Genomic DNA, 138,408 nt, shown 5'->3' with positions numbered 1-138,408 from the left:
TCAGGAACACATTGTGTAATTTAAAACCACATTACACTGATTTAGTCACAATGACTGATTTTCAGTACAATAGAGATTCTGCACTGGTTGGCACAAAAAAGAGCAGGTCATTATGTACGCTGAGTATCTTAATGTACACAGTGACTTTTGGCCCTGCTGGAGCCGACAATTTAAATTCCCTCCGTGATTTTTCTAGTAATGGGATAATTGTTTTTTCAGATGGTCACTGTTTCCGATCAGGTGATTTATAGGTATAAAATTCTTCCTATGACTTGTCCAAGAAACTGGGCACACTTTATATTGAAACCTAACTAAACATAACCTGCGGTTTTTTATGACGTGTGCGTACAGTAGGTGATGTGTACATACCAGACACTAATTTCACTGTTCACCTGACATCACCAACAGTTAATGTTCGTGTGTTAGCATGGTTTCATAAAAGAAAGCAGAAACTTTGCAGATGTTTAAGATGTGCTTTGTGCTTCTATGACACACTAAACATGATAAAAACCAGCAACTGTTGCTCCTGATGCTCATTTTCATTCCCAGCGCTCCTCGTCTGTGCAGTTAGGTTGGCCATTATCAGGCTGATATGATGTCTGAGCCCAGTTTTACACTTTGATCTCAGTAGTTAGATAAGTCAGTGGTTAAATATGTTTATACATGGTTAGTCTTGGGTTGTGTTCACATCCTTTACAAAGTCAAAACTATGAATACTGAAGGGCATGGAAATATTTGCTAATGAGGATCATAATTTAAAGGATAAGGCTGGTGCTATTTGTGCTTATAAGACCAGCCCAATCCTTTAAGTACAAAGACAGAACCAAATCTACATAAATAGGAAGGGAGGTGACTGACCATCAGTGACATCTGGCCAATTTTAAAATGTCTATTCTTTCTCTTTTCTGCTCTTTTCCCCTCCCTCTTTTTTGTCCCTTCAGCTGTGGGAGACTTCAATATAACAGCTGTTTTACCCACTCTGCAAAAGACCTCAAGGAACTACACTTGTCTCTCCTTTTCTATGAATGAAAAACACAACAATGAAACAAAATTGACTCTAAGCAACTAAAGAGAAAGCGAGAGAGCCCCCCACTGGAGTGGAAATAGGCAGAGCTGTGTGTGAGTTAGTGTGTACAAGCATCTCCGAGGCTTTCAAGCCAGACATTCAGTGGATCTCTACAGGACGATGCAGAGCGCCAGCAGAGATCCCAGCTCCACATCCACTCCAGACCAGCTGGAGCTCAGACTGAGCTGTTCCTGTCTGCTCAGGCATCACTTATGGGACTGGAAACCCCAACCCCCACCCCATACCTGTCCTTGAAACCTCAACGTATCCTTAGCTCGGCTCTCGTCACACTCACTTCAACACCACTGTCCCCTGAGTTGTTTGGGCTCCTTTTCTTAAAAGGGGTAGCGGAGAGCCAGGAGCAGGTCATCGTATCACGCTGGATTTGTCGGATCATTTTGACGCACGTGAATCACTGTAGAAACTCCAACACTGTATGCATGAGAAAACCTTGTTTATCAGCAACCTCCTCCCACGGAAAAGACGAGAGGGACTAATCTGAAATGAAAGCATGCAAGGGGGCAGTGATTTTATACCTTCTGTAGGCTTAGATGCTTTCTCTCCACTATAGGTAACTCATATTGTATCACCAGTTATAACCCATGACATGGATCCGACCTGCTCTTCCTCCCCTCGGTTTGTTTGTGCGTGTGTAAATATGTACAGTAAAATACACAGAGTATGTTTTTGCTTTTTATTTTGAAAGAGGACAAGATTCTTCTTCCTGCTGTATTGTGTTGTAGACAGAAGTGGATCTCTGTAGATGAGTGTAGAGACTCCGCATTTGTTCTTCTGTCCGTGTTTCTACTTTTTCATCTTCATTTTTTTCTTCCTGTGTGACTGTGACCTCTATAGCTTTCTCCATCCACAGCAGAATGTAAAAGTGTTTCTTCTTTTTTTATATTAGCACTGGCTTGATCCATCTCTGGGAGAAATACACAGACATGAAGTAATGACTGAGGAAGTATTAACAAAGATGTTGATTGTGGCACAGTAAGAATGTTACTGAGGTGGTATTGATTTAGCAAAGTTTAAATAGTTTTATGTTCCATGCCTGTGTGAAATGAAATGACTGAGAAGTGTTTGGTGTAGTTATAGATGTGCCACTTTTCACTCATGTGGTTTTTGGAAATTTCCCCATTGATAATGTTAAGATGTATTGAGTTTGGATATTTGGAAGTGTGAGACCAATGTGCTCCCACTTTTGTGATGAGAGTACGCGAAGTCGAGAGTGTGGCTGATAACCTTACTCGCCCCAAATCTGGGAACTGTGATTAAATGTGCATTTTGGATTTAGCTGTGATGATTGAGATATTTAGCCTTGTAAATGATTTACTATGCTGTACAGTGCTTGCTGTTTGAGCTTGTGAAGACCAACAGCATGACAGTTCTATATCAAATTAAGTTATTTCTCTGGTAGGCTATTTGTGAGACCATAACGGGAAAGGAGCATGTCGCTGAAAGACTTTTTCCCCTCATTGCCTATCGCTGTTGTCTTAATTGGTTTGTTTGCCACAGACTACACTGTCTGAACAAAGTCAGGACATTTCATGGCAGGAAGTCACAAGGTTTAAATATGATTGAGAATGGAGATTTTGTCACGTTAGTGTAGCTATTTAAGGTGGATTTTTCTGGAAACGAAGCCCATGTCGCTCCCCAAAAGCAAGTTCTTTGTACAGTTACAACTCAAACTTTTGTCTTAAGGCCTCTTGTTTGTCATTTTACTGTTGAGTTTTTGTTCCGGTGTGGGCACTTGTTCATTTGTAATTCATGTATGCATTAGGACTGTATAGGTAATATGATCGTCACAATACTGGACTAATATTGCTACTAGTATCTTTTTTATTAAGTACCTTTGTAATGTTCACTTTTTTCTCAGCATTATGTACAGCAACTATTCAAACAGTAATTAAGTGCATTATTGTAATTATGTGTGTTGATGAGTTTGAATGGAGACATGAGGTTTTTTTTGTTTGTTTTTGTTTTTTTTTTAAAACACATTTGTTCCTCTGGCATGTGCTGATCTGTATCATATATAGGTTTTGGACACAGATGTAAATGAGATGTGAACAGGCTCATAATTTGCCTTCATCCAGAGCTTTCTTCTCTGCTCTGGTCTTCTTAAAGTAATGGTCAGTATCCAGTGGAGCACATTATCTCAGAGCTCTTGAGTAATTTTTTTTAACATCATAATACTTTGCTACAGCAAGACATTTGTCCTGGTGTCATGGACATTGCATTGACACCCTGAGGACGGTGCAGGCTGCAGTCATTTCTGTGGTTGTACAGCTGCCAATTTTCCTGCGAACATATCCGCCTGGTACATAGGTGAACTGACCAATCCTACCAGGGCAACTCTGGCAAACGTCCCCACAGATGAGCTGTCTCTCTCTGGCCAGAGACTTGAATGTATTCGTGTACTGGAGCACACCAACCACCCAGTCTTAACCATGTGGTCCCATCCTGCCAGATGCATCGGCTCTCCAGGAATCTTAAAAACCCCACATGTACGAGTTCAAATCTGAATACTGCAGTTGCTGTCTTTTTTTCATTTTAATTTTTTCATTTTGCCTGTATGCTGTACAGACTCATGATGCAAAAATCAATCCCCATATTTTTTTTCTCCTCTTAATCATTCAGTATTGTAATATATTTAATATAAAATAAAACTTTCATCAACACAACAGTCTATGCTGTCATTTGAATAGCTTCAGATCTTACTCTAACTGGTAGAGGAAAAGAAACACATCATGTATAATTGAAAATTGACTCCATTTATTTGTATTGAAACACTCCTGTGATGCACTGATCCAAAACTAACCTCATTTAGTAGATCAAGTATCAGCCAGATATGACTGATCCACATTAAACAGTATCTTTGTTGCTGTCATTATAAAATGAATGTTTCTACCATGATTCAGTTGGTGATGGAAGTCTGCAGACTTTAGTGCCACGTCCCTGGCTTCATGTTAAAGTGCATTAAAAATGATCCCAACGAATTCTAAACATATACAGTTTTTTAATTTGGGAAAGACAACTGGTATTGGATCAGAGCATCCTACAACACACACCAATAAAAATAAATACAATCTTGCATCAGATGAAACAGAAAATAACTGGTTGGTACAAATGCACCTCTCCTCTCTTTTGCCAATGACCCTTTATCATTTGTATCTGGAGGTAAAGCTGGTGCTACATTTGCCTTTACCTGACCAACATCCTTTTATGGATAGGCATACAAATCTCTGCCTAAATAGTTTACATCAGGATCATTTCTGAATAAAGACGGACCTTATCAACAGTGACTGAGATCAAATGAGCGACTCAACTTGCGCAGCCTTTTAACACATTTAACACTGTTTTGACTGTGATGGTCAATAAGAAAGTCAAACATCATCCTAAAGTGCACTGAAACTGCAGGGTTTCTGATGTTTACCTGCACTGCACAAAAAAGTTCTACTTCTCCAGTTTGAAACAGACAGAATAAGACTCATCTGTCGTCATACACTGTAGGTCGACCGAAATCTGAGATGTTGTCCATGTTTGTCACAAATGCTCATGTGAGGGGAACCTCAGTGCCTGCAGTCTTTCTTGATGGATGGCTTTGGTTTCCATGGCTGCATCTTCATCAAGCGACTCTCGGATGCAGCTTTTCAAATGGTCAATACCAAACCCAGTGGTGGCAGAGACGGGAACCACATGTTTGAAGGTCATGTACTTCTTCGGTATCATGTCAGGCAACAGATCAGAGAACTCTGCGAGAGGGGAAATAATCAAATTTTGAAATAATCATCTTCAAAATATTGAGATGGGATAGATGTTAGCATTTAATACAAATTTTCCAATGTAACCTTTTTCTGTGTCTTATAATTGGGTATTTCATAAATTGTTAAATGTTTAAGGGGAGATTTGCTATAGTTTGTCTGAACTTTAAACAATCAAACAAGAAGTGCAATATCGCTATGTGGCAGTTTTTCCATCTGGTAAGTGAATTTAGTTTTTTAGAAAACAAGCTGCCCAGGAACTTAAAATTGAACTGCAGCTCTTTATTGATGCTTATTTTTCATTATGACAAGCGGCTGCTGTGTTCAAAATGGTGATAAAAATGTAATTACTATAGTACCTGCAGATGTTGTGAGCAAAAATATTTATAACACAAAATTTTCCTTTTACATTTACTCCTGAATTTGACACTTAACCTGTAACTGCAGGTTACAGGTAAATGCCACATGTCTTTAGTAGCATGAATCATAGTTCAAATCCATTGAAAAGGTTTTTGTAAACAGTCTGCAGACCTGGATTCATGCGATTAGTGCAGCAGAGAAGTCCATCTTTAAAAGGTATAATTTCATTTGCATCATGAATTTGTAAATTAGAAAGCTAATGAATAAAACCAAAAAAATGATTTACGATCTGGGTTTTGTAGATGCTCCTTCAGCTCTTGTAATTTGTCCTCAGCGTCAGGCAGGTCCATCTTATTCACCACCAGCAGAGCAGGCTTCGACACAAGCTCCTCTTTGTACAACTCCAGCTCCTTGAGACGGTGCGGAGACGGGAGGATGATGAAAAAGATGGAGGTAAATAAATGGTACACATGAGCAGATGGGTGAGTATTAAAGTCAGTGAGAAGAGTATGCATTATATTATAAACACAAGTTGATTTATAGTATCATTCTCACCTTGGTGAGAAGCTGCACCGTTTCAAAGGCTGACCTGAACGGTGTTTGACTAGCCAGCTGGAAACCACAAACATCTACCTGCAGCCGGACAAAACACAATCAAACAAGAGTCAATAATCATCATCACAGCCTGCAATTTTTTAACTAGATTAACCACATTCAAATTCATTATATGAAGGTGTCGGCTCATGTACTTTTTGTCTCTACTCACCACAAACAGCAGCTGCCTGGTCCTCTCCACATGCTTTAGGAACTTGTGGCCCATGCCTTTGTTTATGTGAGCTCCCTCTATCAGGCCTGGGAGGTCAGCGACGGAGATCTACTGAGAAGAAACAAATGATGCAAAGGAGAGAAACCAGTTTAATGGACAATTAAAGTGCAATACACCAAAAACTAAAAAGCATCTCCCATACCTGTTTGTAATCTTTATACATCAGTTTGCCAATCTCCGGCTTCAAAGTTGTGACTGTGAAATAAAGAAGAACTTAGAAATGGCACAAACACAGTAACAGTAAACACACATGTATCATTATCTACATACAAGAGTAGCTGGCAATCTGAGGTGTGGCATTAGAGATGGCTGTCAGGAGAGAGGACTTCCCTGCATTTGGGAACCTGGAAATCAGAATTTCAAAAGGAACTTAAAGCCAATTTGAGCCTCAGCTGAAATGAACCAATACGTTCATGTGTGTTTCCGCTCTCACCCAACAAGACCCATATCAGCGATAAGTTTGAGGTCCAGCCGGATGTGTTTGACCTGGCCCTTACTGGGCTCAAACGCAGTGTAGCGGGAGCCTCCAGGTCCGCCTTTTGCCACAATCACACGATCACCTTCAGCGTTCAGGTCCCCTTGGCGGGAGAATGGACACAGGAAAAAAAGGCAGAATTTTTAGTGTTCATTTGGCTTTTCCATCCCCTGATCATTGCTTTGTCATGTTTTCTGACACAAATGCTGTTCTTCACCTCCGAATCAAAAACTTTCTTGTGCATTATTAGTTTTTATGTCAAATTTAACATCTTTCTTTAGAAGGTTTTATAAATGTTTGACCAACAATAAGTGGCGTGTCATATTTTATATTACCAAGTATTCTGCCATCATCAGTGGTGACAGTGATACCAACAGGAGCAAAGATTTGTTTGTCCTCCCCCCTCTCTCCTCTCAGTGATCGGACACTGTTGATAAATAAAATTCACATACACAATAAATAGCATCTGTTGTGTCTGACAAATATAAATCTAATTTATGTCAACTTAAGAAAACTCAAGGTTGGATTTAGAGAAACTGACCTGCTGTTGGCTCCTGCTCCACCTACAAAACGTTTCTGTGGATACTTGTCCTTGATCCTCTTCAAGGTCACGTCCTTTTTCGCCACCACCCAAACATCTCCACCGTTCCCTCCCTGTCCCCCAAGACGGGGTAAACCCATGCCGCCGCTGCCTCCACGGACATACAGACGGAGATTGTCCACCAAGTTTCCAAACTGCAAAGAGGCAGAAAAGAGACTGATCCAAGCACCTTTAAGGTCAACGGCACTAATAATAAACATGCGAGTCATTTTTACAAACTCCTTCAATTTGGTGACATGTGACAGTAAAGGGAGAAAGAAAACGTTTTTTCTTTCTATTTCTGAGTAAAGCTAGATTGGTATTGTTTGTATTGTGAATAACACATCTCCTAGATCAAGGTAGTAGTTGTGAGAGTTGTTAGGTAGAATCGTTTTGGGTCTGTACTGAAGGGCTGGTTATCTCTGAGGAGTACAGCCATACAACTACAACTCACATGATGATGTATTGAAGCACCTTTGAAGGGAGTTCACGCCCGCCTAGGTTTAATACCAACATTGCATTTAATGCAGACATGGTATTCAACCTAGGTAAGCACCATAAAATGACAGGTGACCACTACAATTTCAAAATTAAGGTTAGATTTACATGGATTGTTTTGCTTTAGGTATTTCTTCTATTGTTTTAATTCTGATACGGTTCAGTCACAGATAACTCGCATTGTAATAAGAATAAATGTTCATAAAAGGCTTAATATTTGCAGAGACCACAGACCGAGTTGTTGATGTTTTGAAGCTAGTTAGCCAGTTAGCTTCCAACTAATGTCACGATTAGAGATGTTAGTGAACCGCTGCTGTCGATGAAGTTGTTTTCACGACATTAATATCTGGTCTGCTTCAGTGCTTACCTTCCTGAGGCAGGCTCTACTGAACTGGACCATCTCCAGTGGCGTTTATTGCCACTTTTCGTGTTGTTGACTGAAGTAGCGGCTAGCAGGCACGCGTTAGTGTGCAGGACAGGAAGTGATATTTTGTTTCTTTCAGCTCATTGGATCATGACGCAGAGAGGCGGGACTCTGCAGGACTGAACTTAGACATGGATTGAACGTGCTGCGCCAGTCCAGGACAAAACATGTATTCACATGCTGCTGCAGATATAGGCTACCCCTTTTTTTCCCTGCTTATAACAAAAACAGTAACAACAGAAAATACTGTAGTTTTTTGGGTGCTTGTACTTTACTTTAGTATTTCCATTTTATACAAATTTTACTCCACTACATTTAATTGATAGCTTGTGTAACGTAATGCAAAATGTCATCAACAAATAAAGCATGATGTATTAATATAGATTTAACAACCCAGTAGTATTTTAAGTATTTAAAATGAGCCCCACCTTTACCAGCTGCAACACTGAAGTGATATCATTAATAATTATAATACAATAATATATTATTGTTAAAACTGTATAATGAGTAGGCCTACTTTTACTCATGCTTCAAATATATTTCAATGATGACATTTTTGTACTTTTTATAAAAGTAAATCTTTGAATACACAACTTACATTTGTGGGAGATTATTTCCACACTGTTTTTATGCAACTTATATTCTTGGGCTATACTTTTATACAGTCTATGTAACCGGCAGATTTTCATACTTTTTTCTCATCTCTTCAGTCAGTCATTGTTACCATGGCTGTTGCAGCTGCTCTGTGAGGGACACAACACTCTATATCGCAGGAACTTTTTCAAACACAACAGTACAACACTAAAATAGCAATATTGGCCCCAGTAAATTAGTGGTCTGGCTCCAACACTTTTATTATTGGTTGCAGCCTTATAAATATCTGGGTTATCTGGATATCAGAGTTCCATTTGATTCAGTAAGAGCAGACACAATACTGAGGTGTCCTTAGCACAACTAACATTTGGGCAATGCATTTCTTGGGGATAGAAGTCGGTTTATGAGCAGCAGAGTGTGTGCCGCTGGGAGGATGCTGAAGGATGCTCGGATCTTCCGTCTCTCTCCTCTCTCCGTGAGCGCGCTCACGCCTGCCGGTGCACAGTGAGATGCGCATGTGACGACAAAAGCAAACGCTGGACCCTGTTTCTCTCTCTCTCTCACTCTCTCTCACTCTCTCTCTCTCTCTCATTCTCTCTCTCTCTCTCTCTCTCTCTCTCACACACACACACACACACACACACACACTGCCAACAAGACACAGAGAAGATTTAACGCTCAGCCGACATTTACAGGCTGATCAGACCTGAATACACCAGGTCTGCTCGGATTTTACTGCACGGAGGTAAGTGTGTGTGTGTGTGTGTGTGTGTGTGTGTGTGTGTGTGTGTGTGTGTGAGAGATGACAAGAGAGAGGCTGGCTTATCTCATGCAAGACCCGGACAGTTGCATAGGTCCTCCCACCGGTGTCTGCCTATTTATAGGGTTGGAGATGCAGCCGTGGGTCGTGATAACAGGACGCGTCTGGGGGATAGAGAGATAAATCACAGCGCGGTAAGAGATCCTGTTCTTGGTGCGGAGTGTTGCGGATGCCCGTGAGTGTGTGTTTGACCTGAATTATGCAATGATGGTGACATAGCCGTTGTCGAATGTGCTCCTTGTGCCTTATTGGACGCAGGCTGCAAGGACAGCTGCTCCGGAGTCGGGAGTGTAGTGGGAGGTTTGAGCCTGTGTGGGTACATGAGGATGGTGTGTATGGTGGGGTAACTCACTGCTACATCATTCAGCTCGTTTCAGTGTTGCCTGTTCTGCAGCAACATCCGTACATATACTGTAACCAATCTAGATCTGGTTTCAAGTTCATTTTGTAACTGACCTGCAGGCTGCACAAGTTGCAAGGATGAGGCTGTAGTAGTTGTAGGCTTGTGAAAACCAAACGCACCTTTCAAACAGACTCAAAAATGAGAAAACCCAGCTTGAAACGCATATATATTATCAAGAAGTGTTTCCAAATAAATTTGACATCGGCTGGTGAATTCAAAATGTACATTGTTATTTCATTGACCACAATGCACATAAAAAGCGATATTTAGTCCACAATACTCGGTACACCATGTTCTAGAAAAGTATGCTCCGTCCTCTCGACACATGCTGCAAAAAGCGCACATGCTGGTGCATGAAAGGGCAGAGGACAGGACCTACAATGAAGTCTAAAACTTGACCAAATGCCTGGGTTTGGGCATTTCTAATATTATAACATTTTGGCTGTGGACTTTGTGTGTTTTACTCTCCATGTTTCACAGAATTTTAAGCATATTCAGGCTTTTCCGCTAAGCTTAAGCAGTTTGGATGATCTGTGTAAGTAACTGTTTTTACATTGGTATTTAATTAAATTGTGTTAAATTTCAAAATATACAGTATAAAGCACACAGATTTATCCACATTATTTATTCTTGCATTTGCCACCATCATCTCAAAAATGTAAAACTTTGTTAAACAAGTGTAGATGCTCAATAATAATTCTACCCAGGCTGATTGATAAGAGCTGGAGGAATAAATTTGCATGTTCAGGGGACTGGCTAACAACCTAACCATTGCAAATAAACACTACATCCTGCTGTGTGTTTAATCTAATAATTTTGCTAACCTCACACATAATTGAAAGCTCCATCTTTAAAGTGAGAGGTTTTGTCATACATACTGCTAAAGTGAAGAATGAACTTCCTTATTGATTTACAGTATTTACTACGTACTGCTGTTCTGTCAACCATATGGCAAAACTTTGTAATATAATTTGAATTTTTTTATTTATTGGTAGAAAAGGTTGAAAACACAAGACTATAATCTTAAATTTGAATAAATCCTTGTGAATTAGTTGGGGTCCCCTGAAATCCACCTACAGTAAGAGACTCATTTTGGTCCGAAAGTTCTAGCAAAATCAACTTTTAGGACCGTAAACACGGTGGGGTTTGTCAAATTGAGCAGTGGCATGGAAATACCAGTATCAACCTGCCAACTGGGGGCACGACATTCACCAAACAGGGCAGCCAATGTGTGGAATCCCAGTGCTTTCATTGAAAAGGGTAAACAAGCCAACGACCAAAGACAACCGGTTGGCTCACAGACACAGGTCAGACAGGGGGAGGGAGGGCCGGAGGGGTGTACATGAAATGAGGCGGACTGTACTGGCAGCAGGGGGACATGGGAGTTTTAAGGGAAGTGAGCCAGAGTTTGGGGATACAAGACAAAAGCAGTGTGGGCCATGTTTTGGTTAGTATGAAACTGGGGCAAGTGGACACTGCTTGCTGTGGGTAATGTTTTGGCGGGAGTGTGTGTGTGTGTTGGTGCTGGGTATGAAGGGGGAGGAGGAGCTCTGATGGTTTGGTCTGTCAGCATGCCAGGACCACATTCTCATCCTGCTGCTGTTGAAAGGGGTGGTAAAGACATAAACAGGCCCAGTGGGATTAGAGCCCACTCGGAGGAGTGATCAGGGGGGATTTGCTGCCCGGCGGGCACACAATGGCACTGTCGCGTAACACACAAACACACACTACACATGCTCACCGGCAACGTTTCACAACAGACCCAAGCCTACATAAATCTGATGAGAACTCCCTTTTGTTTGGGAAGCGGTACCAGGGTTAACAGAGGCTAGTCTCGCCGCGGGCCATGTTTGATAGGACAAGGGGTGTGTGAACGTTGGCGGGATGGCAAAGAGAAAAGCTGAGGGTACGTTGTGTTGTGGCGGTGTTTCCACGTGTGTGAAGCCCCGGACAGACAGGGAGGGCCATGGCTGTATGTGGAAGCACAATAACAGGATGAATAAAGGTTTTTTTCCCCCATCAATGCCTGTGTTTCTGAGTCAGCTGATGGTGGTGGATGGAGACAGGATCTAAGCTAACATGAGACAACAACAACACTAGTAGCCACAAAAACAGCAAGCTGGTTTGAACCTGTTCAAATAATCTGACACAAAAATATGTAGCTCTGCTTTTCAGCTGAATATCAAATTGATGGTTACAGAAACATCTGGCACTTTCTTCATATCTATTGTTTTGTTCCTCCTTAGTGCTGGCTCTGGCCCAGGCTGCAGCCATGCCTCTTCTGGAAGAGACCACTCTGCCACAAGACCACCCATCTACTGTTCCCGTGGTCATCATAGGTAAACTTTGCCGTTAACCTCCCGAGCTTTAACGGTTACACACTGTGACTAGGCCCGCGGTCCACAATTTAAATCTTGTCTCGCTCTTTCTCGTATCACATAATGCTGTGTTTCCCGTTGTGATGCTAATCCACCATTCCCGAAACCTGGGTCTTTTTTTCAGGCAACGGGCCATCAGGTATTTGTCTGTCCTACCTGCTGAGCGGATACAAGCCCTACCTAGATACGGCAACTGTCCACCCAAACCCAATACTGTACAGGAAACTGCAGGAGACCAAGCACCTACCCGTCACTGAACAGGTAAAACCTTCTACAAATTGCTTGCATGTGTACACATGGCCATGTTCACATACTCATGTATGTCATGAAAGGGATATTTTCCTACAGGATCTGGAATATTTGAGTGAAGGTCTTGAGGGGAGATCAAGGAATCCAGTGGCTGTGCTTTTTGACACACTGCTGCACCCCAATGCTGATTTTGGCTACGAGTTCCCCCCTGTCCTTCAGTGGAGGAGGGACAAGCAGCAACACATCCCACATCTGGTGCTGGGGAGGGCAACACCTGGAGGTGCTTGGCATGTAAGCTTCAAGGTTTAGTCTTCTACACTCTTATACTATCCAAATTTCTGTCAATCCTTTTGTTTTGGTCCTTTTTTGACACTGATATTTCTTCCACCCCTCTTTTCCCTCCTCAGGCAATGGAAGGCTCCATGCTGACTATTAGTCTTGGCATCTGGATGGAGCTTCCTGGCGTCAACTACAGAGACTTGGCCAATGGGAAACGCAGGTAAAGACATGGGACAAGGTTGACGACAAAGACATGGCTCAAACCAATGATTAACTGTGCTACCATGTTCCACATCATCTTTCTCCTCTCTCTAGGGATGTAACGAGTGACAGAGCCACTCCAGAGGAGATCTCATCCTATTACCGTAACTATGTGAAGCTAAAGGGCCTGCAAAAGAATTTTGTTGACAACACCTACGTGACCTCCGTCCAGAAACTCTGTCGGGGGCACGAGGGAGAAGGTCTGGAAAATGGGCATACTGATCAAGGGGTGGGAGATGGTGGGAATGAGGGCTTTGAGGGAAATGGAGTTGAGGGTGTAAACAATGGAGGTGGGGGGGCTCTCTGGGAAGTCAGGGGATACCAGCAGGTGCAGAACGACACTCACGTCCCATTCTCTCTGTTTGCTGAGAATGTAGTTCTGGCCACCGGTGCGTCCGATTCACCGATTCGATTAGGTGTAGAGGGGGAGGACCTACCATTTGTATTCCACAGTATCTCAGACCTTGGCTTGGCTGTAAGCCGGAGAAAGCTGGATATGAACTCTGATCCGGTTTTAATTGTAGGTGCTGGTTTAAGTGCTGCAGATGCAGTTCTGTGTGCTTGCAACAGCAACATTAGAGTGCTGCATGCCTTTCGTAAGAGCGTAGACGACCCAGATCTCATCTTCAAACAGCTGCCCAAGACCCTGTACCCAGAGTACCACAAAGTTTACAACATGATGTGCTCTCATGCCTACACAAATGTGGCTCCCTCCTCTGCTCCTAACAGACCACAGGCAGTCAGCATTGCCTCTTCGGTATGTGCCAAGATGTGCCCAAAGCCCCAACTTGCCTCAGGTAACACGGCTGGTAATGCCAACGTCAGCCTGTTTCCAGACTACACCAGTTTCCCCGAACACTGCGCGGTGTCCTTCCAGTCTGACATGAAGTGTTTGCTGCAGGGGAAAAACTCCCTCAAGGCGTTCAAGATCTCCATGGTCCTGGTGCTTATCGGGACCAACCCGAACTTATTTTTCTTGAAGGGGCAGGGCCAGTACCTGGGTCAGGATCCAACAAAACCCATCTCATGCAAGAAGAACCCCATTGAAATCCACCCCTACACTTTTGAGTGTACCAAGGAGCCAGGTCTGTTTGCCATGGGCCCACTGGTGGGAGACAACTTTGTTCGCTTTTTGAAGGGTGGCGCTTTAGGCATCGCCTCCTGTCTGCTAAAGAGACTCAAGAAGAAAGGGAAGCTCATCAGCAATGGAGGGAATGACTTCATTTGAGAATATGATGGAAAAAAGAGCAGTACACATTGGTTGTAGGGCAGATTTTGAGCGCTTTTACCAACTAATGTAAAGAGGGGACAGTTTTAATATGTTTTAATCATTAATGCAGTGTTTTCTCATCAAAGTTTAGGCATCTATACAACTTTTTGAGACCAAAAAGACAGTGGATGTACACTAATTAGTTTCTAAAGAAACAAAAGACAGCTTTTAAGAGTCTTGTCTGACTTCTTAAGAAGTCCCCAGAAGTCTAAGCTACCGTGTGCCAATGTTTTCTAGTCAAACTGTAACCTCACAACTGAATGGGACCTTATTTTCATCAGGGTTATTTATTTGTTCATCATGTGTCTTTCAATCCATTCACTAACTTACTTTACTTTCTGTTGTATCACAATTGAAGTCTTGTTTTTCTAAACTTTAGGAGACAGAAAACTAAAAAGTAGAGGCAACTACTCTAATTTTTCATGCAACATACAGCATAGCTTTATCAGTCATGGGCTGTCACAGAGCAATCTGCGGTCCTGCTTAGATCTGAACTCTACACAACATAACCATGAGTGGTAACTGTTTGCAAGATGAGATGATTTGTCCCAGAACGTGTGAACTGACAAGTTCATGGCTACACAGTGGCTTAATGTTCCTGATTATTCTGAGCCTACCATGTTTTTTTGGGGGGGGGGGTTCTTAGTTTTAACTTCAGAGATTCTTCTTTTAGCTGCTATTGTAGTTAGTCGGAGCCATATACCTAAAAAGAATTAGAAAAGTCTAATAAATCCTGTTGCTTTGATTTTACCACTACTGAAAGGCTTTCTATGCAAATAATTTCCCTTGCAGATTTGAATGTATTCTCGGGCACCTATTGCTAGTTTTACTAGGGGCAGCAAGTTTGGACTAAAGTGTTTTCGCTAAGGTCGTGGTCATTAAAGGGTCATTCTGGTGTTTTTACTTTTTTATTTACCTCTATATGAAAATCCACTCCAGTGAACAGCAGTTTTTAGATTTGTTTAGATTTGCATTCAGAACATTAGCATCATCATAGCGCAAGAAACTAAATCCGCAATAATCATTTTTTATATTGTTTTCTTATGGACTTGATTTTCGATAAAAACTATGAATGCCTGTGACATTTGGCATTCTGATATCTCACCAAAATAACCCATTCTTTAAACTAAAGATGGACGATGTGTTTACTGAGAGTGGTTTAATGGGATTTGTAGAAAATTGGATAAAACAAGAAACACCAGTGTGGTCCTTTAACTTTAGCCTTTAAAAAATAATTGCCAATTACATTATGATTAGAATATAGTGAAAAAGTAGAACAATTCTTGCTGTCAATTTATTTATCTTGATGCCACAATTATAACACTTAGTGCAAATTTTCTTGTCACTTTGAACAGTCAGCGCCAGTTCATCTGCATCTAATGGAATCCATATATATATATATATATATATATATATATACATACACACAGAGAGAAGGGGTTTTAAAAAAGACAGAAAAGGAAAAGCACACTCACAAAATACCCATTTTTACAATCATACTATCAAAACGGTTTATTTTTTTTATTTTTAGTAAACCAAATCTTAGCATCCACTTTGTATTTTTTAATTACATTACACTATTTTTTGGCTATGCCTTTGAAGACTAACATCTAAACTCCATCTTGAACATATTCATATGACCTATGTGCAAAACTGGATTAATATATCAGTTTCTGTTGCTGAACATCTGTGATTGGAGTCATATAATTGATTTTTCTTAATAATGTGAAACATTATACGCAACTTTGTTTATATTACTCTACAAAGCAATTACCAAGTCAGATTTCTTCCATAACTGTTTGAGACACACCAACAAGGCAAGCTCACAGGTAATTTTCCAATTCATGCTGACTTGTTGAACTATTTTTATTTCCATATCACCCCACGCTGTATGTGTGTATCTATAAATTCTTCTACCATTTTTTTTTCACCTTTACTGTAAACGACTACTGTTTTGTTAAGTGCCAAATAACAGTTTAGAGAGGTTATGAGCAGTGACAGTAGCAATATATTTAAAATTTCTGCTACAGATTTCTTCCTTTCAGTCATTTAAACAGTCTGCAAGAGTGTGTTGCCATATGAATCTTTTTTTTGTGTGCCACTCAAGCACAGCTCAAGGTTTGTTTATTGTGATGTGACACTTTGATCGTTGTGTAGGGAAATTCTTCTTTTGCCCCCTTCATACAATATAGTAGACAGAGTCAGTGTTAGTGGTGAAACATTACTAAATAATGTATGTAGTCACATTGCTTTTTCCACTAACAAGGTAGTTTAACACATTACTGTTTAAGTTTTGGTAATCATATAAGAGTTAACTAATGGAAATCTCGTTACTTGTGTTAAATACTGATTTTCAATCAAAGATTTATTCCTTGATGCTTTTTTTCACTGACTTTTGAATATTGTTTTGATATAAACATTAAATATATGCATGTAGGCATGAGCGACTGCCTAGCAGCAGCTGCTTTGAGCAGAAGAAAGAAAAGTGCTATAAGGACGGACGTGATAAGAGTTTTAACCAGTACGTTAAAAACAGGACTGCAGAGGAGACTGAGCGACTCAAAAGTGGCATTAACTCTTATTATTTTGAATTTACTTAAAGGAAAGATTAAAAACATGACCTTGTTACTTTCAGGTTGGACACACCTCTCCACTGCTACCAACTCAGAGAGAAAATCTGGTTGCTTAATAAAGCACTGACAGGTTTATTTGGTGCCCATCCAAGAAAGCAACTTGCAAGTACGTAGTTAAGTAGTAAGCAAAAATAATCCTGTTGAAATTTAGAGGAAGCAACTGTGTTTCAAGGCCAGTCTCCAAATGTCTTTTGGCCACTCTGCTGCTCATGACTTTTATTACTGCACAATTTATGCTTAACGCTGAGTTAACACTCAACTTGTACATAGCACTTGTTGTGAATATGAAGGGACATGTGGATTTCAACTATCTACACAGACAGGCCAACAGATGTTTGGCATGACGACTACTTATCTGAACAGTTTCAGATCTGTAAAAGTGCCTGAAGGGTTGGCTCATCGGAGATCGTTTTAAGACACTGTAACACTTGAATCCACCTCAAGTTTCTAGTTCAGCTAAAACCAGGGAACACATTTGGTCTTAACTTCAAAACAAAGGAGAAGCTGCTTTCAGCATGTAGAGCTTTAATGCTCTCTTGTACAATTGAAGAGTTTTTAATGTTTTGTATGCCGTATTTTTTATTATTGACAAATAAAAACTGAGAAAAATCTCTGAACATGAGACTGTTTTGTTACATTGCTTGCTGTCAGTAGTTTAATCAGTTATATAAAGATATTCTTAGATAGAACAGGAAGAACAGAAAACTGACATTCAGAAACATTTCTGATTATTTTAGCGGATATGAAGCATTAACTTTATGTTTTATCTCTCAACATTATAGTTAAAATATTGATTCAGATTATATATGAAGTTAATTCTGGAGTCCTTCTCATATTGGGTTGATGGGGTTTGACATATTTCCTGTGTCTCTGCAATGAATTCCCACTGGAGGACTTCAAGATGAAGGCATTTCATCTTCTCTTGGTTAGTTTGGTGGGGTTGTACCTAAACACAGGCACACACAAAAAGAGTTTATCTCATAGGTCGGTCCATGTCAGGATGGGCTTTTAACATTCCTCATGGATCATTCCTCAATGTCCTTAGAGGCATTTTGAACAAACAATAAAACAAGCCCAAATTAAGCGCTATAAAACATGGACAGTGTTTGAACAGGTTAAAGCAAACAGGCTTCCTATAAACCACGTCTGGAAACTTCGGTATTTTTTTGGTAGGTCTAAACGGATTGTTTTCTTAGAGGCAGGGTCTGTTCCCTGGCTACGCATGACTGACTGAGCATGACTCAGTGATCAAACAGCTCAGCCTTGACACACACACGCACACACACATATGGACACACACACACACAAAATCAATCTCAGACTCTTTTCTGCTTAGTCAAAGAAAACATAGCAGTGGCGACAGCAGCAGCGGCAGCTTACATCACCTGTTTCCTTGGTAACCGCTGTGACGGAAGAATTACTACGTCCCGATTGGTTAAACTGAAGCTACAAAGGCCCCATGTCCATAATTCTCAGTTAATTATGTTGTCTGCACCTGATTATAATGACTGAGGCTGTACAGACTCTGTTGAATCTCTATTTTGACTATCATACATCCTCAGGGAGGGACACAGTGAGTTCTAATACAAAATTAAAGGTGTTATTTACCCAAATTTCGATGTCTGAGAGAAAATAAAATATACTATTTCGAATTTAATATGACGGAAGGAAGCTGTGAAGGGGAATAATAAAGTTACCTCACACCTTCTGACAGAAAATGAGAATCTCTTTCTCACCTGAAGAGGTCATCTCCTACAGTCTCGTCCCGTCTGCTCTGTCGCTCCTCCTGAAGCAAACACAGGCTCAAATCATGAATGGAGAGCTTAGGCAGAGACAGACAGATAAGACAGACAGAGAGCTACAAGAATTACCTCAGCCGCATCTTTCAGCCATTCATCCATATCAGAGTTCTTGCCCTTGTTGTGAACCAGCAGATCAGACCCTCCAATGAAGTGGGGTGAGCCCTCTGCACCCGGCACTCGGCTCTGAAAACAGGCACACAAGGAAATTCAAACACAAAAAGAAAGACAATGATCCTGTATGTGGGGCAAATTTTGTCAAAATTTTGTTTTTGTGCTTTGTGGTCTTCAACTGAGGCTTGTCGAGGGTGCATCGTAATCTGACCTTGCGGAAACATTTGTAGTTCTTTGCGTAGCCGTTGCCTGGCATCTGCTTTGGTTTGGTTTTGGGAGGTGCGGTCACAGTGAGAGACCGAAATTCCACTAACACCAACTTCTTAGGAAGGTCTTCATCAATCTTGGACTCCTGCAAAACAGCACATCAGGAATTCAGCTTTTGTCAGATGGACAGATAATATTCTTTGTAGCACAGATTAATGTTGTAGAATATCAGAGGAAACACCATGAAAGTGATCTAAACAATGACATGGTGTTCAGGCAGCTGGTTGGATGGTTTACAATGCTGTGTCAACATTTTATAGATAAATATTTCACATCAATAAACATTTTGGATAAGGACCTCTAGACTTGGCTATAAGAAAAAGGCAAAAACTGTCACTCAGATGCAGTATGTACTGAGTGGGACATTTTATAGTTTAAAAATAAACTTGTCAGCACTGTAATGGGAAGATTGTTTCTAAATCAAATATATATCTTAAACATTTCGATACAGATATTTCCTATAACTAATTCAGTTCAATTTTCAATTTATCAGTTGGGCTGTCAATTATCAAAGCACAGAAAACCTAATATTCATATTAACTGATGTTTTAACATGTCATCAAGCCCTGCAGTGGGCAGCAGGCTGTGCCACGATAAATCCACTGGGCGCCAGGGTGGGCAACATGATTCTCTATATCCTGCAGATACTCAATGGCATGACCTGGCCTCATATCTACATTGTGTCCGTTTAGGCTGAACTACTGTGGCTGGCCCAACACGCTTGTTTAGGCAGCCTCATCTGAATCCCACAGCCCGCGCCAACCACCATCACTGTTTATCTAGTTTGAATAGTCTCTTAAGAGCTGGACAGACAGGAAACATCAAAGAAAAGGCAAAACAAATACATCTTGCCAGTCAACTGTAAAACACAGATGACAAGCTGGAGTTTCATCAAACCTTTCTGATCTGCCCTTTAACAGATAAGTGTCTTTATTCACTTTAATGCATCCAGCACTTCCCATCTGTCCAAAGGTTCATAAAAAACTGAGATGGCTTATGTTGACAAATATATAAAACTAGAAAATACAGCATCTAGGTATAGCTAGAAAAGTGAAGCTTATTCAAAGGAAGGAAGAGAGACAAAAGTGCAACAATAAGAGCTTTTTCACACGACTTACTTGGACCTCTTGTTTGATCACAACTGGTTTCAGTGGGGTCTTAGTCTCTTCCTCAGGCTCGCAAATATCTGCCTTGAGTAGATCTAAGTCCTATAGGAATACAAAGGGTGAAAAATGAGCAGTAAGCAGTTGTGTGTATGGAGACAGCTGAAGTTTTCATTTCCTTTCTCCAGATAACTCGATGATGAAAAGAACACTGATGAACTGAGAGTAAATCTTCTTTCCTCACCTCAATGAAAGACGCATCATCATCTTCAAAAGGCAGTATGTTTTTTTTACTTATGCTGGCAGATGACATATGTGGAGGTTTGTTGGACTCATGATTAGTTGTCATGTATTCTGAGGGATCAAGCTGCTCTGTCTTGATGGAGATAATATGCTCTTCAGATTTTTGGCCGTTGTTCTTCTGGGAACCTGTTTCTTTTTCCAGGCCCACCAGTAGCCTTTGGTTGGTTTCACGGTCTTCTACATGGAGGCGTTGCCTCTTGCTTGAAGACGAAGGCTCCACCGTATTTAAACCTTGTTTCTGCTCAGTTGAACTTTTCGTTAACTGTACTTGCTTGCCTTGTTTGCTTGAGGGTTGCTCATCAAAGAAATCCATATCTTCAGACATAATAGACTCCAGTTCTGCTAACTGTATCTCTTCTTCCATCTCTTTCCTCTTTCTACTCTGTGGCTCCTCCTGCACAGTGTGGGAGACCCCATGTAGCGGAGCCTCTGACCGTCCTGTGAACAGATCTACTCCTGATCCCGCTGGAGTCTGGGATGTGGCTGCAGCAAGTCTGTTAGAACGTGAGTATGTTTCTTTAGATGCGACTGAGTTGCCTGGTGACTGTATCCTGCTGATGGATGATGCCAGTACAGGCCGCTTTGGCTCTGACATAGTGGTGGAGAACTCATCGTCCAAAGGCCTTGAAGGAAGGATGAAACAAAGAAATGGCTAAGAAGAGACTTTCAGCCAGTGCAGCACAGTTTCTCCCAAAGCATGTTAGAGATACAGTATATTTCAGTTGTTTAAGTATGTTAGCACTAGTAAGTAAAACAAATGTATAGAATACGATTTCTAAGATTTAAGATTGTCATCTTATTGAGTAAATATCAAAAATGATATTGTATAACAAGACAATTTTGGAAATGTTACTTGCATGTGCCCACAGCTAATACATACTATTGTATCACTGCTTCCTCTTCATTTCACTATGATATGAAATACATGCATCTAAACATACATTTCTAAACTGTTCAGGTTTGCAGGGAGTAAACATAATGTCTGTTTTTATTGTAGTCAGTCAATGGTATGTTTACTCTCATTTGTTAAGTGGTTTTACATTAACTGAACATTAATCAAAGCGCGTTACCTGCACGCTAAAACACGCAAAACACTGGTGTTGTCGTCCACATTATTAAGGAGCAGATGTTTACCTTTTCTTGTTGACTGGCTGAAAGAAAGTGGTCAGAGTTGATTGTTTCTGTGGGGAAGTTTGTGCAGGGAGTCTTGGTTTCTGAGGAGACTGCCTCTGAAAGAATGTCTTCACACCACCATTGGTCCTACAAGTGGGTGGCTGGGATCTAATATCACTACTCCCTTCACCTGAAACTGCAAAAACATTTAATTTTAAGAACATTTCTTACAGCATTAGAAGCATTTCAGCTCGTCAGGAGCGAATTAAAGGAATAGTTTGACATTTTTGGAGATACGCTTATTTGCTTTAGATGCTTGGTGCTTTTAGAGAGGTAGATGAGAAGGTTGATACCATTCTCATATGTTTGCAACACCTGCAGCTGGTTATCTTAGCTTAGCATGGAGAATTGGAGCAGGGGGAAACAGCTGGGCCTGGCTCTGTCCAAAGGCAACAAAATCTACCTACCAGAACCTTTAAAGCTCATTAATAAACACCTATATCTTTTAAGTTACCAATACTGGCCACATTAAAAGGATCTGGTATATGCCACATGTGACCGATCCATGTTTAAGACTTCTTCCAAATCAAAGAATAATCTGATCAGTTTCACAAAGATTTTAAATAGAAAATGAAAACAGAACACTGGACAAGTATTGGTGTATCATGTCCAATTCATTCTTGCAGCTACCTGTCAGTTTGGACTCGGGCTTCTTCCTCTGTGAGTTTGTGCTATTAGCGGTGTTGAACGATGAGCTCATTGTATCGGCCACGATGCACTGAGTGGACCTCTTCTCAGCGGTGACTTTGGATCCACGATGCTGACTTTTGTTACCGATTTGCTTCTTCTCAGGAGTTTCTCCTACTAATGTGAACCCTGTCACCTCACACAACTCTGACCTGGCAAAAGCATTAAATTACACACATCAAACTGGCTTTCTGGAATGGACAACTTTATCACGAGAACGATGTGTGTGTGCGTTACCTTTCTGATGGCTCTGTGTTCACTGCATATGCAGTGATGTTTTGAGATGGGGCAGGTAACACAGTCTCATCCACCGCCACGTTCTGTGACAGCGAAGCACTTGGGATTCTGGGTTTCACTTTTGGTACTGCCTCTAAAACACAAATGAAGATAGAAACAAATCAAAGAAAACTGTTAACGCAAGAGCAAGAATAGAAATAAAGAAATCCGTCTGTCTGGTCGCCCACCTGAGTCTGGCATTTGACTGGATGGATTGCAGTATTTGTCACAGGAAGCGTAGATGGCAGCCAAACCAATTTCAGACTCTGTTATGACTCGAAGGCCTTTTCTGTGTTAGTGAAAAAAGGAAAAATACCAGAGAGAGGGGGAGAGAGTTTTAAAGCGTTCACAAGTCGCTGACTATAGATTTTTCTATAGAATTCTCTATAGCAGAACACAAGTTTGTGCGAACCTTTGAACAATGTTCTTCACAGAGTTTGCCCACTCTGTGGTAGAGGAAGAAAGCAGAGCTTGGGAGCTGCCTGTTGAAACATCGACCACACAGCTCCGTGGAGACTCCAGCAGGTCCCGGGGCAGCGAGCCCTCCTCAAGCAGCTGGCTTTTGCCTCTTCCAAAACTCAATGCTGTACTCAGACGCTTCAGCTGCAAACAACATAGAAGAGCAGCAATGTTAATTTACAAATAGGATGAGAGTGACAGAGAGAGTGCCTATAGTTTTGTGCTAGTTGAAGAGCCTCTCTTCCACTGTTGGTCTATCGGAAAGCCCAAGCCTTTCAGTGATCCATAAATATTTTAGTTATTATAAAAGCAATTGTTCCAGGGGATATTCTTTACAGTCGTTGTACTAATGTACTCTGTAGGAATCTGTGCAAGTCATCTTACATAAGACATCAGACTTCACTTCATACTGTTGTGTCCCAAAAGTCAAGCAAGGCCGGACATATAAAGTCTGCTGTCTCTGCTGAGGTTTAATAATATACACATGCCCTCTGGTGCATCTGACCTCATCTGGAGGTTCAGGTTTTCACCCATGTATGATTCATAGCTGTGGTATTTTTACAGCCGCAAGCATTAAGGCCCACCAATAAATGTGGAAATGATTAATCAATTAATTCATTATTTTATTGAAACTATTTCAATTTAATTGCAACATTTAAATGAGCTTGTGATTTTAGTCAAATCAAATACCATGGATTTGTTGTTTATAGTTTGAGAAGGTCAAACACTATTTACCTGCCTTACTTCATTTTGTTATGAAATAAGCATTTACATTTTTCTGCTTGTTGATGAGACTATATAAATAAAAATATTCATTTAAAACTTTTAGGTCTCGTAGCTTCTCCTGGACATTTGTCATTATTTTTTACTTTTTATAGACAAAACAATTCATAAAGTATAAAGTATAAATCCTATAAAAGTGAAAATAATCATTAGTTGCAATACAGTTTGCTCTTGTAAAAACCAAGCTCTCCACTGGAGCAGTGACTCTCCCCAAGGATCCCCAGGCTGCCTACTGCCTGGCAACTGATATTCAGCTGATAAACATGAAGCTCATAAGATCATGTGACTTCCCATCATTTTTTTATGGCTGAAAAACAAGCAGGGTCATGGGCAATTATACAGCTAATAACAAGTGCTCATTTCCATAACTCAAGTGTTTTGTTATCGTTTGTTGAGGGGGATAAGTACAGACAAATTCTAAATGATCACCAGCAATCCTGATATTTTATGTCTGGTTATTTAGCGGCATCACAAGCAATATTAAGTTATTATGAAGTAAGAAGTCGACAAACCTGTTTGGCACTGAGGAATATGAAGGTCTTTTCAATGAAAAGCTGTTTGCGAACCGCAACCACTCCAAGGTTAACGTCCTCCTTACTCAAGCTGGGCTCATCGATCTCAGGGATGAATCTTAAAAACAATAAACAGCACAGATGAAATACTGTTTGGTTCAGTGTAGCTGGTGTGTATACATGGGGATGGATTGTTTTGTACCTCTCAGGTTTAGGAGGTGGCAATTTTTGCTGAATTGCGTTGTTGAGCTCTGAGAAGTACTCTGGCTTCACGATGGGACGGCAGCACAGCAGAGCAGAAATAGTCTAATTAGGGCAACACACAAGCATGTTAGCACAAACTCAGGGACAGTCACATAACATGTGCCAGTGAGGATATAAAGTCTGGTTCTAACCTTGATGGTGACTTTAACAGTAGGCATAGCCAGGTGGGTGCAGTCCTGAGTCCATGTGTTGACCAGCTTTCCACCCAAAGCCAGCAGGGCCTGAGAGAGTGTTGCCTTGCCATCGTTGTCCACACATGACGAACACACCACTGGCTTCTGATAGTCCACACTGACGCAACAAAGACACAGTGACAGAGATACGTAATGCAATATTTTTTAGAATGAATTTGTGTTAAATGTTCGTCGTACTGACCATTTTATGAGTTTTGGGGAAGTAAAATGAAGTGATGGCACCAGTCGTGGTTTTATGATGTAAAACACAACAGACCAGGTCTTGTTTCTGTTACATACCTGAATTTGCTGTAAAATGCCCCAAATGTTACATTGTCCCCTGACTGCAAGTTTACTATTGTGTTCTCCGCCACTCGCTGACCGTTGACAAAGGTGCCATACTTGGAGGTGTCTTTCAAAGTCAGGGTCTAAAAGCAAAACACATGACGAACCCATGAAATTGTTAATTCATCAAACAAACCATCTTACATCTTTCTGTTCAATTATTCATGTGCTAACGAGAAACCCTTCCGTTAAAATTATGCCGGAAATGGAAATGTATCCCAAGATCAGAAAATCAATTAAACCTTAAGCGTAACAACAAATGGACAGGACTGCAGTGGTGAAACAAAATGAAATGTAAATTCATTTCAGTATTAACTGATAGAGAATAACTTTTACATGATCCTGTGTTACAGTAGGTTTATGAATGTTTTTATCCAGATGAAATCAAACAGAAAGGATTTTCATCAAATAAATCTATCCAGAGGATTAAGATAATCATGGCTGCTTTCATATGAAACATAAATGAGAACAATAAGATTACTAATAACCATTAGAGTCAAGAAAAAAGTCTGTGTGATTACACATATTTTTAAAATAATATACAACTTTACCATCAAAAAGATGACTGGTTTTAAACTTTACTTTTGAATTTTAAGATTTACATTTGCTAGAAAGTGCCCAAAAACAACAACATATATCAGCATTTATCTATTTTCTATTTATCTCTTTGCATGTGTATTACTCAGCAAAGGCTGCATGGTTTTTTAAATAACAACATAATAGCAATTTTACACTTGTAAATGACCACTATTATTAAGCACAGTAGTTTTCCACTTTCACTTATGAAATACTGGTGCAACAGCACCACCTTCTGCCATTACACAGGTTAACATCTTCCAAATTAAATCATATTACTCATCTACTTGGCACATTATTAGAAGGGTTAATATGGACAAATGAAAATACTGATAAATCTGCAAACTATCCAGGCCAATATGAGACTATCTACTACAAAAACGGAATGTACAGTAACACTTAAAAAAAGCAAACTAAAGCATATCTGTGATGACATAAAGTGAAAACATTTTTTTTAATTAATTGTAATTGGGGTCAGATCTCACTTTGTGTGACCTCTTAATTGGAATTTGTTCTTCAGCAACAATATTTACCACTGAAAATTTTATCAAAACCTTTACATCATGAGACTATGATCCTATTCAAAGACAGGAAGCAGTGATATCAAATTACTTCCAAGCTCAAGTTGCTGTTTGTGATGTTGGGTGAATAATACTGATGGAACAGTTGGCTTGATGCCAAGGCAGTCCCGTGCTCTGTGCAATCTCTATGGATGTTTTAAATTTTTTTTTTTCTGCCATGAAAAGTTTTCACAATTGGAATCCATTGTAACCAAAATGATCATACTCTCTGCCCATTCCCCCCAGTTTCACCATTTTACATAAGGATTCAATTTAGGTGTATAACTTGATCAATAGGTTTGTCTCATCAGGGTTGATGCCCCTAAATTCCAGATAGAGAGACATTCAGTCTTCTATATGTTCGGAGTTACTGATTAAAATTTCCAGTGTCATTGGAATATTCCAATGGTTTAAGCACAGCATACTCAGTCCACATCAAGAATTAACTATGTGGTAACTTTCTGGCCATATCATCCCCTCATTTGCCATCTTTCTGTCACCTGGTCAGTAGCAGTGAGGTGAGCGTGAGCCCTGCTGATGGACTGGTCATTGGTAAGAAGGATGTCACAGTTCTTGCGTCCCACCACATACTCTTTCCTGGCAAGGAGATAGTGGGTCTCACCTGTGGGTGACAGAGGGCAGGTTATGGACCGGTCAATGCAGAATCAAAAACAATAAGCTTACTTGAGGTATTACGAAGTGAACTTCTTACATGACAATTCAGACACTTAGTCTGATAAGTCAATGTAGTTTTTTTTTGTTTTTAAATAGTCTTGGTTTACATGAAGGGACAGAGGACGCTGAGACAGCCTAAATCCACAGAAAGAAATGTGGCTAGTTCTCTAAGATGCTTGGAACAACATAACTGAAAAACTATGTGTAGATGTACAGAGGAGAACTAGTGCTGCTTTAAAAGTAAAGGGTGGTCACAGCAAATATTGATTTTATTTAGATTTTCCGAACTTTTTATGCAGTTTACTATTCATGGTATTGTTTTTGAAAGCATCCTCATCTTACTTTTAGTGCGTAAAACCGTTACACAGTACTGTAAATCAAAGTATATAAGTATAATATATGGTGTTTTACTGGTCTCTGTAAAAAAACTGCAGATTTAAATTTGTTTTAAGACCGATTTTAAACCATACTTGAGCCAATAGCATGTTTAGAAGCATCAAACTGTACATGTATCGTTGCCATTAAGTTAAAAAAAACTTCAGTAGCTATTTTCACATTACTAATGGTATTGGTAGCTTCTCCATCCAAAACATTTCAGTAACTGTTAACCAAAGAGCTAGACTATTCACGTACACCAAACCGATCATTTTCGACATTTTGTAGTTTAATCACAAACGTCTGCACACAATAACACAGTTGACTCCATCAAAAAGGAAAACTTTAACAAGCTAGCTGTGTTAGCTAGCTGGATAAATGTCAGCCACGAAAGTAACAGTTACCTCCAGGCTGCAAGGGTGTCAGTATCCACATTTTACTGCTATCTGGCACGTTTTAATCAATTATAACCAGCTTCAAGTCAGGAAGAAGATAGCATTTTAAGACTACCAACAACTACCAACAAGGTGGACACTCACAGCGCGCCACCGAATGACGTTCAAATACTGCGACGCTACCGCCTTTTCAAAATAAAAGTCTAATTCCTCTCATTCACGTAGCGTCAGTGAACCTATCCCAAATTACACCTCACAGACAGTGTGTTATTTATGTAGGCTGATATTGTACATTTCTAGACAGAAAAAAAAAATAGCAAAGAGTAAAAAAAAAAATGCCTTCGACCATAGAAGAGCCATAAAAATCTCCATTTCCACGTTCTCAAGTGGATGCCATGTAAAAGCCTTCACGTAATAAATATAGGAAAATACATTGTAAAGATACACCAGTGCGCCTACTCACATGTCTCCCTCGGAGTGTGTTGATACATAATGAATATAAAGGCACATATTTTGTAAAAACTAGGCGTGGTCAAATATGAAACATAAATATATAAGATTGTAGTGAAACTATATCAATTCTGACCTTGTTCTTCTGTGAATATTAAAAAAATTAGTACATTTAATTAAGTTCAAGTCTTGCTGTTCTGAATTACGGAGACAGTCTGAGTCTTCTATATCATTGCAATAATTAATTTAACAGACCCATAGCTTAATAACTTAGTATAAATTCATTTTTTTGTATGACATTACTCCATCTATAACTCATACAGCAGGCAATAAACTAGTTAGAACATTTATTAGTAAATATATTGATATTTCATTTTTAAATAGTATAATGATAAGTAACACGTGACAAAACAAGAAATTGGACATAGGCCTATAGTTTTTACTGAATCATAAAACATCAACCAGAAATAAACCAGCCATTCAGACAAGCTCATCAACAACAAACATCAACAACACAATTGAAAAGTATGAAATGATAATCCAGTTTGGTTAAGTCTCTCTCAAATTTCATAATAAAATAAAACTTGTGACCTTTATTTATGGAATTCAAACTAAACATCACACATTTCTTTATTGCTGTTTTTTTTTTTGTTTTTATTTATTTCTTTATTTTTACGTTAATTCAAAATAGAGGATCATTGTCAGATTTCCATGGTTGGCCTGCAGCTGGTCTGAGATGGCCTCGTCCCCAGAGACATGGTAGTTTATGATTGGCTCTCATCACTGCAACACTAGTGCAAGAGTCATCAGGTTTACGGATGATCTCACACCAGTCCGGATAGTCCACAGGTTTAGATCCACTGTAGGGAAGATTAGAGTTGGATCAGAACATATGTTGAATACTTTTTTGACTGTACTGAAGTTGTGAAAACAAACTCACTGGTCACAGCATCCTACTCCGAAAGGCTCCATGCAGACACACTGGTAGCAGTCACTGGTGATCCAGCTCTCTCCTATCCCGTAAACGTGTCCCATGTGTTCACAGCTCCCTGAAAATGCAAAACATCAGTTACTGTGACATGTACAGTGGTGCTAGAAGTACCCCGAGCCTTTACCCAGATAGACGTAAAAATACTACAATGTAAAATATACTGCATTACGAATAAAAGTCCCGCATTCAAAAGTAGCATTTAAATATATGATTATGATTATTATTATTATTAACTTTATTTGTACAGATGCAGCCCAATGTGCATTACAAAACAGGATTAAAAACAATGTGAAGCCAAAAAAAACAAAAAATAAATAGCTAAATAAAATAATGATCGATAACAATATTATAAAACAAAAACAACATCTTTAAAACCAACAGGAAAAATTGGTGTAAATTTGCAGCTGGTCGAGGTGGAGTCTGTTTGAACTACTTGTTGGGTAATTTATTCAACATACTGTGCATCATATTCCATGAACTCATTATAAGTTTTGGATGAAACATTTGAATCTGGAGAAAAACCAGGAACTAGAGCCACCAAATAAACAAAGTGAGTAGTACAATATTCTTCCCTGAAATGTAGTAAAGTAGAAGTATAAAGTAGCATAAAGTATAAGCATACATACCTCAAAATAGCACTTAAGTATAGTAAATGTTCTTACACAACTTACTCTCTAGTACTAGACATGTACAAGCACACATGTACACACACACACACACACACACACACACACAGACACACACATACACGCACAATGTACCTTTGGTGTTGAAGAAGCACTCCCCACTGTTATACACGGAAAAACATGGCACACTGCCACTCAGGACCAAGAGTAAAACCAAGAGTACTCCTCCTGCTGTGTTTGCCATTTCTGAAAAAAAATCTGATTAAATGTACATGTTAAAATAGAAACTATAATAACGAGTAGAGAGAAAAGCCAGGTTGTGTCTTACCTGATTTGAACTTTCCACTATATCATATAGAAATCCTCTGTTGCTGTATTTCTGTCAGTGCTTCACTTTCTGCGTCTCTTGCTTGCATTCACCCTCTTGTTGTTCTTCTCTGTTCCCTCTTGTCCCTCTTTGGCTCTCTGTGCCTCCTCTCCAGTGCCACCCTTGAACTGACGCACTTTCTCCCTGTGCTCTCAGATATTTATACTGCAGCAGCTCGTCTTTATCGCCGCACTCATTTCTACTTTCTTCGTTGCTTTTTGTCCACCCCCTCCCTCTCATTAATTGCTATTTTATATCTGCACACACACAAACATACTAACACACACAAGCATTATTATTGAAACGTCTGTCATGCCCTCTTGTACTGCTCCACAGAAATTGCCCCTGAGTATACAGTGTGCACCCTTTCAGATAACATTTGTTTCAGAGGGTGCCATTTGACCCTATCACTAAATCCACTATCACCATCTACAGGACAACCAGCCAGAGGCCTATTGTTACACACAGGAGGTGCATGTGTGTTTACAAATATGAACCTTTGACCCCAGCTCTGCATCCAGATGCATGTAAACGTATTTTACTGTGGCATTGGAAGAAAATAATGTTCTGAAGCATATCTGGTTTTTCGTTGTTAGAATCAGATATTCATTCTACTGTGTTCAAATTGAGATGCTTAATTCAATTTCATGTCGTATTGTTAATGAACAATCATGCAAATTACAAGATTTTAAATACGGTTTAACATGATTCAGTGAACTTTCATTTTCCTATTAGGAGTCTCTTTGACGTGATGTGTTTTTACTCATTTTTTGTGTGTTTTTTTTCCTCTGCAGGGGAGGAGACGTGATATTTGGGGGCTTTTTATGTGAGTGGTTTTTTTTCTTCTTTTTGTGAGTGTAGGAGGATGGGATTCATTTTCTTTGTGCTGGGGTTTGTTTGGATAAACCATCTTGAGTCCTCAGATAACATGCATGTCACACAAACACACACACAAATTTGTTTGTCACTTTTGCAGAGATTTGACTGCCTAGAGGCTCAAAACTTAACCTATCCTCAGTGAATGTACAATTCATGTTTGCTCACACTGGACGTATTTGCAATGACAACAAACTAGGGACATAACTTTTATCTGAAATTAAACAACTATCAGGTTTAAAATCAGTCCTTAAACTGGTACTCAGATGTGACTACAAGTCACACACCCGGGGTCACACACCCAGACGCCCTCTAGTGCTGCAGCATACACATTGTTTTCCGATGCTCTTGTTAAGATGTATTCACAATTTCAATAGATTGCCTCAGATGGCTACTGTCCACCCTGACCTGTCTACCCAGTTTGCAATAACTCAATGTAAAATCACTTTTATGTATGGTAAATTCAATAGTTAGAACAATTATTAATAAATATATTGATATTTAATGTTTATATAGTATGATAAGTAACACGTGTGACAAAAAAAGAAATTACAAATATAGTTTTTACTGAAACACAAAACAACAACCAGAAATAAACCAGCCATTCAGTCAAGTGTATCAATAACAAACATCAACGATTGAAAAGTATGAAATGAAACATACAAACTGAAGTAACAGATAATTCCTGTGGCAGGTTTGTTGTAAAATCCAGCCTGGTTTAGTCTATCACAAATTTCATAGTACAATAAAACTTGTGGCTTTTATTTATTGAATTCAAAGATTCAAAGTAAAAATCATACATTTCTATATTGCTTTTTTTCTTTATGTTAATTGCACAGCTCAAAATAGAGGATCCTTGTCAGATTTCCATGGTTGGCCTGCAGCTGGTCTGAGACGGCCTCGTCCCCAGAGACACAGTAGTTTCAGTCCTTAGGAAACTTTCTACCCAGTTTCCTAACTGATGTCAGAACAGTTTTGGTGCCAAAAATGGTATATACATTTTTGAATACTGAGGCATCTGAATACTGATATTCATATTAGAAAATGAATGTCATTCTGTGATTCACATTTGTTGGCTGCATTTTCATAACATGCATTCTTACACAATAACTAATTTGATTACAAGGCAAATTATTTCTCACATGATTGCCATTCATTTTCCAGCCAGTGCTCCCAGAGGCTTGTGCATGTTAAGATGTAACTTATATCACAATTCATTTAAAAATAGACAATTACATAATAAAATATCATGACTGGGAGGGAGGAAGTTTCATTAGCCAAAAGTCAAAAGGATGTTCCCTCTATGTAAAATCAATTAATTAAGATATAAAAATAGTAACTGAAGGTTGGCGCTCACTATGTCTGATGCAATGGGCCATTATTCAGGAATGTGGAGACAGTAATGAATCACTGCAGATGTTAACATGCCATCAGGCTTTATTCCTGGATTCAGAAAAAGTCATTATTTGCACATTCCTACTGGATAAGAAGCAAAACAGGTTTGTCGAATTTAGCTGTAGAATGAAACAACTGTAGAAAGAATGAAAAAGAGGGAGTGATAGAACTGACTTCTCCCTGCTCCATCAACAGGTTTGACCGTGTTATGGTTTTATGATGTCACAAACCTGTATGGTGCCAATAACAATGATTGTTTGCTCATGGAGCAGGATATACTTGCATGCTTAGATCCCGTTGTGAAAAAAAGTGGTGTCGTTGTGTGTGTGTGTGTGTGTGTGTGTGTGTGTGTGTGTGTGTGTGTGTGTGTGTGTGAATACATCATTGTTAATGTTTTCTTTTTCTGACTGTATCTCTAATCCAAGCCCTACCACACATGCACTGTATGTGTACACTTTCTTATGAGAGATTATATAACAATATAATCATAACCATTTATACAAAGTTTACTGTTCAAAACCATTTACCTGGACATCTGACTGTGTAGGTCTGTTTTGCAGTGGTGCAGCAAAAGGATCAGAAGTCAATGCCAGACTCTGTAGGAATATGTCTGATATTTAGTTGACATCATAAAGCACAAGAACAACCGAATATCAAACATATCACACAGCCTCTAGCCAGTCAGCAAGTCGGAGCCTGAGCAGACTTGAAAAGCCTGTAGCAGACAAGAGAAACAATGCAGTGAGAAAAAAGAAGGGAGTGACAGATATATTCTGGAAACAGAAATGACCTGCACAACCCGTTCAACACAGGAGATACAACAGAGGAAAGGCCTTGGGGGGGGGGGAGTCAGTAACACAGAGTCAAAGATCACCTATAAGTGGCTCGATTTGCTTCAGGAAACATGGGGATGATGGGAAACAGTGAACAGCAAAGACAAGAGGAGGAGAGGTGAGATTCACATGACGAAACACTTCGGTCTCTCAGCAGATCCAACATCACATGCAAGCACAAATACAAAGATACTTACCAACTGTCTTCGTCCACACATGGTGCCGCGTGTCCCATCAGTACAATAGCTGGTAAACAAGAGGTTAAAGTTAAAAAATGGGATTACTTGGAGTGTGTGTGAAATGATTCACAACTAACTGTTAAATGTGTGTGCAAGCTATGACCTGTGTGTGTGAGCAATTCCTCAGTGGGACAGCATTTATATATGCAACCCTGTGAGTTTGGGGGGACCACCTACACACACTCTTTTAGTGACACACACACAAACACACCACACACACACACAACACACAACACACAACCCACACTCACACTGAGTATGCACCATGTAATTAGAGGTATATTGATCAACTGCTGTGGCCTGCAGCCTTTCCTCCCCACATTAGCCTGATCAATAGATGTGATGTTCATCCTGCTGTGAGCTCCCTCTCTCTCTCTCTCTCACTCTCTCTCTCTCTCTCTCTCTCTCTCACACACACACACACACACCATACATGACGGCAGATGCAGAGTCAAATAACTTTGAGTTATTGCCTGTAGGGAGGGCAAACGTGAACACATGACGGTCACTTCACTAAGTCACTAGTTGTATCCTGTTGCTACAATATTCCCTGTAAAAATGAAAGTATATCAAATGATGTATATGTCAAACAATTTATTTTAAGAGATGTATGTTTGTATTAAACATAGCTATGGCAAATGCATTTTAATAATGATGCTTTTTGACAATTTTTTCAGTTAAAGAAAAGTAACAAAGGGACTGAAGTAGCAGAGAGTAGCAACAAAACCAGGTAGATAAAATATATAACAATGAATTCTATTCTGTGTCAGCATTAGTCCATTTAATTTTCCTTCACAATACCCAAATCACTATTAAGAGCATCCACATGTGTGAGTATCACAACTGCATTCTCTCTATCTAGGCAAGTCTGGATCATTTATCTGCCACTATTCAGCCAACTTATTGAAATATTATAAAATCTCTAAATGATAATATTAAGAGACAGAAGTAAAAGTTATAGCTTTACTTCAACCAGTCACAGTATAAAAGGCTGCTTACACAGTAATGCATCAATAGTAATAATACAATAACACTGACAATGGTTGTTGCTGCCTAATGAGTACTTTTATTTTTGATACTTGAAGTACATTTTTCTGCTAATACTTCTGTACTTTGAAGTAAGATTTTTGAATGCAGGGCTTAGAGTGTTTAAGTATTAAGATGACCTCCACAGTCAAGGTGACCTCTGCTTGTCGGAATGACTGGTGATGTCACTACATCTGTGTCTTCAGTGGGGGAGTGTGGGTACTCTAACATGTGCTGAGTGCACATCATGTGTCAGATATGATCGTCCATGATGAACGCAACACTTTCACCTGTGGGTGAGTGAGGATTTTTCTTTTTAATCAGCGAGAAGCAGGTGTGGAATAGTTGGAGCTGATAAGAAATACATTGTGAGAATGAGAATTTATGATTCATAGAAAGATCCGGTACTTGACTGTGTCAGATATATCGCTGTTATGTCGAGTTTTCATTTACAAACATCAAACGACGTCATCAGTGAGAAACAACATCCTATTTTTTTAACACAAAGGTACATTACACATATTGTTTTAAATCTCATCAGATTAGATGTTGCATTTGGTGGACAACAGCCCTTGTTTATGACATCAGTCAGACTGACTGTCCCCCCTCTGCTGTCTCTGTATCCTCTCCTGGTACGACGCTGACCTTGTGAGCCTATTGGAGCGGAATGATAACCCTCTGATTGCCTAATTGTGAGCCTGGGGGGAGTATTTTAATCTCTCACAGATGGACAGCAGCGTGAGGCAAAGTGCGAGATGGCAGTATACAATATAAAGCAAAATGATTAAAAATGAACTATATGTGGTTTAAACCTATTGTTGTCTTGCGTGACCAAGTAGTATTGTTTTTTTACAGTCTAATAATTCACTCCTAAGTCATTAGTCATCGCCTCCACAAAAAGTGAAAAAACTCATTTACCTCTGATTTAGTCAGGGATTAAAGTTATTATGCTTCCCTGCCACATATTAAGGGTTCAAAGATGAAACAAAGATCAAAACTTAAAAAAAATCTTTGAACAAGTAAAAGTTAGTTTCATTTTCCATGCAGATTCATCAGTAAAGTTTTACTGATGTATTCTGACACCCAACTGCTGTAAGGCTGCAGCATTAAAACATCCAATTATACAAAACATCAATATTTAATTTTGCAATTTAAAAAAAGAGAACAAAATCCAAATAGAGCCAAATTGCTAATTTTCACATGTGCTGAATTCAGGGAACATACACATTCAAATGAAAAAACTAAATTTTGAATCTCAACTTTATCGTTTCTGTGACCAAAGAAAAAGCTTGTACTATTGATAAAAGCAGACTAATAAAACAACAAACTTTTCCCTGGAAGTTAAGATTACATCAGGATAAAATGATCATGCATACAAATAGGCATTTTATCAACACAGAAAAAAATAAAATGTAATTTTTAATTACAAAGCAGATCATGCAGTCTAATAACTAGGTACAGTCATGAGCAATATGTCCATAATGATGCCTGTGCAGTTGCTTAAATAACTATAATATAATAGGGTGCCCCATGGCTTTATGGTGGCGACCATAAACCTGCAATGTCCCTAGTTTGACTCCAGCTGGGGGTTTTTGTTGCATGTCATTCCTTTTCTCTCTCCCTTCATTTCCTGCAATATCTCTACAGTCAAAAACTCTAATAAGCCATAAAAATGCCCTGAAAATACCTACAAACAAATATTACATAATAAACTTGGAACCTTACAGCGAGTAGACCAAATAACAGAAACAGCTGTTCAGTCTAATGCAATATAATACCGAAGTCCTACAATGATCATTACCTTTGTGAACACTAAATTGTTTAATTTTTATCTTTTTCATCTCCAAGTAAAAGTATTCAAAGCTGCTGTGCTAATATTATTCCTTACATTGAAATGTGTGTTCTGACACGTGCCTTTCAAAGTGTACTGGGAGGTAAACACTGTTCTGCAGTGTTAGTAGGTTAAGATACTACACACACATAAAACATGTAGGCATAACATTTTATTGAAAATTCACACTCCAGTAGAAAGAATGACGCTCTGTACTCAGCCAGAACACAAACTGCACAGCCAGAGCTTCACCAGGATAACAGAGTGAAGTTATAGGTAGTGACAGACCAAGGCTTTGGGTTCTCTGATTGGTCAGTTTCCCTCCCTCTCTCTCTCTCTCTCTCTCTCTCTCTGTCTCACACACACACACACACACACACACACACACACACACACACACACACACACACACACACACACCCTGAGGCAGGGTCACTAAGAAACAGAGCGACAGACAAGGTTAACAACGATTATTCAATACCTATACTGTGTTTTCAGCATTGGAGGTAGAGGGGTTATCTAACAGAGAAAAAAACTTGATGAAAACTAAAGGCCAAAAGGTAACGTAATGTACTGCAGAAAGAAAAGATCAGTGGCAAAGGAAACAGAGGAGGATTTTGTCCATCTCTTTTATTCATATTTCCTATTTACATGCAGTCAAATAGGTGGCTTATCTGCGAATGGTGTTAGGAATGATGTATTTCATCATACAGCTATGATGAATACATCATGTGGTTTGTCAACATTTATCTGTCTACTTTCTTCTGATCTCACAGTCTGCATTAATCATTACCAGGATACAGGTTAGTAGGTATGTATTTTACAGCCATGCCTTTATTAAGCCTCACACCCTGACTATTGTGTGCAGTGTTGTACTGTATATTGAGCATTCTGACATACTGATGTGAGTGATTGAGCAACAGACAACATGAAGCCGAGCAGGTGGCGGAGGAAAAGCTGGAAGGTTTGTCTCCTTCAGGTTCATTTGCAGTGGGAACCTGCAGGTCCTCCCAGATCACATCACTCCTCTGTTTTTCCCGCCAGCCCTACTCAAAAATGTGTCTTCATTCCTCTTCAGTTTACCATCCCGAAGGTGTGTCTGTGTCTAAGTTCATACACACTACCCACCAAACACATAACCTTCATCCTGTTCGGTCACATTCTTTCTCTCAGTTGCCAGTTTATTACTTACACCCACCTTAAAGCAATCCAGTATAATACAACAGCCCTGCAGGAAGTCCAACCATGATATATATCCTATAATGTTACATTTTCAGGAGCCTATAGAAAGGTGTTGATTGAACTGAATGCTCATTTAGAGGGCTGCAGTTTGATGTCATTCCGAGTGGCATTTCTAATATTTAGTAGATCGCTTGACATAAATGGGGTGAACACAATATTAGAAACACCTCTCAGTTTAACACAATTCAACAGCACCACAAATTACAGCCTCGAAAAATACAGTCCCTTCCTAACGCTGGACACAGAAGTCTTTAAAGTTCTCAGAAAAAGTACATTTGAATACTTTCATGACAACTACTTAAACTCTCCTCTGCACAGATATTACACAAAATATCACAGGAAACCATCACTGAAAGCTTGAGATCAGGTTATATTTCTGGAGATCTACTCTGCTGTTTTGATATAAATTACTTTTTTGGTATTTTTTCTGTATTTTAATGAAATGTTATTAAGAAGGGCCTTGGTCAGGGAGGTGACTAAGGGCCCAACGATCACTATAACAGAGCTTCAAAAGTCCTCTTCAGAGATGGGAGAACCTGCTGATAGGACAACCATCTCAGCAGTACTCAATCAGGCCTTCATGGTAGCGTGGCCAGATGGAAACCACTTTGATAGCTCTAGGAAAATAAACTGACAACTCTTGAAAGGACCTACCAGGAAGAATGAGCTGCTCAGACAGAGGAGTACAAAGTTTGTAGAGACTCACCCATGATGACTCAAAGCTGTAAATGCTGCCAGAGAGGCTTCTACAAAGTACAGAATTAATAGTCTGAATGCTTTTGTAAAATTTAAGAATTTGATTCTTAATAAATTTGCGCAAACTTTTTCATGGATTACTGAATGTAGATTGATGGGCAAAATGACAATTTTATCAATTTACAACTAAATCTACAACACATTAAAGTGTGCAAAAACTGTAACAGTCCCACTTTGACCATCTGCAACATTAAAATGCTGTTTACACATTAACATGTATGTATTTGTTTTATTTATTACATTTAGCTGATAATACTTCTGTGCTTTTACTTAATGGAATATATTTTAAGTCATAGTATTTCTACTTGTACATAAGTAAAGGATTTAATTACTTCTTCCACCACTGTTGGTATGAAAAGGTGTGTAGAGGACTTTGCACTTACATGACAGAAATATTGTCAAAAGTAATCGCCCTCTATTGCTTTACAGCTCCAGAACCATAGCTGATCAAATGTAAGAGCGATAAATGATCATTAATGACAATCTATTTTACTGGAATTTTTTTTTATTCAACTTGAACTTAAAGTGAGTACATTATTGCCAGGATACTGTATAGAATATTTTTTTTTAAAACAGTCAGTTCATAGCTGTGTACTTATTTTCTTTGTGCCATAAATCCAAACTGACCAGTAGACAGACATTGTTGCTGTTGAGTGAGTGACCGAGCGACAGACAACACGAAGCCGAGCAAGTGGCGGAGGAAAACCTGGAAGGTTTGTCTCCTTCAGGTTCATTTGCAGTGGGAACCTGCAGGTCCTCCCAGCTCACATCACTCCTCTGTTTTGCCGCCAGCGATTTCCTACATTGGCTTTCAGTTACCACAAACATGAGTGAACTATTCTTTAGCCTAGCCACCACAAAGTATTTATTTATTACAAAGCATTTTACACCTTCGCACACACACAGACACACACATATACACACACAACAAACACAAGAACATGTGCCCTACTCCAAAATGTGTCTTCATTCCTCTTCAGTTTGTTGCATAAAAATAAGGAGTATTCGTTCACATCCCAGTAGGTGAGTAGAGTCCTGCTTTAGGCTCTTCACCACTGTCTCACGTGTCATCAACCCAGTAAAGCTAAATGCTGCAATCTGGATGCAATGTATCGAAAACTTTGTTTCTTTTAGAGATGAAGTGTTGTACAGCACACGTTGTTATTCCTCATCTCTTCTTAGGGGCCTCTGCTTTTGCCTCCTCTTGTTTAGGGGCCTCTGCTTTTGCCTCCTCTTGTTTAGGAGCCTCTGCCTTTACCTCTTCTTGTTTAGGGGCCTCTGCCTTTGGTTGCTCATTGCCACACAACTTGCTTTAAGAGAAAGTTCAACAATAGAAAATGTAGTGAATGCATAGAAATCATTGTAGAAGTTTGAGTGCACACTGAAGATATATATGTATATTTATATTTTTAAATTAAGGTCCAGTAAAGTAGTAACCATACCTTGCTGTGTCTGATCCTCTTTTCAAAAAGTCACATACTGGGTTCCGTGTTGCTAGTTGCTGTTTCAGATTTTCTACTTCCTTTTTCCAGGTGGCCGTCTCCTTATCGGTTTCAGCTTTATTATCATATGACAGGAGACATTTAAGGTGTTTTACAAATTAAAAGCAAGGTTAGACAAAGAGAAATACATTAAAATGCATCTGAAGAAAAAAAGGAGAAAGCTGCTTTGGCTCATCTCTCAGTTAATGAATACACAACACCTTTGGACACTGCGGCCACTACAGTAAGCCTTCACTTACCTTTGAAATTATTGAATTCTGTCTCTGCAGATGCCAGTTCATCTCTTGCAGTCTTCTGCAATTGGTAAAAGAATATCTCAGCAACCCAAACCTGAGTTTGTAAGAGAAATTTTCTCTACATAGACCAACATGGATGCTAGTTGTAGGATCCTGTAAATACACATCTTCAACTTAAACAACTTCTTTCTGACTTCCACGGTAAATATTTGAACACTACAGTCATCAGATTAATTGCATCTGTACACAACACAGTTTTCATGCATGTCTCAGTATTATGTTATCAAGTATAAGTCACTCCTTAAATACTTCCTCCTTTGACATGTCTTCCCTTTATTTGGTTGTAGATTATCTCTCAAACTTTTTCCCTTTCACATTATCCTATTTTCTGTGTCCTAAAAGGTTCTTTTTAGGGTGATGTGTTCCTCAGATGTTCTGAGGAGCACTGAGGAATCACCTCGCTCCATTGTGAAACCACTAGACTTTGTATAGTGAGCTCATAAAAGGCAGTAAATATGTAAAAATGATACATATGTAAATGCACACTGATTCTCTATGAAAACCACATAGAGCCACAGGGCCAAGACATTTCTGAATGCGCTCTACTCATCCTCCACAGTTTGAGTGTTGGCAGTCCTCTGGGTACTTGACACCACACCAGAGAAATTTTTGATGATGCAAATTTCCATGCATTAATTGCTATTTCAAAACAGCATAACAAAAAAACAAAACGCTTTACTGCTAGCCTATGACCCTATTAAGGCTAAGGATGTTCATTTACATAATTCAAACAATAAATGCAATAGTTTACAGATTGTGTATGTAGGAATGGGTTCAGTATTGTTGCAGTATAGAGGTGCCACTATGCCTGTTTTCAGTCCCTGCTCTGACAGTGTAAGACATGCTAATTATTCCTAAACCAGGTTAAACCGGTTATGTGTGTGTGTTTTTTACTTGTCCATATGCTACACTTGACATGATTCAAGTCAAATCAGTTGTTCAACACAAAGAGACTGATTAAGAAAGGGTATTATTCCAATAGTTATGAATAGCTATAGTAATAAAAAGATGTAATAAATAATAATTTTGCTTTCGGTTCTTATGTTGAACCCTTTCCTCCTCGCCTGGCCTCAAGTTCAAGTTCCTTACATTTAGTTTTAATTGCCTACAAGGTCACACAAACCTGTGTCTCCGTGTAAACTAGATCAAGCATGATTGCACATGGGACCAGCATCGATACCCTCATCTTTCACTCTGTCCTCACCTGGCCTCCCTCACAGACGTCTGCATCACCCTTCGTCTTCTCCGCTTTGGCCTGGAGCACGTTCACTTCTTCCTCCAGCGTTTTCTGGCCATTCTCGGTCTCATACAACAGTTTCTGCATCTCCGACTGTTCCTTCTCAAACTCCCCCAGCATGTCATAGGTCACCCGCAGCTTGATATCCAGAAACCTCATCCGTCTATCTTCTCTGCTCTCTTCCTTTTTCCGTATCTTGATGAACCCGAGCAAAGCGACACTCACGATGACTGTCGCAGGTAGCAGCACTTGAACTTTCATTTTTTTTTTTCTGGAGTTGTGACTCTTCTATGTGTGTGAAGGGTGGCTTTACTTCCTCCTACAAGATGCTTCTTTAACTTCCATGTAGAATTCCGAGTCAAAACCTCTCAGCCTGGTCGCCCTGGTTACACCTCTCTGCGTTTCCTGGATCACCTCTAATCAATCAGACACGCTGCCCGACTCACCTGTGCCTCTGGATTGGATATTCATTAATGTGTTGGGCATGAGCTGTGTAGCCTTGCCCCTTTCTGTCACGAGAAACACGCCCTCTTCCTTCATGGCTGCCAAAAAGAGACTGGCCCTGCTGAACACCTGTTACTCCTACAGTATGTGCTCATCATCCATGTGATTTTAATACCTTATGCTTATAACTGAGTCAAAGTTGACTGTAGGTGAACAGGTGTGTCTATGTTTTGTTTCTCTCTCTCTCTCTCTCTCTCTGTGTGTGTGTGTGTGTGTGTGTGTGTGTGTGTGTAGAATAAATAATTCATTTATTCTAACTTATATAAGTAAATTTCTAAGCAGTCTGATATTCCTTTTTAAAAGTCATCTCAGATAATAGTGGCAGTACTGTAAAAAAAAAAAAAAACTGGTATTAGCAACAAAATGTACCTAAAGTATCACAAGTAAAAGGCTTTATTATATTATTATATATTTTCTATTAAGAATTGATGCATTCACATGTAAGCAGCATGTTAATGTTGTTGTTGGCTAGTTTGTAAAGGTGGGCAGTTTAATCTGTAACAGTGCATGATTTTGATGATGATAATTGTTGTTTGTATGTAAAATTTTAACGTTAACCTAGCTGTCAATTCAATGTAGTACAGTAAAAATTACTCTAATTTCCTCCTATAAATGTAGTGAAGTATAGGCAATACAAGCAAAAAAACGGCAAAGGTCAAAGTGGGCCTACATCAAAACTGCACTTAATACCTGCAGTAGGCCACTTGAATGAATGTAAAGAAACAGGTTGGAGCAGGAGGTTTTTTTTTTTTTAGAGGTTTTAAGTTTGTTTGGTATTCAGCCTCAAGTGAATTCTTATTACTTAGCACTATTTTTAATCTGATGTTAAACGACATTCAACGGAAGCAACACGATCACCATGCCAACACATTCAAGCCGCTTCTACAGGTGCGTGTCTGCCAGAAACAGACTGTCACAGGAGGAAATTATGTAGATCGTCACGCCCATCTTGTTGAGCAGGTAGAGCAGGTTAACAAACACAATACCCATGGTTACACCGGGGCAGGGAGCTGTAGGAGACGCGCGTGAGCGGTGGGTGGAGAGAAGATACCCGGAATGTACGACAAGTGATCGGCAGCAGTTTCCACCAACTGGCCCCTCGTTGATCCAGTCTTTTATTGTCTCGACCAAGATGAAGCTCGCGGTTGTTTTACTGTGCCTGAGCGTGGCTGTGATGGTTGGAATGGTTTTCCAATCCGTGCGCCAGGAGCTGCACCTGCGCCACTTGAAAACCCGCATGGTGCTGGACTCGGTGGACGTCAAGAGGAAGGAGGGAGCCATCGTCGATGCGAAAAATAAAATACAGGGGATGAAGACAACACTAGACTCTGTCAACTCCAAGATGGATCAGCTGAAAAAGAAGAAAGTAGACGCTGAAACATCAACACAAGAGCATGATAAAACTCTTCAGGCCTGTAACTCAGAGAAGGTAAGGGACACACACATACAGCTTTCTTAACAGATTCTGGGAGAGATGGTCATGATAACTTCAGGTTTTGACTAGTGCTTTGCATCCTTCATTGCACACACAGACACACACACACATTTACTTAGCATACACTTCAGCATGAGCTACTTTCATAACATTATTTACAGGAAAGTCAAGAAATCATTTTTCAGGATGCACATGATGTCTAATATTGACTGTGTGAACTTGGAAAGACAGGATCAGCTTGTTCCGCAGTATCCTGTTACATCCAAATGTTTCATTTATGTTTCTTCTGAACCTGCTTTTTTTTCTACTCATGCATTAATTTGCCTTAATTGCTGACAAATATTTTCTCCTGTTCCCTTATTAGGAAGAGGTTGAGAAAAAGAAGGCAAGTGTGACAGAGGACCTGACTAAACTCAAAGGTAAGCAAGCCTTTTGTTTCAGCCCTGGGAAGGTAGGTAGGTAGGTAAGTAGGTAGGTAGGAAGGTGGTAAAGTGTGCTTTTCTATACTAATGCCAGCCAATCCAAAACTGAGAGAGAAAGAGAATGACATTAACTCTAAAGTGTCTCTACACATCTTAATGGCCATTTAAAAGACAGGGGATGAGCTGGCGAGATCTGTCAGTCTTGCACCATCTACACAGAACCCAGACACCAGGAATGCTGAGATAACTGTCTTGTTTTCAATTTAAATTTTTACAATGAGAAACCAGTGGAACTAGATGTGATAACAGTATCCCGTTTCAGTCACTGATCTGCATATTGCTTATCCTAGCTGATTTAAATCTGAGCTCAGCTAAAGTACCAGCAGCCATTCACATGTTTGCACCTTAATATTCAGCAAAGCCTATATTTGGACATTGTCATTTTGTACACTCTCTGGTGTAACATTTGGTTCTCTCTGTTGTTCTCTGTAATTTCCCTAGCTGACCACGAAGCTGCTAAAAAGAAGGCAGAGGAGGACATTCAGAGCTTGAAACAAGAGATTCTGGATAGAGACAAAGCTATATGTTCCTTTGTAGATACGACGAAGGAGGAAGCACGGTAAGATATTTGCAACTTCAAGAATAACAGTGTGACTTGTATCCAATTACAGAGCAGTTCTATTTAACAGAGTCGTGGCTGTAAAAGTAAAGCCATAAAGCAGCCTTATCACATAAGGACTTTGCACTTTGAAATAACACTTCTTCTTCTTAATTTCGCAGGAAGCTGTGTGGACTCACTGTCGCTAAAAAATAAAGTCAACTAAGAAACATTCAACATTGACTGAGAACTTAAAAAAAGAAGAAGCATGCTATACATGCAAGGATACAATTTTACTATCACTGATGTGATTATAGATCTGCTTGTTTCTTAAGAGAATGTTTGATCTATATTGATTTATAAAAACTGTCTGTACATCCATTCAAAGGACAAATAGACATAGGGACTGGGGAAATATGATGAAATGTTGTTTTTTTGGGTTTTTTTTTTACAGGATTGCATTGGTGGGTTGGATCTTGTGTGGCTTTCTATCTCTGTAAAAAACTTTGACACATACTTGTGATTACAGCCTTCACAGATCAACTTAGATGTTATGCAAAGTCATTACCAAAAACAGCCTCCACTGATTGAACCAGTGAAGCTATGTTGTGTAGTACCTGTGTATGTTCTGGTGCCCGGCTCCTGATGAAACTGTGTCTACCAGCAACCCGGAAAACAACATGATCACTGGTCTTGTGTGGCATCATTTGTTGACAAAACATACCACGTTTGGTGGAACAGTAAATTTATGCTTCATGGAAATATCACATGGTGTCACATATTGGGAGTGAGATAAATGTCAGTTGAATAAATATTCACTTATACTAAATAGTAGCTGACATGCAGATTAACATGTCATATTTCCAAATATTATATTTCTCAAAAAGCCACAGTAATCTAAAATTACACAATAAAATCTTACCTGGCTGACAAGCTGTCTGGTGTTATCTCTGGTCTGTTTGTACTGCAGGGCCGTAACCAACTGAACTCAAACACAAAATTAATGTGCACAAATGGATGACACATTATATTTTTCTGTCTGTCATATATTCATCTCTTATTTGATAGGTTATTGAAACAAAACAGTTCAATGACCTGTTCTCTACCCCCACCTAGTGCCCATCAAAGGCTTAACTGACAGTCTCCTTGCAATTTTCCATCTCATTAGCAGACTGAAGTACTTAGTATGCATACCTTAGTTCTCTTTTCCTTCAGTGCCTTTTCAGCTAATCTATAAACCTTAAGTTTTGGAGACTCAGTTCAGCCAGTCTGTCTGAGCTCACAAAAGCTGGCCTCCAGCATGTTACAAAATGAGTTAATAAGTAATTACTATTCTGAAAAGTTATGTTACAGAGGTGCAGTTTTGAGGGCAAAGGTTCAGACAGAATTAGTTTAACCATAAAGGAAAAGGTGTTGCTTCTGATGAACAACAAACAGACATTTGGTTGAATCAACTTCAATCCTAAAAAAGGCAATGCACTGGGCTCAACAGGTTAAGAGGTCAGTTAAAAAACAAAATGTGTGGCTTTGTCTTCGACATTCATATTCAATTTGAGAAAAGAAGAATAGTTTCTTAAATTACTTTTTTAACTGTCAAGAACTGGTGTTCCTACAAGCACACTGAGTGATCACTTCTTATATGGGAAGGATCACATTTAGAGAAAACAAATGTTTATAAATTTTGGTAAGATTGTTAGTAACTGAAATCTCTGTATGGCTGTACAAATAAAAATAATAAAATAAAAACAATTATTGTAGTAGATACCCAGAGGGTATTCATTTATTTTGGGACCCCTTCTGAAACTGTCTGCTAAAATGGTTGTTCATCCTTCTGTCCCATTCTTGTGAATGCAATATCTTGAGGGAATTTCTTCAAATTTGGCATGAACGCTTACTTGGGCTCAGGGATGAATTGATCCCATTTTGGTGGTCTAGGGTTAAGGTCACTGTGACCTACCAAAACACTTTTGGCTACAACTCAAGAATTTACACACTGATTAACTGCAGTTGGACTGGTTGGCAGAGGCATACAACTGCAAGGTGGTAATTCTAGTGTGCTAATGGTAACAGACATTTCTCTATACCAAGTTCACATAGAATTCCCATTTTAAACAACTCACTTCTCTTTACCAGCATCAGTTAACTGCTAATCTCACATCCAAAATGCAAACAAAAGACTTGATACACATCTCAGGATCAATAACATTGACAACATTTATCTCCATACAAGAAAACTGTCTCTCATAACCAACACAATGACCTAAGCACCTGAATGGATTGAGCTACATGAAACGGTGGAAATAAAGATATTTTTTTTATAACTAATGGTTAAAAACCATTAATTAAATTAACAAACTTTATAAATACTAAATAGTAACGTGTTTCCATGTCCGTGCCCATATTGTTAATAAAGTTTTTCAAAAATAATGTTGGTTGCCAATGGGAACCGGTTGTTACGGGAAAACGCCAATCACAATGCGAGGTCTAAAGCACGTGATCCAAATGACGCAATAGCTGGTATCCCTCATGCCGGAAGTTGACAAGGGCTGGTCTGATGACACATGAAAGTCACCGGTAAAACTACAACAGTGTATTACAGCCATGGATGTATTATAAGACCTTACAACGGGGCGTGATTTTAAACATGCTTACGGTGTATTATATCGCATCCCAGTGTTTACCGCGGCGTTAGTGGTTTGTTACGGTTCAAGCTAACTTAAGCTAGCAAGCCCTTTCGACAGTGTTTTGCTGCCGTTCCGTAACACATCACTTATAAGTTCTGACAGAGTGAGTGTCTGTACAAGCTTTTACATTTAACCTCATCCTTTGAAACAGAGTACAGATGGCAAGGAGCCTCGGTAGGCTACTCAAAGGCTTTCAGAGCCTCACTTCTCTCCCAGCCATGAGGGCTCAACGTAGCCATCCGTCTGCCTGCGTGCCATGCAGGACCACGGTGGTAGGTAGAATGAAGTGCTGTGATGAGTGATTGAAATGACTGGTCAGATATTTGGGAATGGGGTTTGACCGTGTGAACTCAGTGTTTTTACTCTCCTTGCTGGCCTTCCAGGTGTTTCTCAGTTTTAATAATGTGACTGTCTTTTTCCACAGCAGAGTAGAGTTAGAAATGTCCAGCAATGAAATAGACTAAAATAGCTTGACCAAGATGATAGATTTTATAGCCTCTGACTGCAGGAGTGATTCAGAGCTGTAGCAATTAGTCAATAATTCGATCAGCTAATTAATCAATTTCCTAAGCAAAGAATGTGAGAAAATTTTATATTTCTTCTCAATGTGTGTGATTTGATGTGTTTCTTCATCAGGCATGATAGATAGACATCTCTAATGTATGCCTACAACATGAGGGGGAAGAATTTTTAAAAACACATTTTAATATCTCTGTTTTTGGTAGAATGAAATACCTGGCAAACCAAGGTATTTCATCACATTGATCACACTGATGATTGTAGTGCTATAAAGCAGTCCAGGATTTTGATTTACAGTTTTGCCCCAAATGGCTTAATACAACCTTAGACTTTGAAGGGATAGAAACCTCAAATGGTATGATGGAAGACAATCTTCTACTGTCTTTATATATTGTCATATTGAGCTACATAATTCTCTTACATGTCCTGTCTAACATTTTATGCATTTCTCTGTTGGGTAGGCACTGCCATCACTCTTTTCCTTCAAGCCCCGGGACTTCAGCCTGCCTAACTCCTCGTGGAGCTCAGAAATGATGCGGTTGTATGACCATTACAACAGCCAGTGTGAGGTAGAGGCAGAAAGAGGAGAGACACGGGGAGGGCCTTGGCAGAGACTGCCAAGCTACAATCGCTCACTCAAGTATGCTACAGGTAAAGGTGCACACTGTTACTGTGATGTTTGTCTTGTTTGTTTTATTGAAGAAATGGAGAAAGCATAGTAATGGGACTTTTTAGTAATAATCAAGGGGTCAAGCTTATCCATCTAAACTGTGTCGCATTTTAACTTGATATATAGTGTGTGTTTGTATTTAAACCACCATTAAGTTGGGAATAGAAATGTGCTAATACAGACATGTCAGTAATAAATAAAATAATATATAATTTTAAAACTATGTTAACAAAAGTATATTTTTTATCCTGATATATCATTAGATTAATTGTCTCTCACCTTGTTGGTACAAAGAGAAGAATATATACTGTATGTACACTGGTTTGACTTGTTAATCTCAGATTGTGACTTGTTTTTGTGGTGGGGAACATTTTGATCCTGAAACACTGTACACTTTTAGTATACAATAAGAAACATTAAATCTTAAAATAGGAATATTTTTGATACCCTATTGCACCTGCATTTATTATATATTTATTTCCTGGGCTGCTCTTTTAGCTGCTGACTGTTCACTTATGTATTTTTCCATCAGGAGGAGTGTATCTGAGTAAGATTATCCAGTCAAGAGCTCGTCTTTTTACCCGCAACATCAGAGAACCAGGGGCAGCATTTGAGTATGTTCTGTTTGTTAACAAAGAGGAGCAGAGGTGTGTGTGCATTTTCCAGGCTGGACACCTACTGGAGGGGCCGCCAGGGTGAGCAAACTCTTTCTGTGGTGTATAAATGGCTGTGCTTCCACTTTACTGTACTCCATACTGAAAACAACCCAGAAATAGTACAGTAATAGAATATACATTTTCACATTTTAGTCCATCTATACAATCAGCTTTCTAATAAATGCAAAATGCCAAAAAATAAATAAATACATTCAAAAAGTTTTAAAACTTCAAACTTCTCACAACTACACTTTTAAACTTTAGATTTGAGGTCTAATAGATGTTGTGTGTGTTTCCAGACATGTCCACGGGGGGGCAATAGCCACTATGATTGATAATGTGACAGGAACTCATGCTACTGTGCTCTCTGGACCTGTTATGACTGCCAATCTCAACATCAACTACCGCAGGTACAAGAAGAATATATTTTTATCAATAAACAACAATCTGTTCATTCTATAAATACTAAAATTTGTAAATATATAGTAAAATAAAAAATGTAAATAGATAATTTGTGCATTTAGTCATGTATGTAACCCAAAAGAATAAATGTTTGTATCTCTGTTTAAATGTTCTCCAAAATGTGAAATACCGTACTCAACATTCTAGTTTACAGTTTAGCTTTCTGTGTGTATAGGTCTGTGTTGTCTCATTTGTTTATGCGGAACACATTGAGCCACATGCAGGAATATGACAAGCGCTGTTTAGGTGCTGCATGTGCAGTACAGTAGAAAAGACACAGGTGTTAGCTGGAGTTGGTGTAGTTTACACTGACACTGAATGAAGTCACATAGATGATTTCAATGTGCAAAGTAAATATTCAGTTCAGTGAACTTTGTAGTAGTAACAACAGTGTTTGCCTCACAATGTCGTGTCAAATGCTCTGGTTCACTCACTGTCATAAGCCATGGATCATTTGACATTTGCTTTGGGCCATTTGGGTTCAACATTCGAAGACTATGAAGTGCTCTCCTTAACCCAGATTTCAAAATAGTAATCTTAATGATAATAATAATAATAGTGATGCCCCTAGGTGCATTAGCACAAACTCACATCTTCATACTGTATGATGATTATCATTCATGGTCAGTTTTCTCTAACAAACACTTGTCTTGTCTCAAGCCCCGTCCCACTGGGAAGTACGGTGTTGATTGAATCCTCTCTGGATACAAAAGAAGGCAGAAAAACCTTTATTTCATGTAAAGTTACCAGCACCGATGGCTCCAAACTGCACACAGAAGCAACAGGTGAAGTACATTTTTCTTACACACAACTTGTCTGATGGTACATGTCTGTGAAAGCACCCAGTTTGTCACATATCTGCTCTTCGACTTAATCGTAACTGTCCTGATTTTGGTTTTTTTTTCTTCATGCTTCTATTGCAGCACTGTTCCTGTCAATTAATGTCAGCCATCTACTACGGGGAGGGTGACACTACCACACCAACCAAGCACCTACCCAAACACTGTCAGCAAGCTGAGGCCTCTGTGTGTGTGTGTCTGTGTGCCTGTGGGCTTGTTTCACTATGTTTTAGGGGTTCAACAACCGGGAGGCCACTATACTGGTGGGGTCCGACAGCTTTGTGGGGACCAAAATGCAGGACCTCACAAGTTTAAATGGCTGTTCGAGGATTTAGGCTTTCGGTTGTGATGGCTGAGGTTAGGCTAAGGGGCTAGAGAATGCATTATGGAATGACCCCACAAAGATAGCTGTACAAGGATGTGTGTGTGCGAATGTGTGAGCGTATCATTTGTTTGCAGTATTTTTGGGAGTGTACACTTATGTGCCAGGGGATTTAAGAGATAACTTCTCTAACTTCTCTCACTTTTAATCTTATCCTGGTAGTCATGCATATCTCAGTATTTTATTACTAACAAACAGATTCTTGAAGTACCGTTATTTGACTACCTCTGCTTAGTGTAACACATCAACAGTACATATATGAACATTATTTATTAAACAAAATGTTAAGGGTTATTTATTGTAACTTTGCAACGGTATTGATGGTTTTGTGTAACATTGGGGCTTTTTGAGAGTGAGATAATTGCCCAAAATGTACTGTACGTGAATACTTTGTTTCCTCCATTAAAGCCTTACCTAAGAGTATTATATAAATTATACAAACCATGTGTTTGTTTGTTTGTCAACAAGTTAGATTTGCAGCAGTTTGGTTAATATAGTGAGGCTTTTATTTATAAACCTTCCAACAAAAAGGAAATACTTGAATTAGGATGGAAAACTGAAAACTAACACTACTGGTCAAATGTTTTAGTGCACCGCCATAGGTTTCTTTTATTGAAATGTCATCAGTTCAGTGAATAACCTTAAATGGCACAAAGATAAGCAGTAAATTGCCCAATGTAAAAAAGAATTCAGAATTTTTATCACTTTCAGAATCCATGAAAGTTCAAGCAAACAATTCCTACAGGTGCCCAAATTTACACCACTTACAAGACCTGTGTCTGTACAAGTGTTGGAACAAACTTTTACTGCACCCTTTGGTGAATTATTAGGACAACACTGTACTGCAGGAAGTAGTTCTGTGTATTGCCATCAGAATGGATTAGAAAAAGGCAAGTAAGAAAAGATGACAGATTGGTCTGTTAGAGGTTCATCCTGCAGCAAGAACCCAAAACAGTAGAAGAACTAGACGATGGCACCATGGAGCTGGTTTGGGATGAACTGGGCAGAAGGTGAAAGCAAAGCAAACTACAAGTGCAACATATTTGTCGGAACTTTTACAACAGTGTTAGAGTGAACTTTCTGAACAATGTTTAATTTCCGTTATAGGAATTATGTTACAAGTGTGTTCAGCTGCTGAATTGAAAGATCAAAATTCAATTTAGGATTTAAGATTCCACGATTCCTTTTTTTTTTTTTTTTTTGGACATTACATTATGTAAATTTCAGTAAAAGCTGGCAAAATTGAAGTGTTCTAAATTTTTGATGAGTATTGTAAGTTTTTAAAATATTGTACATACACCATGTCGAAAATGTCAATGTTTAATTGACAGATACCAATATTGTTAAAATACTGATAAAAGTCAAGATTTTGTACATAAATGGAATTTCATTAATTTGCTCAAGGAAAGCAGAATGTGATGTGCTGCTTTTTGTCCCTCTGTAATTTATGGAGGATACTTGAAGGATATATGTATTTTATATTTCAAAGTTTTTGCTGTCATTTTGATAGATTAATGCAGTCAAGGAGAAGTGAGTTTTTTTTACATTGCAGTGCCAATTTGCATATTTTAGTTTAAATCTTATATTGGTTATATTTAAATAGTAGGTGTAGATTTGCACGCAATGGGAATATCATAATTTACAATGTGTTTCAGAACCAAATCATCATCAGGAGATCATCATGATAGTGTTTGTAATCTTGTCCATTGGCTAGTTTGTTTCACTCAGTCGGACACCTGTGAACATGTTTCATGTATTCCACAGTATGCCATAATAAGTAACATTGTCCACATCACAGAGATCTGTACTGCTCTGGCAGCTACTGCACACCATGCAGCTTTAAAAGCATGCCTGTCGCCCTGAGCATATAGAGCACGATTTTGGGCTATACACATACTGTACTGACTATAGGTCTGAATGTGCCCTAGTCCAATTAACCTACCAACATTGTCTCTTGTTGTCATAACACTAATAATATCATACATACAACAATATAACAATAATAAGAAAACACAAACCTCTGATTTAAACTGTCACTCAGCTCTCGAACAAAAGTTAAATGACCTTAGAGAGGAAATATGTGAGTTTAAGACATTATTTCATTCTTCAAATTGAACAACAAAATGTATGTGTTTTATTATGTCACAATGCTACCCACTCAGCCAGGAACACCCAGGCTTTAATATATCTTTGTCATTAAAAGCTGGGATCCTGTTTTTATTTTTGATGAAATCTACTCTTGTATTTCTTAACAGTTCTTTTTTGTATTTTTTTTTTTTTTTTGTAAATTAAATTAATTAACTAAATGGCCAATAAGTGCTGAATGATTGCTGAAATTAATGTGACAGTTTCAGTCTGACAGTTTAAATATAGAAAAGTGCTGTTTATCAGTTGCTGCCGAGTGACTTTTTGTGAGTAAATTGTTGGTTACTAATATACAAACCCAGCATGCATTTAACTTCACTTCTCACACAGTTTGGTCTGATGTGTGGTTTTTCAGTGCATGGGCTCATCACAGCATAGGCCTGGTGGTCTTCTGAGGGCCCCTCACACTTTAACCTCAGAAAAAGGCAGATGGAAAGCTGCCTTAGTTTCTAAAAACTTTTTGGTGTGTGTGTGTTTGTTGAGTGATGGATGCAGGACAAATGAACACCAGCAGTTATTTTTTTTCTTTTCCCTGAAGTGTCATGTGGTCAAATTGGGTTTGAGGAAGCGGTTGGAGGTGGGGGTGGGGGTTGGGGTGGGGGGTGCGGAGTAGGGGCACTTGTTTTCAACTTTCAGTTAAAACCACCTGCAACAACCTCTGTCCACTGCAGCACTTCCAGAACCTATTTTTAGTTTAGATATTTACCTAAATGTGGAACTTCCACTTGGAAAGCTGTATTACTGATTTGACTTGTAATCATTAAACAAAGAATCCTGCTAAAAGTGGAAGCACTTGATGTGCTGGTGAAGAGTCTATAGGTGAATAAACAATCATCTTTTCAATTTGGGTTGATGACAAGTGTTATCTTGGATAGGGGAATATCTGAATGGGCATCATTTAAATTATACTCATGGTCTATTTCTGTAACAAAATAGGCCTACAGCACTGTGCTGACACAGTCATCAATTAGTCATTTAACAGAAAGTTTACTGCCTTTTGAGGATTTATGTATTTTGACTGTTGGTCAAACTAAATTAGCAGTTTAGAGAAATGGCTTGTCTCTTGCAACTTGTTTGATGTTCATTAAAATTTTACATAATAAAACACAATGAGTGTATTAAATATGATATATCTGACATTGTGTTTTATTATGTAAAATGTTAAATTAATTCCACCATCTAAAATAGTTACACTCTATTAACATTTAATGCATCAGTACATTACACATACACAAGTTAAGTCACATTTTGAATACAGGACTTATTCCTGTAAAGGGTTATTTGAGGTGTTCCTCCAGCACATCTTCATCTTGTGTGTCTGGACCCGGTGTAAGCCCCATGTATTAGAGAAGGATTTACCACAATGATGTAAACTGAGAAGACATATCGATTATTCATTGTTTTCTTTGTGTCTGCAGTTGTTTTAATCCTACCTCAATTAAAATGACTACTATTATTAAAATAACGAGCATACATATATTGCAAGTAGAGGGCCCTGCATGGTTCAAACAAGTCACTAAAATTATACCAACATATGTAGAGGGATTTTATTTAAGTGATTTAAGTTATTACCCCAATAGCAGTATGCTAAGTAAGCCAAACCTGCAGTGGAATTTAATGTGTCCTCTGTGCATTGTATTTTCTCTATTAGTGTGGCGGAAATTTGTGGCAGCAACATGGGATTATATTTCTCAACTGAGCACTACAAAGCAAAACCCGATCCGCTGCGATTACGTAACAGCCGGTGACATAACTCTCTCCAGCCCGGGATGGTCAGGGCGCACGGAGAGCGCAGGGAGGAGGGGAGGGGGGACCGGGGCGCGCGGCTTGTCTACGGCCGGCCGGTCCAGCTGCACTCGCTCCTCTCTGCTGCTGCTGCTGCCTCGGGGGGAATTAAATTATTTCAAAACATTCACACAAGAGGAGGTGTACTGCTGAACAAAAGAGGACTGAGAGGGTAAAGAGATGACGTCCGAGTTTTGGGACCCGCTGTAAGGACGGGAAGGAGGCGAGATGGCAGTGCATGTTTTCAAATGCCTGCGCCGGCCCGGGCGCTAGAGCAACCAACAGGTAGTATGAGCCCCAGTTTTCATACATTACAATGTCAAATGGCGGCAGGTGGAGTTAAAAGACGACTGATTTAGCAGGCGTCTGCGGTTTGTGTGTGTGTGTGTGTGTGTGTGTGTGTGTGTGTGTGTGTGTGTGTGTGTGTGTGTTTGCCAGAGAGGTGACTGTATGAGTGTGTAGGGCCACCCAGTGTTTTGACAGGAGAGTTATGGAATATGAAGAGCCCGACGTGGCCCCCGCTGACACCCCCATCAAAAGAGGTAAGAGGATCCACCACTGAGGTTGTACTCTGCATATTACATGTGTAGGCCATTTCAACTGTCATGCCTGTGCAAATAACATGCAACTTGTTTAGTTTAATCTTTATATTTTCTAGTGTTATTTTGTGTCTTTACACAAAGTAAACCTTGCTCTTATCTCCCAGCATGCCATCCAGTGCTCCCTCTTTATCTCATTTTGCTCACCTTTCCTGCACCAGCTGCCTCTGTTTCTGTTTTCCCAGTCATCGTGTTCACTATTATCTTCTTTCCATCCTCTCTCATCCATCTTTACCCCATTAACCCTCCTCATCCCTTTCATTGGGGTGTGGTTAAGGTGCTGTGAGTGGGTAAGAATGGCAGTAAGCCGTAGTAATCCTTGGGGATTAGGTCTTATTTTTGCTTCTGTTTTTGGTCAATGCTTTTCTATTCAAAGCCTCTCACCAGCTAAAATCAAACCATTGGCAATCACTGGAGATAAGACACCTTGTCCCTTTGCCACAGAGACCCACTACACACCTTTCCTACTACTCTCATAGCATGGAGGCACAGTTTGCTATAGTTTACTCATGCAACAAGGATGACTGTTTGAACAAGACTGACTCAGTTTAATGGATTGAGGTGCAAGTGTCTTTTTATTGCAGAGGTGGAACATGAATTAATACCTTTTACTCAAGTAAACATAGGAAGATCGCAGCTGAATAATGCTCCTTTCAAAGTCAAAGACCTGCAATGGAAATTTTACTTGAATGAACAGTTCATCAATGCCAATGATATGGAGCCATGCACATAGTTTCAGTTTTATTTTCATGAGTTTTGAGCTATCAGCCACTGAGACTTCTGCTACTTATTAAAGCTTTGAAAGTTTTCTTACCAAAAAAGAAAAACCTCAAGAGTAATGTCTTTCCAGAAACAATTTCCTGTAACCTAGATAACCTGCAAACGTCACAGTCAACTGTTTCTATTGGGAACTATTGCCAATCAAAGACAGTAATGTCTTTTGTCCTTAATAGAGTGATTTAAGAGCACCACATAATCATTAGAAAGAGACAGATGAACAGGGAGGACAAGACTGAAAAGAGACATATTAAGTATTTTCCATAGATATAATGTATGTTATATGATGGAATCATAAGGCAAATTTTTTTTTTTACCACAGTTTCTGTTAACGTAAATCACTCTTTCCCACTTTGGCTCAGTGAAACTTATGCTATGCAGCCACATGTTGTTCAAACCCACAGAATTATATTAGGAATTCTTATAAAGGGGGCACTCTGGTAGCAAGAGTAGGCCTACACCATAGATCAAAGCTGAGTCCCTGCCGCAGCGACCTGGGTTTGAATCCGGCCTGGGCCTTTTACTGCATTACATCCCCTCTTTCTCTCCCCTACCTTATCCCTGCATCTCCACTTTCCCTGTGAATAAAGGCAAAAAGGTTAAAAGGGCAAAAATAAATCTAAAAAAAAAAAAATCTAAAAAAATTCTACAAAAGTTTCAAAATATACCAAATATGTCAAGCTGAATTTTGAAAAAAATTATTTACAAGTCAGGTGGAGCTGGAACCACATGATACAGAAAATACAGGATAGTGTCTGACATAGGCCATTTTAACAAATGTAAATCTTCTTAAGATGAAATAAAACGTGAAAACTGTTTAAAGGGTTAAAGGTTTTTATGAGAACAAAAACAGAGGCTAATTTATCAGGTACTGGAACTGCTGTAATTGTGTTTTAATCTGGTTAAAGTGGAGTTTCAGTGTGGTTGTACTGTTTGTCATACTGCTGAGATGGCTCATCTTAAGGTAACCAGTGTCTTGGTTTTAGAGGCTGATGTGGGTGTCTTCTCGTTTTTCTTGAGTACTGGGTTTGCGTGTCTGGTACGGCTCCACATTGCTCTTCTTCCTGCCTGTAGGGTAAATCTGGGTTCCTGTTTATTATTGGATACAAATTGTCTTTGGTGTCCTTCAGGGATCTATTGTGGGTCCCATCTTCTTCTCTACACACTGTGTATGTTATTCTGCTGTAATATTTTTTTTTAACTTAATAGTCTGTTGTTACAGTATCTCTCTGTAAGCCAAAGTGATATCTAACATCTCATGGTCTGTTTGCTGATGTCATGCAACTTCAGAACTTTGAACAATGACAACTGTTTTGGCCTTTCTACTAATGTATTTTTATACCCTTTATGGTCACTTTTAATCATTCGGTCAGTCACTTGTTTAAACAGTTATGCATTGTTTTCTACAACAATAGATTCTACAACATTTATTTTTTAAAATCCCCTTGAAACTGTGAATGTTGCTCTTATTTTTGTCTCAGCTACTATTACTCGGACGTCTTCTTCTTTCTTTTTTTTTACTCTTTATTAAATGAGAGCATTTTCCTAATTTTTAGCTTCGTCTCACTGACTGCCAGTGGTAGGATTAATTCATATTAATGTTGGAATTAATTTTGTTTTTGTTTTTTTAAATTAATTTTTATAGGTGATTTATGAGCCCAAAATCGTCAGATATCTTTTATTAGCACTAAAGAGTAAGGGCTAAGTGCACTTTCTGGTTGATAACCACACTAACCCTGACCAACATCCAAACCTGCCTTATCAGGCTGGTTTTTAACAGAATTTATACACATGTATTTTTGTTTCTGTGTGTTTAGTATATCTTTGTTGTCATACTTCATTCTATGTTGAAATTTTTTGTTATTTTTCAAATTACTTTCTCATATTTTTTTTTTATTTACTTTTTAAAAGAACAGTATATTACATGGACATGACGGGTGTAATATATTAGCATTATCTTTTGTAATAATTATATAATAATTATGTGTTCTGTGCGGGATACGGGATGCATCATGTTTTATATTCAGGCAAAGTTGTCGGTCTACTCTCTGGGTTCAGTGGTCTTCAGTGTTGTTATGTAACGCAGCAACTGTCACTTCAGCAGTCAGCTTAGATGTCAGAGTGTAGAGACGTTAGTGAGATTTTGACTGATGAGTGGTGGTGATGTTTGTGCCTCTGTAGTCATCAGGTTCATGTACTCAGCTGTATGTGTGTATGCGTGTGTTGTGCTTAAGGCCATGCTGACGGGTTTGTCTTACTAAATGTGGACATGCCACACTTACTTTGTACATAGGCAGATGTTGGTGATTTCATTAGAAATTGAACACAATTAAAATTGAACACAGCTGTTGTGAGATAACCTTTAATATTCTAAAATTTCTAAAACACATTTCATGAATGTGTAATGTGTAAGTGTAAGTGCAGTAATCATAGTCATCAGATAAAAAAAAAAACCTTAAACATCATCTTTATGTTTTAGGAACAAAGCTGTTATTTTTATAACTGACTGATGAAAACAAGGAAAATTGGTCTTTTTCCTCCTTGCTGGAAACATATTAATGCTATGTTTATGTCATATTTTAACATATTAAATATGCTAAATAAGTAAAATGCATAGCTCTCAATTTGGATATGATGCTTCTATTTGGTTCTGAAAGAGTTAATTTTAAACATGATTGAATTTTCTTTTTCTGCATTTTATTTAGCAATAACCTCAAGGTTTGTTCAGTTAGTGTTGAAATTTCTTTACATTTTCCGTGTGCGTGTGCACTGCTCTGCTTTCATTCCATGCTTTCTGCTTATGAAGCAAAACTGATTTGATGAGGGGAGGAAAACAGTGGAAACCACAGAGGGCCTGATCTGGCACCAGACAAAGACCGGCTAGCGCTACGTCTTCCACTGATACTTATCTCCCCTGCCTTTAAACCTCTCTGTCTCACACACACATACACACCCACACAGATACATACAACTCCAGAAATAAACACTCTTGGTTCAGAACCGACCGTCCACGCACTTACTCACATTCACAGCAATTCAGACTTTCTCACAATTGTGGTCAAACAGGCAGACAAAAAAGGAGGACCTATTGCTTCACAGACACCCACCTTCCTCCGCCTTTATCTTCTCAGTGTGTGTGTGTGTGTGTGTTTGTGTGTGTGTGTACATTTGCCGAAGAGCCTCACAAATGCACCACTGTAAATAAGAATCCTCTTTTTTAACCTCTCTGCTATCACCAAGGCTTTTTATCTGTCCACAGCCCTTTGTACATGGGAGAAAATACAAAAAAAAAAAAAAAATACATTCTGCAAACCCTGGACCAAACTGCAAGGATGAGTTGACAATGAGTAGTTTATCACAGCTGAATCTGTATTAGCCTCAGTTTAACTTGAAGCCTGGTTTAGTTTCTTTCACATTTTATGCTAGTTTCAGTTAATCCCTTGGTTAAAAGCTGACCCTGCGTATTAAACATGCTCATTTCACATTTGATAGGTTTCAATATTGCATCATTTCAATGATGGAATAAGTATTCAGGTCATTTACTCAGGTAAAAGAAGCGGCAAGGAACTATGAAAATATGTAATGACAAGTAAAAAGTCCTGCATTCAAAGTTTTACCTAATTATTAGCAACAAACTGTATCTAAAGTGTCAAAAATAAAAGTATTCATCAAGCAGAATGCCCCCGGTCATTGTTATACTGTATTATTGGATCGTTATTATTGAAATATTAACATGTAAGCAGTTCTTTCATGTTGATGGTTCAAGGTGGTGCTAGTTTAGTCAGTTTTTATACTGTAACTCATTATTTCCCTCACAAATGTAGTGGGAGTATAAAATAGCAGAAAGAGGAAATACTCAAGTTAAGTAAAAGGACCTATAAATTGTACTTAAGTACAGCACTTGAGTATATGTACTTAGTTACTTTCCAAACCTGGCAGGTTTTAAATTCTCAGTCAAAAGCAGCACCTGTTGGAAAAGATGTTTAGTCCTGGGTTCAATCTGTTTAACAGAGTTTAGCCTTAGATTATGTGAAAAGGTCATGAGTATATTACATGTTATGGTTCTTTTCTAAAATATACACCTGGGCCCTCCTATGTATTACAGTTTGTAGTAAAAACCTAGATTGACAGTGTTGTTTAGCTTTAATTCACTACCTGCATCTTTTTGTCTGCCTCAGGAGGAGCCGTGTCCAAGAAGACTCATCTGAGTAAGTTTCTCATAAAAACACTGTATCTGTAAGTTAGCACTTGTGTGTGTGTGTGTGCGCATATGTGTCTGTATGTGGTAATGACATTGCTTGTGTTTGTGCTAGATATTTGTGCATGCATTGTGGTTAACTTCATAGTTAGTGAACATACAACATTGCACCTGTAGAGCAACACACACACACACACACACACACACGCACACGCACACAGTGTGGTATCGCTGGAGTTGGGCCATTAACAGCACAGTGTGTGTGTGTGTGTGTGTGTGTGTGTGTGTGTGTGTGTGTGTGTGTGTGTGTGAGGCGGGCATCACAGGTGCAATACACAGCGCGCACGCACACACACACACACACACACACACACACAAACACACACACACACACACACTAACTACTATAGCGTTGGCATCTGAATGCAGATGACAGCGATAACATCTTGCCTTTTTTTAACTTCTTTGGTTTAACACTTTCTGCCACAACTTTAGCACACCTGGGTATGTTATCAAGTGTGGAGATGCTGTGTGTAATGCACCACCAACCTTCATGTTAGGTGGTGTGATGATAAACAAACTGGGCATAAATAATAATGATTCTATTGATCATTGCTTGTGATCGAGTGCACATGTGTGTAAAATGAGGAATCATCTTAGATTTAGCTTCAGAGGGTAGCAGAAAGGAAGATAGAGATCCACGGAGGTCTTGTGTTGTTTGGTGCATCAGTCACGGAGAGATGAGATAGAGCTGGGGAAGCTGTGATGGGTTGTAACTAAGAAAATCTACTCAAGTACTGTATGCCAGTACATTCTTAATTACTTTAGCTTGTCCATTTTCAGCTGACTTCTTCTTCTCCACAAGAATTCAGAGAAACATTGTACTACATTTATCTGTCATAAATATAGTCATTTTTTAAATCCTGTGCTATAAAGATATGACTGCTTCTTCCATCACTGCAGAAACTCTTCAAATTAAACTGTAATAAGATAAACAGTAAAGAGTTAAGCTTAGAAAGAGGTGAGGTTGTTGCCAGAGGAAACCAATTATTCTTTAGTTGATAAACTGATAACTATTTTTTTACTCAGTGTAAAGAAATATTAATGTGCATCAGTATAAACAGGACAATTGTTGAGTTTGAGAATAAATAATATCTTTCCGTACTGAAATGTTTCTGTAACTTACATTTTTGTCTGCCTCCCCAGTTTTTACTCTTGAAAGTGGTTTGATATAAATTCTCAGGGAGTCTTAAAGGTGCCATTCGATATAAGGGTAATTTCTGACGTGTGGTACAAAGTGAGGGGGTGAAGGATAACAACAAAGGTATAAGGAAAAAGTACCTTGAGAAAAAAGCCAAGCTATAGGGGACAGTCCCCCTTTTCTTTATCTCTGTCTCCTGTCCTCTCTCTGTCTCTCTCTCTCGCTCTCTCTCTCTCTCTCTCTCTCTCTCTCTCTCTCACACACACACACTCACACACACATGCTAACAAGGAAGGTGAGGCGGTGACTGACACTCAAAAGTCTGAATATGCGTGCTGAAGCTGCAGTGAGCACCCAGCCGGGCTTGCTAAAGGACGACCAAAAAAAACCCAGAAGGAAGGGTGAAAGAATAGGTGTGTCAAAAGAAAGAATATTGTTAGACAAAGTGAGAGGAAAAGTGAGTTTGTGAAAGTGGGACAAACGTCTGAGACGAGTGGAGGAGTGATGATGATGCGAGGTAGGGATGAAGTTCTTTGGTGTGTGTGTGTGTGTGTGTGTGTGTGTGTGTGTGTGTGTGTGTGTGTGTGTTTGTGTGTGTGTTTGTGTGTTTGTTTGTGTGTGGGCAGTACAGTAAATGATATTTTATCAATTTGATCAAGTATATGCTTTGCGGTCATAGTTTTTTTATATGAGTTTATTTTTAATGATTATTGTAATAATGACACTTGTGACACTTGTGATAATGACACGTTTAAGTTTTAAATAGCTGTTTCTTTTCTTTTTTTGTAAGTTTTTATCAGGTTTTTATCAATTCTAAATAACTGAATTTATGCAGACATAGGCACCAATGGCTTCAAACAACTTTTTTCAACTTTATCACATTATGTGGTTACGCTTTTCACTCAGACTTCCCACTTTTCTTTTTTGATGTAACATCGGGTTGAACAGTAAAGGTTCAGAGCGGCTCTGAATTCATAATGTGTTTCTTATGTCAAAAATAATATACAATTTCATATGCTTTATTTAATGTTTACACTTTAATCCGTAACAAATCCCATATGATAACACACACATGTTCATGTCGTACAGCATGTACAGACTGATGATCTTTGTTTTGAAACTTAATTGTGTCTCTTCAGAGTTCTCGATTGGCTGACTATTGGGTACATTCATCTATATGTGTTTCAGTTTTATGGTTTGGTAACATGACTCAATTCTGAGCTCCCTTTGATGGATTAAAGATTTGAATCATGTCTCAGATATTTCTTTTTCTCACTCCCACGTATATAGTGCACCTCAGGTAAGACAGTGAGCAGATTTTAAAGGCTGAGAACTGTGGTGCAGTGAGTTGTATAAAATGTTACGCTCTTCACATGTTTTGAGTTGATTTGCACATTAGCTCTTGTTTAACGTCATCATATTTGTATAGTAAGTAATCTTAACTAACAAATGAAACTACTGAAGACCCAAGGGACCAGGTTATAATATGACATTTAGTGTGTTGCAAACCTTTTTGCAAATACTTCCACTGAATTCTAACCAACGTAAAAAAGAAAGAGACAGGAAAACAGGACGCTTCACAACTGCAGTACATCACTTTGAATGGACTGACTCCACACATGTACAGGATGCAGAGGAAATGGTAGTTATAATTTGAAGCTTTGATAAATTTGATTTCATACACACAAATATTCAAAGTCGATAGAATAAAAGCACAGAAAGGGGGAAGAGGCAAATAATGAGAAATAAGGAATGTTCTTTGTGCAAGCTGCTTATACATTTTTTCTCTTGCAACATGCAAACACACATACGAGAATATATGCACACACGGATCGGCAGCTGCTTGTTTAATGGCGCCCAGATGTAACTCATGTCAGCTCTGCAGCTCAGAGAGGGAAGGAGGTGTCTTCACCTCAGCTGGTAAACAATTAATTGTCTCATTTTCTAGCGCTACACACTCAGAGTGGGCTTAGTGCCATCACAGTTTACGCACACACACATTTCATAAGGCTTTGTTGTTGTGTTCGGGGGATTCCTGTGTAGATTCTTATAGAGTTTCTTTATCAGAAAGGATTTCCTTGTTCCTCTGGCTGCTCAAACCTGCACAGCACTTCCAAAGCAGCAAAAGTGGTAGACTTCAGATCAAAGCAAACATCAAAATCGCAGGTGACACATTCCCTCCCAAAATATGGTAAATGAAATACAACAGTTGAGCTGATTCATACCTGTCAAAACATTACATCTTTCAAACACCCCCAAATTCAGTCTGTACTTCAAAGTCCAATATGGTAAATCTGAATCTAATTGATTGTTCAGATCTGCTTTGATAATTTGTCTTTTTCTGAGATAAGGTACTGTGGGTAATTCTCATTTTGTTATTTTCACATATTGAATGAAACTTAGTAGTGAATGAGTTCTCACGTTCATGTAACGATCAGCACTGGCTGATTCACAAACATTAAGACACTCACACCTGCATTTTTGATACAGAAAAATAGTGTGAAATATATTCTTATTAGAATACTTCAACCTCAATTTATTATTTTTGGCAATAATTTTGTTTTGCTTGATGACAAATACTATTTATTCTGTTTATTTCTCTTCTTTAATTCTTTCTCTGGTGTTAAATACAGGTTACAGGTATTTGAAGGGATTTCAGTCCTCAATTGTGGCATCTTCAGAAATAATTTCTGATAAGCAAATTCAAATCTTATTTCAGTAGGTCAAAGTCATTTTTAGAGCGGTTATAGAAGATGTTCAACTTTGCACGACAGGGGCAATGAATCTATAGTTGGACTTAGTTTGATACATTGTACGATATTTACCTTTTTATTTACTGTATTGTCAAATGGCAAATTTGATTTATTATTATATTGTATATTATTGAATTTTAACACAATAGAAAATATAGTGTGGTTATTAACAAAGTGATGTATGATCTTTTAAATAACAAAACTTTTGAAATATTTTAAACATCTTGCCTCAGCAACATACTAAACTAAAATTAAAGTGTAATATAAATGAATTACAGCAGATTGCAAATTTATTATTGATTATAATGAGAAACATAATTTAATAATAATTTGTTTATAAACATAATTTTTAAATCATGTTATGTAAGTTCTGAAAACCTTTCAAACTAGTGGTGTTGTAGATATATGAAGTTATCACAAACTGTGCGTTTCTCTTATCCTGGGTCTGATAACGTGTAATACAAAAACTTGTGATTGATTAACAGTCTATTTTTTGAGCGATAAACAGTTTCTTGGTCTGTTTGTGTGTGCGTGTGTGTATACAAACTTTGTTTGCACTCTTGCTTGCGTATGCACCTGAGGTAAGCTTCCGTCAGAGGAAAGTTGAGGTTTTTTGTCCGTTTACAGTGCAAAGAACAGACTGCTGACAAGGCAGAGACTGAGGACTTGAGAGTGGCAGTCTGTATCATCCGACCCCCCAGATGCCCCACATAGACACACACACACATACACACACACACACACACACACACACACAAAGAGGTGAAAGTACTGAAATAACCTCTTTCTAGGTTGAAATATTTGGTTTTCTGTCTTTTTTTTCTTGTTATAATTTTCTTCATGTTTGGTATTTTGCAGTACTTGTCATTTCATTTGGCTTCCCTCCACCAAATGTTTCAGTTTTTTTCTTTATATTTAAGGCTTGTTCAGTTTGATTTATCGTATTTGGAAGCTCAGAGATCATCCAGACTGAGAATCACAAAACTTGAGAACTCAAAGTCATTCGACTCAAGACAAACCTGTAAATGTTTAATGTTTTTTCTTTACTGTTATACACAGAAGCTTCTGTCGTTTGTACGACGACACTGACAAATGTGCTTTTTAAGTGGGAGCATTTAAGTAATTGATAATTCTAAATACTGATTGGAATTGGAATTTTAGAATGAAAAATTTAAATTGATTTAATTGGTTGTTTTTCAAAATTAATCTCACTTCAGTATAAATAAGTTAGTACATCTTTGTGTGGTGTGTTTGTGGTTGGCAGAAAATGTTGATGGTTTGTTAAGTCAAGTCAGATTTTACACACAGGTAAACTCTAACTAAATGAGGTAAAACACATATATAAATACTCCACTTACATATGTACATACAGCAACCTTACACACACACACACACACAAACAGAGGGAGGAGCCATATCATTTAAGGCCTTGTTAACAAGCAGTAATACTTAAAAGTCAATTCTGTACTGTACGGGCCAATGAAGTGTTTTCTGTACAGCTGCAATGTGTTGTAGTTTCCTGGTCCTGCAAAATCTGCTGGAGATGAGTACAGTACATGCACCATTTTTCAGTCTGGGACAGGAAGCTTTTAAGTTTGGAAATGTTTTTTTAGATGGTAGAAAGCTGTCTTTGTAATGGTGGTGATGTGATGATGGAAGTGATGCAAGTTTCTAACATGTTCACTGTGTTTTACAGAAAAAAAGACAAATCCATGGACACAGTTCTTGTCCATCCAAACAACCAGAATTTCAGTGTATTCTTTGTTAAGTTGTAGAAAGTTTTGAGACATCCAGTGGTTGATGTCATCAATGCATCTGTGAAGCACATTTACAGGACTGAGGCTGTCAAAGGAAAGACAGACACAGAGACATATCGATGTGTATCATCGGCATAGACTGCATTACGATTCTGTATGATGGTACCAAGAGGGAGCATGTAGACTGAATAGCAGTGGACCAAAAACTGAACCTTGTGGAACCCCAGAGGAAATATTGACTTGACAGATGTGAAGTTGCCAAAAGATATAAAGTCCTTTATTTTAAATATTTTGAGAACGATTGAAGAGCAGGTCCAGATAAGCCAATACAGTTTGCAAGTATATTTAGTAGAAAGCCCTGATGAACAGTGTTGAAAGAGGCACTCAGATCTAACAACACAAGATTAGAACGTTTGTTTGCATTGTTGTTGATTTTAAGATCATGGATTCACAAAAGCAGTTTCATGCAAGGATTCACCCTAAAACCAGACAGGTTCACATCAGACAGGTTGTGGAGGGCTAGGTAGCTGTGCAGTGGTTTGTAGACAAGCTTTACAAAGATTTTACCAGCAACAGCCAGGTTGGAAATTATTGGTCTATAGTTGCTACTTATTACTCTTATTCACTAAAGGGGGGACAACAGCATGCTTGAGAGAGAAGTGGGGAAAACACCTGTAGGGAGGTGTTAAAAACATAAAGAAGACAAGTTTTGTGTTAATAGGGTTGAGAGACCATGCAAGTGGAAGAGTTAAGGTTAAGAGATATTGCAAATCATGACATATAGCAGCTAAAGTAAATAGTGTTGCTTGGGTAGCAAAATTAATTTTCATTTTTGCTCATTGTTACTGAGCATCATGTGCTTAAGCCGATGATGAAAATAAAAATAGAAATAAATATGATAATGATAATAATAGTTATTTATGAAGCACCTTACCTACAAGAGATGTAGCTCAAAGTGCTTTACAGTAAAAATAAAAAACACACTTCAGATACAGATCTACAGTACAAAAATATCTTTTAACCACAAAAATCGTTTAATTAGGTCATGCTGAGCTGTGGAGCAGGTGAGAATAGTCGATACAAGCTTCAATATTTAGGCTTTTTCCAGTAAAACAAAGTGAGACTTTAAATTCAATTTACATTTGTTTGCTGGTTTTCAGCCAAATTGTGTGCACGACACAAAAAACCCTTTAAGATTACTGAAGATCACACTAATGGAAGAAATATAAACAGTTCAGTTTTTTTTTTGTGTTTTTATCTCTATCTCTCTCACACACACATGCTTGCAAACACACACAAGGAGATGCTGGGTTTGATTGGTCTAGGCCTGTGGCTGGAGATAAGACAGAGAGACAAAAAAAGGCGAATGTAGATTCCTTAGTGTTAACGTTCATTTCTTTTTAAAGCCCCTGGTGTTTGTCTCAGACCATCAAAAGACAGAATGATATGATTTAGTTTGGCAACAAAAAAAAAAGAAGTCATGATTTAACTTGATGCTGCTTTAGAAAACATGCTTCGTGCTTTGTGTACCATTTAGATTCAGTTGAGTATTGCCAGAGCTATGATTGCATTAAAAGTTGATGGAGGAGCAGCGCATGTGATTGCTGTGTGTGTTTTGCTGTGTGAGTGCGTGTGTGAACAGTGAAAGGTTGTGGGTCACAGTGGATTTCCTGTTGTTTGAGGTTGACAATCAGAACTGAAATAGCGAAAAAATAGAGACCACTGATGTTCTCTCCGCCTATCCTGCAGAAATGCAATCATAGTCAAAGCTCAGTAGGTTTTTAGAAAAAAAAGATATTTAGCTTGCAGAGAAATATTTCTATTGGTCATCTTATTTTAACCAAATTATCTGGTTGTCTCTTAAAATCTGTGAAATTCTCTAATCCTTTTCATGGTCAGTCTTGAGGTTAATCAAAACTTATCAGCTGTGCAGTGATTATTCCTGCTTTATCATACAAGCTTAATGAGCTCTTGGTCTGTATTTATTTTACCTCAGACTGGCCAGCCTCCCTGGGAGCCTTCAGGTGATCCCTATGCCACTAGATAAAGAGGGCACACACTGACACACTAACACACAGTCGTGAATAAATCTGACACAGTTATGCACGGAAATGCAAATACTACTGTATATAAGCATCATAAGCGAGCTTGACTTGCAGAAGACGATCACACTGTCAGCGCATTTGTAGAAGGAAGAGAGGAGATGACAGGAACAGATAAAACCAGAGATTTCTTAGGGTTTGAAAAAAAGAAAGACAATACTGCATGCTCTGCTTCCTGTATGTGTATCATCATTCAATGTTACAATAACTATGTAATATAATGTGAATTTCACAGTTAGCGATGCATTGTCCTCCTCATCATTTTTGTTGGAAAATATATGTTTTTGAGGACATACCATAAAAGCTTTTCACAACTGTCACTAAGACAGTGTTTCTACATTTGTGGTGCTTTAATAAATCAAATCACTTCTGATTCTGATAAAAATCGCCACCAGGCAAAAGGTTGAGTGGTGTGAGAGTTTACAGAGATCAGGGGCATGGGGGGAGGTGAGAGGGGGACGGCCATTACTGGCAGTGATGAAGGAGAGTGCATTACTGGCAGCTGTGTCCTTTATGAGCGAGACAGAGAAGGATTCACAAAGAAAGAAATGACATGAAAGAGGGACAGTCAGAGTGAAAGAGAAGCCAGTCAACCACTTAAAAGGAATCTGAGGTTGACACCTTCATATTCTCTGCCTGTCTCCATTTGCAAATATTCCACACCGCCTGAAGACTCTGTCCTCATCGTATTTGATGTTGGTTTGTTCATTTTTTTTATTAAGACAGGAGGTGTTTAAGAGGAAAATACCTTTGGTTTACCCTGGTCACACAACAACTGATAGATGTTTCAGGGGAAGTACAGCAGAAGACATTAGTTCTCACTGTGGGAATCGCTTTCCAGGTTACTTTTTTTTGGTAAAAATATGCATTTTTGAATAGACTGACAACTTCTTTCTTTGCATGCCTCTGGTCTAGAATCTGAGTGAATGTGAAGCGGCAAATGTGTGAAGTAAAACATAAGATGACTCCATTTGAAAATGTTAAACATAACCGCTTTTACTTCTGTGTTTGTTCAGCCCAGATTGAAGTCATCCCATGTAAGATCTGTGGTGATAAGTCCTCTGGAGTGCATTATGGAGTCATCACTTGTGAGGGCTGCAAGGTGAAATGCAACAGCATTACTGCACACTCACACATATGACTTTATAAGGTTGATACCACTAACATGCCTGTCTTTTCAATATGAAGCTTCAGCCAGCTGCCTGTTCACATAAAGACTGGAAATGAGGGGGAACAACTAACCTGGCCTTTGTCTAAAGATAAAAAATATCCAGCTATCAGCACCTCTTAAGCTAACATGTTGTATCTTGTTCGCTTAATCGTATAAATGTGTAAAATCAGCCTGTTGTAGTGTTATGGAGGGTTATGCATTGGACTATTTCTTGGCTGGGTGAAGTTACTTCTTGGAGCCTTTACTGGTTGCCAGAGCCATTTAGCTAACTAACATGGTAAGCTAAACTAACTGCTGGTTCCCGCCTCATGCTGAACAGAAAGAGAATGGTATCTATCTTTTCATCTAATTCTTAGCAAGAAAGTAAATAAGCTTTCCCAAAATTTCTTTAACCATTAGAGCTAGACCAATATATCAACAGATTGCAGATGTTTCTAATTTGGTATCTCATATGTAACAAGAAAATGACAGAGAAAGACAGATGCTGGCAGGTTTATCTTCCAACACTAAAATTACCTGCTCATTACAAATCTTGGTCACAACTTAAAAAAAAAAAAACTGACATACCATCATCGGACTTTTGAAACAATATCAACAAATCTGGCTCAAAAACTGTGTTTCTGTTGGACTGTTAACCATAAGTTATTCACCCCCTCAGGGATTTTTCCGGCGCAGCCAGCTGCCCACTGTGTCATACTCCTGCTCCAGGCAGAGTAACTGTCAGATTGACCGGGCCAGCCGCAACCGCTGCCAACACTGCCGTCTGCAGAAGTGCTTGGCACAGGGCATGAGCAGAGATGGTGAGGCACAAAAACACCCACATTGATACACAGACAGCCCCATGCTATTCTTGATTCTCAGCAATTTCTTTTTTTTTTTTTATCCTCCTCAGCTGTGAAGTTTGGACGGATGTCCAAACGTCAGCGTGATTCTCTGATCGCTGAAGTGGAGAGGCACCGACAGCAGCAGCAGCAACAGCAGCAGGTTCAGGGAGACGCCCAGTCTGTGTTGTCCTACTCCACCAAAGCCCGTCAAGACCGCTCCCCCCAGCTCCTTCAGCCCATGGCCTCGGCCTACTCCTTCACTGGAGAGGCTGAGCTGCTGTCCTACACCACTGATGTTCATCCTTACCTTGTGTGCTCCCCGAACGAGTCACAGGTGTCGGGAATGATCTACCGAAGCTCCGGTGTCTCTCCCACAATGCGGTCCCAGGGGAAAGGGGACAACAGCGGGCACCCTGACATTAGAGGTGAGGCACTCCTGTGTGAACAAACTTCACTTTGTCCATTGCCTTAATCCTCCTCTCTCTGTTCCTAATTTGTTTCTATTCTTTATGTCAGGATTTGACTCCAGACAGCCATCGCATGATCTGATGGCAATTCACCCCTACCCTCTGGAGGACCCTTACAGCATCTATCCTCACTCTCTGCGAAATATAGGTGGGCAAACAGCACAGTGGGCTAACATGTACTTAAGTGTGTCGTGTTCCTAATATTAATGAGAGCTTCTACTTTTTTTAGATGAGCTGTGTGCCAGCATTGTGCGTTCCCACCGAGAGACCAACCAGTACAGAGTGGAGGAGCTGCAGGCTCTCAGATGGAAGCTGTTCAGCAGGGAGGAGCTCCAAGCCTACCAGAGCAAAGTATACCAACTATACTGTTTCCTCCTCTCTTTATGGGTTCTCACACATAGTCTTTCATTTGTGTGACCTTATTCAGACAGTCTCAAAACAAAACATGTCATTTCGGAGGCTACTTTTGTGTTTGATGAATCAAACAGAAAACTGAGAGAACTTGTTTCATCATTTTCCCTCCTCCTCTTTCTCTTTGATCACACAGAAAATTTATGTTCAATTTAAAGTAAATGATGTTATAGCACATTATATTGTAATATATGCCATATATCTTATAATATTTGAATTGAGAAAAAATGATATGTTTAATTAGTAGAAAGAGCAGTACACTGAATGGTTGGGAGTGAGGGGGGAATTTGTGTAGGCATGTAGGATAAGGGATAAAAAATTGAGCTCTTTTTAGTTGATGAAATGTTACGTTGTAAAAATTTCACAGAGAAATTAACCTTTAAATGATCCCACTACTATCCTTCCAATTTTACTCTCAGTCAGTGGATGAGATGTGGCAGCACTGTGCCATTCGACTGACTGATGCCGTGCAGTATGTGGTGGAGTTTGCAAAACACATCCCAGGTTTCCGTATGCTCAGCCAGAACGACCAAATTGCGCTACTCAAGACAGGTGAGGTTACCTGTCACTCACAAAAACAAATCATCAGCTTTAACCCCGATCTAAGATGATTTGAATCTCTCACTCCCTCTTCTTCCTTTCTTCCCTGTGTCACACAGGCTCCATGGAGGTGGTTCTGGTCAGGATGAGTCGGTTCTTCAACACAGAGAATAACACCGTCTTCTTTGATGGGAAATTTGCTGGAGCTGAAATTTTCAAGTCTTTGGGTGAGGATTCCTCTACACATTGATCCTTCCTGAAGCACAAATGCAGATCTGAAACCATTGATGTAGTGAGTACACTATATAAATGCGGTCATTTATCAGTTCTCTGTGGTGTCTTTTCTTGCAGCATGTGGTGATTTGATCACGGCAGTCTTTGACTTCGCTCATGACATGTGTGGTCTAAAGCTCACTGAGCAGCAGATCGCTCTCTTCAGTGCTCTGGTGCTGATCAATGCAGGTAAGATCAGCTCACCTACCTCTCACTTTATCTGAATTTTATTCTTTATGTAAAAAGTTGGAAAACACTTTTATCTTGTGTTCTTTGGAACTTTTGGAAGCCCATCATTTTTTAAATATTGTTGAGTCCTAATTTACATATTTGATGTGCATTTATTCATTTATTTATTTATGCATTTATTCCCACGTAGCACCTACAGTTAACTGATGATGTTATTGGCTAAATCTGGTCATTACGTCATGGCCATTATTTAGCTCAAAAACTCTTTCCTTCATTTGTTTTAGTCCAGTAATATTACATTAGTATATGATTATTAACTAAAATAAGTTGTCTTTTCAACATTGTTTCAGTCACTTAGTTGATGGTTTCAATCATTCAACGTGATCAGCCTTGGTGGCGCCTGTAGTGGCTCTTAATAGGCATAGTAAGATTTACAAATTGCACAGTGGACAGTGACTAGTGTGTGGCCTTGTTAAAAATCCTCATTTGCTTTTGTTTCTATCTTTCTGTGCAGACCGTCCATGTCTGGAGGATAGAGGCAGGGTTCAGCGGGTGCAAAGAAGCGTGGAGTTAGGACTCACACACATTCTACACCGAGACAACCAAGACAATCTAATGCATAAGGTACATATCTCAGTATATACCACATGTTTTCTGATAAAAAGCCAAGAATATTCATCCTTTCATCTACAGGAATGTGCTTACCTTCCCATAGCAGAACGTGAACATCTAAACGTGTCTGTGTCCTCCCTGCAGCTGTACCAGAGGATGGCGGTGTTGCGTTCACTGTGCAGTCTTCACATGGAGAAGCTACGCTGGTTCAGTCAGCGTTACCCTCTCACCGCTCACTCTCTGTTCCCTCCACTCTACAAGGAGCTGTTCGCCTCTGAGGCAGAGCTTCTGCCGGGGACCACTCACTGAAGATTCACTAGAATATGCAAAGACACACACACACACACACACATAGACAAAAATTGTTTTATCACTTTCTGACAGAATCTATTTTTCTAATAATGAAAATGACTGAGAAAAGCACAGTAATTGTAGTGTGTTAAGTATTACATGACTTCCAGCAGAGCTTTGTGTTGGTAGCCTATGTTAAACATAAATTTCAATATTTTGATAGCGTAAAACTATTTTGATTATTCCGAGGAAATGGGAGTTTTGTTGTTCTTTGATGCTGCATTGTCAGTCGGGTACAGGATTAATTTTCTCTCAGGATGTGATTCTGTCCAGCTACAGCTACTGTGTGTCACAGTGCTGCCAGACAGAGAGATTCAAAGAGGCAGGACAGTGGCAGCGTTTTCAGGATGAAGCACTTGGTTTATTCCTTTGCGGATCTCATCAGTTGTTGTCAGCTTGGAGTCACTGCAGGCTCCAATTCAAGTTTATTTGTTTGCACATTACAAAATAGAAAAATAAAATATAAAATGTCAGGTATACACACAAAGAAGGAATAATACAGTAACAAGAAATGTGCTGGCTCAGCCAAATAAGCCAGGAAACATATTTTAGTTTTGCAATACAGTTAGGGATGTAGCCCCAGTTTCACAACATAACCAGCTTTACACAATCCTGTCCATTGTTTGATCATGCGCCCGGTGTGTCATAAAAGTTTATATTCATGCCTAAATCTGGATTAATTACTTCACTGCTTCTTTACTCATCGTACACAATCCTGTTACAGCTTGTCAGTAATCGCCCTACATTAGTTTTACGCAAAACAGATCCACCTGCTCATACTCAGTGTTTAAGCCTCAGAAGTTTCAGCTGCAGCATTGCTTTAATGCATATGTGGGAGGCTTGTGGCACAGACGCAGAAAGGTGCCAGTATACACACGGAAAGCTCAGAAAGTTCCAAAATCATAACTGTGATTCTCAAGTCTACTTTCAGGAGACTTGAGAATAGGCTGTAGCCACATCAAGCCACACAGATTGACTGGCATCATTTCAGCATCATGGCTGGATTATACTATTTCAGTAATGTTTGTTATTTGAAGGTTAATATGTGTCAAAAATAAATATTCCCTACAAAACGTGAGAAATCAGAAGAGATCAGAGTCGGTTATATCTGAATGTGTCAATGACATACTCAGTGCTAAAAGACACCCAAAAATCAAGTGACAGTTTGCCTCTTTGCATCTTTATGTCTCTAGAGAAGTGTTTCTCCTCAGGTTGGTGTTGTCACAGTTTGACTCATAAGTCCCACAAAGCAGCAGTACCTTTTATCCTTTGTGTTTGAATAAATCCTTACAGGCTTTTATATCTTTCAAGCTTTGAAAAGATGTTGCATTAAATGTAGAAAAAATATTCAATTAAAAATGTGAAGATACTGTTGAAGTCTCTTCCTCTGTGTGCAAACTTTTCCCTTTTTTTCAGATGAACTTGCATATGCTTTGTTTTCTCTACATATCTTTGGATAAAGAAAGAGTAAAGAGGCAGTGATGAGAGTTTTCAGCATTAAGTACTGTATGTCCGGATGTAGTTCTGTCTGTTCCCGGAGCAGCTGAGATTATAATGAAGATAAATCCATGTAAATCTTCTAATAAACTGCTGAGGCTGTGACACCAAGCGGATGTTGTAACTTTATTTGTCTCTTTGTGAATATGCAGTAATATAAACAGTCGTGTAAAACTGAGACATGCAAGGAACAAGATTCAGTTGTTTTTCTGATGATTTGATTAGAAAAAAATGCTTCTCAGTGTAACAAAAACCACAGTTTATTCATAGTGGACTGAAGTGATAAGCATGACTTATCATTCTCAGCAGTGCCGTAGACAACCCAGAAGTTTTCTGAAGAGGCCAAAACTCCACCAACACAGAAGAACTTTATTAGACTGGTGCGTTTCGGCTTGTGACCTTCCTCAGTCTCATCCTGTACAGCCAGTATCAGCACCATATTGTAAAGCTGCAACTGCAGAATTTAACACAAATGAAATATTAGTCATTGTGGATGACAGTAGAGCACACTCATTAGCCTGTGTTGCCATCAGGTTGTCATAGACAAAAACTGTTGCTAACCAAGTTAAGAGGAACAAAATTAAAAGACTATGAGTCAGTTGGATGTGGTAAATGTGACTTTCTCATGCAAAAAGCCACAGAAATTTTATGTTTATGTTTCATGCTGCAAAGCTGTCTGTCTTTGAAAAAAAATTATATTTCTTTTGTGATTTTCTGGCTAAAACAGAACTTTCTAAACAACTTTCATATACATTGAGTTTTTACTTTCATATTTCAGTTGGGTTTGGAAAGACATGAGATAAACAATTCTTCTAGTAATGTTCTTTCTCCTCTGTTGAACAAAGAACAACCAATGGAAAACTTTCCATTTATCTAACTGCCATTTCCGCACTGGTGGCAACTATTGTACCCACCTTAATTTATTCTCTCTTTTAAGTCTCCTCCTTTTTGTTTCTTATCTTCTTTCTCATGCACGACAGTACTTTTGCTGCTCAAAATGTCTAAAATCCACTTAATTAAATGTGTCTGTACAAAACAAATAAATACTCCTGAAACAGCTTTTAACAGCCTTAAAATAAGTGATGCATTCAATTGCCTCAATACTTTCATGACAAATTGCAGATCCTTTTCCTGTATGAGTATGACAGGGAGTAATTTCAGCCCTGCTTAGGTAATTATTTGCTTGTCTTTGCTTTCTGACCTCTAAGGGGAATTTCTACCCGGGACAAACACTTTGTAGAGTTTCCGGACTGCCATCTCTCATCACTTCCATCACAACCGTCGGCAACAACTGAAAACTTTCATCCTGATATCTTCTGATTATGATGGGAAAGAACTGTGGGCAGAACAGCGAAAGCAGGATAATCCTTTTCACTTTAAACTGTGTCCTAAAGAGAACAAACTTTAAGCTGCAGGCTAGAGCTGTGCAGGGATCACTCCTCTGGTCTGATTTGGCTTTTTCTTTTTTTTTCTTTTTTTTCTTTTTTTTTTATGAGAACATGGTGGGAGGGGTTGTGTATGGGTCACAGTCAGTTTCTCAGACTGAAATCTGATGTTAATCTCATGTGAACAAACAATAAATCATAAACATGTTGGGAATGGACAATGGACAAAATTAATATTGAGGTAAAAATCACAGCATGAAACAAATTGGGCAAGACGTGTTTAAGAAAATTTGCAATTTATTTGCATTGTGGGAAATGTAGGACCCTGTCAAGTAAATATCTGATTCATGTTAAAGGGAAGACTTCTGATTTGGTTTGATGCTGATGAAAAAAATGTACACAAAGTTCCCTACAACCATGATTAATAGGCGAAATAAAATGTCATACATTTTATCAAAGGGAAATTGCTCTGTTGATATTGGGATTAGATTGCTTTGCTGTTTTCAGATTTAAAACTAGGCATAGATAAATAATAAATAAATAAATAAATAGGCTGAGTAAAAACAAAATGCTCAAAAATAAATGCAATATACTGAATACTTACTGTTGGTAGAAGACAACTTTATAAAAAACATTTTGCTATATATAATATACTATATAATAATTAACTTTTAATTACAATGTGACAAATTGCTTAAGTAGCCTGTAAGTGGTCCAATCATAATTTTGCAGCAAAGAACAGCTGATTGGCTCAGCCCAACCAACAGGTGATAATTAGCAGCTCGGGTTAACGGTGGGAAAGTGTGTGACGAGTAAGTCAGGCCTGATTAAAAAAACAAACAAAAAAAACCCACAAATAATAATCATGTTTATACATGCGTTCAGGCTCGTCGACCTTTTACAGAAGAAGAGCTCATAATTTCCGCTTGAAGAGACCGGGATTTAAACGGTTCACATATGAGTCATGTTAAAAAAACTTCCTTCCCTCCCTCTTTTCTCTCTCTCCGCCTCATCCTTCCTGAAGCCCCACAACAACCATAAATGACTCTGCTCTTGTTGTGGGATCTCACTCTCACAGACGGACAGCACTTCAACCTCTGTTGGACCAATTGACGGGCCCGTCCGTGCGCTGCCCCGCTGAGCGTGTTTTCCTGGGCGGCCTCCGCTCTGCTCTGTGTGCAGGGAGATACAGACAGACAGTCAGCAGCACGAACACTGCAGGACAGATACGAACAAAGTTTGCAATGGGTTCGTCTTGGGCTTTAGTCAGCTCCACCATGTTGGTCTTGGTTTTACTGAGCTCAGCATCCACGGGTTAGTGCTGTTCTTTTTCTCCTTTTGTTGCTCATATCATGCTTGAATTTGTTGTGTTTGCTTCTGGCACATCAGGCCGGGCTCCATTTTTGTTTGTCTGAACAGCTGTAAGTGCGTTTAACTGTGTAACTAATGTAAACACACCATTAGTCCTGTAGCAAATAGACTTATAGATACGTGTCTGTTCAGATGTCTGCAGTGCTGGAAAATAACTACGTAGGCTACAATTACTACGTACTTGTACTTTACTTGAATACTAGCACTTCTGCTTCATTACACTTAAGAGCTAAATTTTTATTGCAACATCTACTTCATATATAGGCTACAACTACTTTGCAGATAAAGATTTTGAGGTAACAAAATATTGCATTTTTATAGATCACACTAAAATATATGCAAAATAATAGAAAAATAGCTGAAACTTAAAGAGCTGCAAGATTAAAATCAGATATTATGTGTAATATTTGATAATGAAACACTGACAGGAGCCTGGAGTATTTTGATTATAACTTATGTAAACAATCTGAATTCTTCTTCCATCACTGGTTGTTGCTCATTTTATTGTGTAGTGTGTTTACATAATTCTGTCAGGCTTTCTGTGTCTCTCTTTGTGTGTACAATTTTCCAGATGAGCACATCTTTGAGCAGTGTGAGGTTACTTTTGACCTTAACAAAAAAGGTGTGTGTATTCACATACTAGTGCAGTATCTCTGCAAAGAGCAGTTAGAATCTCAGTTGTTCAGACTGGCATTTGCACAGCTCTCACTACTTCAAAAGTAGAGAGGATAAAGTTCAATTTACTTGTCCCAAGGAGAAAAACTAAACCTTTGAAAACAGTTGTATAATGTCTTCTGTGGTTTTAAAGGGATCATTAGAGTCCCCCTTGAAGTTTGAGGTTCGGTAAAGATTTTTTCAGGGTTATGCACAGAGTGCTTGGGCTTAACCTAAGTCATGACTATACTTAATGTAGGTCAGGTTCAAGTGCAGAAATACAATATAAATATAAAGATGAGTGACAAATTAAAGGAAAAACCAACATAAAGTGTTGGACCACCATGTGCTGTCAGACTCTGTCATTGTTTCTACAAGACTCTGAACTCTACTGGAGGAATGAAAACCATTACTCTAAAAGATATTCTCCCTTTTGGTGTTTTGATGATGGTGGTAGAGAGCACTGTCTAACACATTGGTCCAAATTCTCCCATAGGTGTTCAATTGGGTTGAGATCTGGTGACTGTGAAGGCCATAGCATATGTTTCACGTTATTTACTTACTCAAACTGTTCAGTGACCCCTCGTGCCCTATGGATGGGGGCGTTGTCATCCTGTTTTTCCACTCTTTTTTTACAGTTTCAGATTTTTCCTTGGATTTTTCACCAGCCTGTTTCTGTCAGTCTGTTGCCTTAGTAGTCAATATGCAGACAGTAGCGTATTACCTCTGTAAAGAACTGTTTTAAAAATCAATGTGTCTTTCAGAGATGGAAGGACAAGATTCATTCATGTATCAGAGAGAGGTGGACTGGACAGAGCTCTTCGATCCCAAGGGTACTGTTTGTCTTCGTGTCGTCTGTTTTGACCTTGTTTTGATGCAAAGCAACATATCTGCATGTTTCCTTGAAATGTTTGTAATGTCTCCTCTGGCTTGTCAGCCTCGCTTCCTTGTAATACAACCATTGGTGTCCTTTCTTTATTTTTATAGAGGTCCCCATAGAGCAGGTGATAGTGTCTCCACCAGAACAGTTTGATATCCAGAGTGAGAGAGGTAAGCTTCTATCTATATATCTATCTATATATCTATCTATCTATCTATCTATCATTTTCTCTTACTTAATCTATCCCTTTCCTGTCTTACTCTACCAAACCATGTCCAATAAAGCCTCAATTATATAAAGAAAACACTTCAAAAATGCTGTTAAATTATACTGCCTTTATTGCATCAGGGGGCTCCAGACCAGGCGTCTTGACACCAAGGGGTGCATGTTTTTATTTTCCTCGTTCTTTTGAGTTTTCATTTACTTTGTGCCAGTAATACTGTAAAAGTATCAATTAACAGTATGATTCCTGTCCTTTTCTCTCAGATCCCCCAAGGTTTGGGCCCCGTTCTTTTGGTGGTCCTCTAATGCTGAACTACCCCGTTCAATTTCCTCCTGGCCGTCCGACCGCTGACAACCTCCAAGCCATCTGCCTCTATGGAGGCCGTCGTCCGAGTTACCCAAACTCTTACTTTCCTGCCTCTGGCTTTGGTCAGCAGAGGCGAAGGGCCAGCGCTCACAATAACGCAGAGTCCTGGTTTAGCAGATGCTGCGAAAGGAACCAGCCAAGTGAGATAGACGTGACGCTATGTTGCGCCACACAGGCGGTAAGCTTTCACAACAACTCCTTTAGCCGATTCAGCAATTTCGTGCTCTGTGTAAATGTAAAATGACAATGTGGTGTGTTTGATCTTCTTGCTCTTATTCTGTTTCTCTTAGTTTATTCCACTTTGTTGATATTATTTTTACTTTAAGCATTTTACAGTCGCATCTTCTCACTAGTTTCCTCATACTCAACAAGCAACGATGAAAAACACAATATATGATATAATGCAGTGTGGACATAAAACTGGATTCCACATCAATATGATATCGTATTAAAAACCAAGATACATTTCATGCAGTCCACTAAATCCCTCCTGTAGAAGAAGGCTGTTGATAGGTGTCATATTATTGCCAACTGTTGTAGCTTTGTAGTCTTATTAACTCTAATTCCTGAACCTGTATGTAAAAACGGCATGAGAAATTCTTCACATTGCAGAAATGATGGTGCTTACATTTTTTAAAGAGAGCTGAAGGCCTTCAGCGCTTCCAGCCGATAAGACTATTATATGCAGCCCTGGGAGACATAACAGACAGGCCTTGGCATGAGCACCAGGGAGGCTGTCTGAAAGCAAGCAACAAACCTCTCATTAAGTATTACCTTAATCTTAACACTTTCCTCTTGCTTGTTTTTTTTTTTTTTTTTTTGGTTGTTTGTTTTTCATTTTTGGTTAACTATGTCTCTGTACTCCAGGTAATTGCGGGTGGTCCATTCATTCACTCAGCCTACAGCCTCAGGCATGCAGACTTTATGTAAGCATTAAAGGATTAATTCATACGCCCTTAACGTCTATGTTTTGCGATGTCTATTACAGTGGGAGCTGTCGGTCAAAACCTTCTGTGAGGAGGACTCGTCAGTGAAGGATCGTCTGTATCACTGCTGCAGACTAACAGGCAGTGACATGCTGAACTGCTTCAACAGCGACGCTCCAAACCCAAACTACCAACCAACAGAGGAGATCCCGTTGCCCCTGCTCCCTTCTACTACCGAATTCATATTTGACCCCCACCTTTGCCAGAGGTATGCAAGGAGATAAATAAGATGAGCACTGATGTTGACAATCTTATTAAAGTTGCATTGCTAAGTTACTATAATATTTTAAATCAGTGAAATTAAAGAATAATAATGCTGTGGCAGCTTTAAATGTGCTGCCAGCCATGTCTTAAAGAATAAGGCTTGTGATAATCTATGATTTTTTATCTTTCAAAGAATCTCATAAAAAGACCAAAGCCAACAATGAATTGCTTCCACACTACTAACACATACACTGCTTGTGTAGCCAAAGCCTTATACAGCTTACAGTTTATTCCTCTGTGTCACTGATCTCCATTGTTGTCCAAAAACTATTGAAAACACATCAGTGAGCCACATCAACATCATCACATCATCAACACTTTATTTTGAGTTAATTCTGCATTCTGCATGGCATCGCTTGAAGACTCATCTCTTCCAAGAGCACTTCCTCTCCTAACACCTCTAACACCCCAACATGCCTGACTAGCACTTACTATGCACTTTCTTGGCACTTCTTTACTTGATCTTCTGCACTTATTGAATAGATGTAGTACTTAGTATTTACACCGAGGTTTAGTGTTGTCCCTCCCTTGTAAGTCACTTTGGATAAAGTGTCTGCCAAATGAGTAAATGTAAATATAATGTGCCTTTTCCTTTTAAATCATACTGTATATTTGTGAGCCATTTTTGCATTTATTTCAGTTGGGACTGGGACTGAATGTCAAAGAGACGGACTAAATGTTCAATCAGACCCAAAACACCTCTGTGTTACAAATACGTTAGAGGCTGTGTGGGTGGGGGCATGTTGCCTCAGCTAACGGTGAGAAAGTGGAAAACATCCCCAGAAGTCCAGTCTGAATAATACACCCATGAGCTTGAAGGGTATCAAATACCAAAACACTTAACAGCAGTTCATAATATTATATAAATCACCAGAGTGTTACCCAGCAAGGCGCAAAAGTTTACCTTGGCTCAGCTTTTTTTTGGCGGATGACCCTGCATTTTTTTTTTTTTTTTTTTTTTTTGCGAGAACCTACTGCATTGAAACCCCCACTATGTCAATGGAGTGTTTTTTTTTTCACAGAGGATTGGTCTGAAAGTGCCCTGAAGCATTGTTGGGGCTGGTCTTTTCATGGTATTTGATGACAATAGGGAAAAATTAGAGCATCACCAGTCTCATCCTTAAAGACAAACAAAAGGTCAATAAAAAAGGATTGAGGTACTAAATATTGCAGAGCACACTTCCTTTATTTTAAATTCATCATAGAGGCTGAGGGAGGTCATGTTTGGCACTGACCTTTCTGTATGCTTCATACTTTACAGGACAGTGATGACTCCATACAGTGTCCGGTCAAACAGGCGAAAGAAGGAGAAGAAACCATCTACTTCCCAGAAAATTGACATCAATTTTCCTCTTGGACGACCCACCGCAGACACCATTGAATCACTGTGTCGCAACCAGAACCAACGCCCCCTCTACAGTGTCAAGTGCCTGCCAGGTTTAGGCTATGAATTGCTGGCTCATCAGGCAAAGACCACTAATCGTATGGAGAAGGGATTCAAACAGTGCTGCAAAAAGAAGAAGGATGTGCTCAACTGTGCTAATCGGAAGGTAACACAATGAACTTGCAACATAAATGTATCTTTTTTTAGCTCTTTATATTTACGTTTATCTTTAATTGAGTTATTTTTATACCTGCTCACGTCCACTCTCATTTTTTATTTTAGTGGAGTGAAGAGCTGAACAGGTTTTGCTCGGTGAATGCTGGACAGGTGGATTTCCACTGTTGTTCGAGTGTTGGGGAAAATGATCGATACAACTGTTTCCAAAACATTTCTCCTGACCCTCACTATAATATGACTTCTGCCACCGAAGAGCTGTCGCTTAACAAAATCTGTGACACTCACAAGATCATCAAGAAGAGGTAAGGCACTATCCTCTACATTTGTCCTTGCATCTGATTTTCTGTCTCCTTCATTCTCTCCTTCCTACAGTTTCTGTTCTTCTGTTCCTGATGCTTTTTGTCATTTCATCTGTCACAAGGAATACATGAATATCAAGCTACCTGATGTGCTGAATTCTCCAACCTCTTTTTCTTTAGTATTCTGTGTTATCATTCTTGTCATGGGTCTAAACATACTGTATGTGCACTTAGTAACGATGTGATTGCCTTTCAGGTTCCCTGTTGGTTTTCCACTCAAAAGCTTTGTTGACCAATGCTGCCCCCTGTCTGAAACAGACAAGACTGTTTGTTCTGTGCAAAAGGTGAGTTCAAAAAGGAAAGTGAGTCAGCACAAAGTCTAGTACAACATATCAGATGTCAAAGTTTGGGGTGGGAAAGTTGAAGAGCTATTAACACAAAATTCAGATTTTCTGATGCTATTTCTCTCTCTTTGCCTTGGCTTGTTATATCCATGAAATCAGATTGACGAGATGTCCAGGACCCTGTGTTCATCAGGGAGGGCTATCCCTCCAACTGTCCGCCGCTGTTGCCGCCTGTCTTCACAAGAGACTCCACGTTGTATCTCCAAAATTCTCATGGACGCCGTCACCAAAGCGACCAATCTCTTACGTCAGAAGAAGAAGAAAAGGTGCCCCATCTCCTGAACCCTTATAACGTTTTACTGCTGACCCTACTGGCATTGGGCCATTCAGGGAAATGGCAAACTAGCAGCAGAGGCCGCTTCCAGTCACGCAACAGGAAAAATGATTGCAGCACAAATCCCACTTAGAGGTTTGTAAGACGAAAAGAATATACAAAGTGTGTACTGCATATTTTTGTTTGAGATCACATGAGAAGCATTGCTATCACAAGAATACATGTATGATTAAACAAATGTATTGTGAAATGCACAATTTATAAAACACTGTTTGTGTCACTGTACCACTATTTTTGTAGCTGCTTTATACACATTTGATAACGAATCACATGCATTTTCTTGATTCCTTTGGAGCTGCAAGATCAGCTCTCTTCTTTTTATATGGTTTTGTGGTTAAGATCATATCTACAACAGTTCTATTAAAAACAATTGTACCTTTTGTGTGGTTTACTGTATTCTTTTCATGCTGTTAGTTTAACAGTGTAGACCTTGTCTGTGTGGCTGTTACAGTGAGGTACAATTTTAAACTCAAGCCAATGTAAATGTGATAGTCACAAATAAGTAAACAATATGTGGAATGAAAGGGTATTTGAAATACATACATTTTTACAGAGCTCAGAATATTGCATGGATACATTTGTATGAAGACTTCAATATATGTATATTAAACCACAATTTTCTCTGTGTTCTGTTTTATTTAAATTTTTAATTGTGATTTGTACTGTTTGTTTCAATACTAATGTTTACTTAACAACATGATTTTCGTAGTAGATTTTTAGGCTTCCTTTTAACATTTGACCAGGGACACAAGATGAAAATTAGCTTTCTTTTGATCAAGGAACATTGTCCCTAAAAAAAAAAACTATCAAACAAAGTTATTTAATTTGATTCGATTTTTTTCTGCCATTAATCCTAATAAAGTTAAAATATCACCATGTAAGAAATATATTCAAAGCCACTGGACATAAGAAATGATGACCTATCTTCAGTTTTATATTTTCAAACTTCAAATAATTTATTTTAGTACCACAGTAAAACTGAAACTGAAACTGTTCCCCTTCAGTCCGGCGGGGGCGCTGTGGTGCTGCTGCGACATGAGCATCAGAATTCAACTATCGGCGCTGTCTGTGATGTGAACAGTCAAACCATAATGGCGACTGCTGGGACAGCAGACTCGGGATCAACAGCCCCGACAGGTATCTAGAGGCTAAATATTCCTCAGTTTTTGTCTTCTAACGAACAAGCAAACATATCTGTGTAACATTTCGTAGTGATGAAAATGGTGTAATACGTTGACTTTGTCTTTATCATGTCCTGAATAGCCTGTTAGCTAGCTAGCATCGAGGCTTTCAATCCAACAAATGAACCAAGCAGTGGCTAGCTTGTTTAGCTGCCTTGTTGATCAACCTTAGTAGTAGTAGTTGTTGTTATCAATTAGAGCTTTAGTTAAAGGTCCATCAGCACTGATATCGAGTTATCTGTTGAAGTTAATAATACGAAATATTACCCGGGTCCGCGTTGGCTAGATAGTGTGTTTTGTTATCAAGCCGGTTATATCGTTATCGGTGTTTTTTTCTGTGCTAACAAGTTAACTGGACGCAGGAGGTAAAAGCACGAGGTGTAGAAAATATCGCTCTATTGTTGAATAAATGAACGGGACGTGTTCTGTGGCTGATGTTTCTAACGGGTCTATCCACCCAGGAGAAGTTAACGGTAGCTACACCGTTATCCCCTCGCTTTCCTCGCCCATACACCCCTCCTCCTCCCCCTCCTCCTCAGTCTGTCTGTCTGTCTGTCTGTCTGTCCAGGTTTGCGGTAAAGTTAACTTGCAGTTTCCATTTGGTATCTTCAACACATACCCTCTTATCAGTTATTTTCCAAAGTTTCACAGTTGAGGTGATGTATTATCAAAAAAAATGTTGAGCTTATTGATCTCCTACATTATTTAAACCAATGACACAGGCCTTTCATGCTTATCTAGTTGATTACCAGACTTCTTTCACTCTGCTGTTCATGTTCAGTTGATGAAAGGTTCGTGTAGGATCTCTGATTTCAGATCTATGCATGGTGAATTGCTTATGAGCTGGACTCTCTCTGCTTTCAGAGGCCACACAGATACAGACGGGTGGTGGGCAGTTCAAGTGCTTTCATTGGTATTTTATTTTCTGAGGACAGGACAGAGGATGGAGATGTTTCATCTTGGTATCCATTTAGTTGTGCATCAGTTATTAGCTCCCCTGTGTGTAGAGGAGTTGCTCTTCCCTAGTAGCCACCCAGTCTGAATCAGTGAATAAAAATAGTGGCTTCAAAGCGCTCTTGTGGCCTCCAATTGGCTGACAGCCTGAGGCTGTACAAATACAAGATACAGCATTCTGTCAAACACACGCACACTCACACACACTTGAGTGACAGTAACATAATGTTGTTTCCCGTATTAGTCCTTATCGGCCTTGTTTCCTAATCGGGCCAAGAACCAGTATATTTATGGACTCTTCACGGGCAGAAAATGATTTTAAGAGACTCTGCATGTCCCATATTATTTCCTCATGCGAGCTGCAGGCTACATGTGAACAAGGCTGGCAGGGAGTTGTTTGGTATACAGGGGGGAACAGATGGTTTGCCTATTGTAGTAAGGCCTGTCACTAACAAGCTAAAGTCATTGTTAAGTAATTAGGTTAGTCTAATTCTAACCACGAATCTGCTGCACACTGTATGTTAGTGTCTGGTTCTACATTGAAAATTGTAATGTGATGAAACTAGGACTGCAACTAGAAATGATTTTCATTATTGGGGAATCTGCCAATTATTATAGAAGAAAATGGTAGGCAAGGCAAGGCATTGTCCAAAAACTACTTGTTTTATTTGACTTTCAGCCCAAAAGCCAAAGACACAGTTTAATATCATGTATGATAATAGACAAAAGCAGCAAATTTAATTCATCAAATTTCATCTTCAAATTTATGAAGCCAGAACCTGGGAAAATGACTGAAATTATTCCTCAGTTATCAAAATAGTTGCTGATTAATTTTCTTTTTTAATTGCTTAATCATTTAATAATTTCAGCACTAGATAAAACACATTTTCTCGTACCTACAAACAGTGATGCTTTAAATTTGTTCAGTGTTACTCGTTTACTAGGTTAAGCCATTTAGGCTGACCATGTCCTGCTCCACAGATATTAGGACTCAGTTCTGGAGGAGAGCATTGCAGCGAGGTACTCGCATGGGTGTGTGTGTGAGTTTTTTCTGTGTGTGAGCAGAAACTGCATGAGTAGTGATGATATAGTGTGTTGTTTTACATAATGAGAGGGAATGTGGGAAGAATGATGTTCACTGTTTCCTGGTTGATTGCCGTGTGTCCCTGTTAACTCAGAAGAGATGCATGGCATTTCAGTGATTCTCCCATATTATTAACACTCCCCTCTCTCTTGGGTTGAGATGTCCACTTACTGTGCTTCGCCTGGATTGAGTCTGCTGGGCATAGATTGTACACACATCGTTACTACAGGTGTATAATCTTTGTAACATCTTTTTGTGTGTATGTTGACCTGTGGCACTGCAGCATTGAAGTAGATGTTGCCATTGGTTACAGGCTAGAGGTGCTTGCAGAGTGGGCGAGATAGTAGGTTTAAACAGCAAGTTTATGTAAGGACAGAGGAAATCATGTGGAGTATTTCTTTTATTTCAGTTGTGTTCTTATCCTATGAAACTACTGTGTGCTGTTTGTGAGGAGCAAAGAACATGAGTCTGTGTCATATATTATATTTTACTTCTTATTTTTGGTTATCAAGACAGTAAATTTTACACACATCCAGAATTTGTGTCTGCCTACATTATACCACTCCTATGTTTATCAGCTGAGTTTACCAAATGTATTGATTTAATATATGATAAACTAAGTTAGTGTGAGACACAAACTAGGCTGTGACACAAAAAAAACTAGAAATTGTACTTTTTTTTTTTTTTTTTTTTTTGAAAGGAGGTAGTGTGTAGACTCATATCCTCGGGGACTGGATGAATCTGGAGCAGCCAGCTCAGGGGAGAAGTAGTTCCAGTTCACAGAGAGCTGGTGGTATCAGGGGCAGAGTTAGTAACTGTGGCCACATTTAGGTCTGGGCTCATCATTGGCTGTATAGTCATCAGCCAGTGCTGGAAATATCCTGGCTAATTAACCAGCAGTGGGTTTCTCAAATAGTCATTAACAGATTCTTCCATGTTAAAAGCTGCCAATTGAAAATGACAACAAGCATCAAGTTTGCACTGACTGCTTCGGTTGACATGTACATGGGTTTCATGAAGTCAAGTCTGAACAAGGGAAGTCTTTAGTATTTTCTTTTGTAGCTTCTTAAGAGTCATTGTCGCTCACATTGTAAAATCACAATTTAATTTGTTTTTCTTTCTTTAGGGACCAGCAGCATCCGAAAAATGGCCCCTTCAGAGGTAACGATGTCTGAAATTTCCTCACTGAATTGACAAAACATCTCTGCATTATGTATAGCCCCAAGTAATGTAAATGTTGATCCAGTCAACTCTGTGCAGGGAAGCACAACAGGTTTAAAGAGTTCAAGCCTGCATTCATGCAGCCATCATGTGTCACAACATAGCATTACAAGTGAAGCATTGTGGTGTTACAGAGATGCCTCGGCCTACAAATTATATTCTTCAGACCGAAGGGAGCATGGTTAAGATTCCAGAAAAAATCACATCAGCATCTCTCAAAAATGATTGCAATGTCATTTTTTATTTATTTTTTATTTTTTATTTTTTTTTGAGTATTGTTAAACCCCAGTTGATGGCATAAGGTTTTCATGAGAAGATGTTTACCCAATTTGGTTTAAAGCTTACTTACAGCTTGCTCTTTGTCTTGTGTTCACCGGCATTAACACACACACTGTCTGTCCCTCTCCTCAGATACCTGGCTCTTCAGGCACAACTCAGAGTATGAAGAAGACTATTGGACACCGGGGTGTTGAGACCACCACAGGAGAGACCACCTATAAAAAGGTTAGAGCAGCGTAGGGGTCGGTGACACTGGTTTGTTGACACCCACAGCACTGAGCAGCAGATATGAAAAGTGGAAAAAGACCAGTGTGTACACGCACATGTTTGGTGTTTATGTTCTAAAATTAGTTTGGGAATTCCTATCACCGGGCACCTAAAAATAGTGAGTGAAACAGCAGAAGTCACATGGGGTAAAATGGTGTTGGTTCCGATACTTACCCTCTCTATTCCCCTCTGACCTCTCCAGACCACGTCATCTGCCCTAAAAGGTGCAATCCAATTGGGCATCACTCACACGGTTGGCAGCTTAAGCCAAAAGGCGGAGAGGGATGTTCTCATGCAGGACTTTGTGGTGGTCGAAAGCATCTTCTTTCCAGGGTTGGTAGAATAAGTCGTAGTTGAATAAACATAGCAATTTTTTTTTTTATTTTTTTTTTAATTTTTGTTTCACATTTCATTTCACAGTTTAATGGCCTTTCTGTCTCTTGCTCTGTCTCTCATGTGTTTTCAGTGAAGGCAGTAACCTGACACCTGCTCATCACTACAGTGACTTTCGCTTTAAGACCTACGCTCCCATTGCCTTTCGTTACTTCAGGGAACTGTTTGGCATTCGACCAGATGACTATCTGGTCAGTTATTGCACTAAACACACACTGCCATATTTAGAAAAAGTGTTCTTGTTTTGGCTTTTGTCACTGTCCTCATATTTATATTGGAGACTGGTTTAGTTCAGTGTTCATCTGTAGTTGCTCCCTTTTGAGGATGAAAAGAGACACTCGTTTAATGGGCAAAGCATGAAAGTCCTTCTCATTCACATGCTCCTACCAATTGGAAATGGGCCCCATGTCTCTGTAATCAAGCTACTTCAGTAAAGTGACTGTGCAGTCAGAAGTCATGCATGTTTTTCTATGAAGTGGATAATATGCATGTATATATTATTTAATTAGGGTTTTTATTTTGAATACATTTTCTTAGCATCTCCCTTCTGTCCCCCTGGAAACCTCCTGACAACCACCTGGGTGTTTTCCACCCTCAGGTTACCACTATTATCAGGAACCACTGGTTTAATTAAATTAGAGTTCTGGATTTGCCAACATGTTTGCTCTGTTTTGACTGAATACTAATGCAGACTCCTCTTGCTCTTGAAGTATTCTCTGTGTAACGAGCCACTGATCGAGCTGTCTAATCCCGGAGCCAGCGGATCTCTCTTCTACGTCTCCAGTGATGACGAGTTTATCATCAAGACTGTTCAACACAAGGAGGCTGAGTTCCTCCAGAAACTCCTACCTGGATACTTCATGGTGAGCCTGGATAGAGTGTGTTCAGTATGAGTGATTATTATAACTATACTTATCATGAGAGTAGGAGGTTTAAATGAGTGGGAGCAGTAATTTCTTTCTAATTTTAAGTGTGTAAAATATCTAATCTTTATTTTCTATATTCCTCCTCCCTTCTAGAATATAAACCAAAACAAGCGCACTCTGCTGCCCAAGTTCTACGGACTGTATTGTGTTCAGGCAGGGGGTAAGAATATCCGTATTGTAGTGATGAACAATCTTCTGCCTCGGATCATCCCCATGCACCTCAAATACGACCTGAAGGGCTCCACCTATAAGAGACGAGCCTCCCCTAAGGAGAGAGAAAAGGCTGTTCCCACTTACAAAGACCTGGACTTTATCCAGGACTTGCCCGACGGCCTGCTGCTGGAAGCGGACAACTTCAATGCTCTGTGCAAGACTATACAGAGGGACTGCTTGGTGAGTCACAGAAACACTTGTTTTTCATTGACTGATTGAATGTTTCACGCACTCAAGCCTCTGGACTCACGTGGAAGTACAGGGCACACTTGTATGCATTGATATTATACAGACAGTGCACAAGCAGAATACATTATTGTTATATCATCACTAGATAGACATATTTTCTGCCAAATAGATACACAGGATCTAACATCAAGTCTTTCACTATCATCTTGTGGAACAAATGTGCAGAAATATGAAAACAGACACTATTTTTCAGCTGTCAAACTCGTTGTTTTTTTTACAGGGGCGTCTGTAATATTCTGTTTTTCCTCAGGCAGTTCAGTGTTGTTTGTTGCTTAAAGATGAGCTCCACCACTGCTGATCAGGAGTCTAGTGTTGAATAAAATGACTCATGCTCGCATGACACTGAAAACTAATACTTTGTTTACTTTGAGGGATGATTCCCTTTTGAAATGATGGGATTAGACTAGGGACATTTATCATTGTAGTTAGCACGAGATGTCAATATGTTCTGTGTAATTTTGGATCATTGGTCTTGGGAAAGCCACACAATTTAAAGGACAGAGGCTGCATGCGATTTATTGAGCAGAATATATCTCTTTCCATTAGAGGTCTTTGTTAGTGCTCTGTCATCACTCTTGCTTTTCTTTTCTTTCTTTGAATAGATGCATCTATTTTTAGTTCAGTTTTACTGTCCCCCTCAACCGATATAAGAAAATATTTTTAAGTAATGGCCCTTATAGTCAAAATACAAAGATTGCTCATAATTGAAGTTGCATCTAGCATCATACAAAATAATGCAAATAATATTTTGAGTGTAAAGGTTTGCCACGGTTTTTCTACAGCTGTACCTTCAAAGCAAAATCTGGCAAAAATATGTTGTCTGATTCTGTGTGTCTGCCTGTGAATCTCTGTGTGAATGTCAAGATATGTGGTAGTGCTTCTGCTGATGATCGTGTCAACTGATTTATTATATGTGTATGTTTAATGTAGCTCTTACAGAGTTTCAAGATCATGGATTACAGTCTGCTGATGGGCATCCACAACATGGACCAGGCTAGTCGAGAGCGGGAGCGTGCTGGAGGCAATTCGGGGGACAGTGGTGGATCAGAGGGAGCCGTGACTCCAGATCAGCGCCGGCCACAAGCCCAGAAAAGTCTGTACTGTACAGCCATGGAATCCATCCAAGGGGAGGCCCGAGGGAAGGGAGCTTTAGATTCAGAAGACCAGTGAGTCTTATTACCCACCTGACGACAAGCAAAGCTGAATTTGAACTGAAGTGTTTGTTTGTGGTGTAATCTGCGACTGGAACATGACAATTAAATGGTCTTTTGTCACCTCTGGCATTGTCCTTCCAGCATGGGTGGCATTCCAGGTCGTAATACTAAAGGAGAGAGGTTGCTGATCTACATCGGCATCATCGACATTCTCCAGTCCTACAGGTCGGTGTTTCAGAGCAGCCAAATCAGTTTCTAGCATGAACATTTGTTCATAATTCAGGAACCAGTTTCCCACCTACATTACCCATTTAGATAACTTGCAGTAAATAGTTTTCTTTTGTCTTCCTATTTAGGTTTATTAAGAAGTTGGAGCACTCCTGGAAGGCCTTGGTCCATGATGGGGTAAGAGCCTTCACACTAAATGTTTTGTGATAGAAAAAGGAAAAGTTACTGAGCAGAATGGCTCAGAATAGAGTGTATTAACTTGGATATGTTAGTGTTTGTCAGGTTCTAATGGCTCTGTTGCTATTTTACCACTTTAGGACACAGTTTCAGTTCACAGACCTGGCTTCTATGCAGAGCGTTTCCAGCAATTCATGTGCAGCACAGTGTTTAAGAAAATTCCACGTAAGTAAGCATATGCATTCCCACTGCTGTTAAGATCTTGATGCATTGACAGCTTAGAAAATACAGAATTGAAAAGTTCTGGTGCCTATATTGATCATTTCCACTTTAATGTGCCCTGTCTTCTTTAGTAAAACCATCACCATCTAAGAAGAGTCGTGGTGGCGGTCCGGGAGGGCTTCGAAGGGCCCCCACCCTGGGAGCTCCAACCCCGCTCTCCCACGCAACAGGACAGTCTGTCGACTCCAGACTGGTGTACCACAGCCACTTTAAAAGCACAGAGTCAGAGGCTGACAGTGGTAAGAGGCGGGGCATCACACGCAATGTTTATTTGTATCCACACCACAATTTCACTCATAGCTGTGCTCAAAGTGGAGATACTGGTGTTGAAATTTGCAGTAATGCTGTTCTCAGGTGTGCAGTCAGAAAGACCCGATCTTGTTCCGAGGACCCCTCCGCTAGTAGACAACCCTGCTGACTGTGAGGCCAACCTGTCCACCTCATCACTAGGCAGCACAGGAGTTGCCTCCACCTCTCCTCCCCTGCGGTAAAGACAATAACCTAAACACCTATTCTTCCATCTCACTTTCACATTGTTTTAATTTTCTTTTCTCTGACTTTTCTCTGCAGTTCTGTAGGAGTAGAAGTGCACAAATCAGCAAACATGGATCATGACCAGGGTGTTTCCCACAGGTACAGAAGACGGTGGCAGTCAATTTTGAATATATTTTTCTCAATTTTGTTAGTCATTGTGTCTCATTATTTGTCTTTTTCTCTGTTCCAGTTTTGGGGCAGAAGTGGCTGAAGACAATTTTGGCAACCTCTCTGGAAACGAAGATGTAGTTTCACTATCAGACATCGTCCCAGAGACCAACATCTGTTTTGTGAGTCTAAACGATGAAATTATACATCTCTGATTGAATATTATTTGTGGTTTTATTTTAGAAGTTGCCAGTAGTAGTTGTACATGTCCTGCACCTTTCATAATCCTTGAATTTCTTTTATCTTCACAGTAAAAAACAGATTTAGTGCCATCTATGGTTGAGGCGCTTCTGGACAACATGAGGTGGGTGGAAGTAAGGATGAGGAAAGTGAAAGTCTCCACCGCGGACCCCCTGTTGCACCTATGTTGTTTTCTCACCCATACACATAGTATATACAGGGATCGCTGGATGAAGCAACGAGGTGCAATGGAGGTGGTGACAGTGAGGAAACAATGATGGGAAGATCAAGAAGACAGTGTGCGGTAGGCCTTAGACCTTCCCAGCCACCAACAAAGTCACTGTGCACGCACATTTTGTCCACACCTTTTCCCAAAGCCTTGACGTCTTTCATGAACACCTGGAAAAAAAGGTGCACGACCCTGAATTGACAACTCTTTACTAACCGCGGCAGCATTAAATTGATCAAAAAAGGATTTTCCTTAATTTTCACAACTCGTCTGTCTGCTGCAACGTCATAATAACCAAAATAATTTGTTGTATATTATAAAAAGTCACCAGTGGATAGTGAAGGCAGTCAAATTCTCCATGAAGAGTCAGTCCTTGTGCCCACTTTTCACAGCATGAAGAGATGTGAGTGGGCACAGACAGCATTTCAGCAGGAACACACACACACACACACACTTAAGAGCACATGGAGGGCATGGCCTGCAATTGTAGGAGTGAATGCTTTCCTGTGTGCTCATGCACAGTCTAAGTGGGTTCACATTTCTGTGACTCACGCACTAGTGTTCCTGTTCCCGCACATCCATTTCCCCTCAGTACGCCTCATGAGCAGGGGGAACTCTGAGCTATCAGTGGTCATTGTTCAAAATCAACACTCGCTGCTGTCGACTCTGCAATCATGTATGCATTTCTTTTTACTGATTGTGGATGTGCAGTATTTGTTTGAAGTCAGATTTGGAAACGCTGAAGGAATGGGTTGAACCAGACATCTATGGTAATTTTGTTCCATGTTTGGTAATAAGTTATTCTGCTGGAAACCACAGTGGTGCTGCAAAGGTCCATCTAGATCTTGCCACTGCTGAATGTACATTACAATGTTCTTATATAGAATGTGTCTTATTAACATGGCAGACCACATTTTATATAACCCTGAAAATCTCCCCCTCTGATGTGACCATATGTGCTGAAATATAAATGAATTCAGAGAGAAGAGCTGTCGGCAGCATTGCTGGCCCAGTAGATGCTGTTAAGTGAAGTCATGGTATGAACTTAATAGAACAGTAACATTCAAGCTACTGTCTGTCATGTCTGTGCCTTTACATGTTTCTCCCCTAACGTGATGTATAACTGACATTTTTTACAGGTTAGTCTTGTAGTCACACAGAAACCTGCCTTATCACTACAGCTGAAGTTGTCAAACTGCCATTTGTATGTCTGGACCAACCAATCAGTTGTCAGGGTTTAAAAGAATTTCAGATTTTAATACAAACACTAATACAATCCTTTTTGTTTATATGCATGTCAAGTGATCAATCACCTTGGTTCATCAGCTCAGCTAAACCTTGTAACTGACATCAGACGAAACAGATATCTGTCTCTTAGTATTAATTTCTGCTGGTTACAGAAATGAAACCCACCCACATCCACTCTTGGACCAATATTACTAAACATAAAATTATTTTTTGTAAATTGTTTTTTTTTTGTTTTTTTTTGTTTTTTTGTATGTACTCTTACTAATTTTTTACTTGGCCGGTTCATAGAAATTAAGCCGTGTTTTCACAAAATGTTTTGTGTTTATCTTGTTGTTTAGGGCACTAAACAAGCCACCGATCATGCTTGGCTGAAAGGCCCCCCCCCATGAGATATTTCTGATATAGAAATTTGAACCACAACCAGGTTGAAGTGTCGCAGAACTCAAGATCTTAGACGTCATCTCATTTAATGGATTACTGTTAATGTTTGTTGAGCACATGTGGTCTGTGCAGCAGAGAGGGAGAAGGGGAAATGTGAGTTATGAATATAGAAAAGGAGGACAATTACTCATGTTCATCAATGCACAGTTGAGGATTCAGGACTGGGCCTTTTGTATTATAAGCCAATCGCAGCACCAAAGAAAAGAGAAGGGAGATCCTGTGAATGTTCAGGATCCAGTATAGTTGATATGAAAATGAAATGAGACACTCCTGGACACCTGCATGGACTGTTGTAAATGGTAATAACACTGGGTTGACCTGTGTTTTAAGGATCTATTATTAAACTGGATGTTTTTTGCTAAATAATTTCATGTCTGATAGGATGTATCTGACATCGTCCCTGTAAAGATTTATTTTTCTTTATCAAACAATTATTTTACTTTGGTCTGGCCTGAGACATTTCAAGAGGTAACTCCACATTCCTGTCAAAAGTTTGATTTACTGCAATTGTGGTAGCTCTTAGAACCCATTATTTACCACCTTTTTGTAGTTGGAAAAATGTACTTGAAATTGATTACTTTTGATATACTGAAATGTAAAATACTGATTATTTCAAACAGATCAGTTTAAAGTTGTATTTATTTGGTTGAGAGTCAAACAGCCACCAAAGAAAAACACTCCAAGAAAATCTGATTTGGGAAAAAAAAACAAAAAAAAAAGCAGATTTTATTTTGTGACAGCTTGATTTTGATGTTTTATGGTATAACTTCTGTTTTTTGTTTTTTTTGTTTGTTTGTTTTTTTAATGGGTGGTACAGTGATACAGACCAGTTGTGTCACAGCGATGTACTACACCCATGGCACAAGAGAAACATCATCCTTCGGTGCTTAAAAGGCGGTGCACTCAGCATAGACACTACAATACATTTGAAGTAATGCAATATGAACCACAATCTGTCACCTTTCAGCTCTAGGAAGTATATTTATTAATGATTGTTTGCTGTCGGCTGAAATGATAAAGTTGTATTATGTACCTTAGATGATTGTACGTATACTGTAAACTGACAGAAGGATGTCTGAAAACTTTATAGTGTGTATTGCCTATGAAGGGGGACTATTTGACAATTTCACTTTTTATATTTCATGTTTAGATTGTGATATGATAGCTATATTCTCTCCATGATGATTCTGGGTTGTTAAGCTCCCATGCTTTTTCTACATGAATGTTTCACACGGCTTACGAGCCAATGTTGCTGGTTGTCCTATATGCTTCAATTACTATATTTTTACTGTGTATAAAATGTGTATATGTACATAGGAGTCACGGAAATGCCTTCTCATGCAATATGTGCTGCCTGTCCCTCCTGCCATGTTTCAGTTATGTGGTGGTGATGTTCTCATGTCTGATTTTAAAGGATTAAACATATTTTCTAAATCTTGGTTTTGGTCCCTATGTACCTGTTACTAGATGTCTGTGAATTACAAAAGAAAAAAGTCTGACCATCTTTTAAGTATCTGAAGAGATTTTAATCATCTCGAGAGAACAGTATTCACACAATACAGTGGATGCTGTAACAAATGTTACCTATCATTCAGTTTTACACCCTGTTACATAACTTGGTGGTTCCTCATCCACAAGAACCTGTCCTGTTAGTTCATATTCAAGGGAACGCCAATCAAACACATTGCCCGGGGCTAAGTGTTTGTCATTCAAATAGTGTTTGAGCTGATTGGCAGAGAGGATGTAGTCCCACATGTGGACTCTAGAAATCATACAAATGAAAGACCAATCTGTGCTTAAACTTGCAACATAGCTGTCAGTCTGTTGGCCCAGGACGGTGATGGGTGTTCCGCTGGTGGGCTTGATGGTTGGCTTGCTGTCCATCCACAGCTGAGCCAACCCATTGTCAGAGCACCAGGTGGCACACATAGAGTGCCAGGTGTTTGGAGGAAATGACAGCAATAGAAAGTGTGTGTTCTTTTCTTTTTTGCAGTAATTTTATGATTATACAATCACTTCAGCTCACTTATTGCTTCATTCATCACAGCTTGGCAGCTTCTGTAGTTTTACCATCTCTTTTAAAAGAGAAGTAAATTCAATCATCAGTGTTTTTCAAAATAACAAATGACTAAGTTTGAAAAAGAATTAGAAAAACTCTTTGATTTTTTGAGGTATAGAGTATCCTTTACCTTGTAGCCTGGCTGTGTCAGCTTTGTGTTGATGACTGGGACACTCCAGGTTTGGTTTGTCTGACCTACTTTTACCTGTGAGACAAAAGTTGTTTGCCCTGCTTTCACTGTGGAGGAGTGTGGACTCTTTCCCGGTGAGACACTTTTTGAGTCTGTAGGCTTATATATATATATATATATATATATATATATGTATATATTTAAATAAATAAATAAATAAATGTATATATGTATATATATAAATATATATTTATCTATTTATTTATATATTCTAATGGCTAACTTGCATGATTCCATGATTCATTTTTGCACTAATGTCACATGCTAGACATCCTTCTATCACAGGGCACCTATAGACTGAAGCATATGAGGTGGTGCCCCTACAGAAGTATTCTATAAATCTCACTGAACAAACGTATTCTGTATTAAGATGTCTGCGCATTCACAACCAACAGCCCCAAGAGATGCCCCCTTTTTCAGTGTTGCCCTGGCCATTTGAGAGTCTGTGCACACCACTGATCCAAGACACAGAATGCAGTCTGATATACTAGCTGTGAACCTCACAGAGCAAGAAATGCTCTGAAGAAAGAAGGTTAATGTTGTTATAGTTGTTTACTTGAGTGTGAAATTAAGCCTCTCCTCTGGAGCGCAATGAATCCCACCATTATTAATAGATGTTAATTATATTAACATTGTATGAAATTCATAGTGTTTTTTTCCATATATTTTTCTCCCTTAAAAAACTGCATTACCCACAAACCATCACGATGACGTAGCAACCACAGACGTCAAGATGGTGCTTGAAAGTACTATGGTCTGGTAAGGATTTAGAAATACGTTTAAATTTAAAACTAAGAAGGCTAACTTTATTCAGAGTAAGTTTTTACTTGATGGACTAAGTTTACATCTTTTGGTGTCGTTTGTCTGGAACATTCATGCAGGTTTACTTGTTATATTTTGGATGCAAGATGCCCAAGCTATTCCCTGAGTCACCTAGCTAACGTTAGCCAAAAGGAGCTTCGAGTACACAGCTAACCAACAGCTTTTTAGTCAGGTTACGGCCATTTAACAAGTTATGTCTTCACTAACGCTTATCAATGTAGCGTTGTTTCATAGCGTTTGTGGATCTCAAATGTAAAATCCAAATTGAGCCTCAAATTGAATAATGCCGTTGTTTAACGCGTTAGCATTAGCTAGCTAGCAAAACCTACTGTCATTGTCAAAACATGTAACTGCTTTCCAGAGGGGTCTATTGTTGCCTTTAATTGAGCAGCCTAACAAACCAAGCTAACATGTTATTCAGTTGTATTGTTATAGTTATCACACTGACAGGAGCCGTCTTTAAATTGAGGATGCATTCAGGGAGAGTACACAACATGAAAGACCTGTTTGAATAAAAAATATTTCAATTTTTATAAGGTAGCAGTTTGCTGCAGGGCTATCATGGGTTTTATTTTGTTATTGTGTTCGTTAGGGCTGCTTCAATTATTTTAATCATTGTTTAAGTCACAGATTGTTGTTTTCATTGATCGATTGATGAAATGGCTATAAATGCACATCATAGTTTCCTAAAGCTCAAAGTGACGCCTTAATATTGATTGATTTGTCCACTATTCTCAACTGCGATGTACATGTACTGTAAGTGTATTGTCATGTGGATATTGGTATAACAACCAATATTTATACAATCTGTGTAGTTTACATTGTTTGAACCAGTAATTACAACACTACTACAGAACTACTTGCAGATGGGTTAAATGCAGAGGTTTAATTTCCTGTGTGTGTAAAACATACCTGGATAATAAAAAATTCTTCTTCCTAACATGACTGTTCATTTTTCTTAGTGTGGATAACAGTGAGTACATGCGAAATGGAGACTTTCTGCCAACCAGGCTGCAGGCTCAGCAGGATGCAGTTAATATTGTTTGTCACTCTAAGACCCGCAGCAACCCTGAAAACAATGTGGGCCTCATCACCATGGCAAAGTAAGAGGCAATGTGTTTTGAATTTATGTAGTAACTTTTAAAATATAGTAATTTAATAACAAAAGTGTTACGTCTCTGCAGCAACTGTGAGGTGCTGACCACACTGACTCCTGACACGGGGAGAATACTGTCCAAGCTGCATGCTGTGCAGCCTCGTGGAAACATCAGCTTCTGCACCGGCATCAGGGTGGCACATGTGAGTTTGTGATTTTCATTAGTGATAAAGTACAGTGCGCTCCTGCCTCTCCTACGGGACACCAATAGACGAGCTGAAAAAGAATGAATTTTTAGGAACATTTGAATAAGCATTTATCTAAAACTAGGGCAAACTTTAGTTGCTTGCTGTCTCTCATGACAGAGTATGAACACAGGGCAACTGGTTTGAGATTCAAAAAGGGGATTTGACATTATAGGCTTTTTCATAGCAGACACTTCACTTCTCATTGCAGGAAAAGCACAGTAACAAGTAACATTCAGTTGTCTCAGTTAGCCATTCCAGTGACCCTACTTACAGAACTGGAGCTCGCTCACCTAAATATAATGCAGCCTTCATTAATGTTATTTTCTTTCCTGTTCCTGCTATGACATGGAAAATGTCTGTGGTGAAAAAGATCTTACTCTTTTAATTGACACATAAATGCACTTTGTCAATTGATATGGACTTACTTTTTTTAAATATGCTATGTCTCTCTCTGTAGTTGGCATTGAAGCACAGACAGGGCAAAAACCACAAGATGCGCATTATTGCATTCGTTGGTAGCCCAGTGGAGGACAACGAAAAAGAAGTGAGTGTGTTTTGCCTGTTACTAGTTATCATGTATTACTGGGGAAGAGATTTTCAACAATATCAGACTATAAAGATCTTTTTTGATGTGATGGTAGACAGTAATTATGATAAATAGTTACAGAATGCATTTTGAACACTGCTGTATGTATACACCAATGCAATAAGTCTGCTCCCTGGGTTACATAAAGATGTGACAAACTCAGCAGAAAAGGTCAATATCTATTAAGAAGTTAAACACAATTTACGACTAGTATGTTTTTTTCTGCAAATTATACCATTACATTATCAGTGGAAATGTGCAGACAGCAGAGGCCTCCTCTCAAAAGAGGATTAAATTGACATAATAAAGGTAACATTGGTGAATAATGTGATTCCTTAGTAATGCTTCTTCATGAATCAGGCACTTATTCATCTGCATAGTGACAGTGTACTAATATATCTGTCAGGTCCCTAATATAAAATGTTGTGTCATGTGTTTGTGACAGCTGAAATATTTCTCTTTTCCTGTAGCTGGTCAAAATGGCAAAGCGACTGAAGAAAGAAAAAGTCAATGTGGATGTCATTAACTTTGGAGAAGAGGTATTTTTTTTAATCAAGCAGCCACTTGAATATCTGATGTGCCCTTGTCACCGCTCTATGTCGTCTTCTGGTCCACATGCCCACCCTCAGTCTTTGTCTCCTCTGCAGGAGATGAACACAGAGAAGCTGACAGCCTTCATCAACACACTGAATGGCAAAGAGGGAGCAGGCTCCCACCTGGTCACAGTACCTCCAGGCCCCAGTCTAGCTGATGCCCTGCTGTCTTCACCCATCCTGGCTGGAGAGGGAGGTGCAGTTTTGGGCCTGGGTGCCAGTGACTTTGAGTTTGGAGTAGATCCCAGTGCAGACCCAGAGCTGGCCTTGGTAAGAGAGTCGAGGATAAAATATAAGGGTTCATTGTAGTATGTATAGTTCACTGAAATGAAAAACTACCCTCAAAACCATTATTTATCTTTTGGAATTTCTTTTTATATTCATTGTAATATTTTTGTTACAGCATATTCTGTGGTGTCATGCTTTGTGCTTTATTGCCAGTATTTGTAGTTACGTCTGCCTGTCATTTGGATTTGATGTTTTTCCAGCCATTTTACTATACAGTTGAAATAAGATCAAATTTTTTTTCATGGATAACTTGGAGAGAACCCATGTTTGATCAGTTTCATAAATTTTTTTTTTTTTATTGTTTTCTTCCTTTCTCTCCCTCTTCTTGCAAGGCTCTGCGTGTGTCTATGGAGGAGCAGAGACAACGACAGGAAGATGAAGCTCGCAGAGCTGCTGTTGCATCTGCAGCTGAAGCTGGCATTTCCTCCCCTGCTGCAGATGGTGGGGAAAATGTCCACCAACTCGATTTGCCCATCTCCTTTCCGTATTGCAGACAGATGGATTGTAGCTTTCAGCACAAGTGTGTTCACACGACATATTTTTCTTTCTCTTTCAGAGTCTGAGGATGCCCTGTTGAAGATGTCTGTTCCACATACAGACTCCTCCACACCTGCTTTACCAGACTTCAGCCGCATGACAGAGGATGAACAGATTGCTTATGCTCTGCAGATGTCCATGCAGGGACCAGGAGCAGGTTAAACATAAATTAGACTTTTCTAAATTTCCCCCACCAGAGAATTAATAACCTATAATACAAGATGGGATACAGTAAACATCAGATCAACATTATTGTTGATCTGATATAGTGATGTTTTTAGATTTTTCTGCTAATTTATTAAAATCAAAAACTGAAAACTCTGTGCAAAAAGTGAAGGGGTCTGAATACCTTCTGATGCCACTGTATGTACCTTTTTATTAGGTATGATTGATTGTAGTAGTATGCATATGGTTCAGTTGTATTTGCACAATTTATTATGCCAGGTGAAGGATTTGGAGCCTGGAAAACATTCCCACATACCCTATGTTTTAGTCTTCGATCCATGTTTACTTAGTATCCTATATCTAAGTAATGCAACATGAGAGTTCAATTGTGGTATAACTCTTGTCACTACCTACTTTTGCAATGCTATAAGTTTTTGGGAATAGAGATTCAGACATTAGATGTAGTCAAAAGGCTGTGCTTTAATCACCTAGTGTTTTTAACTGTTGAATGTGTGTGATTTTTGCAGCACCACTCTATCCAGGAACATATAGACCAGGTTACAAATTAGCACACTTGTCTGCCAACCCCATTTTTTCTGCTCAATCAACATTTCTGTTTGATTTTTCCTGCAGAGTTTGGTGCTGAGGACATGGACACTGGAGCTGACATGGACTCCAGTGAGGCAAAGGTAAACACAAGTCTTTACTGGTAGTCATTTGTCATTTTGATAGGACTGAGAAGTGCTTTGTAAAGATGAGCTACAACATATCCGTGTCTAGGATGAAGAGGACTACGATGTAATGCAGGATCCAGAGTTCCTTCAGAGCGTCCTAGAAAACCTTCCTGGAGTCGACCCCAACAATGAGGCCATCCGTAACGCCATGGGCTCTCTGTCTTCCCAGACAGGCTCTAAACCTGACGCCAAGAAGGATGAGGAGAAAAAGAAATAAACATTCAAAGAGGAGCTGAATATATGATAAATAAAAAAGACCTGAGAATTGCACTGCATGTGTTATTCAGAGTTACTGTATTACTCTCCTCAATACAGGAAATGTTTTGTTCACCTTTGTTTATGTAGCTGTGTAAACTGTAAACAACTTTTGCCTTTTTTTCAACTTTAGGTTAAAGGACTATTCTGATTTCAGTTATTTTGTGTCAAGCACATATGCTTTCTTTTGAACCTTTTGTAATATAACTACTCATCAACATGGGCAGAATACAACCCTTAATAAATTTACAGAATACAAGGTGGTACTAAGTCTGAGTCTTGAAATTTATTTAGTTGTGATAGCTGCAGTAGTTCATCTCTACCTTCCCTCTCGTCTTATAATAATTATTAATGTTGCGTTTAAACTTACATACTATATAACTAGTACTACACAGTTAATGTCATATTCATGACCCAGGTAAAAAGCCTTTTTTATGATCTCTTTCAATGTTCTTTGTTAAACAACACTAATATAAGATATACAATGAATATAAATACATTTGGAAAGATGCATATGGACAAAACTTTACACTTAAATAACAGTCGTTTTCATAGCTTTCTTATTATGAGGATAGGGGACAGTATCAGTGTTTACAGTAATGTAACGTTTAAATGCAGGCAACAGTAAATTTGTTTTTATGTAGTACTTCTCTTGCAGAATATTCAGATTGACAAAAATATTTTTATGATGTAATATACAAAACCAAAAACGTATATTATGAGAACAGAGTTTGGGCAAGAAATTATTTTAAAAATTGCATAAATCTTTCCAGATTGATTTTTTTTTTGTATTTTTCAGGGATACAGTTTCGAGGATAACATTTTTAATTTAATTCATTTAGTTTTGTAAACAACACTAAACTGGAAATGTGAACATCTGGGAGGCTCTTGGGAAGTCGCTGTCGCATGATTAGGTGACGGAAAACTTATGCGTCCGAGAGGCAAGTCAGGAACCAACTGTAAACTAGCAGGTAACTAAAATGAAATACAAGCGTGAACTTATGTTCACCTTGCGCACACATAACATGTATTACACATAATGTATTAGGGCCACATAAGCTGAGTGTTTGACCGAGCTAAATATAGTTTTTAACTTCTTGAGTAAAGTTGGCCCGTTGGCGTTAGCGAGACCAGCTAGCAGGTGAAAGCTAAACTGTAGCTAGCTGCTAGCAGAAGCTCCCACTTGTTGCAGCATGACAGTCGAGCCTGACGTGTTACACGGCTACTCTGTCCAACTGTTTTTACTCCCTCAAACATGTTTGTTTTTATCAAGAAAGTTTGGAGCAGAGTAACATCACCACGTACTTTTTTTGCCTTGACCTAACATATCGGAGCCTCCTGTAAGAAGAGCTGTTCTCGTTTCAGACTTAAAGTTTAAACTTTCGTAGCTCAACGTGTAGTGGTAAAATGCATGTTGAATTATTGTGATTACATTCACCTTTTGCCTCGATAGGTTTCGAGCCTTGTGCTGGCAATGGGGGACATGAAGACCCCAGACTTTGATGATTTGCTGGCAGCTTTTGATATCCCTGACATTGATGCTAAAGAAGCCATCCAGTCAAGTCCAGAGGAGCAACGGGATGAGGTGGGGACTGTTGGAGATGGGATAGGGAGTGGGTCTCCGTCATGTTTTCCCTGCTCTCCTGCCTCACACAGTGACCGACCTGTGGTCAGTGTTATTGTGAAGAACACAGTGCGGTCTGAGTCTGTGGAGGAGGAGGAGAAGTCTGCCAGGGATAAAACAGACAATCCTTCAAGTAGTGGCTTAGCTCCTCAGGTTCAGGTCAAGTTGGGTGACCTAACCTCACAGCTCAATCCCGAACTGCCTGCTGATGCTGCTGTGGAGCCCCAGATTGCTAATGGCTTTGAGGGATCTGTCCCCAGCGATCAGGGAATGTGCAACACAGAGCCATGGTCCCTGCATTCACCGTTGAGGTCGACACTGAATGATAAAGAGGCTGAAAGCGATAAAACAGCTGAGGTTGGATCAATCCAGCATACGACTGATGTCATGAACAGTTTGAAGCCTCTCCTTTTTCCCGAGTCTCCGACTACTGCTCATCCTAACTTCTCAACTACTCCTTCTCCGCACTCTGTCAGCCCTCACCTTTCTCCACACTCCCCTCAGAAAGAAGAAGCTTTTTTCCTTGGTAATTCATCATCCTCCTCTTTACCACAAAACGGGAGTATTAAAGCTGGAATTAAGCATGTTATGCACTCAGAAGATGAAGACTCAGAGCCAGATTTAGGAAGTCCACTGGTTATCCAAGAGAGCCCAGAATCTCTAATGTCCTCCCCTCCCAAATTTAAACTACGGTCTGAGCTGCTTCGGTCTCCTGAAACCACCTCTTGTGACATTTCTCATCCTCCTCATCTGTCCTTTTCTCTGGTATCTGCAAAACCTAAACCCCTTCTTGAGGATGAGGGGCAACCTACCACCCCCCATTCTCCCTCTGAAGCTCCTCAGCCGCAGAGCTCCGAGAGCTGCCTCCCCTCTGTCAGCACAGGCTCTGCATCAGTCCAAGAGGAGAAATATCCAGAGCATGTGATTGATGAGCGGGACTCACCTGAGAGCCCACCGCCCAGTGAGACAGGTTTTTTTGTCCCCAATGGAAGCAGCAGCCCCGATGTGGCCAAAACACCAGGTCTTGCAATGAACCACAAGGACTTTTGTCACAAAGAGGAACTCATGGAAAGCGAGCCTAGTAAAGAGGACAGGCCAAGTGATACAGAGGAGCTTAGTGAAAAGACGACTGGAGATGGGGATAACTTAAATGGGGAGACAAGTGGTGTTGGCACATCATCTGTGGTGCCGGCACATGTGTCTGCTAGTGCTGCAGAGACAGATTCATCTCCATTGCGTCCCCTCAAAGTTAAAATCAAAATGTCTAGAGGAAGCATCACAACTGTGACTGGGGTGGCACCTAAAAGAAATGCAAGAGCCACTTCCAGTGCCGTTGATAGTTCAAAACCTTCACTACAACGTCACAACACAAAATCCAAGAGGGAATTGCCACAGCAATCTCAGTTGCCTGCAGTATCGATGCTCCAGGATGCTTGTGCTGCAACACCAGAAGGTGCCAGTACAGTTAAACAGAAAACCGCAGTGAACACCAAACCTAAAGTTTCCCCCACAGCTGTCAGCATCACAAAAACCGCAGCCCTGCCCTCTGTCTCTTCCCCCAAAGTCAGCCCAGGTGGGATCAACCTGCGCAGCCTGGGCCAGAAGACTCTCAACAGTGGGACACTTCCCGCACCTTCACCTCTGCTGCCTCAAATTGGCAGCAGACCAGCATCCATAGTAAACAGCACTGGGGCAATCATATCCAAGACTCAGACCAACCTGGTAGAAGCTTTCAACAAAATCCTCAACAACAAGAACCTGCTGCCCAGTTACAAACCAGACCTGAGTGCACCTCTTCCTGTAGAGTGGGGCATTCCTCTGCCTGCACAGGTAAGCTGTCATTGTGTGTAGCAGTATATTGATAATCGATAATTGTTTCAGTAATTTTTAAAAAATGCCAAACATTCACAAATTCCAGCTGCTCAGATGTCATAGTTAACTGAATTTTTGGGGGGTTTCGGACTGTTGGTCAGACAAAACAAGCAATTTGAATATTTCACATTGGAAATTTTCACTATTTTTTTTTTATATTTTAAAGACAAAACGACAAACTGATTGTATTTTAATTGGTAATGAAAAAGGATCGTTAGTTGCAGCCCTAAATGTGTAAACTGCAACTAGGGACCTCTACCACGAACCCACCACAGATTATCAGGTTGATCTAGCTGTTTTGCTTTGCATAATAAGGTTAGCCTGATAATCATAAGCAGCTCAGTTGTATCTAAGATATAAATCAATGTGGTTTTTATTTGTGTAAATAGAAATTTGCAGGTAGAGGATCTATGCTGCCTAACTAATCTGATATCACATCATGAACAGGAAGTCATGGGTCAGATTTCTGACATTGTGACATGTAATGTTCCTGCTAGGCTGAATTCCTTCAACAATAGAACGTAATTGATAAGGTTTATTGGTCTTGCTAATCATCACTTCATGATAAGTTCACAACATTGTTTTACATTTCTCTAGTTTATATTAATTAATCAGTATCTAATGGCATGAATGTTTGCTCCCCTGCAGGGTTACCGCTGTTTGGAGTGTGGTGATGCTTTTGCACTGGAGCAGAGTTTGGCGCGACACTATGATAGACGCTCATTGAGGATTGAAGTGACGTGTAACCACTGTGCCAAACGCTTGGCCTTCTTCAACAAGTGTAGCCTGCTTTTGCACGCCAGGGAGCACAAGGAGAGGGGCCTGATCATGCAGTGTTCACACCTGGTCATGAAACCTGTACCTGTGGAGCAAATGGTCGGCCAGCAGGAACCCAAGGCAACTGGTTAGTGAGAATTCTTGTGTATGATTATATATATTATGTGTGCTCTTACCATCTCTCCGGTCATCCTCTTCAACTGTCTGCCATTATCCTCTTTAGGGTCGGTCACCCCAAACCCATCACCCCAGTCACATCAAGCAGTACCTAACAAGAAAGCAGAAGAAGTGCAGTACCTCAGTAATAAATGTCCTGAGTGTCTGGCTCAGTTTAGCAGCAAAGAAGAGGTGGCTGAACACTTTCAAGAAATCAAACCAGCACACCCAACAGTAAGTCTTGTGTGTCTGTTTGAGGAAAAAAAGAGCAAGAATTTTCCTTTGTTTTCTCATGATATTCAAAATGAGCTCTAACTTAATTCCTTCCTTTGGCCCCTACCTTTTATCTCTGTTGTCCCCCAGCCATGTACAGACTGTTCTCCTCCCATGCTCCTGCCCAACAGCTGCAGTGCAGCAGCTCATCAACGCATCCACCAAAGCCTTCCACCACATGTGTGCCCAGAATGTGGGGGCACAGCCAAGCAGCCACAATTTCAAACACATCTGGACAAGACCTGTTTGCACTTTGCCCGCCGCATAGGATACAGGTGCAACATCTCCCCACACTGCAATCAGACTACAGTATATAGTGCTGGCTTTGTCATACACATAATGTTTCTCTCCTTTATCTGTCTTTTAACATATCTCTTTCTGTAGATGTTCCAGTTGCCTGGTAGTGTTTGGAGGGCTGAATTCTGTGAAGTCTCATATTCAGCAGGCTCATTGTGATATGTTCCACAAATGCCCCAGCTGCCCCATGGCTTTCAAATCTGCCCCCAGCATACAGAACCATGTGGCTGCCCAACATCCAACAGTCACTATAGGACAAACAATGTACTGCATGCACTTAAAGACACACACAGATACAGATTTGAAGCTGCATCTTTTCATGTGAAAATAAAATTCTCTCCTATTCCTTTGCAGGCTGATCTATAAATGTGTCATGTGTGACACTGTTTTTACCCACAAGCCCCTGTTGAATGTCCACTTTGACACTCATTTAACCAATCAAAAGGTGCATGTCTTTAAATGCCCTGAGTGCACCAAGCTGTTTTCTCAGAGGAATTCCCTACTGGAGCATTTCAAGGTATATCTATGTTAATGTACTTGGTCTAAATACCTAATTAAGTGTTTAGACAAGAAAATGTCAGTCTTACAATTGATGCACTATTTTTTTTACCCTGTTCCCTCTGTTCTTCAGACCCACAAGACTTCCATGTTAAAACAAGAGTTGCCTTCACCTCCAGCTGTTTCCTCTCGTCCACGGCCTTCAGTGAAGTTGGAGAACTCAGATGGGGACGAGTGGATGGATAAAGACAAAGAAGAGAAAGTGAAGACAGAGAGGACGAAGACCCCCTCAGGGTGGAAGTGCGCGCCTTGCCACGTACGCTACACAGACCGCGAAGACTACATTACCCATATGGCTGAACAGCATAGCAAGGTAATTTGAATGAATTCATTTTGTTTTCAGATGCATCTGTAAATTGTTTCATGTATTCATAAACGTGTATGTGCTCGTGTTGTGTAGATTCTGAAGAAGTTTCCTTGTAACAAATGTGAGAGCTCCTTCACCACGACTTCCAGTCTGCGACGTCACATCAGAGACAAACACAAAGTCATGAACCGTAGCTTCCGCTGCCAGTGAGTATACCACATACTGCATGAAACCAAAACAGATTGCTCCTTTACCTCCTACATAATTCTACCACGGGTCAGTCAGACACACTTAAATCTGATATTCACATTGTGTAAATTTGTGTGTGCACTTATGTAGGTTTTGTGCTGAGGGTAAGAAAACGTTCAGCAGCAGAGCGATGTTGGAGAGGCATGTTCAGCTGAGACACAACATGGAAACTGTGAGCAAGGACACACTGATGGTAAGCCTCCCTTGTATTTATTTATTTTTAGAAAAGTCAGACTTGAAGAGCTTTTTTACTAAGATGTGACTAACAGCAATTATCTTCATTTCCTCTGGTATAACAGGGAGGCGGAGATGAGGCTGATTGTTCCTCAGAACAGGACAGTGGTTTGGGGGCTCGTCAGAGACGCAAAGGAACTGTGAAGATGGAGCACGATGATGAGTCCACAGATGGGATGAGTCCTGTGAAGAAGTTGCGGTCGTCTTCCTCTGTACCTGCTCCATACTTGCTTCCTGACTCTGGGTTTCGCTGTGCCCCCTGCGGCTTCACCACAGACGACCAGACATCATTCCTGGAGCACATCAGCCAGCATAGACGAGGAGGGACAGAGGGTGGTGGTCTGCAGTGTCTACAGTGCGGCGCCTGCTTCACGTCCACCTCCTCCCTATCTCGCCATCGCTTCATCACCCACAAAGTGAGAGATGCATTCACTGACAACCAGCAAGCCCTCAGCATGCACCCAGCACCGTCCCCTGGTAATAGAAGGAACCATGATGATAAGAGTTCTCTGGATTGTTCTGCACCAGCATCACCCTCCGTTCAACCCTCCATAGCTCAGGGGAAGGAAGAGGAGGGCACACTGGCCTGTAAGGTATGCGGTAAACATTTTGAAAAGGCAACAGATCTGAATACACACTTCAGAACTCACGGTATGGCTTTTATCAGCGCAAGAAACGCAGGAAAAACTACCTAAGATGGCAGACACAAGGAGAGGATCAATGTCGGTAAGTGATATAATTGCAAGTGCCTTTTTTAAGTGTTGGTTAGTACATCTATGCACTAATGTAACCAAAGATTGCTAGAACAGAGTTTTTATGTGAATAGATTGTAAAACAATCAGATGTGATTCTCACAAGGGGAGAGCGGCCTTAACCTTCTGACGTTCAGGATCTAATGCTGCATTTCTGTGTTCGGTAATAATACTAATGAGATCAGAGCTACTTCCTGGTCAGTGGACAGTAAGTCTGACTGGTTCACTGCTGTGACCACATTCACATGATTATGTGCCAGTAGAGAACTGTGAATGTTTTAACCAAATCCTACTGTGATTGTGACAGCTGTTTCAGTGAATGTTGATAGACAGCGATGGAATGTGTCTTGTTTTTTATTTTTTAAATACTTTCATCCTACTGAGGAGATTGTTGAATGCCAACCCTGGTGTTTTTCTGTAAAGTTATGTTTTTTATGTTGTTTTGTCTGTTTATTTTTTTGTTTGTTTTTTTACATATTTTTGGCTGGACCGCAACAGCAAGGTGTTTACAGCCTGCAATGTTGCCAACTTAGTGTACTTAGTGCAGGTGACAGAGAGTGGGTGAGAAGCAAACCGATATAAAAGGCTGAAAAGGACTAAAACTCGGCAGAATGTAAATAGTCTATGACACGGTCCAGCCGCATACTGGGTTTTGACATGATCTTGTTAGAGAATCATTGTGTTTGTTTAGAATATGTTAGCTCACCTACTATCAAGTGTGTATACTTTTAACTCATTGCCAGCCATGTTCTAGAGCATACAACAACAATATAAATTGCGTGCCAACTTTAAAGGCAGCCACCGGCTTCCATACATTTTAGTGTGTTTATGAGATATGTAAGATAGGTAATCAATTACCTCTATATACTAACACAAAGACGGTATTTTGTACTATAAAGCCTGTAACTTTTGAAGATACCAACTTAATGAGTCCCACTCAGACCTCTGAAACTTTTTATTAGCTTCAGCTGGACTTAAGAATATATTTTTGCACAGAACAAGGTCTGTAGATTTTTTCCCTATTAACTCTCATTGAAATCATGTTAAAAAGGGATCTCTTCACTGCCTGTACAGACAGGAGGAATAATTACAGTGACCAGTAACTCTTGCGATGCACATTAAATGTAAAGTATTTCTGTATTGTTTTTGAGACACTTGAAAAACTGTTGCTATTAAATATTTACTGTTATTTTCTCAATAAGTTAAAAGTCCCTGCACGTTGTTTATCCATATCATACTGAAATTAATTTGGACCAATAACTTTCTGGAAGACAAGAATTGAATGTAAAAGTTTTCACTATAATTTGGAAAATGGTCAGCAACAATCTCATGTGTACACACTTTGTAGTTATTGGTACAACTTTCAAAGCCATTGAAATTAACATTTAATACCTTTTTAAATGGAATGTACTGTATTTACATCAGATTAACTGATTTATTCCTTCTCTGTGAGCAGCAAGAGATGGAATCCTGTATTATGGCTTCTTGGTATGCAGCATATGTTTGTCTAAATCTTGCTTCATGAAATTACTGTAAACAAAAGATCAGTGTGTATGTGATTATGTCTGTTCCTTATGCTTTCCTAAAAACATGAGGAGATGTTGAACTTTGTATTTGATGAGGATTTCTTAAGTCTTCGGCACTGCTAAAAAAGAAAAAAATGACTTAAGCTGTGGTAAAGGAGCTGAATGTAATCAGATGTTCCAGCTTTGCTCAGCACAGATCAGGTTGCGTTATGGATGAACAGGTGTCAACAAAACCGTTGCAGGACACAAATGGCCTGAGAGGAGAAACAAGTGTTGTAGAGATACTGTATTAAGTTGTGGGTGCTTAAAAGATTTTGAGTGTTGTGTTTTGATTTAATATTTTTGTTAAGTGGCACCTTTTAGCTGTTTATGTCATGTCTTACAAGCTGCTGGTTCACTGAGATGTCTCATACCACAGAATCCATAGACTTAGCTAATATCCATGCATCAATGTCATTGAGTTTAAAAAAAGCAAAGAACTATTCCTTTAATGTGCTGTTGTCACCAGTGACCTGTGTGCTTTTGTGTTTACTTTCTCAGGAGATTATCCCATGCTTTAACACACATTGTCCTATTTAACTTTTCAGTTTTTGCATTGACAAGACAATTTTTAACCAAATGTTTAAAAAAAAAAAAAGATGAATTAAAAATGGACACGTCCTCCATTTAAGTTGTTTTGTTTCTAACTACCATTTCAACAGCAACTTAAGTATATTAATAATCTTTATTGATTTGAATCATTTGTCATCCTCCATTTTGTCACCACAATGTCAACTAGCACAGACCTCCCCCGAGGCCAATGTCAAACAACATACACCAAACTTTAGAGAAGAAACATTCAAAATCATAGTAAATCATCCAGATCTGTCCCCAAATTTTATTGATTCTTACCTGGTCCATTCCCCATGCCTCCACCAAATTTGGTGCAACACGGATCAGTACTTATTGTGTACTCCTGCAGACTCACAGACAAACCAACAAACGGACACAGGTGAAACCAAAACCTCTTTGGCAGAAGTAAATGTCCAAATTGTTATTTTTTAAGACATCCCATATAGACGACATCAGACTTACAAACATTAAATATTCCTCTTAATTCTATTAAAATATACTTTCTCATAAATATATATATATATATATATATGGAAGAATATTTAAAAATGACCCTGATAAATAGTAATAATAAAGAATCCTAACACATCTTACCAGCTCATTTGATTATGTTGTGTTTTGTACACTCCAAGGCTCACACATAAATGATCACAAACGAGATGAACTTGCAGAATGTCAGCAGTGCTCTATGATAAAATAACATCATTGTAATATATGATGAAAATAATAGAAACAAGGATGCATGTGCGTAGTTAGCTAAGGCTCCTGCAGGTTTTGCCCTTGGATATCGTGGCTCTGGTCTCACAGCAGCAGGAACCCCATGAGCAGAAACAGAAGGGGCTTCACGTATGCCGAGATCCCCTCGACACTCAGTGATGGAGCTCCTGGACGAGAGAGTAATGTCAAGATTTAATCTGAAGATTTCTTTTATGAGAACCTTCCTTAATCACTACTGTGGTAGGGTCTTGCATTAGCACAACCTTTTGCCCAAGTTAGAAGAGTTTTGTTTATTTTACATGGAAGATTAATGTATTTGTGTTTTTCTCTCTGCTCTTCACAAGTGGGTGGGAAAAGAAGTGATATCCACTTGTGCACCAGTCAGTATAATACTGAACAGTGAAAGATGCGATAAAGCTCTCTAGTGGGCTCATCTGTGGATAGAAAAATTATTAAAGCTGCTATAAGTATTTTTCTGTATAACTAGGTATCGCTTAATCAACTTTTCCAAATTCAACCACCTCCACTTCAAACCAATGAGGAGAGCACAGAGAAAAACACAAATAGTGATGACATCACTCAAAGAAAGCAGCTGATAATAATACCTAAGGTTATTTTACCTTTAATTTTAACTTGAAACTAAGTTTTCATGGACACTTGTAACATTCAAACTCTGAAGAGTTTGTGAATCTACATGAGTGTACATCTGTCTTCTTACCTGATTGGCTAGTTTTTGTTGGCTCATGAGACCTAGTCAGAGACCCAGTCAGAGCCCTATCGAGAGCGGCCCGCTGTGTGACTCTGAGCGCAGCTCGTTGTTTATTGGTTACCATGGCAGCGTTGTCAGGACCAAGAGCCTCGAGCTGAGCAACAGAGAGTGCCTGGAGGGAAAAACAGTAAATGGCACAGAGGTGAAAGTACTGGAAGAAGTATTCAGATCCTTTGCTTAAGAAATATGACAATGTATTACAAGTAAATGTCCTGCGTGCAAATTCTTATTTGAGTAAAAATAACAGTGTTATCAGCAAAATGTAATTATACTAACAAAAGTAAGTGTAGTCATTATGGTAAAAAGTTCCTGTAGATGCATATGTATACTATACAGTTAGATATGTTTATACTATAATTTTTATATATTGGCACTGATGCATAATTACTGAATGTGATCAGAACTTTTGTTATATTTTGTTAATACGGAACTGGTTACAACAGTTTAACTTGCTAAAAAGATCAGCTTATTTTCTATTGCATTAAGAATATTTCAACCTGATGTTCATTTAAATCCAAAATGTTCTCGAGATGAGTGTCTATATCTTGAAACATGCTATTTGTATAACATGTTTCATACACAAGGTCAATACTCCAGTACATTTCAAAGTGCAACATTTCCCTTTGAATTGTACTGGAGTTTTAGTACAAAATAACATAAATGGAAATGTTAAGTACAAGTACAATAGAGCTGTGCTTGATGTAAATGAACTTAGCCATTTTCCACCACTGGATTTGACTCTCTGCTGAAAGTCGGTGGAAGGAAAGAATAATGGCCAAGTTACTTACAGCGAAGTTGTTTGGTGGTATGAGTGGGATGCTGGTGTCGCTGAGAAATGAAAAGAGAGATGGGTCCATAGAAGCCAACTCATTTGCATCCAACCCAGCTGAAGGAAACAGAAACAGGTCAGTAAAACTGCAGCACGTTTGGTGAAATATTACAGTGGAATTTGGTTTCCTGCAGAGAAACACAGGAATTGATCTCACCAATGATGTTGCCTAAGTCAGACACTTGTGCTTCATTCCAGGTGCTGGGTTTTCCAAACACTGACATAGCAAGCATTTTCAACTCCTGTGTAACGTTGAAGGAGCACTGAATGCCATCCATTGAGCCCACAGCATCCCTTTGAGAGAGACACACACACACACACATTATGTAGTTATAACACTGATTCACAGTGCAGCTGAACATATTAGCTGCATGAGACAAACAGGATTTTACTTTTTTTAATACCTGCTATTAATACCATACTATTTGTTGAAACTGGAATATGTATTTTGCATATCAGATTTTTCTTCTGCATATTTTGAGTGATCAAATATTACTGGTAGTGTTGGTGCTTTTGTGAGGTTCCATTTATTGGTTGGTACAAAATTTTGATTGGATATAAACTAATTTATGAACATAACATGCTGAAAGAAAGTGATATAAATAAAACCACATGTGAATTCTGTATGTTGCACAAACCTGAAAGCGTCCTTGTCAAGCTGTTTGATCTCTCCGGAGGTGAGGCCACAGATGAACCGGTTCAATGTTACCATATCTGTAGTTCCCAGCTGCTGCGCTGTCAGGGTGTTATATTTAGCAACAGCCCTCCACACCAGCTCCATCTATTGAGATGGGTCATGATGATTAGGGAACATCATGAGTATAATAGTCACAAGCATGTGAAGCTGTTTCTGTATGTCACCTGTGAGTCATTCCAGCCACAGTGGGCAATTTCCTCCACAGCATCCAGAGTGAAGGGGAGCTTCTCCAGGTCTGCGCCAGAGAAGCCCTGAGTTATACATCCCATCTGCATCACCTCGCTCTCAGTCATCGCTGACACTGGGCCGAAAGCCTGCCGAAACATGAAGCAAAAAAACATTCAAACAAACCAGACTACCTCAGAGGCGACTGCACTGCTACATTTTATCTTCATCACAAAATGATTGTGATGAAGATAAAATGTAGGACGTCAACATTGATATGTGCAATTGAGACCCTAAAACTTTCATGATGTCCATTTTGAATGAGATTTGGATATATGGTAGTCATCAAAATGCAGTTTTTCTCTCAGTCGATAGAAGGGTGCATTGAAAATTTTAATAAAGCAGGATCGTCTTGCTTTGTTAAAAAGTGAACCATACATTTCAGCTGTCCTTTACCTCAATTGCTTTTTTACTTAGCACATCCAGCTGGTCTGCACTGTAGTCAGGGATGGCACCAAGTATTTCTACAGTAGCAAGGAAAGTGTTTTTTGACATCCTGTCCAGCTCTGGAGCCAACCAATAGACGTTGGCCATTCCCAATTCTTCAATCATCTCCACAGTGGGTGTTCGGTCACTGTTAGTGCCAGTGTTACTGCTAGCAACACCGTTACTGTTAGCTGAGTGAAACAGAGAAATAGAGGCGTACAAGAGAATCATACATCACCAATTAGTTTTTATGTGGTATCACTACAAAATTAACAACACAAACAAGATGTCTCTTCCTCACCTTCTCTCTTTCTGCGTGCTGCATTTGCTGTGTTGGTGGTGGTGGTGAGATCAAAGAATTTCTTTCTCAGGGCGTCTGAGACGTGGGACAGGCGTGACTTCAGAAAGTAGAGAACGTCCTTCATCCAAGGCTAACAGGGACAGAGAAAAATACATGCATGAATCCCAGCAACTAGAAACGTACTAAACTCCCTCTTAACTTTGAGTGATTGGTGATTTATTGATAAAAAATGTGGAAAAGCTGACACAGAATATCATGAGCTGCATCACTGTCCAGGTGACATGTGAAAGAGAAGACAAAACATACACAACACAAAAACATACACACCTTATTGGGCAGAGCAGATGTGGCAGTATCATCCAAAAGGAGGATAGGACCCAGTGCTTCCATAGTCTCAGCGGACCAATCAGATGGATCCCTGCAGAAGATTTTAAAAATTAATCAGACTCCAGCTTTCTCTGCCTTTCTCTGTAGTTACTCCAGCGTCCACTGGGAGAATGTCCTACCCAAAAGTCTGGTTGACCAGCTGAATAAGATCTGCCCTGTGGCCTTGAGGAATGTGCTGGCAGGAAGCCATGGCCTGGAGGGTGGAGTTGATGACATCTGGGGCCATGAGGCGCAGTTGGGAAGCCGTCAGCTCGCACAAGAGCTGTCCAAGCCTGGACACATCCTCAGAGGTCAGTTTGGAGAAATCCACTTCCTGCAAATGTACAGTAAAAATCTTAGGCTGCTGTTGCATGTGTGCAGCTACTGGACTCTTTATGTGACACTAATAGGTGTAGAGCTAGTGACACCACCATCATCAAAACACTAAATGTGTCCCTGTGTGTACTTTGGTCAGGCAGTTCAGAGCCTTCTCGGTGAGCACGGGGCGAGACGGTGCGCGGAGAGGTAATGAGCTCAGGTTGGCCATTTCCATCTTGTCGATGAAGACAGGACACACAGAGTCAGGCAAATCCTTCACCTTGGAAGGCCTGAGATAGTGGGAATACATAGGTGGAAAGCTGTGACATTTTATTGCAGGAAAACATGACAAGAACATGATTAAATAAGACAAAGAAAAGGGGGAGTGTTTGCTTACGGCAGGTGAGGAAGTAAGAAGGCGGGAATCTTATCCAGCTCCTCCGATGTGATGGTTTTGAAATAGTCAGCCCTCTCTTTCTCCAAAGTCGCAAAAAGCTTTCGGGCAGCACATCCTGCCTGAAAACATGTATTTGTTACCAATAGGTATACTCTACACAGATAACTGTGTGTGTATAGGCCACCGTATGTGTATGTAGATGTATACCTGCACTTTGGGGACCCACTGTGGAGTCTCTGCTACGGCCTGAGCCATGTTCTGCGTGTCGTTGTCAGCAACTTTGTCGATCATCTTACATGTTATGCCCTGGAGGACTGACCGCAGCCTCCTGTTTCCGCCAATCATAATTTCAATGTGAGCATGCAAAGCAATGGCAGCAAAGCACATACAGTAAGAAGAACATGCAGATAATGGAAACATCTCTATTGTCATTTTCTGTGTTGTTAAACGCCTTGAAAACAATCTTCTCAAGCATCTTCTTACTTGAGTTTTGATGGCAGTAATAATATATAATATATAATAAAGATGTTTCAGAAGATTAAATTTTACTTGCTTATATGGTGACAATTACAGAGATAGTTTTCAAGTGCTTTAAGAGCAATCATTTTAGCCTTGTTTTTTATTGCAAGGTCTTAGTTCTGCTGTACAGTGCACGTACAGTGTATTGAATAGGGTTTGTGTTATTTTACTCATTGCTGGATATCTTACCTAAACTGAAGCTGCTTTAGGTCTTGCATCTTTTTTGCCAGGTATGCTGCCTAAGGAAAAGACAACAAAGACGGAAACATGGCACTAGTATTTTAAAAATACAGCTCATTATATAATTAACTTAACAGCCTTAAGTAATACATTTATGTAAGATTCTGTAATCCAGATTGATCTACAGCGGGTGCATCAATATCAGTCATTTTTAACATCAAAACATAAAGAAACCTGATAGTTCAGAGTACATTCAAAATGTTTAACTCATTAAAATGGTCTTTTGGTAGAGAGGAGGTATTACCTGTGGCCGACTCCACGTTTTATTCTCCACTTGGTCCAAAGAGGTGATGTTTGCTTTTTCCAGGCTGCTTAGAGAAATGCGGCGAAGCAAAGGGCCGGACAACTTCTGCACCAGCTCTGAGGGATCAACACCCCCACGCAGCTGCAGGGAAGCATTTCATTCTTTCTAAAATGATGTTTACAGTGTATATAAATGATACCACTTTACAGTGTCATAGTTCATCCTCTATTTCCTGTTCCTCTCTCCTTACTCACCCCCTCCAGCATGGCCTTCAGCTGCCCTTTCCTCATCCTCCTGGAGATGTTCTTCAGAGCCTCTCTATCTTCAAGGATCACCCGGGCTTTCATGTGCTTGAGCACACAGCTCGGCAAACCTTCTGCAACCGACTGAAGGGCCATCAGCTCCTCACCTGACACCTCTTTACACTAAAGAAGAGAAGATAATGAGATAAGTACCAAGTGAGAGGGAGATCATGTGGGAGACAAGCTGCCAACCCTGCAGGCTTACCTTCTTATCACCCAGCTGTTTCTTGAGCAGAGCGCGCATCTGGCCACGTGTCCACTGGACGTTGGGTCCCAGATTTTTGAGAACCTCTTTGAGATCAGTGTCAGAGAGCATGGACAGTTGTTTGGGAGACAACATAGTAACACTACTGCCCAGCTCACGTAGTGCTTGAGCAGTGTTGGACTTTGAGATCACAGACTTGACAAGGCGCTTCTTCAGCTTGAGTCATGATAGAGGACAGGAGAAAAAGAGAAGAAGAAGAGATTGACGAAATTTATTACTTCTGTCCTGGCTGAATGGACGACGTGTGAAAGTCAGTGTAAAGTTTGGGCAGCAAGTCACTGATACCTGTCTGATTCTGGGGTTGTCGCAGTTGTCAAGCTGAGAGAGGAGTTTCTTGCTGAGCTCAGGAGTCAAGTCTGGAGCATCATAATAATAACAAGCCAGTGTGCCGAGCCTGGAGGGGATTAAAAAGGCATGAATGTATTCATCCAAACAGTTTTAATGCAGTAATGTACACACATTAATGCATGATTACAGACTTGTCCATATGCTCTGCGAACTCCTCCTTCTCACTGAAGCAATCCTGAACTCTCTGGAGGAACTTCTTGCCCAGGCTGGGCGTCATCCTGGTCGCCCTGCTCAAGGTGGATCTGAACATGGCTGAGCGGAAAAATTTACACAGCTGGAGGAGAAAGTGAAAAGGAAACAAACCAACAGAGCTAAAAATTAAAATCTTATTATTTGCTGCTTTCAGTACTATTTGGTCCTTCTCCTTCTTTGCACCCCCCCGACCTTTTCTTTGGGAGAAGAATCAACATCAGGTGGTGCTAAACGGGAGAGGTACGGCCCCATCATGGTCATCGCTTCCAGGTTCAGCCATTTCAGTGAAGCTTTGCAGCGCTCCAGATGTGCTACGGAATAAAAGATTGTTATGTGATTGTTGTTTAATGACATGACATTTCACTTGCTTTGTATGATTTGCATTAGTGAAGCTGCTTTTTGCTCATATTCCTCAAATGTTTCCTCTTAGTTCTCGTCTCTTTCTCGTTATTTTAATCTGGTTTACTTTATTTCAGCTGCTTCATTTATTTTCCTCAGCCTCATTTAGTCACTTCTACTTTAGAGTTTAGAAGGATTTTCTTTTCTTCTCTCTCCTCTTCACTCATTTCCCCCTCATTTCTAGTGTTTGTGGTATGAATTTATCAGATTTTCTTGTAAATAGTTAGAGGTGAACATATCAGAAAGTGTGACTAGATTTCTTTGTGAACGTGGTTCCTGACTTGTTGGATTTGACTAATCTCTTACTTGATCTTGAGTGAGATGGTGGCTTCATTGTGCAGTTGAAGTAATTCTGAGTGATCTGCTCTTTTGCCCATTGGGCCACCCGAGTCCTTTGATTGTCAGACATGGGATCAAACATCTCCTGCAGCATCTTCATCCTGGAACCAAGAGCAGTTTTAAAATTCAAGGAAAAGTTGATGAGAGACAGCGGAAGAATTACGGTAAGCGCATCAAAACACACACATCATTTTCATGTTTTGTCCCTCTGCTTTGGAAGGAAGGTTCATTTTTGAAGAAGGCATGTCCAGCAGTGCGGGTTTGGCAGCCCACAGCAGTGTGTCATAGTCATCTGAGTCCATGTTGTTTTCACTATTTGTGGTCAAAGTTGCCCAGGACACTGGGGCCAAAAATGCTCGCACGTAACATGCAGATGCCTCCTGTGGAGAGATGGTAGGTATGATTAGACTTCTAGAAAGCAGCATTAACTCATTCATGGATTATGGTGTTTTCGTTGTTAAGATCTTGGCATTAGTGTACTTACAGAAGAGTTTCTCATCAGCCTGATCATGTTTGCAAGATTGGTGCAATTCCACATCTTGATTTTCTAAAAAAAAAGAAAAAAAAAAAGAGTTGTGTCAAATATTAACATCATAGTAGTTAGTTACCCAGAGTAATACATAAACATAATGGATTACATGTTTCAATCATTTTTTTTTTCTTGCATTGAACACAGCTTATAAATGTGGATCAAGTGTACGATTGTGAGAGTATGTGTGTGTGTGTGTTTTCACACCATTTTATCTGAGTCATCCATGGGGACATGGCCAGTCTTTGAACCTTTGTTTGGGCCCGCAGTGGCTGAATTCAGGACATCAAGAAAAGTGGAAAGGAGAGTGTTGGATGAGTCAGCGTTTCTGTCCTCCATAGGCAAATCACTGAGAGAGAAATGTAGAGTGTGAGTAGAGCTGGTTTTAAAAAATCTCATGTTGTGATTTATTTGTGTTTTATTTATCGAAGCTATCGTTTGATTGTCCGGACAAATTCAACCAAGACCATTAGTACTTTTACACCAGCATTTTGCTTCATAGGCAAGGCAAATTTATTTGTATACATTATCATACACAGAGGTCATTTAATGTACTAACCAGAAATTAAAGAAGCAAAATAAGTAGAAGTTAAATGCATAATAAGAAAACAGTATAAATACACAGATTATAAAATAGATTATGTCTAATTTAAGTGCAAGATTATGTGATTAAATTAAGACTTTTAGCTTCTTTTTAAAGCCAGTTACAGTTTGGGCAGATTGGATGTTGTTTGGGAGCTGTGGGCAGAAAGCCATTTCACCTGTTTAGTTTTAACTTCAGGCACCACTAACTGACCAGCTCCTGCAGATCTTAGAGGCTTTTATACATCAAACATTTCTGAAATATATTAAGGCCGCAGACCATTTGGTGACTTGTAGACAATAAGTAAAACTTTGAATTCCATTTTGTAGCTGACTGGAAGCATTGGAGTAAAATGCTCTCTTTTCTTAGTCATATAGTCATACACCTCCTTCACAGTGCAGCCACAGCCCTCAGATGGAGCTGAAAGCCTTGCTCAGGGGTGTCTTGAAAATAATTTCTCACTTTTCACATTTTCTCAGCTTGAAGCAAAAAAATCTCTTCAGCAAAAAGTGGCTAAAACGTTTGTGCAAGCCCAAAGAAACATCTCACATCATATCAACTTCAAGGAAATGGCTTTAAATAAAAGATATTTAAAAATAATAAATGAGAGCAAGTCATGGTTTAAAGAGAACAGGGGTGACACTTGAAAATTCAGTGGGAAATATCAAACATGTTTGCAAGAAATGAACCAAACACATAGAGACACACATGCAGAATTACCTATTATTGAAAACAGTGCTCAGCAGCATCCGCTCAGGCACCTGGTATCCTGTAACATAGCAACCCTCCATATTTATATGTTGTACAAATACATCAGGGCTGGTCTGAATAACTGCCATTTATGAGATGCGACTCATCTTACAAAGGGTATTCATAATACATGCTAACATACACCTTTACATTCACACACCCAGGACTCCATGCAAACAACCCCCCCCCCATCTCTCTCTCACACACAAACTCATTTCATAGAAAAGAGTTAAGAGTCTTCTCACCCTTATTCTTGCACTTTGTCATCTGAAAAAAAAAAATGGACCCATCATCATCAGACATATAGGATAATACATTTAATTGTTTAAAATCATTGTATGTGATTAGAAGAAATATTATACACAAAATAAATGTGAACAACGCTCAAGTTTGATGAAATTATAAAGGTTTTTGATATACTGCATATACAGTATATACACAAAACCATCCTGATGAGTTTCAGATGACTAAATCTAACAGTGTTAAACATGATATGGGGCCCTGTCATGACAGTCATGGTGTGCAGCAGACAGGTGGAAGTAGTGACTGGCTCGAAGCTCTGATGTTTTCTAAAAACAAAAGCACAGAGGGTGGGTATGGAGCTGAAGGTTCAAGGAACAAAATATTATTTAATTCTCTGTGACAAAATGTAAATAAAGGCTTTTTAACCTTATGTTTTTCTTGAACTTGATGAGTTTTAACATAAAAAGATGATTTAAACATAAGTAAAAATTCAAACTTAGAAAACCAGATTGGACATTAAAGGCACAAGAGATACTATGAGGGAAAAAAACTAATTCAGCATCTGGTGGAACCACTTTCTCTCTCTGATGATTTTTCCCCAGGTCAGATATCATTTTTGCACAATTTTCAGACCATCTACCTTCTCTGGCCATCGAACAGCAAGATGTGATTTCCAGTGCAATTACTGCTAATGAATACAATTTGATTTCTATGAGAGATTGCTGCCTTATACTCATCACTTTCCCACATAAAACTGTATAATCTTTTCACAAAACCAATGTGATGATGATAAAATATAATGATTGAAAACTGTAATGAACTCAGCTGTCTTTGAAAACTGTGACAGAGAAAGTTGAACTGTGACTGGGACTTGAAAATCAAAAACAGTTGTTTTGTATACTACCTCCAGACGGAACTCTCCTTTTAGCTACGTACCAGTTTTTTGGCCATGTCCTTGAAGTCACGTTCTCCAGGTCTCTTATATGGGGGCTTAGCTGGGCAGGTAGACACATAACACATAAACAATATGCATGCATATTGCCAGTTATAAGCAGATGATGCATGTGTGATTGCTGCTTACCCAAAACTGCACAGGCCACAATAAGAAGAAAGAAAAATGTTCCTCCTTTTGGAGCCATGGTGAAAAAAGGGCTTCCTGCCTGTTTGTTCAACATCATGACATAATGTGTGTATCAATATCAATACATATTACAAGTGAAGTCAGCAGATGTTCATGTTCTTCCTTTTTAAATTATATTTCTTATATTATTAATATAATATATCTGATTTTATCCTCCATGACTTAAAAAGTAGTGGGATGTGAGGATTTTGTTTTCATGTCTCCAGTTGTTATGGAACCTGTTTCCATGCGAACCACCTCCACTTTTCTGACATACATCCTCCTCTGAGGATTTGTGATCGTCCCTCCCTAGTTACCATCCCTGTTACCCATCCTGTGGGAGACTCCGTGGACTTGAAGGATAACACACTGAGAAAAACAGGTTCGGTGATGTACATGATGTACTGCAGAACCACATCTTGTCAACATGTGTTTTTTGCTCCATCACTTCAGCACACACAACTCATTTCCTCATTACTACTCACATATTTGAATCCCCCCTCAGACATTTGCATCTTGCTGTTTTGCCTTAATTTAAATTGTTTGCTTTCCATTGATTTGACTTCTTATTTAAATATACCCAATGGACATTGGAAATAAATTAAAAGTAAAAATAAAAGAATAATAATTACAAGGAAAATAACGAGACCCTGTATGGTCTCTTATAAAGTCAGACAAGATTTTAGAGCATAATTATATATTTTCTTGTTATATAAATCATCAACATGAAATTACAGGGAACTATCACTCATGAAGAATTATTGAGATAAAAAAAAAAAAAATTCAATAAAGCAAACGATATACACATATCACATCTGTACAAATGTTAAGAATGTTAATTATGTTTCAACATAAATACATAAAACTACAACACATCAAAAAGACAGAAACAGAAAACCAAGAACTTACTGGTTTATCTACTAATTAGTTTTTACTTACAGAATCTGCGTCTGGTCCCTGGTAGATTCAAGTCAGTATTAAAACCGTGTACAGACAAACTGAGGATGTACGTGTTTGTCCCCTGCCTTTCTCTCACATCTGACGTGAGCTGGGTGGTTACCTGTCTGACTTGCCTTAGTCAAAGCTGGTGCATGATGTTAAAACAATACTGTTTGTTAATGTGTGTCTGTGTGTTTGCACGAGTATGTATATTCGTGTGAGAGAGAGGGAAAAAAGTGACAGACAGAAGTTACAAATCATTTGAGATATTTATTTTAATTGATGAATTCTCATGTCAATCATGAAATTAACTCATTATTAGATAAAGGTGAGATAATCCTTCAAAAGTTGTTGAAGAACTCTCATCATAAGTGTTCAGTGATAAGAAAGAGTATGTGGTCCCCTTTAAAATGACCTGGTTTTCTGCATTGATTGGTCATAAAATGTGATCTGAGTCAACAAACAGTGTCTCTAAACTTATATCACATAAACAATTATAATCTTTTGTGTCTTTGAACACACCCTATTGAACACACCCAATAAACATTCACACTGTTGATGGAAAATGTAAGTAAATCATCAAGTGGTCACATCTCCTTTGGCACCACTAACCTCAAACAAGCTCCAGTAGCGACTGATCAGGGGCCAGTTGCACAGAACACCTTAAGATTTCTGCTGAAGCATGACACTTAAGGTTTAAATTCTCCTTAGCTGAGGGACTTACTTAAGGGTGTTGCGCAGAATCTCCTAAAAGGCTTCCTTAGTTAAGGAGAAAGGGTACAAAGGTGAAAGAGATTTTACAGCGCTAAAATTCTACTGTTTCCATGGAGACCATATGTTAGCTGGCATTAGCTTATAGCTGTTATCAAAGAAGCTGGCACGCAAACTCAGCCTCCTGTTGTTTTGACAGGAACTTCACGGAAACCTTAAGGAGAACACTTACAGTGTTTTGGACAACTGTTTTTATTTTAAGGAAACCTTAACTCAGACTTTAATCTTAACTTAAGGTGTTTTGTGCAACTGGCCCCAGGGCCTGGGCTGTGACTGGGCCACTCCACAGGTGGATTTTCTTTGTTTGAAGTCATTCTGTAGTAGATTTACTTGATTACATGATTAGGGTCATTGTCCTGCTGCATCACCCAACTCCTCCTGCAGCTTCAACAGGTGGACAGACACCCTGACATTATCCTGTAAAATACCTTGATGAATTTAGGAATTCATTTTCTTTGATAATGTTGACCTGTCCAGGCCCGGAGGCAGCAAAACCCCAAATCGTGATCCATGTTCTTCCCAAACAATTCAACCTTAGTTTCATCAGTCCATAAAACATTTTCTCAGTAGTATTATGACAAACAAACATTTTTTTTTTGTAGAGCACAGGATTCCTTTGTGCTGTCCATTGCAGTACACCATGCTCCAAGCAAACATGGGTGGATGGAAAAGATGAATAGGCTGATAAAACCCAAACACCACAACCCAATGCAGCGCTGCATTGTCCAGACACAATTACATAGCCAAAACAAAACAACAAACAAAGCAGGATAACTACAAAGTAAAAGCTCTACTCACCATGGAGAAAGCTTGACCACTGCCCAAGTTAACATGCAGTTATTGTAATGGATGACAGATGATACATTTGACAAAGACACTGAGGAGATCACTTCTCTCTAGAAACAAAAAGTCAATTTTCTCCAAAAGAAACAAGGTTATCAATAGTGAAAAATTCACTTCTTGTAATACGTGACTGTGACTCTAAAAACATGTTTCATTAATTACTTTAATCCTTTGCTTTTGCAATGTATAATTTCATTTTCTATACAGATGCATATCAAATATTTCAATGCAACCAAAAAAAAGATATGTACAGTAAATAAAAAAAGCAGAAAAAATATCACCTCAATGGAAAGAATTAAGAGATATCACTGGACCATGAATTAAAAAAGGAAAGATTTAAAAAAAAAATAGTTTTTATCATTAAATAAATGAATGGTGTAAATATTAAATCTGAACTGGTGTCAAACTCTCTGGCCCTTCATAAGATATGTTTTAAGTAATCCATATAGTTAAGGGGACACAGCCATTCAGATGAATGCAGATTGCAATATGTGATCCTGGTTTCATTACATGGGCCACAATTAACTCTTCAATATGTCCCAACATAATCATGTGGGTGATGTGACAAACAGTGTGTAATACCCACAGGACATCCTGTTCTCATTAACCTTTAATTACACTCATTAGGAATGGCCGTTACCATCTTCCCAGTTAGCCGGCTTCCTGCGATAGCGATCTGATAATGAAGCTGACAGACAAAAACTTATTAGCATCTTAGTTGTTTCTGTGTACAGAGAAAGACACAAAGAAAACTTGCAAAGCTATGACTGTTGGGTGTGTTTCACTCAGTGACACTGTTCTCTTCCATTTTGGAGCCAATAGTTTCATGAAGGTTTGGGTTGGTGAAATGATCTGAAAAAGACCATAGACACCAGTTAGTGGGTAAAATTATGCTTGTGTGTGTAAACAGTAATGTATTTACTCTTCATGGGGTCCATTTGAAGGATGAGGCTGATTTTATTCTATATTTTTTATAATTGTCAACAAATCAAAACAACTGGCAATTTTACACTTACACTATATACAGTAAATAAGACATTTATCATGACAGTCAACACAATAAAATATAATCAAGTCATAAAACATTTAAATGAAAAAATTGGCCACATATTGTGTGTGTGTGTGTGTGTGTGTGTGTGTGTGTGTGAGAGAGAGAGAGAGAGAGAGAGAGAGAGAGAGAGAGAGAGAGAGTGAGTGAGTGAGTGTTTGTGTGCACAACTGACCTGAAGCAAATTCACAGATATCTGCAGGCCTTTTAAGAAGCACATCCCTGTTAGAAAAAAAAAAATGTGAATAGCAACTATACAACCATAGTAAAGTCTATTATAGAGGCTGAACCTTTTGAGTGAAGTAAAAGTTCATATTAAAAGGTGATCGACTGCACATTTTTTCTTCTTACAAATATAGGCAAATTCTGATCTTTTATCGTCCTTAAAAATAAATTATTTGAGGTTTGACTGTATATAAAGTTCACCTGCAGACATAGCGAGTGAAACTGAAAACTCTCAAAACTGAAGAAGATGGGCCAGCTTACCTTAGAAAGTCACCTATCAGTAGCTCCACTTCTGGATGCGACCTCAAATACTTCTCGTTGTCGATTCTCGTTTTGATCTGGAAAGAAAACTCATATCACTGACTAGACTTGCAAATAATCTACAAACAAAGATGGCAGGTGGCTGCCTTAACGTTAGATAAATGTAACGGACTAGCATTTTTAAGCCTTGTAAAATTCACCCAATGTTAGGTTACCTTGAACTGTCGCAGTTTCTCCTGCTGCTCAGGGCTTAAAACAGCAACATCCAATTTCGCCAATCCGCCTTTTCTCGCCATCATTTCTCTACAGATGTTGGTCCAAATGTTTTTTCATTAATCTACGGCTGAGACAAGTTAGTAGCACAGGTTAGGAGCCATATTAAGCAGAACACAACACCTTTTACTGACACAGTTGCTGGTTACGCTTGGCAACAACTGTTGCTATAGAAACGATTTCTGCAGTTAACAGCTGCGTCCGCGGGGGGGTAGCACAGGCCAAGATAAAAAGAAACACCACCACTACCACTACTCATACTACTTAACTTTATTTATACAGGACACAAAAATGTAGCCCAAAGTGCTTCACGTAGCAGGATTAGAACAACACACACACACACACACACACCACACACACACACACACACACACACACACACACACACACACACACAAAACAAAAAAGCAAAAGTGTTATGTCAGCTTCAGGCCTGCTAAGACATTTACAAGCTTCTCAAAAATACTTTTCCTATAGCTTTTGGACTATTCTGATATAATGCAAGAACAGTAAACCACCATTGTGTTTTAAGTACAGTTTGATCACTGACTTAGTTCATCAACTTTTATATTTATCACATACATCACATTCCATATATGAACACAACAATCCCAATTGATAAGGTTTTCCCTGGTGAAGCCTTTTCTGGAGGCTGGATGACAGGAAATATTTAGCTATATTGTCACTGAAAACTGTTAACTATAACTGTTGTCACATCTTTCAAATTTTGCAGAAAAATATCCAATCCATAGTTTATCAAAACATTTTAAATTGACACACACATAGGACACAGTAGTTAAATGCTGCTCTTTATACAATAACAACAACAAAGTATTTTCAGAGGTATTTTAGGCATGAGATAGTTAGAGAGATAGACACTATTCCTGAGGTTGCTTCCAAAAGAAGCTAATTGAAGAACCATAAAAAGTTTAAGTCCATTATCCTTTGTGTCATTTGTGACACCAGTTCTGAAGTGAAAAATGCAAATCCGGCAGTAGTTGGTATGTTAAAATGTCCCAACTAGTTTAAGCCCCCCCTCTGAATGACCATCAGTCCCTCTGGACAAAGAAATAACTTGTGTTGTTGAAGTGCATGGCTTCTATCCTCTCCTTCACCCTCTGTTCTTCCTCATTTTCTCCGTCCTCTTCTTCTCCTTCATTCACTGGGGGTTCTTTGTAATGTGGACGGGTAAAAGTCACCAGGGCCTGCTCCTCTGGGGCTGCTGGGGTGGTGGGTGGAAGCTCAGACGAGTCAAGAGGCTGGATGATGACACTCACACGGTGCAGTTTAGACATTAATCTGTCCTTGTGTCTGAAAAAAAAGAGAGGTTAAAATGAAGATGCTGATTTTGCTGGAGTTTGAAAAATAAGACAGAAATTCACTGACCATTATTTAATTCATGTTGTAAACTTAACCATTTTTATTGCATCATGGGTACTGTATAACTGTTTTATATATTCGAGTAAATTCAAATTTTCGAGACCTACAAAAACATAACAAAGTTCCCATTTAACACCAGCTGCCTCTCTATACCTGAATATGTAGGCAGCCAAAATGACTGACAAGAGAACAAATGAACCAGAGATCCAGAGGGCATGAGACAGCTCCACTGGTCCAGGAGAGGGAGCATTTCCTGGTCCAAGAACGTCTAGAAAGAGAGTGGGAAACTGAGAAATCCTGAACCAGAAATGATGGACCAGAATAACATCCATGCAAGTATATGTTTGAGTGTGACAATGTGTGTGTCTGTATGTGTGATAGGTGTGTTGAGCCATGTTTCCTGTAGCTTGTTTCGTTGTTGAGCCTCAGTTATTATGATGACACGACTTCCTGTTAAAACCCAGTGGGGCAGAGGGGTTTTTTAGCACTAACAACATTTAAGAGTTTTTTTTCATCCTGATCTTTTCATCTTTTCATCATCTTCCACTGTCACACACAAACAAACCTGATTAACCATAATATTTAACTGTCTGCTAACTATCATACCATCAGGCGTGTAGTCTGTAGTAGATCCTTCCTCTATGATTACTGGAAACTGTTGGTTAAAAACAGTCACACAAGAGACATTGTGAGTTCCTGAAAGATGAAGAGCGTAAATGTTTTTTTCCCATAAATGATTGATGCATTTGATTGACACTTAAAACTCTTACCGTTGTGGTAATCAGATCATCAATGAGCACAGGAGCTGGGGAGAGAAACATCCACACAGGAAACATGTTATCAATACCCTGACAAGCAGGAGGTCTCTTACAGTATTCATCTAGACACTGAAAAGTTAACGCATATTACATTGTATTATCTTGATGAGCTTGGGATCAAAGGGGGTAGAAAGGAAAGGGAGGAAAATTAATTTCTTCTACATGAATATATGTTTAAAATATTGATTTTATTTAAATGCTTGTACAAGGCCTTTCAAAATAACATATGGTTGAACTGGTCACAACAATTAGACTTGTGCAACAAGTAAGCAGTAGAGCACAAAACGTTGGGAACCACTGATCTAGACAGAGTTTGTTTAACTTTTGGAGTGACATATAGTAGAAAAGGAGATTTCTACACATTTCCACACATTACTCCTGCATTCCAGACTTTTAGTGATTCAGTATATAAATTTTTGGCCTGTACAGGCCTCCTTTAGAGTATGAGTTACTTTAAAGAAGAATAGATTTCATTTTAAAATAACTCACATTCTAAAAAAGGTTTGAATGGCACAAAAAATAAGATTGGATGAAAGTCTTGAATGCAGAAAAAAAGATTAGATATTAATACTAAGCTAGTGTTATTATACATGTAAAGCAACAATCCCTGATCCAAAAATAAACTAGGGGTATTTAAATTGTACAAATATGTTTAACATAAACCAGATGAGCTAATATCAATTTTCAGAGGCTTTTTTCTGCCTTTATTTTGGAAACAGGGAGGTGACTGAAAATTAAGTTAAATCCCAAGGACACAAGTAAACTACACAAAGGAATAGTTTGACATTTGGGGAAATAGACTTATTTGCCTTCTTGCCTTCTAGAAGATCAATCTCATGTCACAATAACCATATGAACAGTAATTCAAATAATTCACAACAAATTTGAAACCAGTGGATGAGACGAATAGCTTAGATAAGCATGAAGACTGGAAACAGGGGGAAAAACGGAGCCTGGTTCTGACCAAAAAAAACAATAAAAAAACAAAACAACCAATACCTCTTAAAATCCCTAATTGACATGTTTTATCTAGTTTATTTAATCTGTGTAATTATTCCTTTCAGTGAAAATGTGTTAAAAAGCATAGAGGAAATATATCTTAATGTATTTACCTTAAAAAAAGGTTTCACTTTCATGTCAATATTTGTATGAGCATGTGTCACTTTCATTTGAAAGAGTCTATTTCATTTTGCAGAGAACATGTGGACATGAGGATGTATTCATCAACTTTTTCCAAATATTATCCTAACCACTGTATCAGCATGACAAAAAAACACACAACTGGAAGAAGTAAAACTCTCTAAGTATAAGAGGATGTTTATATGCACTGCTGTGTTTTTGGAAAATCCAATCAGAGGGGAAGGAAGCAGGAGTCCTGCTTCCTCAGGTTGTCATGACTACTTTTGTCTGTGTCCACAATGGATCATGAATTACTTGATTGCTAGTTGATAAAGTTCAATGATTCATATGTCCACTTAATTTACATCACTTCCATTGTCTCTAAAACCAAGTAAGTCCGTTTTCTGTCCCCTGAGCAAGATAAACTACTTATTTGAGTTTTCTAACATTAATGGTGACATGGAGGGAAACCTATTTTATTGTTTTCATATGGTGTATGCATGTTTGCATGTGTGTGTACCTGTCCAGCTGCTTGCATTGATAGGTATACTCCAGTCACTCCACTCGCCGTCATATTCGTCCTTGGCTCTGAGCTGTATCAGGTACTGAACACCAGGCATGGCATCTTTGATTGTGTGGGAGCGTGAACCCTTAATCAACATTACCTACACAAACACATACAGACAGACAACCAGGTTAACGCACATCACCCTGTCATCAACTGATAACAATAGTTTCAGGCCTGAAAAATCAACAGCGCGCTGGAGTACTGGGAAGAGTAAACACACCAACAGTGTATGTATGGCACACATATTCAAAAACTGCAATACCCAACTGCTTGTCTAATGGTCTGCCAGAACACACCTGCTTATGATAAAATGAGGACTGGAGAGGCCAGTATTTGACCTCGTAGATTAGTTCATAATATCTGTCTTGATGTTTCCAGGAGGTCGGGGAATACCAGGTGACCTTTATCCACGTCTCATGTCCCTCCAACGCAGTGATTTTCACATCTGATGGAGGGTCCGGCTTTACTGTGGGGTCAGGAAGGAATGTATTGAGTGCAGCTTGAGAGTAACTTTTACATCAGACCAAAGATACATGCTGACAGGAAACATCTACTTACAAATGTTTAGAGGTGTAAAGTGGAGCAGGGTGCTGGTGGCATTGCCTGCCATGTTCGTAACACACAGGAAGGCCGTATGAAGTGTTCTGTGCTCATCTTCATTGTGGTCCAGAGCACACCAATAGCGGGAGAGCCGAGACGAGTATGAGCACTGCAAATTAATGAATGTCTGTGACGGACTGCGAGAGGGTGGAAGGAAAGACAAAGAAAGAAAGAGTAAAGTCAGTCAGTCATAGAGAAATAAATCCTTCAACTGCAACTGATGTTTCAAATCCTTTCATCACTTATTTTAACCAATACTTACATTTTGGATTCTCTCAGTCCTTCCTGTCTACTATTTAAAATTTCAGCAATGAACACATGTAATTTTCCCTCTAAAGAAAATTTTTTTTGAGTTAAACTCTTAAGTGTAGCTCAAACAAACACAACTAAATCAAAAATAGTAAATGCTCTAGTTTTCTTTTCTGGCAATTTAAGACAGTTTGGTTGATTGGTGACCTTATATTGCCCATAGGTGTGAATGTGAGAGTGAATGGGTGTTTCTCTCTATATATCATCCCTGTGATAGACTGGCGACCTGTCCAGCATGTACCCTGCATCTTGCCCAATGTCAGCTGGGATTGGCTCCAACCTCTCCATGACCCTCAAAGGATAAGTGGTATGGATGGATGAATGAATGGCATTTACTATATATCAAGGGCGTAGGTTTGGTCTCAACATTGGTAGGGACGCAAAAACTTGCCACCCCTCCAAAACAAAGAGATTGGCTTCTTAATGTCGTGAACCAAACAGTTTATTAACAAAAAAGATCTGAATTTTCATTTCCCATATGCAAATGTAAAATATAAAAATGTGTTGAATTTCCATATATGAAATATATGTACATATCAAGTAAGATCATTTATGTATTAAGTATAGCCAATATATGTAAAAATGACATATGAAACCTGTTACAACAATATAATATATAACATATACGTCGAGCTAACAGAAACTTTATTAAAATTTATTTTAGTATGTCTTTTTATATTATAGACATATGTTACATAAATATATCACAAAGCCAGTATATGTTCATATTATATATGAAAATATAAAAGATAGATATGTGTGAAAATCAAAAACAAAAATGTAAAAGCTTTATATATCCAGTGGATGTATGTCATAAGAATATATTCTCTTATAGGTGACATACTGTATTTGGTAACATCACTCTTGATATAGAGACATATGTGTTATATATATGTCATAAGTCATAGTATTGTAAGGCATAAAAACATCATAAAAACAAAATAGCATAAAAAATTCATAGTTATTACGCGCAGCTCAAGTTCGCTGTTGCGCACCGTTTGGGGGTTTTGTTTTGCTCTCTCCCTTGCTCTTCTCCACTCTCTCTATACCTGTCTCTCTAATAGGAGTCCAGCACCTGCTGACAATAAAAGAAGGGACCTCAGGAGCGTAGTGGGCCTGCTGTAACAGTTGCCACTTAGCTGTCAAGAGCTGGGGAGTGGAATCTCCTCAAAACCTGATCTTTGTTCAGCAGCATGTGCCAACCTGCTGGTTTTTGGTTGGTGTTTTTTGGAGATCACCGGTAGTTCAGTTATCGGTTTTTGTTTTGGTTTAGGTTAGTTTTTGAACTAGGCAGGTTAGAGGGGAGTTGCTGAGTGCAACAGCCCTGGCGGGGCCGGCTCAGTGGTCTTCCCCTTCCCCTGGTAAGGCAAAAAATTGTAATAATATAGTAAGGCATGAAAAGTCATAAAAACGTCATAGTATACTAAGGCATAAAGAGTCATGAAAACTTCATAGTACAGTAAGGCATAAAAATTCATAAAAATGTCATAGCATAGTATGGCACAAAAAGTCATAGTAAAGTAAGGCATAAAAGTCGTAAAAATGTCATAGTATAGTAAGTCGTAAAAAGTCATAAAAACATCATTGTATATTATGGCATAAAAAGTCATAAAAATTTCATAGTATACTATGGCATAAAAAGTCATAGTATAGTAAGGCATAAAAGTTCATAAAAACATAGTATACTAAGGCATAAAGAGTCATAAATACGTCATAGTATAGTAAGGCATAAATTGTCATAGTACAGTAAGGCATAAAAATTCATAAAAATGTCACAGTATAGTATGGCATAAAAGTCATAAAAATTTCATAGTATAGTAAAGCATAAAAAGTCATGAAAACGTAATACTATAGTATGGCATAAAAAGTCATAGTATAGTAACGCATAAAATGTCATAGTATAGTAAGGCATAAAAAGCAATAAAAATGTCATAGTATACTAAGGCATAAAAATTCATAAAAAAGTCATAGTATAATATGGAATAAAAACGTCATAAAAACGTCATAGTTTTAATAAGAATGTTGTTTTAATGAAATTGCATTATGAGTATATCATATATTTCTATAAACTTATAGCTTTATATATCCAGAGAATGTATATATGTCATAAGAATATATTCTCTTATAGGTGACATACTGTATTTGATAACATCACTCTTGATACAGGGACATAAATGTCATATATATGTCATAAGTCATAGTATTATAAGGCATAAAAACGTCATAAAAACGACATAGCATAAAAAATTCATAGTTATTATGCGCAGCTCCAGTTCACTGTTGCGCACCATTTTGGGGGTTTTGTTTTGCTCTCTCCCTTGCTCTTCTCCACTCTCTCTTTACCTGTCTCTCCAATAGAAGTCCAGCACCTGCTGACAATAAAAGGAGGGACTTCAGGAGCGGAGTGGGCCTGCTGTAACAGTTGCCACTTAGCTGTCAAGTGCTGGGGAGTGGAATTTCCTCAAAACCTGATCTCTGTTCAGCAGAATGTACCAGGGTGCTGGCTTTTTGTTTTGTTTCTTTTTTTAAGTATGGGGCTGGAGATCACCGGTAGTTGTTGGTTTTTGTTTTGGTTTAGGTTAGTTTTTGAAATAGTAAGGTTAGAGGGGAGTTGCTGAGTGCAACGGCCCTAGCGGGGCTGGCTAAGCAGGCTTCCCCTTCCCCTTCCCTTAGTAAGGCATAAAATTGTAATAATATAGTAAGGCATTCAAAGTCATAAAAAAGTAGTATTATAGTAAGGCATGAAAAGTCATAAAAACATAATAGTATATTATGGCATAAAAAGTCATAAAAATGTCAGTATAGTATGGCATAAAAACGTCATAGCATAGTAAGGAATAAAGAGTCATAAAACGTCAATAGTGTAGTATGACATGAAAAGTCATAGTATAGTAAGGAATAAAAAGTAATAAAAATGTCATATTATAGTAACGCATAAAAATTCATAAAAACTTCATGGTATAGTATGGCGTAAAAAGTCATAAAAACGTCATAGTATACTATGGCAAAAAAAGTCATAGTATAGTTAGGCATAAAAAGTCATAAAAATGTAATAATATAAAATGGGATAAAAGTTCATAAAAACGTCATAGTATACTAAAGCAAAAAGAGTCATAAAAACGTCATAGTATAGTGAAGCATCAATTGTCGTAGTACAGTAAGTCATAAAAAGTCATAAAAAGTCTTAGTATAGTAAGGCGTAAAAGTGATAAAAACGTCATCGTATAGTATGGCATAAAAAGTGATAAAAACGTCATAGTATATTATGGCATAAAAAGCCATAAAAATGTCATAGTAGTGTAAGGCATAAAAATGAATAAAAACGTCATAGTATGGTATGGCATATAAGCTCATAAAACGTCATTGTATAGTAAGGCATAAAAAGTCATAAAGATGTCATAGTATAGTAAGGCATAAATTTTCATAGTATAGTATGGCATAAAAAGTCATAAAAAATCATAGTACAGTAAGGCATAAAAAGTAATAAAAACGTCATAGTATAGCAAGACTTAAAAATTCATAGAAATGTAATAGTATATTGTGGAATAAAAAGTCACAAAAATGTCATAGTATAGTAAGGCATGAATAGTCATAATATAATAAGGCATAAAAAGTCATAAAAATGTCATAGTATAGTAAGTCGTCAAAAATCATAGTATAGTAAGGCATAAAAAGTCATAAAAATGTCATAGTATAGTATGGCATTAAAACGTCATAGTATAGTATGGCATAAAAAGTCATAGTATAGTATGGCATAAAAAGTCATAAAAATGTCATAGTATTGTATGGAATAAAAAGTTATAGTACAGTAAGGAATAAAAAGTCACAAAAATGTCATAGTATAGTAAGGCATGAAAAGTCATAAAAATGTCATAGTATAGTAAGGCATAAAAAGTCATAAAAAAGTCATAGTATAGTATGGCATGAAGAGTCACAGTATAGTAAGGCATGAAAAGTCATAAAAAGTCATAAAAACGTCATAGTATAGTATGGCATAAAAAGTCATAGTATAGTATGGCATAAAAACATCATAGTATAGTATGGCATAAAAAGTGGTTAAAATGTCATAGTATACTAAGGCATAGAAAGTCATAGTATAGTAAGGCATAAAAAGTCATAAAAACGTCATAGGATTGTATGGCATAAAAAGTCGAAGTATAGTAACGCATAAAAAATCATTAAAATGTCATAGTATAGTAAGGCATAAAAGGTCATAAAAACGTCATAGTATAGTATGGCATAAAAAGTCATAGTATAGTATAGTAAGGCATAAAAAGTCGTAAAAACGTCATAGGATTGTATGGCATAAAAAGTCATAGTATAGTAAGGCATAAAAAGTCATAAAAATATCATAGTATAGTAAGGCATAAAAACGTCATAAAAACGTCATAGTATAGTATGGCATGAAAAGTCATAGTATAGTAAGGCATGAAAAGTCATAAAAAGTCATAGTATAGTAAGGCATAAAAAGTCATAAAAACATCATAGTATTGTATGGCATAAAAATGTCATAGTATAGTAAGGCATAAAAACGTCATAATATAGTATGGCATAAAAAGTCATAAAAATGTCATAGTATAGCAAGGCATAAAAAGTCATAAAAACGTCATAGGATTGTATGGCATAAAAAGTCATAGTATAGTAAGGCATAAAAAGTCATAAAAATGTCATAGTATAGTATGGCATAAAAACGTCATAGTATAGTATAGCATAAAAAGTCATAGTATGGTATGGCATAAAAAGTCATAAAAATGTCATAGTATACTAAGGGAAAAAAAGTCATAGTATAGTAAGGCATTAAAATTCATAAAACCGTATGGCATAAAAACCTCATAAAAACGTCATAGTATAGTAAGTCGTCAAAAATCATAGTATAGTAAGGCATAAAAAGTCATAAAAACGTCATAGGATTGTATGGCATAAAAAGTCATAGTATAGTAAGGCATAAAAAGTCATAAAAATGTCATAGTATAGTAAGGCATAAACAAGTCATAGTATAATATGGCATAAAAAGTCATAAAAATGTCATAGTATAGTAAGGCATAAACAAGTCATAGTATAATATGGCTTAAAAAGTCATAAAAATGTCATATTATAGTAAGGCATAAAAACGTCATAGTATAGACAATAAAAGGAGGGAACCTGAGGAGCGGAGCAGGCCTGCTGTCACAGTTGCCACTTAGTTGTCAAGTGCTAGGGAGTGGAATCTCCTCACAACCTGATCCCTGTTTTCCAGCATGTGCCAGGGTGTTAGTTTTTGTTTTTGTTTTTTTTGTAGGCAAGCTCAGCGGTCTCCCCGTTCTTTGTGGCCGGGATTTCCAGCCCTCTTTTGTTTCCTTGGTTTTGTTAAGTACATTACATGTTGCAATGTTCACAATAAACATATTTCTTGATTTGTCATCTCTGTCTGTCCTCTTTCTATTTCGTCCGGTCTCCAGTTTGAATCTGTAGTTTTTGTAATAGGGAGGCCATAACAATAGTATAATAAGTCATAAAAAAATCATAGAATAGTGAAGCATAAAAAGTAAAAAAACGTCATAGTATAGTATGGCATAAAAAGTCATAGTATATTAAGGCAGAAAAGTCATAAAAAGTCATAGTATGGTAAGTCATAAAAAGTCATAAAAATGTCGTAGTGTCGTAAGGCATAAAAATCATAAAAAGTCATATTATTGTAAGCATAAAAAGTCATAAAAATGTCATAGTATTGTATGGGATTAAAAGTCATAGTATAGTAAGGCATAAAAACGTCATAAAAATGTCATAGTATAGTATGGCATAAAAAGTCATAGTATAGTATAGTAAGGCATAAAAAGTCGTAAAAACGTCATAGTATAGTAAGGCGTAAAAATTCATAAAAACGTTATAGTATTGTATGGCAAATGCAATCATAGTATAGTAAGGCATAAAAAGTCATAGTATCATAAGGCATGAAAATTCATAAAAACGTAACAGTATAGCATGGCATAAAATGTCATAGTATAGTAAGTCTTAAAAAGTCATAAAATGTCATAGTGTAATATGGCATAAAAACGTCATAGTATAGTAAGGCATAAAAAGTCATAAAAATGTCATAGTATAGTATGGCATAAAAAGTCATAGTATTGTATGGCATAAAACGTCATAGTATCGTATGGGATTGTATGTCATAAAAATGTCATAGTATAGTATGGCATGAAAACGTCATAGTATAGTATGGCATGAAAAGTCATAAAAAGTCATCTTATAGTAAGGCATAAAAAGTCATAAAAACGTCATAGTATTGTATGGCATAAAAAGTCATAGTATGGTATGGCATAAAAAGTCATAAAAATGTCATAGTATAGTAAGGGAAAAAAAGTCATAGTATATAGTAAGGCCTTAAAATTCACAAAAACGTATGGCATAAAAACCTCATAAAAATGTCATAGTATAGTATGGGATAAAAAGTCATAGTATAGTAAGGCATTAAAATTCATAAAACCGTATGGCATAAAACGTCATAAAAACGTCATAGTATAGTAATTCGTCAAAAGTCATAGTATAGTAAGGCATAAAAAGTCATAAAAACGTCATGGGATTGTATGGCATAAAAAGTCATAGTATAGTAAGGCATAAAAAGTCATAAAAATGTCATAGTATAGTAAGGCATAAACAAGTCATAGTATAATATGGCATAAAAAGTCATAAAAATGTTATAGTATAGTAAGGCATAAACAAGTCATAGTATAATATGGCTTAAAAAGTCATAAAAATGTCATATTATAGTAAGGCATAAAAACGTCATAGTATAGACAATAAAAGGAGGGAACCTGAGGAGCGGAGCAGGCCTGCTGTCACAGTTGCCACTTAGTTGTCAAGTGCTAGGGAGTGGAATCTCCTCACAACCTGATCCCTGTTTTCCAGCATGTGCCAGGGTGTTAGTTTTTGTTTTTGTTTTTTTTGTAGGCAAGCTCAGCGGTCTCCCCGTTCTTTGTGGCCGGGATTTCCAGCCCTCTTTTGT

General features: G+C 38.9%; 17 protein-coding genes across 21 annotated transcripts in view; 9 read left to right on the top strand and 8 right to left on the bottom strand.

Moving 5' to 3' along the window:
• LOC111650911 (disintegrin and metalloproteinase domain-containing protein 22-like) overlaps nt 1-3,742 on the top strand; it is an 18,382-nt gene extending 14,640 nt beyond the window's left edge. For both annotated transcript variants that reach the window (XM_087172492.1, XM_023400847.2), the window contains exon 21: nt 942-3,742. In XM_087172492.1, the coding sequence (XP_087028618.1) occupies nt 942-962 (21 nt within the window). In that variant the 3' untranslated portion in view covers nt 963-3,742. The remainder of the gene's footprint in view (nt 1-941) is intronic.
• Nucleotides 3,743-4,065: 323 nt separating this feature from the next.
• Nucleotides 4,066-8,076, bottom strand: gtpbp10 (GTP-binding protein 10 (putative)). The gene is made up of 10 exons (XM_023400850.2): nt 7,937-8,076; nt 7,033-7,226; nt 6,827-6,918; nt 6,450-6,594; nt 6,287-6,360; nt 6,159-6,211; nt 5,957-6,064; nt 5,746-5,823; nt 5,477-5,600; nt 4,066-4,821 (listed from the first exon to the last, which is right to left on the bottom strand). Exons 1-10 carry the CDS (start codon nt 7,967-7,969, stop codon nt 4,613-4,615), a joined length of 1,110 nt encoding a protein of 369 aa, XP_023256618.1. The 5' UTR covers nt 7,970-8,076; the 3' UTR covers nt 4,066-4,612.
• A 4,006-nt stretch (nt 8,077-12,082) lies between these two features.
• On the top strand, nt 12,083-14,277 carry osgin2 (oxidative stress induced growth inhibitor family member 2). The gene is made up of 5 exons (XM_023400845.2): nt 12,083-12,149; nt 12,313-12,449; nt 12,537-12,728; nt 12,845-12,936; nt 13,032-14,277. The coding sequence occupies exons 1-5, from the start codon at nt 12,083-12,085 to the stop codon at nt 14,203-14,205; spliced, it is 1,662 nt and encodes a 553-aa protein (XP_023256613.1). The 3' UTR covers nt 14,206-14,277.
• Nucleotides 14,278-17,432: 3,155 nt separating this feature from the next.
• nbn (nibrin) lies at nt 17,433-28,503 on the bottom strand. The gene is made up of 17 exons (XM_023400851.2): nt 27,729-28,503; nt 26,775-26,896; nt 25,094-25,221; nt 24,752-24,911; nt 24,559-24,662; nt 24,357-24,474; nt 23,015-23,205; nt 22,791-22,891; nt 22,564-22,696; nt 22,270-22,478; nt 21,601-21,775; nt 20,408-21,089; nt 20,179-20,268; nt 19,005-19,145; nt 18,752-18,865; nt 18,617-18,666; nt 17,433-17,826 (listed from the first exon to the last, which is right to left on the bottom strand). Exons 1-17 carry the CDS (start codon nt 27,757-27,759, stop codon nt 17,793-17,795), a joined length of 2,583 nt encoding a protein of 860 aa, XP_023256619.1. The 5' UTR covers nt 27,760-28,503; the 3' UTR covers nt 17,433-17,792.
• Nucleotides 28,504-28,587: 84 nt separating this feature from the next.
• On the bottom strand, nt 28,588-30,318 carry LOC111650917 (prostate-associated microseminoprotein-like). Its single transcript, XM_023400852.2, has 4 exons — nt 30,115-30,318; nt 29,922-30,032; nt 29,110-29,218; nt 28,588-29,029 (listed from the first exon to the last, which is right to left on the bottom strand). Exons 2-4 carry the CDS (start codon nt 30,028-30,030, stop codon nt 28,852-28,854), a joined length of 396 nt encoding a protein of 131 aa, XP_023256620.1. The 5' UTR covers nt 30,031-30,032; nt 30,115-30,318; the 3' UTR covers nt 28,588-28,851.
• An 8,520-nt stretch (nt 30,319-38,838) lies between these two features.
• LOC111650906 (uncharacterized) lies at nt 38,839-41,839 on the bottom strand. Its single transcript, XM_023400842.2, has 4 exons — nt 41,354-41,839; nt 40,093-40,147; nt 39,794-39,908; nt 38,839-39,661 (listed from the first exon to the last, which is right to left on the bottom strand). The coding sequence occupies exons 1-4, from the start codon at nt 41,645-41,647 to the stop codon at nt 39,520-39,522; spliced, it is 606 nt and encodes a 201-aa protein (XP_023256610.1). The 5' UTR covers nt 41,648-41,839; the 3' UTR covers nt 38,839-39,519.
• Nucleotides 41,840-42,711: 872 nt separating this feature from the next.
• LOC111650903 (uncharacterized) lies at nt 42,712-45,278 on the top strand. The gene is made up of 4 exons (XM_023400838.2): nt 42,712-43,319; nt 43,690-43,744; nt 44,249-44,366; nt 44,528-45,278. The coding sequence occupies exons 1-4, from the start codon at nt 42,879-42,881 to the stop codon at nt 44,559-44,561; spliced, it is 648 nt and encodes a 215-aa protein (XP_023256606.1). The 5' UTR covers nt 42,712-42,878; the 3' UTR covers nt 44,562-45,278.
• Nucleotides 45,279-46,863: 1,585 nt separating this feature from the next.
• On the top strand, nt 46,864-50,998 carry them4 (thioesterase superfamily member 4). Its single transcript, XM_023400843.2, has 7 exons — nt 46,864-46,919; nt 47,181-47,301; nt 48,010-48,199; nt 48,751-48,913; nt 49,174-49,284; nt 49,997-50,121; nt 50,260-50,998. The coding sequence occupies exons 1-7, from the start codon at nt 46,900-46,902 to the stop codon at nt 50,304-50,306; spliced, it is 777 nt and encodes a 258-aa protein (XP_023256611.1). The 5' UTR covers nt 46,864-46,899; the 3' UTR covers nt 50,307-50,998.
• Nucleotides 50,999-54,517: 3,519 nt separating this feature from the next.
• rorc (RAR-related orphan receptor C) lies at nt 54,518-74,320 on the top strand. Of its 2 annotated transcripts, XM_023400855.2 has the most exons (13): nt 54,518-54,772; nt 54,926-55,029; nt 60,042-60,071; nt 68,891-68,976; nt 69,704-69,845; nt 69,938-70,294; nt 70,386-70,484; nt 70,566-70,687; nt 71,167-71,299; nt 71,407-71,514; nt 71,639-71,749; nt 72,264-72,373; nt 72,506-74,320. In XM_023400855.2, exons 2-13 carry the CDS (start codon nt 54,978-54,980, stop codon nt 72,668-72,670), a joined length of 1,515 nt encoding a protein of 504 aa, XP_023256623.1. In that variant the 5' UTR covers nt 54,518-54,772; nt 54,926-54,977; the 3' UTR covers nt 72,671-74,320. The 2 variants fall into 2 exon arrangements, with proteins under 2 accessions (XP_023256623.1, XP_023256624.1); XM_023400856.2 differs by lacking the exons at nt 54,518-54,772; nt 54,926-55,029; nt 60,042-60,071 and adding an exon at nt 61,601-61,779.
• Nucleotides 74,321-76,651: 2,331 nt separating this feature from the next.
• Nucleotides 76,652-83,316, top strand: ecm1b (extracellular matrix protein 1b). The gene is made up of 9 exons (XM_023400841.2): nt 76,652-76,908; nt 78,384-78,452; nt 78,607-78,669; nt 78,986-79,266; nt 80,077-80,282; nt 81,600-81,888; nt 82,005-82,201; nt 82,455-82,542; nt 82,702-83,316. The coding sequence occupies exons 1-9, from the start codon at nt 76,839-76,841 to the stop codon at nt 82,882-82,884; spliced, it is 1,446 nt and encodes a 481-aa protein (XP_023256609.1). The 5' UTR covers nt 76,652-76,838; the 3' UTR covers nt 82,885-83,316.
• A 686-nt stretch (nt 83,317-84,002) lies between these two features.
• On the top strand, nt 84,003-95,778 carry pip5k1ab (phosphatidylinositol-4-phosphate 5-kinase, type I, alpha, b). Of its 3 annotated transcripts, XM_023400839.2 has the most exons (17): nt 84,016-84,073; nt 86,053-86,091; nt 87,282-87,316; nt 87,788-87,880; nt 88,125-88,255; nt 88,389-88,506; nt 89,026-89,178; nt 89,335-89,634; nt 90,634-90,869; nt 90,999-91,082; nt 91,214-91,262; nt 91,403-91,487; nt 91,616-91,783; nt 91,899-92,031; nt 92,115-92,177; nt 92,269-92,368; nt 92,498-95,778. In XM_023400839.2, exons 1-17 carry the CDS (start codon nt 84,028-84,030, stop codon nt 92,498-92,500), a joined length of 1,836 nt encoding a protein of 611 aa, XP_023256607.1. In that variant the 5' UTR covers nt 84,016-84,027; the 3' UTR covers nt 92,501-95,778. The 3 variants fall into 3 exon arrangements, with proteins under 3 accessions (XP_087028616.1, XP_023256607.1, XP_087028617.1); XM_087172490.1 differs by lacking the exons at nt 86,053-86,091; nt 92,498-95,778 and having other exon boundaries at nt 84,003-84,073; nt 92,269-92,444; XM_087172491.1 differs by lacking the exons at nt 84,016-84,073; nt 86,053-86,091 and having other exon boundaries at nt 87,110-87,316.
• A 153-nt stretch (nt 95,779-95,931) lies between these two features.
• LOC147819476 (C-reactive protein-like) lies at nt 95,932-96,386 on the bottom strand. The gene is made up of 2 exons (XM_087172493.1): nt 96,371-96,386; nt 95,932-96,326 (listed from the first exon to the last, which is right to left on the bottom strand). The coding sequence occupies exons 1-2, from the start codon at nt 96,384-96,386 to the stop codon at nt 95,932-95,934; spliced, it is 411 nt and encodes a 136-aa protein (XP_087028619.1).
• Nucleotides 96,387-97,289: 903 nt separating this feature from the next.
• LOC111650919 (26S proteasome non-ATPase regulatory subunit 4-like) lies at nt 97,290-102,180 on the top strand. The gene is made up of 10 exons (XM_023400854.2): nt 97,290-97,352; nt 98,378-98,518; nt 98,600-98,714; nt 99,217-99,303; nt 99,816-99,884; nt 99,993-100,208; nt 100,559-100,667; nt 100,783-100,920; nt 101,562-101,617; nt 101,709-102,180. Exons 1-10 carry the CDS (start codon nt 97,327-97,329, stop codon nt 101,877-101,879), a joined length of 1,128 nt encoding a protein of 375 aa, XP_023256622.1. The 5' UTR covers nt 97,290-97,326; the 3' UTR covers nt 101,880-102,180.
• A 638-nt stretch (nt 102,181-102,818) lies between these two features.
• znf687a (zinc finger protein 687a) lies at nt 102,819-111,207 on the top strand. Its single transcript, XM_023400848.2, has 11 exons — nt 102,819-102,888; nt 103,371-105,371; nt 106,062-106,317; nt 106,414-106,580; nt 106,710-106,894; nt 107,004-107,180; nt 107,271-107,433; nt 107,548-107,787; nt 107,875-107,987; nt 108,121-108,223; nt 108,330-111,207. The coding sequence occupies exons 2-11, from the start codon at nt 103,392-103,394 to the stop codon at nt 108,957-108,959; spliced, it is 4,014 nt and encodes a 1,337-aa protein (XP_023256616.1). The 5' UTR covers nt 102,819-102,888; nt 103,371-103,391; the 3' UTR covers nt 108,960-111,207.
• Nucleotides 111,208-111,247: 40 nt separating this feature from the next.
• Nucleotides 111,248-123,297, bottom strand: otoa (otoancorin). The gene is made up of 29 exons (XM_023400849.2): nt 123,212-123,297; nt 122,234-122,312; nt 122,089-122,147; nt 121,155-121,176; nt 120,880-120,928; nt 119,784-119,925; nt 119,532-119,594; nt 119,234-119,427; nt 119,015-119,148; nt 118,502-118,620; nt 118,249-118,391; nt 118,055-118,163; nt 117,710-117,925; nt 117,457-117,627; nt 117,203-117,343; nt 116,908-116,957; nt 116,407-116,527; nt 116,200-116,318; nt 115,951-116,092; nt 115,625-115,818; nt 115,446-115,536; nt 115,119-115,248; nt 114,788-115,008; nt 114,331-114,480; nt 114,108-114,250; nt 113,627-113,763; nt 113,429-113,526; nt 112,590-112,752; nt 111,248-112,038 (listed from the first exon to the last, which is right to left on the bottom strand). Exons 2-29 carry the CDS (start codon nt 122,289-122,291, stop codon nt 111,956-111,958), a joined length of 3,462 nt encoding a protein of 1,153 aa, XP_023256617.1. The 5' UTR covers nt 122,292-122,312; nt 123,212-123,297; the 3' UTR covers nt 111,248-111,955.
• A 188-nt stretch (nt 123,298-123,485) lies between these two features.
• riiad1 (regulatory subunit of type II PKA R-subunit domain containing 1) lies at nt 123,486-126,774 on the bottom strand. The gene is made up of 4 exons (XM_023400846.2): nt 126,575-126,774; nt 126,360-126,436; nt 126,049-126,095; nt 123,486-125,677 (listed from the first exon to the last, which is right to left on the bottom strand). The coding sequence occupies exons 1-4, from the start codon at nt 126,656-126,658 to the stop codon at nt 125,607-125,609; spliced, it is 279 nt and encodes a 92-aa protein (XP_023256614.1). The 5' UTR covers nt 126,659-126,774; the 3' UTR covers nt 123,486-125,606.
• Nucleotides 126,775-126,884: 110 nt separating this feature from the next.
• Nucleotides 126,885-131,894, bottom strand: il6r (interleukin 6 receptor). The gene is made up of 7 exons (XM_023400853.2): nt 131,076-131,894; nt 130,814-130,983; nt 130,470-130,614; nt 128,783-128,817; nt 128,619-128,667; nt 128,166-128,280; nt 126,885-127,943 (listed from the first exon to the last, which is right to left on the bottom strand). Exons 1-7 carry the CDS (start codon nt 131,125-131,127, stop codon nt 127,682-127,684), a joined length of 828 nt encoding a protein of 275 aa, XP_023256621.2. The 5' UTR covers nt 131,128-131,894; the 3' UTR covers nt 126,885-127,681.
• Nucleotides 131,895-138,408: the final 6,514 nt, after the last annotated feature.

The sequence above is a fragment of the Seriola lalandi genome, unplaced genomic scaffold, assembly GCF_002814215.2.
Source record: "Seriola lalandi dorsalis isolate HSWRI2012SDOR001 ecotype SW California unplaced genomic scaffold, Sedor1 jcf7180002053060, whole genome shotgun sequence".
In the NCBI taxonomy this organism is placed as follows: Eukaryota; Metazoa; Chordata; class Actinopteri; order Carangiformes; family Carangidae; genus Seriola; species Seriola lalandi.
Note: the sequence above shows the minus strand (reverse complement) of the source record. Positions and strands in the feature narration are given on the sequence as shown.

Coding starts and splice junctions, on each gene's coding strand:
- LOC111650903 (XM_023400838.2), top strand. CDS start 42,879: ATGGTTACACCGGGGCAGGGAGCTGTAGGAGACGCGCGTGAGCGGTGG. Junction 43,320..43,689: donor AGGCCTGTAACTCAGAGAAG/GTAAGGGACACA, acceptor TTCCCTTATTAG/GAAGAGGTTGAGAAAAAGAA. Junction 44,367..44,527: donor ACGACGAAGGAGGAAGCACG/GTAAGATATTTG, acceptor TTAATTTCGCAG/GAAGCTGTGTGGACTCACTG.
- them4 (XM_023400843.2), top strand. CDS start 46,900: ATGACACATGAAAGTCACCG. Junction 48,914..49,173: donor CTACTGGAGGGGCCGCCAGG/GTGAGCAAACTC, acceptor GTGTGTTTCCAG/ACATGTCCACGGGGGGGCAA. Junction 50,122..50,259: donor ACTGCACACAGAAGCAACAG/GTGAAGTACATT, acceptor CTTCTATTGCAG/CACTGTTCCTGTCAATTAAT.
- pip5k1ab (XM_023400839.2), top strand. CDS start 84,028: ATGGCGACTGCTGGGACAGCAGACTCGGGATCAACAGCCCCGACAG. Junction 84,074..86,052: donor GGGATCAACAGCCCCGACAG/GTATCTAGAGGC, acceptor CCTGCTCCACAG/ATATTAGGACTCAGTTCTGG. Junction 87,317..87,787: donor GAAAAATGGCCCCTTCAGAG/GTAACGATGTCT, acceptor CCCTCTCCTCAG/ATACCTGGCTCTTCAGGCAC.
- LOC111650919 (XM_023400854.2), top strand. CDS start 97,327: ATGGTGCTTGAAAGTACTATGGTCTG. Junction 100,209..100,558: donor CAGACCCAGAGCTGGCCTTG/GTAAGAGAGTCG, acceptor TCTTCTTGCAAG/GCTCTGCGTGTGTCTATGGA. Junction 101,618..101,708: donor TGGACTCCAGTGAGGCAAAG/GTAAACACAAGT, acceptor ATCCGTGTCTAG/GATGAAGAGGACTACGATGT.
- otoa (XM_023400849.2), bottom strand. CDS start 122,291: ATGGCTCCAAAAGGAGGAACATTTTTCTTTCTTCTTATTGTGGCCTGT. Junction 116,093..116,199: donor TTCTTACTTCCTCACCTGCC/GTAAGCAAACAC, acceptor CCACTATCTCAG/GCCTTCCAAGGTGAAGGATT. Junction 115,249..115,445: donor CATCTGCTCTGCCCAATAAG/GTGTGTATGTTT, acceptor TGTCCCTGTTAG/CCTTGGATGAAGGACGTTCT.
- rorc (XM_023400855.2), top strand. CDS start 54,978: ATGGAATATGAAGAGCCCGACGTGGCCCCCGCTGACACCCCCATCAAA. Junction 70,295..70,385: donor CGGGCACCCTGACATTAGAG/GTGAGGCACTCC, acceptor TCTTTATGTCAG/GATTTGACTCCAGACAGCCA. Junction 70,688..71,166: donor TCCAAGCCTACCAGAGCAAA/GTATACCAACTA, acceptor TTTTACTCTCAG/TCAGTGGATGAGATGTGGCA.
- ecm1b (XM_023400841.2), top strand. CDS start 76,839: ATGGGTTCGTCTTGGGCTTTAGTCAGCTCCACCATGTTGGTCTTGGTT. Junction 82,202..82,454: donor CACAAGATCATCAAGAAGAG/GTAAGGCACTAT, acceptor ATTGCCTTTCAG/GTTCCCTGTTGGTTTTCCAC. Junction 82,543..82,701: donor CTGTTTGTTCTGTGCAAAAG/GTGAGTTCAAAA, acceptor CCATGAAATCAG/ATTGACGAGATGTCCAGGAC.
- osgin2 (XM_023400845.2), top strand. CDS start 12,083: ATGCCTCTTCTGGAAGAGACCACTCTGCCACAAGACCACCCATCTACT. Junction 12,729..12,844: donor CACCTGGAGGTGCTTGGCAT/GTAAGCTTCAAG, acceptor TTCCCTCCTCAG/GCAATGGAAGGCTCCATGCT. Junction 12,937..13,031: donor TTGGCCAATGGGAAACGCAG/GTAAAGACATGG, acceptor TCCTCTCTCTAG/GGATGTAACGAGTGACAGAG.
- il6r (XM_023400853.2), bottom strand. CDS start 131,127: ATGGCAGGCAATGCCACCAGCACCCTGCTCCACTTTACACCTCTAAAC. Junction 128,281..128,618: donor TACAGACTACACGCCTGATG/GTATGATAGTTA, acceptor CTCTCTTTCTAG/ACGTTCTTGGACCAGGAAAT. Junction 127,944..128,165: donor TTGGCTGCCTACATATTCAG/GTATAGAGAGGC, acceptor CTTTTTTTTCAG/ACACAAGGACAGATTAATGT.
- znf687a (XM_023400848.2), top strand. CDS start 103,392: ATGGGGGACATGAAGACCCCAGACTTTGATGATTTGCTGGCAGCTTTT. Junction 107,181..107,270: donor GTCACTATAGGACAAACAAT/GTACTGCATGCA, acceptor ATTCCTTTGCAG/GCTGATCTATAAATGTGTCA. Junction 107,434..107,547: donor CCCTACTGGAGCATTTCAAG/GTATATCTATGT, acceptor TCTGTTCTTCAG/ACCCACAAGACTTCCATGTT.
- LOC111650906 (XM_023400842.2), bottom strand. CDS start 41,647: ATGAAAGTTCAAGTGCTGCTACCTGCGACAGTCATCGTGAGTGTCGCT. Junction 40,148..41,353: donor ACGTCTGTGAGGGAGGCCAG/GTGAGGACAGAG, acceptor TACCAATTGCAG/AAGACTGCAAGAGATGAACT. Junction 39,909..40,092: donor AGAATTCAATAATTTCAAAG/GTAAGTGAAGGC, acceptor ATGATAATAAAG/CTGAAACCGATAAGGAGACG.
- LOC111650917 (XM_023400852.2), bottom strand. CDS start 30,030: ATGGCAAACACAGCAGGAGGAGTACTCTTGGTTTTACTCTTGGTCCTG. Junction 29,219..29,921: donor GTGCTTCTTCAACACCAAAG/GTACATTGTGCG, acceptor TTGCATTTTCAG/GGAGCTGTGAACACATGGGA. Junction 29,030..29,109: donor GGAGTAGGATGCTGTGACCA/GTGAGTTTGTTT, acceptor TCTTCCCTACAG/TGGATCTAAACCTGTGGACT.
- nbn (XM_023400851.2), bottom strand. CDS start 27,759: ATGTGGATACTGACACCCTTGCAGCCTGGAG. Junction 19,146..20,178: donor TGATCAAACAAGAGGTCCAA/GTAAGTCGTGTG, acceptor GCTGTTTTGCAG/GAGTCCAAGATTGATGAAGA. Junction 18,667..18,751: donor GGCTGAAAGATGCGGCTGAG/GTAATTCTTGTA, acceptor TGTTTGCTTCAG/GAGGAGCGACAGAGCAGACG.
- gtpbp10 (XM_023400850.2), bottom strand. CDS start 7,969: ATGGTCCAGTTCAGTAGAGCCTGCCTCAGGAAG. Junction 6,919..7,032: donor GGAGCAGGAGCCAACAGCAG/GTCAGTTTCTCT, acceptor ATTTATCAACAG/TGTCCGATCACTGAGAGGAG. Junction 6,595..6,826: donor TGATGATGGCAGAATACTTG/GTAATATAAAAT, acceptor TCTCCCGCCAAG/GGGACCTGAACGCTGAAGGT.
- riiad1 (XM_023400846.2), bottom strand. CDS start 126,658: ATGATGGCGAGAAAAGGCGGATTGGCGAAATTGGATGTTGCTGTTTTA. Junction 126,437..126,574: donor AGAAACTGCGACAGTTCAAG/GTAACCTAACAT, acceptor TTTTCTTTCCAG/ATCAAAACGAGAATCGACAA. Junction 126,096..126,359: donor CTGATAGGTGACTTTCTAAG/GTAAGCTGGCCC, acceptor TTTTTCTAACAG/GGATGTGCTTCTTAAAAGGC.